At 33.5% G+C, this 140,828-nt stretch overlaps 15 protein-coding genes and 1 long non-coding RNA gene across 41 annotated transcripts in view; 14 read left to right on the top strand and 2 right to left on the bottom strand.

Annotated features, from left to right (window-relative positions):
- The window catches only part of LOC105166272 (putative BOI-related E3 ubiquitin-protein ligase 3), a 2,968-nt gene extending 169 nt beyond the window's left edge, over positions 1-2,799 (top strand). The window contains exons 2-4 of the mRNA XM_011085579.3: positions 139-239; positions 332-663; positions 2,213-2,799. Coding sequence (XP_011083881.1) covers positions 139-239; positions 332-663; positions 2,213-2,740 — 961 coding nt within the window. The 3' untranslated portion in view covers positions 2,741-2,799. The remainder of the gene's footprint in view (positions 1-138; positions 240-331; positions 664-2,212) is intronic.
- Positions 2,800-28,323: 25,524 nt separating this feature from the next.
- On the top strand, positions 28,324-30,116 carry LOC105166271 (heat stress transcription factor B-4). Its single transcript, XM_011085578.3, has 2 exons — positions 28,324-28,712; positions 28,860-30,116. The coding sequence occupies exons 1-2, from the start codon at positions 28,464-28,466 to the stop codon at positions 29,691-29,693; spliced, it is 1,083 nt and encodes a 360-aa protein (XP_011083880.2). The 5' UTR covers positions 28,324-28,463; the 3' UTR covers positions 29,694-30,116.
- A 4,943-nt stretch (positions 30,117-35,059) lies between these two features.
- On the top strand, positions 35,060-37,478 carry LOC105166270 (uncharacterized). Its single transcript, XR_016066354.1, has 2 exons — positions 35,060-35,890; positions 36,185-37,478. It is a non-coding gene; the product is annotated as an uncharacterized LOC105166270 (long non-coding RNA).
- Positions 37,479-41,215: 3,737 nt separating this feature from the next.
- RID3 (Transducin/WD40 repeat-like superfamily protein) lies at positions 41,216-48,671 on the top strand. Of its 3 annotated transcripts, none has more exons than XM_011085575.3 (10): positions 41,216-41,363; positions 43,267-43,336; positions 43,779-44,043; positions 44,347-44,460; positions 44,550-44,683; positions 44,768-44,915; positions 45,268-45,467; positions 46,118-46,245; positions 46,476-46,726; positions 48,177-48,671. In XM_011085575.3, the coding sequence occupies exons 3-10, from the start codon at positions 43,828-43,830 to the stop codon at positions 48,342-48,344; spliced, it is 1,359 nt and encodes a 452-aa protein (XP_011083877.1). In that variant the 5' UTR covers positions 41,216-41,363; positions 43,267-43,336; positions 43,779-43,827; the 3' UTR covers positions 48,345-48,671. The 3 variants fall into 3 exon arrangements, with proteins under 3 accessions (XP_011083877.1, XP_020550857.1, XP_020550856.1); XM_020695198.2 differs by having other exon boundaries at positions 41,222-41,363; positions 43,234-43,336; XM_020695197.2 differs by having other exon boundaries at positions 41,223-41,363; positions 43,249-43,336.
- Positions 48,672-54,502: 5,831 nt separating this feature from the next.
- On the top strand, positions 54,503-55,587 carry LOC105166268 (uncharacterized). The gene has a single exon (XM_011085574.3). The coding sequence runs from the start codon at positions 54,718-54,720 to the stop codon at positions 55,468-55,470; it is 753 nt and encodes a 250-aa protein (XP_011083876.1). The 5' UTR covers positions 54,503-54,717; the 3' UTR covers positions 55,471-55,587.
- Positions 55,588-63,962: 8,375 nt separating this feature from the next.
- LOC105166267 (uncharacterized) lies at positions 63,963-69,738 on the bottom strand. Of its 4 annotated transcripts, none has more exons than XM_011085572.3 (10): positions 69,371-69,738; positions 69,209-69,260; positions 69,006-69,060; positions 68,774-68,859; positions 67,097-68,216; positions 66,061-66,286; positions 65,337-65,472; positions 64,719-64,813; positions 64,502-64,625; positions 63,963-64,395 (listed from the first exon to the last, which is right to left on the bottom strand). In XM_011085572.3, the coding sequence occupies exons 1-10, from the start codon at positions 69,445-69,447 to the stop codon at positions 64,285-64,287; spliced, it is 2,082 nt and encodes a 693-aa protein (XP_011083874.1). In that variant the 5' UTR covers positions 69,448-69,738; the 3' UTR covers positions 63,963-64,284. The 4 variants fall into 4 exon arrangements, with proteins under 4 accessions (XP_011083874.1, XP_011083875.1, XP_020551133.1 ...); XM_011085573.3 differs by having other exon boundaries at positions 69,015-69,060; XM_020695474.2 differs by lacking the exon at positions 69,371-69,738 and having other exon boundaries at positions 67,097-68,211.
- Positions 69,739-70,742: 1,004 nt separating this feature from the next.
- LOC105166266 (THO complex, subunit 5) lies at positions 70,743-76,546 on the top strand. Of its 3 annotated transcripts, none has more exons than XM_011085570.3 (8): positions 70,743-71,056; positions 71,493-71,783; positions 73,037-73,373; positions 73,512-73,849; positions 73,929-74,188; positions 74,566-75,166; positions 75,242-75,376; positions 75,728-76,546. In XM_011085570.3, the coding sequence occupies exons 1-8, from the start codon at positions 70,850-70,852 to the stop codon at positions 75,989-75,991; spliced, it is 2,433 nt and encodes an 810-aa protein (XP_011083872.1). In that variant the 5' UTR covers positions 70,743-70,849; the 3' UTR covers positions 75,992-76,546. The 3 variants fall into 3 exon arrangements, with proteins under 3 accessions (XP_011083872.1, XP_088738940.1, XP_020551052.1); XM_088882814.1 differs by lacking the exon at positions 70,743-71,056 and adding an exon at positions 71,063-71,304; XM_020695393.2 differs by lacking the exon at positions 70,743-71,056 and adding an exon at positions 71,063-71,304 and having other exon boundaries at positions 71,479-71,783.
- An 852-nt stretch (positions 76,547-77,398) lies between these two features.
- LOC105166264 (ABSCISIC ACID-INSENSITIVE 5-like protein 5) lies at positions 77,399-82,927 on the bottom strand. 4 transcript variants are annotated; one of them, XM_011085567.3, is made up of 5 exons: positions 82,788-82,927; positions 80,991-82,227; positions 79,095-79,166; positions 78,967-78,996; positions 77,399-77,876 (listed from the first exon to the last, which is right to left on the bottom strand). In XM_011085567.3, the coding sequence occupies exons 2-5, from the start codon at positions 82,119-82,121 to the stop codon at positions 77,802-77,804; spliced, it is 1,308 nt and encodes a 435-aa protein (XP_011083869.1). In that variant the 5' UTR covers positions 82,122-82,227; positions 82,788-82,927; the 3' UTR covers positions 77,399-77,801. The 4 variants fall into 4 exon arrangements, 3 of the variants coding, with proteins under 3 accessions (XP_011083869.1, XP_011083870.1, XP_088738826.1); XM_011085568.3 differs by having other exon boundaries at positions 82,659-82,800; XR_002287446.2 differs by lacking the exon at positions 82,788-82,927 and adding an exon at positions 79,317-79,404 and having other exon boundaries at positions 77,840-77,876; positions 80,991-82,652.
- A 4,120-nt stretch (positions 82,928-87,047) lies between these two features.
- LOC105166263 (cold-regulated protein 27) lies at positions 87,048-93,764 on the top strand. Of its 6 annotated transcripts, none has more exons than XM_088882898.1 (10): positions 87,048-87,331; positions 88,335-88,526; positions 88,670-88,916; positions 89,105-89,214; positions 89,314-91,368; positions 91,698-91,872; positions 92,007-92,088; positions 92,189-92,424; positions 93,037-93,151; positions 93,522-93,764. In XM_088882898.1, exons 1-5 carry the CDS (start codon positions 87,257-87,259, stop codon positions 89,386-89,388), a joined length of 699 nt encoding a protein of 232 aa, XP_088739024.1. In that variant the 5' UTR covers positions 87,048-87,256; the 3' UTR covers positions 89,389-91,368; positions 91,698-91,872; positions 92,007-92,088; positions 92,189-92,424; positions 93,037-93,151; positions 93,522-93,764. The 6 variants fall into 6 exon arrangements, with proteins under 6 accessions (XP_088739024.1, XP_088739026.1, XP_088739023.1 ...); XM_088882900.1 differs by having other exon boundaries at positions 92,007-92,092; XM_088882897.1 differs by lacking the exon at positions 91,698-91,872.
- On the top strand, positions 92,041-93,560 carry LOC148787515 (uncharacterized). The gene is made up of 4 exons (XM_088882394.1): positions 92,041-92,088; positions 92,189-92,301; positions 93,037-93,151; positions 93,522-93,560. Exons 1-4 carry the CDS (start codon positions 92,041-92,043, stop codon positions 93,558-93,560), a joined length of 315 nt encoding a protein of 104 aa, XP_088738520.1.
- Positions 93,765-95,451: 1,687 nt separating the features above from the next.
- FLDH (NAD(P)-binding Rossmann-fold superfamily protein) lies at positions 95,452-97,762 on the top strand. Of its 2 annotated transcripts, XM_011085563.3 has the most exons (5): positions 95,456-95,837; positions 95,939-96,067; positions 96,206-96,370; positions 96,818-97,120; positions 97,451-97,762. In XM_011085563.3, exons 1-5 carry the CDS (start codon positions 95,547-95,549, stop codon positions 97,589-97,591), a joined length of 1,029 nt encoding a protein of 342 aa, XP_011083865.1. In that variant the 5' UTR covers positions 95,456-95,546; the 3' UTR covers positions 97,592-97,762. The 2 variants fall into 2 exon arrangements, with proteins under 2 accessions (XP_011083866.1, XP_011083865.1); XM_011085564.3 differs by lacking the exon at positions 96,206-96,370 and having other exon boundaries at positions 95,452-95,837.
- A 455-nt stretch (positions 97,763-98,217) lies between these two features.
- Positions 98,218-100,301, top strand: LOC105166260 (B3 domain-containing protein At5g42700). 2 transcript variants are annotated; one of them, XM_011085562.3, is made up of 7 exons: positions 98,218-98,490; positions 98,583-98,678; positions 98,797-98,831; positions 98,918-99,083; positions 99,397-99,603; positions 99,748-99,830; positions 99,967-100,301. In XM_011085562.3, the coding sequence occupies exons 1-6, from the start codon at positions 98,356-98,358 to the stop codon at positions 99,823-99,825; spliced, it is 717 nt and encodes a 238-aa protein (XP_011083864.1). In that variant the 5' UTR covers positions 98,218-98,355; the 3' UTR covers positions 99,826-99,830; positions 99,967-100,301. The 2 variants fall into 2 exon arrangements, with proteins under 2 accessions (XP_011083864.1, XP_011083863.1); XM_011085561.3 differs by having other exon boundaries at positions 99,748-100,301.
- Positions 100,302-101,297: 996 nt separating this feature from the next.
- On the top strand, positions 101,298-103,743 carry LOC105166259 (B3 domain-containing protein At5g42700). 4 transcript variants are annotated; one of them, XR_016066451.1, is made up of 7 exons: positions 101,298-101,531; positions 101,625-101,720; positions 101,825-101,859; positions 102,003-102,168; positions 102,451-102,657; positions 102,772-102,855; positions 103,502-103,743. XR_016066451.1 is itself a non-coding variant. In XM_088882812.1 (7 exons), exons 1-6 carry the CDS (start codon positions 101,397-101,399, stop codon positions 102,851-102,853), a joined length of 717 nt encoding a protein of 238 aa, XP_088738938.1. In that variant the 5' UTR covers positions 101,299-101,396; the 3' UTR covers positions 102,854-102,855; positions 103,502-103,743. The 4 variants fall into 4 exon arrangements, 2 of the variants coding, with proteins under 2 accessions (XP_088738938.1, XP_011083860.1); XR_002287469.2 differs by having other exon boundaries at positions 102,772-102,858; XM_088882812.1 differs by having other exon boundaries at positions 101,299-101,531; positions 102,776-102,855.
- Positions 103,744-111,287: 7,544 nt separating this feature from the next.
- Positions 111,288-117,095, top strand: LOC105166257 (putative protein phosphatase 2C 12). Of its 3 annotated transcripts, XM_011085554.3 has the most exons (10): positions 111,289-111,518; positions 111,902-112,272; positions 112,970-113,141; positions 114,079-114,232; positions 114,320-114,383; positions 114,907-115,014; positions 115,531-115,656; positions 115,736-115,974; positions 116,077-116,279; positions 116,368-117,095. In XM_011085554.3, the coding sequence occupies exons 2-10, from the start codon at positions 112,072-112,074 to the stop codon at positions 116,394-116,396; spliced, it is 1,296 nt and encodes a 431-aa protein (XP_011083856.1). In that variant the 5' UTR covers positions 111,289-111,518; positions 111,902-112,071; the 3' UTR covers positions 116,397-117,095. The 3 variants fall into 3 exon arrangements, with proteins under 3 accessions (XP_020551227.1, XP_011083856.1, XP_088738996.1); XM_020695568.2 differs by having other exon boundaries at positions 111,288-111,518; positions 116,077-117,095; XM_088882870.1 differs by lacking the exon at positions 111,289-111,518 and having other exon boundaries at positions 112,075-112,272; positions 112,998-113,141; positions 116,077-117,095.
- A 2,577-nt stretch (positions 117,096-119,672) lies between these two features.
- Positions 119,673-120,955, top strand: LOC105166256 (BRI1 kinase inhibitor 1). The gene has a single exon (XM_011085553.3). It carries the CDS (start codon positions 119,861-119,863, stop codon positions 120,767-120,769), a length of 909 nt encoding a protein of 302 aa, XP_011083855.1. The 5' UTR covers positions 119,673-119,860; the 3' UTR covers positions 120,770-120,955.
- Positions 120,956-127,464: 6,509 nt separating this feature from the next.
- Positions 127,465-139,912, top strand: LOC105166254 (phosphatidate phosphatase PAH2). 4 transcript variants are annotated; one of them, XM_088882602.1, is made up of 12 exons: positions 127,470-127,674; positions 128,104-130,448; positions 134,077-134,384; positions 134,526-134,599; positions 134,835-134,919; positions 135,233-135,319; positions 136,685-136,757; positions 137,699-137,742; positions 138,381-138,509; positions 138,596-138,694; positions 139,114-139,231; positions 139,463-139,912. In XM_088882602.1, exons 2-11 carry the CDS (start codon positions 128,390-128,392, stop codon positions 139,168-139,170), a joined length of 3,015 nt encoding a protein of 1,004 aa, XP_088738728.1. In that variant the 5' UTR covers positions 127,470-127,674; positions 128,104-128,389; the 3' UTR covers positions 139,171-139,231; positions 139,463-139,912. The 4 variants fall into 4 exon arrangements, with proteins under 4 accessions (XP_011083854.1, XP_088738728.1, XP_011083852.1 ...); XM_011085550.3 differs by having other exon boundaries at positions 127,470-127,911; XM_020695336.2 differs by lacking the exon at positions 127,470-127,674 and having other exon boundaries at positions 127,918-130,448.
- The last annotated feature ends 916 nt before the right edge of the window (positions 139,913-140,828 follow it).

The raw sequence follows: 140,828 nt of genomic DNA, 5'->3' as shown, positions 1-140,828 counted from the left end.
GAATAGCATCCACCGCCGCACGCTAAAACAACACAGAAAAATCTCACGTTTCTTTTACATTAATTTTGTCTCTGCCACAGCTCTCAATTGATTGCACCATCGATTTCTTGTTTTTTTCTTTTTTTTTTTCCCTTTCAGGGATTTTAGCAACAACAACATGGAGGGGCAGATTTCTCAGCAAGTGAACTATTTCAACACCCCCAATCTCCTTGATCATCACCCCCCTTACATCCCTCCTTGTATTTTCTCTGATCTTTCACACTAATTTCATTATTTTGATGGAATTGATCGTGTTTTCTAATGCTTTTCTCTTTTTTCTTTGTGGGTTTAGTTCAAGTGGCTGGTTTGGCACCCGGCCCGGTTCAAGAAGAAAACGGGCTGGATTTACACTGGAATTTCGGGCTGGAGCCCAAGAAAAAGAGGCCGAGAGAGCAAGTTTTTCTGGAGAAAACTAACAATAATAACAATAATGATAACAAGTCCCAGATATCCTCTGCGGATTTGTTGCAGGCCCGATCAGTGTCAACCGGGCTCGGGCTTTCGTTGGAAAATTCGCGACTGGCTTCTTCAGGTGACTCGGCTTTGCTGGGGCTTGTGGGCGATGATCTTGATCGTGAGTTGCAAAGACAGGACGCGGAGATTTATAGATATATTAAACTTCAGGTGGGAGATAATGGGCGTTAATTTCATGCTCTGTTTTGGTTAAAAAATGTTTCTTTTTCAAGTTTGTCTATCTCCTGAGTGATTCGAATTTGTTTGCTTATGTGTGATTGGGGAAATGTTTGTGTGTCTCTTGATTAGTTCTTCCAAATTGGAAACTAGATTCACTGCTGTGTGATTTAAAGAACTCGGAGACTCATTCAGAATTATAAATAGCTATGGATAAAGGCTTCTCGTTTCAGCGTCCAAGCAGATGTGAAAATGAAGCTTCATTATCCTTCTCTTTCTTGTTTTCTTTTGGTGTTTCTCTTTGGTAGTTCATGAGTTTTTGATTTGCGATTGCTCCTACAAAGATTTGAAATATTAACATGTCAGTAATGGAATCTCAAACATTTTAGTACTGAATGATGTTTCACTTGGTATTTGTAGATTGATTCAAATGATCTCCAGGCTATTCTGCAGTCTTAAGTATTCAATTGTTGTTTGAATATTAATGTTTACAGGGGATATTTGCTGCAAATTTAGATTCTGATTATTGGAAACTGACTTGGAAACTTTTCTAACTGGAGTAAGTCATTGCTCTAATTAGAGAGTGCTTACAGATGCTGTTGGATGAAAGGTCTGATGTCACTTAATGGTGCATGTAGAATTAGATAACATTAACGGTTACACATTGACAGTTATGAATTTCCATGCAGGATGTATTTGGCTGCTTGAGTATATCTATAGAAAAGTTGGACATCAATCTATTTACCATGCAATACCTGTTGGCAACATGAGTTTGACACTCAAGATAGGCATATATGTCCTCTCCTCAAGTCAACCTTGCTCTTCTACATGTACTGATAAAGTCTGTCACAAAGCAACTTATGTATCCTGCTTGTAGGACATTTAATTAATTATCATTAAGAGTCATCCTTTCTATGTCTCTCTGAGACTCCTACTTCCCGTCTTGGGTTGGATAAGAATTAATTGCTTAACCAGCTCTAGCAAACACCTATTGCTTGAGCCTCTTAGGTAATTACTTAACTCACTTTAATAATTGCTTCGTACTTCTGTATCTTGAGGATCTTCAGGTTGGCTGATGGGCCTAGGCACGACAGTTTTGCTTTGACTATTTTATAGTAAAACAAACCTATTAAGACATTTCCAAGGATCCCAAAGTTAGCTTACCTACTTCTGAATGCTCTGTCCTCGTAAATGTGTTTCTAATTATATTTCATGGAATTTCTATAACCTATGATGTTAGAGTTGATCGAAGAAGGCAATTTAAGTTAAAAATAAAAGCTAAGGATCGTATTGAGAAGTAACGTATAAATTTTCCTATTTTATGGAATCTTATGACTTATAAGTACAAAGAATGAGAAAGATGCTTCCTGAAAGTTTGATTATTGATTCCCACTGTTCAACACTGACTCAAGCAAATTTTTTATGTAATAATTGAGTTTTCAATTTTCATGATTAGCCGGAGCTTTTGTACTGTTATTGGTAAGTCTTTTGTCTAAGCCTAGATTCAATATCATGTCTGATTCACGTGTACAATCTTTGACAGGGGGATCATCTGAGGCAAGCTATTGCGGAAAAGTTTCAAGCAAATCAACTCCAGATAATTTCACATGTTGAAGACAAGGTGCTTCAGAAACTTCGTGAGAAAGAAGCAGAGTTGGATGCTATCAACAAGAAGAATATGGAGCTTGAGTTGCGAATGGAACAGCTTGCTTTGGAGGCCAATGCTTGGCAACAACAAGCCAAATACAATGAGAACATGATCAACACTCTCAAGCTTAACCTACAGCAGATTTATGCACAAAGTAGAGATAGCAAAGAAGGGTGTGGAGATAGTGAGGTTGATGATACAGCCTCCTGCAGTGATGGTCGCCCTGTCAACTTCCACCTGCTTTGCAAGGATAGTAATTACATGAAGGAGTTGATGATCTGTAAGGTTTGTAGAGTGAATGAAGCATCCATGCTTTTGTTACCTTGTAAGCATCTGTGCCTGTGTAAAGATTGTGAAAGTAAATTGAGTCTTTGTCCGTTGTGTCAGTCCTCTAAGTATATTGGCATGGAGGTTTATATGTAATGGGATGATATGAATCTAGATGTAACATTCTTGTGACATGAACGGTTAACTGTTTTATCCTTGTAGGACCCACTTATCTTCGTATGATGGTTACGACCTGCAGTTTCCTGAAAAGTGTTTTTGTGTTTGATCATCATGAATCACTCTCTAGAACTCCTGTACTGCTTGATAACAAGTGCGTACTACATCATGTATGGGTAGATGCGTTCTGCATCTATAACTTCTGAAAAATGACTGGTGATTCAGTTGGCTTGTGGCTTCTTGAAGTGATATGTTCTGGATAATCTCATGAGCTGCAGGTTCTCAATGAATATTTTGAAAGTGATGGAAAGAGCAAAGTTTAAGAATTCTGTCTTTATCCATTATAAAGTACCTTTTCGTTTTAGTCCGTTTAGAATCTCCGGAACTTCTTGGCATGAGTTGGTTGTTCGTAACCTACTTATGTGAGTGTATTCGCTATCATTTGTTTGACAGTTCAAACACATATGACATTCTCTGCTGCTTGATGCTGAAAAACAGAACATCCATGATGAATTTTGTTGAGCATTATATGCTGGACGTAACAACTTAGTGAAAAATTGTAATTTGAAGACTCTTTCAGAACATCATGTGGTTATCCTTTGCAAAATTATTGATATCTCTCTGAGATATCAGATTGCAACTTGCCTCAATATATGATGATTCCTTTCATCTTTCTGATTAAGGTTATAAATGTCTGTTAGCATCTTGATGTATGTGCTTGGTGGATTATCCTTCTTCCATTCTAACTCTGGAGGATTTGCTTTTCTGTTTCTGTTCTCTGCCGACATGGTGCATGGCTCCTCAAATGTTGATGTCAGATATATAATCAGCAGAATTAGGCATGCTACTCCAAGGCTATGAAATACACCTCTCAATTTGTAATATGAAACTTGTGAGCTGACTGCCTTTACATCTTGCCTGGAGCACATTAACGTTTAGCTCTTTGATCTTCAAGATGAGATCTATGCGCCAAACACTTGATAAAGACACATTAGAGATCTCATGTAGATTTTGATCTTAGTAGGATTAGGAAAAAGGGGTGTTGATTTAATGGTATGCCATGGGAGGTGAGTGGGTGTTTTATACACTTCTAAGATGAAGGATTTTGAGAGCCTCAGGCCCTAGTCGATATCATGAAAATCGTCCAATTAGTTAAGACTTCTAGCAGCTGAAGGGGAGGCACAGATGGTAGCAGTGAAGGCACTCATCCAGGTTTATTTCTCACTTTATTTGGCTCTCTTGCGCCCTGTTTGACTTATATTCTTTTCTTTTGTTTCATTCCTCCAATACCAGATATGTATTTGATAGGCCATTATATGATTCGTTCAGGATATGTCCAAAGACATGGGTATATTCGCTCCGGTTAGTTTGTTTTCACCATTTTCTGTTGGTATTTTAACATGGTGTGTGCAGGGCTAGACATGAGACAGCTCGCCTTACATACCCCAAGAACTGAAACAAGAATATGTATCCTTAAATTGTTGTAGCTATATTATGTGCAATTTATAACTTTATTTAACATGCCTTAATTTCTTCACATTTCCGGTGCCGGCTATAAATGGCCTAGTAGTTTCAGAATACTGGCTCTGATGTTTATTTAAGGTTCTGTTTGATGCGTGTAAGGTCGTGCTCATCCTGGTTCAGTCAATGACACTGTCTGATATGCTTCGTCATTGTTCCCTGAGGTTGTACCATAACCTCACCTTGTGCATATTAGACTGACTGTTGCAAATGTAATCAGGTGGCATCTCTAATCCGCAATCGCCTTGGATGCTAGGATGATTTCCTAAAATCCTCTCTGTTATTTGAATGCTCGAACTCGCTGATCACAGGGATGTTAGACAGTTTGTTGGCGTGTACGTTAATGTTATTCTTCGCAAGGATTATTTGCAACTCTTGTTCAGGCAATGAACTTTAGAACAGATGAAAAGAATTGGCTGAATTTAGTCTGAGAGCACATAGTAGATGCAAACAGGAGTATTATGGTCTCTTCATTACATTTAGAGGTGATGAAGATTCTTCGAGACTCTCGAGATGTGTATACATATATATATATATATATAAATTACGCATATATTCTAACGATATTTTTGCTTCTGATTGATGTCGCTGTGTTTGACTAGAGAATCAAAATTATGGAGATCTTTCTTGCTACAACAGCCACGAACCTATTACCCGTTTGCAAAGGAGATACTGCAGAATACTGCTGGTGCTCGTGGTTTCAATCTTCTGCACCAGTGCAACGGCATTGGAGATCTTGAATGCTAAACTGGGCTCTTCTCCCCGTTTTACAAGAATCGATCTTCTATTACATTTTAGTGTCTCACATTATTCTTACACTAACGTGCAATTCATGTGTCCTTTCGTTCAAAAATATAATCAAATCAAACTGTAACTAAAAGTACAAGGCATCCCAACCATGCATTAATGTGTGATTAAAAGAATTTTCATCCTGTAATAAATGGTCTGCACTGCTTGCTTTAGATGAAACTAAGGTGGTCAAACAGACCTCGACGGAGAGCAAGACAAGCTAAACTGAAACTCTGATTAACCAAATAGTCCACTTTCAGTCCAATCCAACTCAAATTTGTACTAAAACCATTCAAGATTAAAGTGATTGCAGCATTTTACAAACATACCATGTCTGAATTCAAACTATACAAACCCTGTAAAAGTGGGTACTGAACTCTTTTTGCCTCTACAAAGTGATGAAAATTAAAGAGAAAGTGAAGATAGCAATTAGTAGTAGTAGGAATAGTATTGATGATGATTCCCATCTCCACTTCCACCGCATGCCACTCACCCCATTTCTTGTCCTATCAATGCTTTAATTTCCTACCTATTAAAGCTCTTACTTCTCCCAAAGAACTTTAACATGCGTATGCCAAGAAGATTCTATGTGTGCTTTGATTAAAAGATCTAGGTTGTTGGAGTATTCATACTTGATGTAGGCAAGTATTTCATATTTACTGCAAATAAAGAATTTGAGTGATTTATAAATTTTAAAGGCCTCTTCTTTTTCACGAGATATCTTTTTAGGACAAAAATCGTGAAACTCATAAAACAATGCAGAACGCCTGCCGAATCCATACCACATCAGTACTGGTGTCCCATTTGGACCAATCACATCAAACATGATGTATAAAATTGAAACTCTATAGCTCTCAAATAGGACCTAATGTCAGGTTGGCCAAATTTTGGTAAAAAAATAGCGTAGATTTTTGAATTATTTAAATATTTTACGTGATATTTTCATACTCATTTTGTTAATCAAGAAGTATAAAATCTATAAAATATTCATTGATGAAAAAATGACATTATGTCATGGTAAAAGTCACTACTCTGAAAGATAAATTTCAGCATATTGAGGTGCAGTAGTAACCATCTATGAGTTGGTTGAAATTTATGAAGCCACAGATCTCATATATCCTTTCAAACAAGGCTAAGTCAAGTTCCAATTCTTCTCAACAGCCTACACCGATCCATAATATGAAGAGAATGTGGAATAAAGAAAAAGGTAGTGCAATAGTCATTCCCAACATTCATAATACAGAATGTGATATATATAGAAAAAAAAGGCAGAGGCAGAGACAGAGGCAGAGGGAGAGGGTTGAATCATCACCAAAATGCAAAGCCTCCATATTCCCTATAAAGCTGTTGTTTAGGGTTGCTGGGTGGGTCATCTGCTCTTTTATACTTCCTCATTCTTCTGCAATCCAAATATGCATTCTATGCTCAATCTATTGTCAGCAGCAATAAGGCTCTAATCACAACACTCTCTCCACTTTTCCACATCTTTAAAATGAAATAGGATAAGTTAAATTATAAATACCCCTCTTAAAATTTGGTATAATTATGTAATTTTTGAATGGAGATCTGTAATTGTCAATTTTGTCATTTCTATTTTTTGAAAAACTACAGAAACCACATATGATAATCTTTAAATCCCAAAAATATCCCTATTAACTAGATCAACCTTCAAAATACTTTTTCAAGAACAAAAATGTCCTTAGAGGTATTTTTGTAATTATTAAAAGGAAGAAGGGATGCCAAAGTAATTTTTTTAAGATGAATAATATGACCCCATATATTTTTATTATTATTTATACAAATTCTTAATTTAAATATAAATTATTATATTAATTTTTTTGTTAATATTAAACTATTTAATAATAAATAAATTATTTTTTAATAAAATTATTAAAATTAAAAGATTACTTATTCTCTATTTCTATTTATAACTAAATTTTACTAAAATTAAATTAAAAATAATTGATATATTTTATATAAATCATATTACAATTAATAAAATAAATAATTTATTTATTAACAAATAAATTCATAAGGAAATGAATTTATTTTATTAATTCTAATTAGATTTATATAAAATACATAAATTATTTTTAATTTTCATTTTAGTAAAATGTAGTCACAAATAAAAAATAGAGGATAACTAATCCTTTAATTCTAATAATTTCTAATAATTTATACAAGTGTGATAATTTTTTAATTTAAATTTATATTCTATTAACTAATTTTATTTATATATTAATTAAATAATTTAATATTTTAATTATTAAAAGGTACAATTTTATATAGAGATTCAATAAAAAAGTTAATAAAATAATTAAAATTAAAATTAAAAATGATTGTAAATAATAAAAATATATAAGGGGCCATATTGCTCATATTCTTTTTTCTTTTTTTGGTGAATGATATTATTCATATTCATAAATATTTACTTTAACACCCCTTCTACCTTTTGATCATTACAAAAACACTCTAAGGGCATTTTTGTTCTTGAAAAATTATTTTAAAGGTTGATGTAGTCAACAGGAGTATTTTTGAGTTTTAAAAACTGTCAGGGTTGATTTCTGTAATTTTTCAAAAGGCAAGAGTGATTTGTGTAAAAAGACAATAGGTGAGGGGGTGGTTAGGAACTCATTTTATTTTAGTTTCACCTGCTTGTAAAATTAAATTAAAAATAAATTTATACATGTATATGTATTTATATATTTATTATATAATTAATAAAATCAAAAGGGCTAATAAACTAATAAAAAATGTAGATTAATATATATTTATATATATGATAATTATATAAATATGGTAATTTTATGCATGTACAAATTTATTTTAACTTGGTTTGACAAATAAGTAAAATTAAAAATAAAATAAGCTACAAGTACTTTAGGATACAAAATAAAAAGAGTTCGATGAACAAGTGAAATTAAAATTAGTCATAAGGTAATTTTGGTATTTTAAAAATATCTTTATTTTTTTTCACAAAGTAATTCTTGTAAGGGTAGAATGGACTTTTCAAACTTACAATATTAAACATAAGGGGGTTTTAAGGTTTTAATACTTTAAGGGGCTAATTGATGTGGGGTGGATACTTCAGAGTGGTAATTGTCCTTAAAATTATTACTACATACTTTGCCACTAAACTTATACATGTTCCACTTTTCAAATAGGTATTTATGGGCAAAATATTTTTTAGTCATGGTAGAATTTATTTTGGTACTACAACTATGGTAGGTGACACTTTTAGTTTCATAAAATTCAAAATCACACCTTTTTTTGTCCCAAAATCACAGCGCCTTTTTAGTTTTAAACGTCTTTTTAGTCCCAAAATCACAATATATGACTTTTTGAGATTAAAAATGTCTGATTATAAGTTTTAGGGAACTAAAAAAAGCACCTGCTATAATTGTGGTGCCAAAATAAATTTTGCCTATGAGATTAAAAAAATTATTTTGTCCACGTATTTATTAAATAGAGACCGAAAGTCATTTAACTTTTTATCTTGTGTCGGAGTGAGACAAAAGGCTTTAATATTTTTTTTTAAAATTAATTTAGGTATAATTATTAGAAGAAGTTGGTTTTTTGGCATGCATATCTCATGTCTATTAATATTGTTATGATCAGATGTGAAATAATTTGGATTTCTATTTGAGTATTTCACTATTTTAATAGGACATAACTATTAATTATCCATGAATTTTATTGATTAAATGATTAAGAACAGTCAGCCTAGATGCTTTGATAATTTCTTAATACGCCACTCATTGATTTTTAAATTAAATGGGTTTTTACTCAAAATATGATTATCTCGAAAATCAAGAGATAAATTGAAACACGAGGGGTTTAATACAAACTATAATAGTGGATCACATCTAAGAATGACTAAACTTGCACACTATCGCGTTAGAAAATTTCTAATTCGACGTTGTCACTCTAATAAGAATTCCTACAGAGTCATTCAATGCACTCGTTCTAAATGAACATCGATCCTCACACACATATTATTGTTTCCATACTAATGCCGCCCATGAAATAAGACGTTCCCTTCAAAAGAGTGCGTGTCATGTGAACAAGCCTCCCTTACACTTTTTCTTTTACCGTACCAAATCCTCACGCCAAAGGGAAGACATGGATCTTAAATATTTGGTATTTGGTATTAACTGATTGAAAGCAGTAATTTCAATCATTGCATTTGTTGGGCACTATAGAAAATGGGTTAAATGCAATTTACCTTCTGATTGTTCGAACTTAATTGAGTTTGATGATTGTTCGAAGATGTAGCATCCCATACCTCAGCGTGTTCAGTCGCATAACTATTGTTTGGAGTCTAGGATGCTACCGTTCAGAGAGCTTCAAAAAAGGGAAAATTGTATTTTTGGTCACATATGTTAGTGTTTTCTTAAAAAAAAATGCAAGCAATCCTCTTGTAATATTGTAAATGAGCAAATTACCCGCTATAAAAAGAAAATATAGCAATTTACCTCCATGTGTTTTTAATAATGCAACGATTTATCCCCCTGCGTTTTTCAAAATGAAGCAATAGAAAGGTAAAATTGCTTCATTTTAAAAAAATATAAGGAGGTAAATTGCTATTATTTTTTATAGAGGGTAATTTACTCATTTACAATATTATAGAGAGTTAAATTTCATTAAATCCATTTTGCAATTTAATCCCATTTGTTACGAATTTTTCATACTGCACTTCGTAACTTGAAAATTTTCTCAAGTTTAGTCCTAGTGTGTTATATTCTTCCTATTTTCATACATTTTTTTGGTAATTACTGGACATAGCATGTTAAAATTATTGGACATAGCACGTGAGGACTAACATTGAGAAAATTTTAACTTATGAAACGCAATCGAAAAAACACAGACGAACAAAATACGATTTTCCCAATAAGACTCCATATATACCATGTTCCAAGAGCTTGTGACAATTTTGGGAGAATTTAGAAAACAACTATGGAGTTTGTATTTTTGTTTAAGAAAATATAGTGCATTTACAAATAAAAATAACTCAAAATCGGCACTAAATTAAGAATTTAAAATCTATTTATCTAATAAATTTATTATTATGAATTTAAAATTTTTAATTAATTTAAAAGCCTTTAATTTCAATCCAAATGCATGAATTTGAAAGAGTATAAAAAGATAACAAGTCTTTTCAAAATTTTAATTTTACGGCACGGTGAAAAATGTAAATTCCTACATTCATAAAATCAAAGGAAACTGATCTTCTCATTCGGTGATTTGACGGATAAAAGCCATGATTTTTGCCTTTGGGATATATAATTGCAATTATATCCCTGATAATGATTTTATTTATGTACACAATCCATATATTTAGTGTAATTATAAAAATTACTTGTGACGGCTAAAATCATGGTAGTTTGTGTACGGACAGTTTTTAAGAATATATGTGTAATTTTTCAATATAAAAAAATGATTAACGTAAATAATGTTGATGTTTTAGTAAGTATATATTTAATTTATAAAAATATGAATGAAATTATAAATCAGAGCTATAGATATATAAATAATTAAGATGTAATTAAGAGTAACCAAAAATACGATGTTAACATCAATGTTATCCATGTAAAAAATTTAAATACAATATGTTCCTGAGTCGATCAAAACTGGCACCATAGCAAAGATAATATTAATAATAAAATATTATTAATAATAATATTAAATTTAATTTTCACTTTTTAGTTTTATGAAGTGAGGAAAATTAAAATATTTAATAGTTCAACTTCTCTTATGTTTATCAATAATATCAAAATGATTTGTTCATACAAGTGAAATATTATTATAATTAATTTTAATTCCTTTGATTAATTTATAATTTCATAATTAGTAAATCATGATTATGCTCTTCAAAACAATCAGCAATAATACGGCCTTTTCACGTACCCCAAATCAACGGCTGAGAACATTGATGAAATCCCCTCATATCATGAGATGTTCATTACCCCAATCAAAACAAAATAATAATAATAATTAAAAAGAAAAAAGAGGAAATCTTTTTAATTATTGCATGTAAAAATGGACCTGAATATTCCTTTGAAATGATGAATATAATGGTGGGACCCATCCTTTTTTTCTATTAATTTTACCTTTTATTATTATTTTTAGTTTCTTTCTTTTGAGGGGTAGAGAGCCGAGTTGACCCTCGAAGAGGGACAAAATAGTCAATTCACAAATATTATCATATATTTTGAGAATCAAATCACAAGTTCTAAAATTACATTTTTTCCAAAATAAATTTTGAAATTATATTTATATTCTTTTAAAAATTCTCTAAAATATTTAACCTTCTTCCGTTGTGATTTCATTGAAAAATATTGACGTTGCAAAATTGATTACATAAATTTTCAACTCTACTCTTCGTTTAATATTTTCATGTGTATTTTTGTATTTATAAAGAGAGAGAGAGGTTAACAATACTTAATATCATTATATTTTCTTCCTTATAAGTATAAAATTATTATACGAGAATATTAAATGAGAAATAAAATTAAAAATATATGTAATTTTTTTTCCTAATGTCGACATTTTTCATCCAAACATAAGACGAAATGGGGTCAGGTGCAAATAGTGAATTTTCATAAGGGTGTAACTGTAATTTCAGCATTTTGAGAAAAAACGTAATTTTACATTTTTAGGGAGTCTAATTAACTGAAATTAACCTAAATAATTAATTTTTTGCTATACTATAAATTATCAAAAGTTAAAAATCACAGTAAATCAATACAATCAATCATAATTAATATAAAAATTTAAATTTTTACCACAATTAATCAACATCAGCTCTGTTTTTAAATATACAATAACAAATATTTTAACATTATTTGCAAAACATAAGCTAATGATGATTTGTAGAACCAATTATAATTAATTACATAAAAATTATATTTCTTCTAGCAACGTTAACGGTTTGGGGGGGGGGGGGGGGGAGATTAATGTGGGGTCCAATTATTGTAATTGCAAGTCTCTTTTTTCTCGTGTCTTAAACGCTTGATGATCAGACACAGTGTTAAAAGAAGAGAAACAGAAGGATGGAAGGAAAAGAAAAGAAACAAAAGGTGATGTGCATGTGATCCAACAGCCTTTTTGTTCCCCTCCTATGATTTAAGGGATGATTAATATCCCCTATCACATTTGGTGTAATTATATGTAAATTTTTTATGATTCGAAAAATTATATTTAGCACCTTTAAGGTTTGTTTGTCTAAGTCCTTTTGTTAGTCGAAATTCACTGAACTTTCTTATATTAACAAAAAAGAAATAAAAAAAATATATATTTACCCCCAATTGACTTATTACTGATTCATTGCAGATCAAATAAATCTTCTTATGGTCAAATTACCCTCATACATTTTTATGCGTTAATGCATGTGAAGATGTATGTTTAGTAAGAAAAAAATTGTTTGACCTGCTATAATTCAGTAATAAGTCAATTGAGGGTAAATATCGACTTTCATTCAGATTTTTTTTGTTAATATCAGTAAATTTAGTGAATTTTAACTAATATGGGGACTTATTTGTTATACGGATGCAAACCTCATGGATGCTAGATGTAATTTTTCAAACCACGGGAAATTTTACATGTAATTACACCAAAAGGAGGAAGATGTAATTATCCTATGATTAATTACATGTATATATCTTGCTTATTTAATTAATTCTTGGCTTTTATTACTTACTGATCCACTATTTTTTCACTCAGTTAATCATATATGTTTTTAGGGGCTTTGGTCCTATGTAAGATAGATATGAAGTTATGAATTTGAGTTTAATTAGTGTATGATTTATTTTATTTTACTAATAAAATAAAAAAAAATAGAAGCATGATATCGACAAAAAAAAATAATAAATATTTGTTGCTTTTAAATGGTCCATATCATTTGTCAATTGTCAATTGTTAATTAGCCATGGAGATGTTTTCACCATAGCTCTTACATATGGCAAATAATTTTCTCATGATGAAAAAGTTAGTTTCTTACGTGGAATTTATTTAACTGTGGTTATGCAATAGTAATTTTTTTTTCTCGTGAGAAGAGATGAAGATGTGAATGTGTGGGATCTATTATCATGTTTTTCTATCACTTTCACCCTTTCCTTCGACTTTATCTTTCATGTTCATCACTTGCTCTATTTTCAATCGTTCGTGGGTTATTGTTTTTAAAACTTGTACTATTGTCATTTGATTGTGTGTCCGCAAGTGTTGCATTCCACGATAACTAGTGATAAAAAATGAACTTTTCCCATCTCATATTTACCTAATGAAGAGATTTTTGTGTGATCCTTATAAGCTCTTTAATTAGAACATTTTAGAATTCGTTTGCAAGTTTATAAAATATTATAAAGTATTTGATAAGTGTTTTAATGAAATTATAGACTCTAAAAATAAGATGTTTTACGAACTCTTTAAAAAATTTTAAGGAGTTGATAACTTTATAATACCCTAATAAATTCCTTTAAATCAATTAAGAATTTATCGTTACTAATGTCTTATAAGCTACGTAATCTTATTTTATCCAAACACTTTTCAAATTTATTTTTAAAATAAGGTCTAGAAATATCTTATAAGATGCATGAATGTATAATTTTTTTTTAATAAGCTTAGCAAATAAACCCTTTGAATAGGGTTAAATTTGAACTCTCCAATGGTATGATCCTGCAAAGCTTTTAGAAGTATATACTATCCGCATGGTATGTGGACTGACATAGGCACATGTCATACATCGATTGAAGATGAGAAGTTTGGGTGGTTTATAATACCTAATCAAGGCTTAATCTCTTTATTAATGCTCTTTTTCAGGATGAAATTGTGAAGTTAATATATAATCAGAGGATCAAGACCAAATATGTATGAATTCAAACGCATTGACAACGACCAATGGATAAATTTTAAAACCCTTCACGAACCAAAATACTCGGGATCATGGACTACAAATAAAAATAAAAGAAAATAAGTCAATAGATGCAAGTCACGACTTTACTAGCAAAGTGAGGCCTACCAAGTATCTTTTGAGATAGTCAAAGGAGTTCTGGAACTCTGATCCCCATTTGAAGTTTTTTGCCTTCCTCAGCACATTAAAGAAGAGCAAACTTTTTTCTACATATTTGGAAATAAATTGGCTGAGGGTCACAATCCTCTTGGTGAGTCGTTGCGCCTCATTGATGCTGAAGGGGTTTTTCATATCCAATACTATCTTAATCTTAAGTGGGTTTGCTTCGATGCCCCCTTTTTATAAACATAAAACCTAAAAACCACCCATCTTTCACTCTGAAGGTGCACCTGGCCAGGTTGAGTTTTAACATGTACCGTCTTAGGACCTCAAATGTTTCTTCAAGGTCAGCCATGTGATCACTGGCCTTCTTGCTTTCTACAAGCTACATATACCTCCATGTTCTTCTCAAGCTGCGGCCATAAAGTTTTATCCACCTGCCACTGGTAGGTCAGCATTTTTGAGCCCCAAGGGCATAGTGACACAGCAGAGCGTCCCTGTAGAGGTGATAAAGATTACTCTCTTGTGATCTTTAGAGACCAACATTATTTGGTGGTTACCCTATGAATGCATCTATCGTACTAAAGAGCTCACACCCAGAGGTGGAATCTACTAGCTGATCAATTCATGGGAGCGGATAGAAGTCTTTTCGATATACTTCTGCTTAACTTCGGGCTTCGGAACACATACCATTCAAGGGCTACTCGAGACTTGAATTTCTTTAATGTGGCATGTGATAATAATTTCTTGTCTTGTGTGTCTTTTCTTTTACTTGATAGACTTTATGGAGGGGTTTACATTGAAGTAGTGCATGATTCACCTGGATCAAAACCCTCTAACTCTTGAGGCATCCATGCAAATATGTCAATGTTGTGCTCGAGGCATTACAATAATTCTTCTTTGATCCTTATCTCCAATTGCGAGCCAATTCGAGTAGTTTTATCCGACTCTCTGGGGACCAACTCAATGTTTAGAAATTGTTCTGCAAGATAAACCTTGGTCGAGGCCTCCACTTCGATGGGGAGCCCATTCTCGAGTGCAGGATCTTTCCCATTGCGTATATGGGACTTTTTTAAAAGGAACTTCTTCAGGACTTCATTTCTATCCATTACGAACAGCTTGTACAAAACATTTTCGATCTTGTAATTGATCCCCTCTTACTTACCATATTTCTCCCCAAACAGGAAATTTAATCTTCATACCAAACGTGGTTAGGAAGGTGTTGAGTGTGGGCCTTCCTAATATTGCATTGTAGGCGGAAGGGATGTCCACAACCAAAAACTTCATCATGTATGTCCTCCTCCAAGGCTCCTCACCTGATGAGAAGCGCGAGCAACCATTCTTCAAGGGCGGACCATTTCTCCCACAAACATGTACCGGGACGTGTCAACAAACTCCAAACTGGTGTCTCCCAATTCCATTTAGTCATATGCCCCCTACCCAAAGAGAATGTTGGTCGAACTCCTTGAATCGATGAAGATTGACTAACTTCATAGTTTGCCAGCATAGTTGTAATAACTAGGGCATCATTATTGGGTAATGCCAGCCCAATCCTCTCGGTGCATCCAAATTAGATGATGGGGGTGTCAGCTATTGCTTCCACATCCAAGACGTCTGTGTGCACACTCTTCTCCAATTCCTTTATCTAGACCTTTCAAGCCTGTGAGAATTTCCCTTCATAGGACTTCATGCGATTATGCGAATAACCCCTTCCATGGGGATTAGATTCTTCTGGGCATCCCTATGCTGGGAGCTTGTGCCCTTTTCCCTATGAGGGTTCAGGATTGGAGTCCTCATATGCCTTTCTCTTATGGGCATTGCGCTTTTGATAGAGGTTAGTGCCTTGCGCTTTTTTTTTTTGCAAACAAACTCCTATAGCCATTCATTGTAGATGAGTCTTTCCATTTCTTTTTTCAAGTGACGAAATTCCTTTGTGGTGTGCCTGTATTCATTACGAAAATGACAATATTTGTTAGACCAGGTCCAAGCAGGTCCATCCTTACCCATTCTTGGCCAGGCTATGATTCTTTTATCTTCTACCGCCATCATTGCTTGAGTGATAGGTGCATCAGGGGAGTGTATGAGAGATACCCCTCTTGGAAGGGTTTTTGTAATCCCAAAACTCCATCTTTGGTTTCTTAGAGGATTTCTCCTCTTTGTGATCCTTCCCCTTCTCCCATTAGCGTTCCTTTCTAGAAGTTTGGGCCTCCTCTATATTGATATATTTTTCCATCCATGCCAAGAGGCTATCAAAGCTAAGGTCCAGCTTTTTCACTAAAGATTCGAACAAATCTACATCTAACAATTCGTAAGAGAAAGCACTGGCCCGCACCTCCACAATAACTATGGGGGCTTCTAAAGCTGCAGTGTTGAAACACTGAAGATATCCCTGGGAGACTTTGTCTCCTTCTGCTGAATTGTGGAGAGGCTCAAGGCCGTCTTCCTATGTCTCTTGTTGCAAGCGAATTGATCCAAAAAAAGAGAATGAAACTCTTGAAAGGTTTTGATTGAGCCATCTGACATTGGTTGAACCATTGTTAGGTTGCTTAGGTGAACGTAATAACCAATACCCGCATTTGATTCCATCTGCATAGCAGTGAAGCAAAACTGCATTCTCAAACCGGGACAAATTGTTCCTGGGGATCCGTGGTCTCATTATACTTTGCTATGGTTGGAGTCCAGTAACTGGAAGGGAGCTCATCTCCCATGATTTCCTCACTAAAACTTTTTAGTTGTTTTTAGGTGGATCTCTGTCGTTGATCTGGATAGTTTGTACAACATGATTCTTAATCATGATTATGGATGATGTATGAAGAATGAGGATTCCGTTGGAAGTCGGTGTTGCACGTCTTAGAGCCCCTCCTGCTGCAGAGGGGGTGGCCTATGTTCCCTGATAGGGGGCTCATCTGCAAGTTAGCCAGGGTGTCGCCTTCAGTACCAATAGGGACCTTTACAGCCAGGGGGCCGCAAGACGCACTTGAGGTACAACCGCCATTTGCACTTGCACCGTTGCAATCACCTACTGCATTGTTTCCAATAGTCCTGAGGCTTGCGGTGATGCAAGGGGAAGGAGATGGGGTTGTTGGCGGTGCTTGGAGAGGGTGATGGGGGCCGCAGGGCGCGAGGGGAGCAGCGACGGCGGCTATCCGTTGGAGAAAAGAAGATGAAAAAAGTATAATATATTATTTTCATAAATAACATATTTATATATATTAATATATTCAATATATTTAAAATAATATTTTTATTGATAAAAAATTATTTGTAATCGAATTTTAGAATCCATTCAATTGTTCCGGAGGCAATTCCCCTATCCAACGGCAGGCTCAAGGCCTGACAGTGTGTGTTGATCTTAGAAATTGAGAAAAATGGGGAATACGAGAACATGTTATATGTATAAAGATTTGAATTTAAAAGGATGTGGTGTGAGTCAGAAAATATTATGGTAATACAGGCTGCAGAAAGGGTCCAACAGAATGGACAAAAGAGAGTGTGAGAAGAGACAGCAAAGAACCTTGTAGCCTTGTCCTTTACAAATACTCTCTTTCGATTCTTTCCCTCTCGTTTTTTACTTGCAGTCGTTTAGTTAGTCCGGGGAAACGTGCCCTTGTTCTTTTCTTTCTTTATTTCTAATTTAAATATATACACACATACTAACATGTGTGCGTGCGTGTGTGTGACATGTTAGAGCCTTCTATGTCTAAGAACAAGTTTTATAAGTATTCGGTCTGTGTTTTTGAGCTGTCTCTCCTAGAAATTCTCATATACACCATTATTTTATCACTATACTATTGTTATTATTGATGAGATCGGGTGATCGTATTATATTTTCAAATTGACAAAAAATAAATCTAAAATCAACATAATAATTCACAAGTATGTACCGAGGTCTCTCTTAATAAAAATTAGAAATTTAATGCAATTTACCTCATTTTGATATTATAAATGAGCAAATTATTTTTTTATCATAAAAAAAAATTACAATTTACATTTCTATACTTTTAAAATGAAGTAATTTACCTCCATGTCTAAGGAGATAAATCGCTTTATTTTAAAAAATACAGAGAGATAAATTATTGTATTTTAAAAAATACATGGAGGTAAAATGTTATTTTTTTTCATAGGTGGGTAATTTATTTATTTGCAATATTTGCATTTTTTTTCTAAAAACTAGTGTGTGCAATTAATTTAAAAAATTTAAATAATATAATTCTTACTTTGTTAAAAAAACTACCACTGAAGATTAATATTGGAATTTGATAATTTTCAATTTACCCCTTTTCAAAGGAATATTTCATCCCTTATAATTTAGATTTTATTAAGTCTAATGGTCTTAATGGGACAAACTTTTAAGATAAGGGCCACTAAAGTGCATTTAAAAGATGAAGGATTAAAATGAGACAAAAAGAAGAGATGTGGGACTAACAACAGGATTTAGCCATCTATTTATATACACATATATGGGTAAAATAATACTTTTTCATTTCATAACTTATGGCATTTTCACTTTTGCTCCCATTAATTATGAAATTATCACATTTGGTCCTATAGCTTAAAAAAAGTAGCACCTTTCATTCAATGGAACCTTTTCGTCAAATATTTTAAAGGAAAATGTACGTGGTTGTTAGGACCTTTATACTTTTGATCTCACTGGTTATAGAATTCTTACTTTCATCCCATAATTTTTAAAAATAACAGGAAAAAATATTCTTTAGTCCCATAAAATAAGGGTAGAATTATTTTTTATACCACAACTATAGTAGGTGGCGCTTTTAGTCCCATAAAACTCAAAGTTATACCTTTTTAGTCTCAAAAGATGTGATTTTGGAACTTGTTAGTCCCGAAAGTCACAATGCTTTTTTAATCCCAATATCATGACTTTTTGGGATTAGAAATATGTGATTATGAGTTTTATGGAACTAAAAGCGACATATGCCATAGTTGCGGTACCAAAATAAATTATGTCTGTATTTTATGGGACTAAAAAAGTATTTTGCTCAAAATAACACTTTTGGTCCTATGCAATTAAGGCCACGTGGCCGTTAATTTTCGTTAAATATAAATATAGTCACTAATGCGATTTTGGTCCTCAAACAATTTCAATTTGCAATTTTGGTCCTAAAACTTTGATATTTTTTGCACTTTTGGTCCTTCTGTTTACTTTTTCGTTAAACTTAACGTAAATTTCATTTAAAGTGGAAAACATTGTTATTCTCCTCTCATTTTGTGGTGTTTTTCAAGTTGTAACCACTATATCTATTTTTTCATTTTTCTTCGAACTTTAAAAATGAATAAACTAATAAAACAAATTTAAGCAATAAATTTTTTAAATAATTTTAACAAAAAAATTATCAATGAATTTTAAAAAATTTATTGCTTTAATTTGTTTTTTTATTTATTCTCTTTTGAAATTTGAAAAAAAATAGAAAAAATGGATTGAATTACAATTTGAAAAATATCAAAAAAAAAATGGGAGAAAAATAGCAATTTTTTCACTTTAAATAAAATTTTCGTTAAGTTTAATGGAAAAAGTTATTGAAAGGACCAAAAGCACCAAAAAAAAGTTAAAGTTTGAAAACCAACATTGCAACATTAAAGTGTTTGAGAACAAAAATCCTATTAGTAACTATATTTGAGAACCAAAAATGTATTTATATCGAGAAAAATATTATTTCTCCCACACATATATGTATGTATTCATGTGTGTATATAATTAATATCGAGGGTGGTGATGCATGCATGTGAGAGGCGGTGGCGTTTCATTTCCCCACTGCCACCTTAGATATTATAGAATAGAATCTTCTTGTCTATATATATTTTCTTTTCTTTCACCAACGTCGACATGTATATACACATACATGAACGGGTGAGATCTATGCTTGTGGGCTCCTTTCGATCTTGTCTAAAATTCTGGTGTTATTACACTAAATTTTGGTCGCACGATCGACACATATAATTAAAAGAGTATCGTCATGTGATGATCATATCAGTCAGTTTCTTGAACCAGTGTTCATCATTACATCACAAACCCTAAAATTAGTTTGGATGTTGCTAAGTGGAGTTTGGACAAAAGTACGCTGATTGCTTCTTGTTGGGTTAGTTTATTCACATTGATAATTAATAGTATGTTTAAGTTTATTTATTTATACAGTAAATTACGGCTACATCTCTTGAGATCTGACAATTTAAAATATCATCTTGTTGTTTGATTAATTATAAATTAATCACCCTCAAACGAAAATGTGAGGTGAACATTACTACTTTACTCTTGCTGATTTTTTTTTTAAAAATAAATTATTTTTTAAAAAATGTACGTAAAAAATTTTGAGGGTGTGGTAAATAAATAATTTATAGGGAATATTAGTTCATAAAATGGGCTAGGGGGTGGGAGATGTTAAAATCAGAATGATATTTGTAATTTTTCAAATAACAAAATATTTATAATTTTAGTCAATCAATATTATGGCATCGAAAATTGATTATTTTACTTGGGGTGAACCGGAATAAATAGTATAAATATGTGTACGTAACTGCAAAAAAATAAAAAGATAGTTATTTGGTGTTCATCTCTTATGATATTTTGATGTCACATAATCTTTTGACGCTAATGGGGTACATAGTATCAAACAAATGATCAAAATAGCATAAAAATTCAGGATTCGTGCACTTTTTTGGGACTCGATCCAACTCACCTTAATGGCCGAAAATCTAAATCATCGACTCTTTGACAGCTCATAGACTAAGACGCTGTCGTGTGGACCACGCCTGTATGAACATTTGGATCTATAAATATTACTACTCCACTGTATTTATGGGAAGACACATTTACTCCAGTTTTGACCACATTTAATGTTTAGATCTCTTACGATCATCTTAAATATTAATTGATTTAAATATCGAACGGTTTTAATTGAGGACCTCCCAACTAGTTTGACGAGCTTCTCTTTTCTTAAAGACCATATATTTCTAAATAACCTCCATCGAACTCAACCTCAGCAACCACATGGAGCTGAGTTCATCACTTTTCGATCCAGATCAGACACCAATGTGATTTTTACATGTTTTGAGCTCAACAATGAGTTTTCGATTTACAATCAATATAAAAAAAATAACTGACTTTTTGTTATGGTAAGTATCACGGTAAAAAAAATAAAAAAAATGACGAATATTAATTAATTACGACTGCCAACGTTTATTGGTTGTTGTTTTTGTAGGCGAGACTAAAACATTATTCGTAGCAAATATGTTAATTAGTCATGATTAAAATCGTGACAGATATTGATTAAACATGGTCAAAACTTTAACCTTTTTTTTTTTTCATTGATTTGGTTTGGTTGTGCTATATAGTATTAATTTACTATGATTTGTAAGTTGTTTTTTTTTTATAATAGAGGGGATAATCTATTTTTCTATATACATAGTGAATTTATATTTGAATTATTTAAGTTAAGTTGATTTAATCCACAAGTTATAAGCAATTTTATATCAATATTTATAATTTATTGATAAAATCGTAAGCTATTTTCCTAAAATACTCCAATTCCAACTCTCTTTTCGCTTTCAAATACTTGCAAATTTACAATATTTTTTATAATTTATTCCCACTCCAAAAATAGAATTCGTCGTGAACACCTATTTAATTCAATAGATCCGTTTCAAAATTAAGGGCATGGGAGCACCTCTAGATCGATGCAACATGTGACATATTCCCTCCAGTGTAACATGAATCAGACCCCCTGTAAGAAAGAATATAGCCTTGGTAATAAATTAAGAATTAATGTGTGGATAGGGAAAAATCCAAGGAAAGTATCACGAGAATGCTGTAATAATTAACCCCAAGAAATAATTACATCTACGTTCTCTAATTTATAATTTATTTTCATAAATTACATCTATTTTTTTAAAAAGCAGTAACATCGAATTATTATATAAAGCACTCTTGTTTGAAAAACTACACGTACATTCCCCAAAAACGTCGATAACATTACATAAATTATCCTTATATTTTCTTTAACTTACCTTGAGTTGATTTTATAATTACACAAAGACACGAACAATTTACATAAATAAATTACAGATTAGGAGATCAACCCGATCTTATTATAAAAACTCTAACAAAGACCTCCTATAAATGAGCTGAAGTATTAATAACGAAAATATATTTCTAATTATAGTAAATTTGAAAAGGTGATAATTTTTTCAACATAAAATAAAATAAAAATAGAAAGGAGCCTAGTGGGTAGTCTCCATGTCAGCCGCTGGCGAGATTGAGGAAATCAATTTTAGAACTTGTTTGGAAAGTCTTCTTCAACTCCCTATTTCTGAATTGATATTGAATATCGGGACTTGAAGCTGACAGTGCAGTCCTGTTTATTTTCTACAAACTCTTTTTAAATACTTTGTAATTTATTTCAAACTCTAAAGATCAAAATCGAATAAATTCTAATTTATTGAGATATTTGACGATATTATTATAAATCATAATGTATATATATTTCTTCCTTGTTTAAATTGTACGGTTTAGATGTTTGAGTATGGAGTTTGTCTCAATATTATATTCCTTCTTAGTGATTATAAATTCAATTTCGCTTTGAGTTGGCGGAGTTGTAGGGAACTGACCTTTGGAAAAAGAAAAAATTATCAGTGGTGAAATTGTAATTCTGTAATGATTTGCAGGATCACTAATATATACTAGAAAAATTTTATTATTGCCTACACTTAGTTGCTATGGACTAGAAATCGTGGTAAATGATTATTATTAATTATGCGTAAATAAATTCAATGCAAAAACTTATCATATTCATCATGGCAAAAGTATTTCTTGTGGCTTTTAGCCGTGACAAAAACTTAGCCATGGCTCTTAGCTATTCCAATGTTTTAGTCATTTCATAAAAACCATAGTCAATTAGTAAGAATGGATCACTTCCAATTAGATAATTGTAGGTTTGATTTTCTCTACCAATGCAAGGCTTCATTGATATGATGCTCCATCCCACATGGATCAGGAATTGACAAGGCAAATTCAATTTAAGTTTTGATCAAAGAACTTAAGTGTATGCACTGAATATCCCTTTTCGACGAGTTGTTCATAACCAAATTTAGAATGCACAAGGTGTATTTGGAGGTAATTTTTGCATCCAACAAGGTTGTGGGGTCGAAGAATGACAAAATTGTATTAGATCCAATCACCAAGCAGAATTGAGAACTAAATATTATACGAAACAAAGCATTATCTTCAACTATAGGACAAAGTATTAGATGCACAGAGTTACCTCTTGAACCTATAGGAACTGCATCCTGGTGACTCATAATTTGTAAATACCTTTATAAACGACTCATAATTTCTTTTCAAAAAAAAAAAAAGAAAATTTCTAACTCATATTAAAGATCGAATCGAAACCACCCAATTTTTTTTTCCTAAAAAGAAAAAATCATTTATATCTAGTCCTTTAGTGGTGACACTATAATTAACAAAGCTACTAGCTACATAGCCACACACCAAAAATTTCCGGTTGTTAGACAAAGATTCATAACTGCAAGCTCAAGAAACTACTTTTTGGGCAGTCCCACTAATTGTATATATGGATAGATGAATGTGGAGAACAGCCACAAAAATCTGAAAAGAGATAGAAAGAAAAAAAACATCATGGGCGTGGGGAACTACAACAGTTGCAACTCTTTTCACCCTGTAATTATTATGACTATACTCTAAGGCTCCAACCCATCATCAAAACATTAATCAGTGGTGTATCTTGCTAAAATTATTGCTCATCATCATTTTCCTATTGTTTTGCTTTGGGCCCCACCTTAACTCATCAAAAATGAATCCATCACACAACTTTTCTTATATGCCCACCATGTGTTAGTTCTGCCCCAGTTAAATTTACGTTCATTCAGTTTTGCCAGGTGTTTTTCACTAGGAATTTTTGTTTTTCTCAATGTGTTTTTTTTATTTATATATATGTGTTATGTGTATAAAATACTTTATAAATGTTTTATGTGTAATATATGTGTTTAAAGTAGATAGAACGATGACGCTTCATTGTGTGTGATATTGTCAATTCTGATTTTATACGAGCCTTATGATTTTATTTTGAAAAAGCGTCTCAAACTGTAAGATTTATGCAGAATCTATACAGACAATGCCTCATGCAACAGGGCATCGATTGCTTCGCACTCCACGTCGTTTGGCGTCGTTTGTGGAAATATATAAGGTCATGTGTCCATCCTAAACCCCTCGCCTAGGAGCTGATGATGTGGGCACATGTCCTACATCAGTCGTGAATAAAGAGTCTGGTGGTTTATATGTCCTAAAGGCATTATTTATCTAGTGAAATGTCTTTTATAAGATAAAATTATAAGGTTCATACGAAACAAGAACGAACAATACCTCGTACAACAAAACACTAATCGTGCCGCACGCCACATCAAACACAAAAGAAGAAATTCATTCAACATATATATATAAAAAATTCTAATACTTGTACTAATATATATTAATTATGTACATATTGTAATTAATATGTTTTAGAATTACCTTTTGCTGAACTACTTCAACATATTGCGTGTATATATATGAAGGAAAAAAATGTGAAATTTAAGCTCTCACTACAAATAGTTAACCTTTGTCATAATTCTTTAGTTATGATTAATGTTTAATTGAGCTTGCATGCAGACACGATGACTAAAAATTATTATACAGTTATAATTAATTAATATTTTTTATAATTTTTTACTTTTAACTATTGTAGCTAACAACGACAAAAATTATATCATTTTCTAGTGTTATTTAATAAATATTATTGCGTTTATCATTTGATAAGTTGTATCCAATCAAAGTTTCTATAATTTTCCAGAATAGTCAAAGAAATTCATTGTTTTTTAGAATATATATATATATATATATATATATATATACAAAGAAGGAAAGCCCACAATAAAATCAATGGTCCGTGCATGGCACTGTGTGTGTACTCTGTGTTTCTTGGCAGGGAAAACAGGAATGTTACATATATCTATAAAATTATATTTTTGGTCCTATAATTATAGGTCGTTAGCACTTTTAATCTTATAATTTATTTCTTTTAAATGTTGAGTCTTATTCTTGACGAACTTAGTCATAAATATCTAATATTTGAATTTTTTTTTATAAATTTAGTTCTATTTTGATAATTTTAATGCTAGTACTAAAAATGAAATCTACTCCAGTATAAAGGAGACCAAAATTATCAAAATATGACTAAATTTGCTAAAAAAAAAAGTATCAGATATAAAATATTCATGACTAAATTCATTAAAAAATGACTAAATATTTAAAATAAATTACATAACCAAAAGTATTAACGATTTATAATTATAAGATCAAAAATATCATTTTATGTGTATATATATATAGAGAGAGAAGGAGGAAAGATGGAGTGAGCAGAGTGCATATATGTCTGTATATTTGTGTGTATTGGAGTTTGGAATATATATTATTGAAAGAGAAAGAAAACAATCGAAGAAGAATCCCATCACATAATTCGATGTGTGCCTTTTCCTCATATATATATATATATATATGTATACATACATTCTGCAAGAGAAGCAGAAGCAGTAGGAGTAGGAGTAGGGTGGGGATTAGTGTGTGTTCTGTGTGTGGTTTGGTGACCGCTAAACAACAAAGGGCTAAGCTACAAATTGGCAAGAGGACATCACTTGTTTTGTTTTTAATCATCATCACAATATTGCTTCACATTTCACCTCTATACTTGCAGTTAAAATACATTCGATCGATCGATGCTTGCTTGTGCATAATTTGAATTTTTATCATATGAATTTGGTTAAATAAATTGAAATGGAATAAAGATATTGTGAGAAATTGATGAAAACTGATCAGACGAATAAATTTAAATTGTACGTAAATAAAAAATTATTGATATGCATATTACGTGTGTGAAATGTTTTTTGAAATATACCAATGTTGGATTTTGTATGTATATTGCGTATGAAATAGAATAAGAGATTCAATATCTTGTAATAAGAGAATCAAAGTTGTGACTATCCAGTAGTATATAGTATTTGACAGACCAGTCAGAGAAGATTGCGTCTGCACTATATGTGCCGATCAAAATCTCTATAATTAACTTAATATCATCAACTTATACCTAACCATGTGGGAATCAATAAATAAGTGAGGACGTATCTATGTTGTTGATGTGTCAACGTTCGATCTTCTCTGATATATAAATTGAGGGAATATGTACAGTCTTTTTAATTTGCTTTCTTCGATCACAGCAACAAAATTTAATATTAATGATAATAAATCGAACGACAATATTAAAACATCATAATTAAAAATAGATATTAAGAGACAATAATTTTGATTCTTGTCGTTATATTATTAACTAGTGATAAAAATTGTGCATAGAGTTGTCGGTATAGATAATCAGTGTCTCATCTATAGTGACAATATTAATTATTTATTGCCATTAAGTCATTACTATATATATGTGTCGTTAATTATTTTTAGTACAAATTTATGCAAAAAATTTTGTCATTAATTCTTGCTAATAATAGTTTTATAAATAATAATTACTAATTAAACTATAAAACTCATTGTTGGGACAAAATAAAAATTCTTATTATTAAATATATATAGTGACAATATTAAAATTGATGTATTGATTGTTAAGGCTAAGGCTGAGGTCCTTTGAACAAGTTCAAGAGATTATGGGTTTAAGTCGGTGGGTATTTGTCTCACTTTATGTGAGTTGTTATAAGTTATTTATCGTTGTTAGTTATATTGATATATTGGTTGAAGTTACTGTTATTTATTCATTATTATTAGTAAAAAGAAAATTTCCACTTGTTTTTTTTTATTGCTTACTTTTTACTTGTTTTTGGGTGGATCTCTGTCGTTGATCTGGATATTTTGCTTATAACATGATTCTTGGGGCATGATAATTGCTACATATATTAATCATGATTACGGATGATGTATGAAGAATGAGGATTCCGCTAATTATGATTAGGAAGCCTAATTCATTAATTATGAAAAGAGGCACGACATAGAAAGCGCAATTAATACCGCAGAAGAATACAAAAATCGTCAAACAGTGGAAACGCAACACTGTCCAACAAAACAGCAGTATCAGTGTTTAAAGGCGAAGGACAAAGTATATGAAGAAAAAGTTTTTCCCCAAAAAGGACAGTGAAAAGGAACAGAAACCCCCCCCCCCCCACCCCCCACCCCTTTAATTAATTTCTTCTTCCTCATTTTTCAACTGTCCAAAAATTTCCCTATACACACAAAAACTAATTACTGCAATAAAAATTAATATTAATGGATACGATTTGAAATTCGATCGATATTCGTTGTACGAGATTTTATTGGTACTAATTAGTTTTGTAGGAGTCTCATAAGTTCATCCTCAAAAGGCGCCTCATCAGGGAGAAGAGACATCAGGGCTTATAAACTGTTCAAACTCCTCTTCTACAATAAATATCAAACGTTTGCCTACATATATAATTTAGTGGTGCAACATGCAACTCGACCAGGTTCTGTTGCCCAAGGCATCAAACGTTGTATCATTGTACAAGCCTCACATAGATGTTATAAAATAAAATATCTCGTTAGGGAGAGGAGACTTTGGAACTTATAACTCATTGAAACTTCTTATTTGTAATTGATGTGAAATACATGCCTACATAAATTAGCGACAAATTTAAGTAACAATCTTAAAGTTGCTGGTAATTAGTAAAGATGTCCTATAAGTGACAGTGGTTTTTATCTTATTACAATATAATTATTAATAAAAAATTATCATTAAATAATCACTTAAAATACTTAGGAACAATACAAATATAACACAATTATATTTGTTGTCATCACTGTGTCGTTATTTTGTTTATAGTGATATTTTATTTATAATTTTTTTTTCGTTACGAATATGCTAGCTAGTTCCAACATTTGCTTAATCGATATTGTCATTATTAAACTTATGAAAATTATTATAGTAATAAAATAAATTTCGTATGTATATATAATTAACTATAATTTTAGTATATATCTCATTTTTTTCATCCCTAATATTCTTTAATTTTTTAGTGAGAGAGAGAGAGAGAGAGAGAGAGAGAGATTATGTCACGGGCTTGTCTTGAGAGGCCCTTATTTCCACAATCCTAGACAAACAGACACATATTCCTCTCTCACTACTTACCCGAGGTCACCTTGGTAAATATAAACATTTCAACCCCCCCCCCCCCCTACTCAAAGTCCAAAAATCTCCATACAAATTACTTACACCTCCACTCATCAAAGCCCCCTCAAAACCCCAAACCCTCATTTGCAAGAATCCATCAAGAAAATTCAGTTCTACCTCTTTTTTTCTTGCATATTCTTCCATGGCCTTGATGCTCGACAACTGTGAAGGTATATTGTTGTCCTTAGATTCACAGAAAACTGTCCCAGCTCCATTTCTGACCAAGACATATCAGCTTGTTGATGATCCCACCACCGACCACATCGTCTCTTGGGGAGAAGACGACTCCACCTTTGTCGTCTGGCGGCCGCCGGAGTTCGCCCGTGACCTCCTCCCTAACTACTTCAAGCACAACAACTTCTCCAGCTTCGTCCGCCAGCTCAATACCTATGTAATGATGATAGTCTACTCCTCCCAGTTTTCACACACGCGTACTGATTTTATTTATATATATATATTTATGTGCATGAAATGGTGTTTTGATGATTCGGGGTTTGTGGGATTTTGAATTCGTTGTTTTGTTTGATGATGAATGTAGGGTTTCCGAAAGATAGTGCCGGACAGATGGGAGTTCGCGAATGAGTTCTTCAAGAAAGGGGAGAAGCACTTGCTGTGTGAGATCCACCGGAGGAAAACAGCTCAGCCGCAAGTGGCCCTCAACCACCACCACCTCACTGGCCAAGGTTTCTTCCCTTACCCCACCCGAGTCAGCATCTCCCCACCAGATTCAGACGAGAAATGGTGCGACTCACCGCCACCGCTCTCATCCGGTCCCACCCTGAACGCCGCCACCAACGGCAACGGCAACGGCAGCGTCTACAACAACAACTCCTTAGCCGCCCTTTCCGAAGACAACGAAAGACTGAGAAGAAACAACAACATGCTCATATCCGAACTAGCTCACATGAGGAAACTGTACAACGACATCATATACTTTGTGCAGAACCATGTGAAGCCAGTGGCTCCAAGCAATTCCTACAGTTCCTCTTTGTTTCTCTGCAACTCATCATCTGCCGCCGCCTGCACTCCCATTAATGGATCCTCAGCAATGCAGCAAAAGCCTTTGAATCAGCTCATTGGGCAGAACCAGACGACAGGCAAGAAGCAAGTAAATACCCTTTTCGGCGCTTTCAACCTCAACTCTTCTTCCGCTGCGGCCAGCAAGACTACTTCACAGAGCAGTCTGACGATTCTTGAAGAGGCAGCTGCAAACGTGGAACCGTGCAGAACTAAGCTCTTCGGGGTGCCACTGCCCTCCAAGAAAAGATTACACCCCGAATGCTATAATTCCTCGGTGGAGACGAACAAGACGAGATTGGTACTTGAGAAGGATGATTTAGGGTTGAATCTCATGCCTCCTTCTCCATGTTAGCTTCTGTTCTTCAGTTGTTTCATATATTCTTCTCTTTGATCTTAATTATGGTTTGGTCTCTTGATTTGAGTTCTGATCAGGTAGAAAGTGATCATCATCATATCTTGAAAAGATGGATGTTTCTGTTTGTGGGTGTCTGTGATGGATGATGATGATGACTTGTTTCTCTCTGTAAATATATGACTACTCATGTAGTTCGATCAGGTTTCATGATGTTCCCCCAGCCATGAATGCAGGTGGGTTTTGGTTAGAGAGTGAAGATTAGAGGATTATTACATTACAACATCAATTAAGTTTGAAATGAATCCTTAATTAGTTCGATGTAATAATTCCTTCTTTCTGTACTTTTCTCCTTTTTTCTCCACCATTGATGATCTTCACTTTCAGTACTAATCCAGCGTTTTAATCATGCATTCTCTATAATTGGGCATCTATAATTTGCCTTTCTTTCTCTCTTTCTGGTTTGTTATCTGAATGTTTCAGTCAGATTCAAATTAATGCACACAGATGAGAGAGAGAGAGAGAGAGGGATGAGAGAGAAAAGGGTTCTGAACCTGAAGCTTTTCTTGTTTTTTGTTCCATTAATGTATGGTACGTACACATACGTATGACCATGTCTCCAAGAAATTAGTCGTACGTACATCTCCTGAAAATTATGGGTTTTATATATATTTAATTCAGGTTTATATATTATAATTTCCATTTATATAATTCAAGGTACTTAGGTAGCTAGGTAGGTAAGTAGGTAGGGTTGGAGCATAGCTGAAAAGAGCAACATAGGATTTCACGAATCTGTATGTATGTATTTCAAAGGTTGCATTATTGCAGTAATTATCAAGTCCCACTGCATAAGAGTTGAAAAATTCTAACTCAATTTGAATATGATCCAATTTGATCATTATACGATAAGTATAATATACTTATTATATGATTAATATATAATTTTAAAAAAATAATTAATTATATGATAAGTGTATTTTACTTATTATATAATTAATTTAGTCCGATCGAAATATGATTTAGATAAAATTTGCACAAGATTTAAGGGAAAAAAGAGAAGAGGTAGGAAGGAAGCAAGCATCCATCATGTGTGTTCTCATTATGGTTATGATCTCCACGTCTCGGTTGTCTGAAACCTGCACAGTCCGACGTCGTCAGTCACGCAAAAGTGAGGAAACAAACACACAGATGAAAACAAAAACAAGAAGAAGAAATTAGCTAAGTATGCATAAACATATAGTGTTATTTGAATTGATCAGTGGTAAAAAGGAAAAGGGGTTTGTGCGTGTGTGTGTGTGAAAGCGAAATGTGGTAAGAAAAAACTGACTAAAAATGTTGTCTGAAATGTTTCAATCAAGGCTTCTATGCCTTCTTCTCCACCACCAGAAAACCTTTTCCTTTTCCTACTTTAAGTATCTGATCAATCCCTTTACAAACCTTCTTTGGATCCTCCCTTCTCTCTTTCCTCGAGAGAGACACAGAGAGATTTGTTGACTGTTAGGTAATAGGTAGTAGTGTGTGTTGTGCGTGTGAAAATATGTTTCTTGGATGATTCCAAACAACCTTTGCTGAAAATCCCATCTCTTTTTTCTCAATTTTACTTTAATTGCGTCTTCCTTTGTACATCTATGACATAAAGGGCACAGGTTCGATGGACAGTTTGACTAAGCGTTTTTTGTTTTTGGGACATTATAATTCGTATCAGATTCGATTAATTTTTAAACTAATTACATATGTCGACTATATTACATTATCCTACTATTTATATAAAATTTAAAGAAACTAATCAATCGCAAAATAATTATAATTACACTTTTTTGTTTAAGAAATTGGTTCTACCAAATCTGATCCGAATAAAAATTTGCTCTTGCTTTTTGTTTTTGTTAAATACTTGCTTGTTCCTTTGTCCTATAATAATATAAAGTGTGCACAGTTTCAATGGAAAGTTTGACTAACCATTTTTCGGAAAATTACAGTCACCGCATGAAAATGACTTAATAAAAAAAATGATGCTAAAATCAGCGTCAAGTTAATTAGCAAATAAAGTTTTTATTGCTAATTTATATTATTACTAATTCGATCGGACCATATTGGGTTGAATTTTCTATTGCATATTCTATTTCAATTAATATATATATACATGCAGTTGAATTTATCCTCTTAATGTATGAAAGATAACAAAAATTTCTCTAATAAAATAATTTATGTTAAAAGATACATATATGTGTGTTAATAAATAATGCATATAATTATATATATATATATATATATAAGCATGTTATATAACCTATGAATTTTTATTCAATTACATGTACACATAATTAAGATATATCATATCATATCTTTACTCATAAAATTACAAAATATTATAGATTAATTATATCATAGTTTTGTATATATCCGATGTAATACTTTTAAAATTATATTGATGATTTATTCTTAAAAAAAGTTCAATTTATAACACAAGAAAACAAATATTTAAATTTTTGAATAGTTATGTAAAAAGTATAAGAATTGTAGATTTATAAAGTTTATATAGATTCTATACTCATTATAAAACCTCATAAACTTTCAGTAGTATTTATTTTCAATAAATTTTTTTATAATAATTCAAACTATGTTTTAGGGGAATGATTGTAATAGACATACTTTAAGAAGGGGTTAATGTAATTTACTCCTCTGTGATATTATTAATGAACAAATTATCCTTTATGAAAAAAATAACAATTTACCCCCTAATCTTAAAAAATACAGGGGGCTAAATTGTAGTTTTTCTTTTTAGGAAGTGCAAATAACAAGTGCATTTTCATCGTAAAAAGACTACCGGGGTCATTTTATTATATTTTATAATTCAGAAACGTAAATACATTTTATACATAATTTAGATTTAAAACAAAAGTTTCCACATGTTTTCATGCTATATATAGGTTTTGGTAATATAATGTGAGTGTACATAGAAAAGGAAATTCTATGAAAGCACTCAAATGGGGGCAAGAATTACAAGTACTAGGTATAGGAAGAGAAAACGTTAATGGTAGGAATGTTAGACTGGAAAATCTTGGTCGTGTAATGATTTGGTCTTTATATATATATACCGTATAAAAAAAAAAACTCATACCCTAGCTACCTACTTTCCTACTTCTATGGGTACACCTAAGTGCTTTCTTATCTTGTCTTCTTTTCTTGATGTCCTAGCACGTGACCTCGAAAATGCACGTGCCCTCTGGCTGAATATACAACATCTATGAGACATTGATTAATTTACAAATTAGAAATAAAAGGAGGGGTTGGTGGAAAATTGAGAAAATTGCAATTTTAATTCTGTAATTATTATGTTGGGATGTCGATTTAGTACTATACGTATTCATTTTGATAGTTTTGTTCTGAAATTTATAAAAGTTTCTTACATTTATTATAAAAATATAATTTTTTATTATAGTTAGTTACTATGATTAAACGATAAAAATTTTGGTAAGTACAAATTAATCACGATTTTATTAGTTGTTTTTTCACAAATGAGGCCGAAATATTTGTCATGATTTTAACTAAAATTTTGCAATGGTCATCAGTTGTTGTTTCTGTGAACGAGGCCAAAATATTAATCGTGCCTAAAACTATGGCAAATATTAATTAGGGTAAAATGCGGACACCCCGCAACATATGGGGGCAAAGTGCAAATATCCCCGTATATTGGGGGGTACTGTCTGCATTTTACCCTATTAATTAACCTTGAAAAAGTTTAAATTTTTGCATTTAATTTTATTTTTTACTGCGATTATTAATATTGATTTATATGGTATTTAAACAGTGGTCATTTGTACTGTAGCGAAAAATTAATTTTTTTATCATAATTGAAAATAAAGATGGCAAGAATTTTCTAATATGGTCCGAAAAGTGTATTTGATCAGCTTAATTAGATGAAACTTTCTGACCATTTTTGTTCTCATATAGGGTGCGGAATTCTTAAAATTACGGGATAAAATTCCTAAACTATATTCTTACGAAATTAAAATTGGCACCTCATATACTTACAGAATTAAAATTAAAAAAAAAAATAGATGGTGTGTGTAGATAAAGTGAGAGTATAGGGATTATCAGGCAAAGGATGCTTTAAGAAGAGAGTGTGTGCATGTTGCTTAACAGCCCATTTTTTGAAAAATGGGAAAGGGGGAATTTTTGTGTTGGTTGAATTTTTGGTTTGTGTTTAGTCTTTTTAGTGAACTTTATTGACATTATATTAGAAAAAAAATCACTTTATTGACAATATTTAAAGTGTATATGGGTGCGTACAACTTTATACATGTACGTAGACCTAAAGTTTGCTTTAATGGAAGGTTAAAGGTCTCTTTTTTTAATTAATTGCAATTTTCAAAAATTCTTTTCAATCATTTTACGTTTGGATTCCTAGAAATGAAGTGATATGATTACCTAGTCAATGTAATGGTCTTGTCTTGTCTTGTTTAACTGGCTAAATTACAATGAATTTTTTAAAAAATGTGTTGTAATTATAAATATATTTTTGTGATTTAAAAAATTATAAATATAAAATAAAATAAATTTAATATATAATTATGGCAAAGTATCATAATTAAAAATAAATAATTAGAGTAAATAGTCATTGATTATGGCTATGCAACGGTTGGTTTTAGGAGTGTGGCTAAGCTAAAAGCTATGGTAAAAACATGTGTCATGGTTCATAGCTATGACAAAAATAATTTTTATGGTGGATAATCTAAGTTTTTTGAATCAATTTTATTTAACCACGATTAGTAATAATTAGTTAGCATGATTTTAGTCTATATTGAATAAAATTGTAGCCAATAGTAAAAAATTTTCTAGTGATTCCCTTGGAATTAATGGACGTCTAATAAATACCACTTACAATTTGCGTCATCCCCTTTCAACTTCACCTCACAAGTATCAGACACTGTTTTCTTGTTGTGGCACAAGAGATTGGGTCATCCATCTCACAAAGTTTTTTAACATGTACCAATTCTTAAGTCATCAATAAAATGTTGATGTTTTTCGCATTTGTCCGCTTGCTAAGCAACATCGCTTACCGTTTCCTTCTAGCAATTCTACTACACTTAAACCTTTTGAACTGATACAAGTTGATGTTTGGGGCTCGTATCACCAAGCTTCCTTGTCTAATTGCTATTATTTTCTTACAGTTATAGATGATCATAATACGGCTGCTTGGACCTACTTGATGCGCCATAAGAATCATCATCCATACTGTTAAATAGATTCTTTCAAAGTATTAAGACTCATTTGATAGCTGAGTCAAGTGCATTCGCACTGATAATGGTTCTGAGTCTTGGGTCATGATTGCCAAACTTTATTCACTTCATTGGGAATTACTCGTCAAAAAACTTGCTCATACTCTCCCCAACAAAATGGCCTTGTTGAACGTAAACATAAACAACTTGTGGAAATAGCTCGTTCACTTTTCTTTCAAGCCCGTTTGCCAACCAAATTCTAGGGAGAAGCCTTGTTGACTGCCACATATCTCTTAAACAGATTACCATCCTTGATTCTTTTTTGGAAACGCCTTATGAACTCTAACACAAACAGCCCCCATCCTATGAACATCTGTATATCTTTGGTTGTCTGTGATTTGCCACTCTTACTAAACCTCACAAACATAGGTTTAGTAAAAGGGCCTTACGTTCTGCCTTTCTTGGATATAGCACTGATCACAATGGGTTTAAGGTTTGTGATTTAGACATTAAACAACTACTCATCTCTCGTGATGTCATTTTCGATGAACTACATTTTCTTTTCAACTCTACATCATCTACAAATATTCCTTTGCCTATAATCCCTCTTTCCTCAGATAATGATGATGTTGTTCCTGTTGAATCCTCACAATCTACTATGGTCTCTACCAATAGTCCTCTCTCTACTCCACCCACTGCTAACTCTTCTCCTTCAGCTCCTCCTTCGCCTCCTGCTCCCATGCTTATAAGATACTCTACACGCCCCATTCACAAACCAGCTTGACTATCAAACTTCATTTGTAACCAATTCTCCAGTTTCTTGACTATATACACAATTTGTTGCTCAATTGTCTATTTTACAAGAGCCTAGGTCCTATGCTCAGGCCCAGGGTCGTGAAGAGTGGGAGAAGGCCATGGCAAAGGAATTGCAGGCACTTGAACAAAATTAGACCTAGAAGCTCACTTCACTTCCTCCAGGTAAAAATGGCATTGACTCACGTTGGGTTTACAAGCCGAAATTGAACCCAGATACAAGTGTAACTTAGTATAAAGTTCGTCTCATGGAGAAAGGTTATAGTCAAATCGAAGGTGTTAATTATTATGATAGTTTCTCACCAGTCACTAAGGATGTTGCAGTACACATCTTTCTCAGTATTGCAGTTGCATATTCTTGGCCTTTACATTAGCTTGATGTTAATAATGCCTTCCTCCATGGTTATTTGAATGAAGAGGTTTACATGTCTCCACCTAATGGTTATTTTGCTCCATCAGGACAAATATGCAAATTACAGAAGTCGCTCTACGGCCTCAAGCAAGCTTCTAGGCAGTGGAATCACGAATTTACTTTGGAAATTACTGAGTTTGGGTTCAAACAATTGCCGCATGATCATTTTTTATTCATTAAGTCTGTCCCGCATGGTTTCTTGGCACTGCTGGTGTATGTGGATGATATCTTTGTCATGGGGCCTTCAAAAGACTTGATTACTGAGGTAAAGCGTTATTTGGATGCTCTTTTTACCATTAAAGATGTTGGCTTTGCCAGGTATTTCTTGGGTCTTGAAATTGCTCGTTCTTCGGACAGTATGAGTGTAATCCGGTGAAAGTATGCTATGGACATTGTCTCTGACTCTAGAATGGCTGATACCACCCCTGTACTTACTCCTCTTCCACCTGGTCTCAAACTCAATAAAGATTTTGGGGCTCATTTTCAAGAGCCTGATAAGTTTAGGCGACTCATTGGCAGGCTGTTGTATCTTGGATTCATCGTCCAGATATTTCTTTTGTTGTTGTTCGTTACTTAATAGGCACTGCTTCTACTAGGTAGTTGTATCCAACTTGTGATTCTCTAAAATTGTCTGTGTATACGGATGCTGATTGGGGCGCCTGTGTTGATTCCCGACGCTCGATGACTAGTTATTGAGTTTTCCTTGGACCAGCGCTTATTTCCAAGAAATCCAAGAAGCAAAAATACTGTCTCCCGTTCTTCTGCTGAAGCCGGGGTACCGTGCCATGGCTTCAGTTGTTTGCGGACTTCAGTGGGTCTCTTACATCTTCATAGATTTTTGTGTTCCAATGGCTAAGCCCATTTCTTTTTGGTGTGATAATCAAGCGGCTCTTCACATCATTGCAAACCCCGTGTTCCATGAATGCACGAAGCATTTGGACATTGACTGCCATATGGTTCGAGAAAAATATAAGGATAGTTTTATCTCGCCTTCATTTCTGTCTAGCAAGTTGTAGTTTGCTGCTTTGTTTACAAAGTCCCTACCTAGCGCCTCATTTACTTGTCTTTTGTCCAAGCTAGGCTTGATACGCCTCAACTTGAAGGGGAAGTGTGAAAATGCAGCTGCAGCAGCAGAACAGAGCAGAGCAGGGATGCTGGAATGAGGAAGACGCGCATTTGTCTTTTCATTGTGCAGAGTAGCAATTTTATAAGTTGTGTGTTAGTAAAGACAGCATTCAAGTGGCAGTTTGTTGAGTTTGTTACCTACCGCATGTCCTATTTAAAGCACTGTACTCTGCATTCTTTGGTTCATAGTGAAATACAGAGTGCATATTCTTATTATTGTCTGCTATGGAGATTTCCCTCTCTACCATGGAAGTATGTTCAAAGGTGTAACGAGGGTAATTGTTAGACGATCATTAATTTATAAAGGGTATTTGTAATTTTTTAAATAACAATAGCGTAATTATAATTATGACAAACCCATAGTAATTTACTCTATATAAAACCTTTAGACGTTTCAATAATTAAATTAAAACTAATTGCGTTTAAGATGAAGTCTAAATATATATGATTTTACTTAATTTGCATTATATAGTTTGTAATTACTGATTATATTCATTTCGTAATTGAAATTATGAAAATTTTCGCTTTAAGTTTTACATAGTGCAACAATTTTCAGTACATTCCTTTGGTATCAAATATAGAACTAAATACAACCCTCTTTTGTACGTTTATCGATATACAATCTGTACATCAACAATGTCTTAATCTAGTGATGATAGATTCGAGTTACATTAAATAGTGTGGATATTTGTCTCAATTGATAATAAAATCTTATAAATAAATTCAAGGTCATAAGTTCAAGTTCCACCAAATATGTGCGCATATTTATCTCACTTAATAATAGAATTTTAATTTTAACCACTAAACTAAAACACCATTTCCTAATCAATTGGGACATTATTGTGTAATGAAATTTATGTTAGCATTTTTCACTAGATTCTTTGTACTGATCGTCCAAATCAGAAAACGATCAAATGTACCAAAGCTGCAAGTGTTAGGTAAATATTCTCAACTAGCTATAGTTTTATATGTTAAGCATTGATTACCAATTACAAGATTCCGTAATAAATTATTAGTAATTGTTAATTATCATCTGTTTCTCCTTTAATCTATCTTCTCTGGGTTTAATTAATCTCTTTATTAGCGTTTCAGACCCTCTATGATTTTGAATTTATAGTTGAGGACTATAATTAAAAACTGTAATAAAAAGTAACAAATACACTTATATAAATGAGATTCAAATTCAAGATTTTTATTAAGGTAAAATACGTTCACTATCTCTAAATTACCATTCAGGTCACAAAGTGGCCCTTAAATGACGTACCAACAAAATCTCTACTGTTTGGAACCGTTACATTAGCAGTTGCCATCTTTTCTAGGCGTTAAGGCCTTAACCATACGATTGATCAGACTATGCCTCTTCAGGATGAAAAATTATTTATTCTTTTCCGTTTTTTTTTAATTAACATGGTTGATGCTTAGGCGGAGGGTTAGGTATAGACCGTACCCATTTATTAATATCTCCCTAAATCCCTGATGTTTCATACAAAATAAGCGATTGGAATGTAAATAAAGAGTACTACTTTTTTAATGATGATCCAAAAATTTGTTATTTTTAATAATCTCCAAAATGTGTTCTATTTACACAAAGTTTTGAGTTCACAAAAATAATTATAAGACCAAAAAAAATATAGACAAATGAATTTTCTATTTAAATCAAATGGTTGCGATCTTTGGGAGAGACAATTATCCTCTGATTATTCTCTCCAAATTCTGATCCAGTGTCTGAAAGTTTATTTTTGAATCAGGCGTATAATTTCTGTGGATTTGAGGAGCAAACTATGGATCACCATATACGTGGAACCTTGTTTTGTAGCGCTTGGTCGTAATATAGAGTTTTGGTCTTACTTTGGACTTGAGCCATTGTAGATTTGTTGGTTATATTTAATGTGTGTTTCGAATGTCTTTTCTTATAAGCACAAGCAAAAAAGACGTATATAGTTTGTGCTCACTTTTATTAGACTTAAAAACTATCAACTCTGACCATAGCGGTCTGTACTTGAATATACTTCTTCAGTTAATCAATTCAAAATAAATATATATTTATTTATCTTGGATGGATGTATCAAAGTGGATAAAGCCCTCTTAATAATAAAATAAAGTGTAGATAACAATCAAATCGGCTTTTGTGATTAATCGAGGTTTAAAGTTATAATTTGAATAATTTAATTGCCAATGATGGGCTTACATTATAGGCAGCCCATGAAAGAGGAGTCCAGGATATTATTTTACAAGCCCAATTTGTCAGGGGTCATTAGAGTTGGGCCCAACTCTTTTTCTCATTGGTTTATCCATGGAATACTTCTATATGAAACATATTAGATACTTTTTTGAAAAATTGTAAATGAAAATTGTTAAAAATAATAATTAAATATTTTTCACCATTATTTTTATATGATGTATATTTGATTGAATAAATGAATTTACTGTTTAAAATTTAATGAGGAGACGAATAGAAAAACTAAGATAAAAAATAATTAATTTTGAGAGGGAAAATAAGAAATAAAAATTAAATAAAGATGATTAAAAGAGTATAAAGTAAAACCTTAAAACTTCTAATCTCAACATTTCAATAATTTAATCCATTTTGGGGAAAAAAGGTTCTTTTTCTTCACTTTTGAAATTTAGAAAAAAATAATTTTAGTGGATTAAAAAACAATAATTATTTGTTAACTCATAAATATAAAAAATATCACTTTATGCGATCATTAGGGGCCTTAGCTGGTGATCGAGTTGTTTCCCTTTCGACGATGAAGCTTATCCCCCCACCTTGACTCCTGTTACTTTGAGGTCATATCTAGTGTTCAAAATTTGCTTCGATTTAATACTACTCTTGCGGCCTGCACTGAAACAGTGCTTGACCCTTAAATGTCTAGTCAACTATTGCGCCTCAGTGCATTTTGGGGAGAACCAACTAACTTTGTGTTTGAGTTGCATTTCACCCTTCAACCACAACTCATTCGTTGATTTTTCAACATCAGTCGGTTCAGACCTCCACTTAATTTTTCTCAAGCTTCATCTTGATCATGGATAGATCACCCAAATTCCTTTACTTTGAATAAGTTGATTATAATTGGATAGATTGTATTGTGATTAAAGTTGTGATAACTTTTACATAATAAATGAGTTTTAAGTTTATATCTTAGTATTTTGGTGGGAATATATAATTTATTCCGTTGTATTTTATTTATTATACTATATTTAAATATTGGACTATATCAATGTGTAAAGAGTTTAATAATGAAATAAACTTGTCAAACTAATGTCAATAAAAAAAAAAAAATTAAGGAATTGAAATTTGTCCCCTCTTTCCCCTTCCCAAGCCAATATAAATGCACCAAAATCTAGTCCACCTCCTTTGGCTATTTATAGTCTGCTCCCACGGCAGTGGGTAGGGGTGGGCATCAAGTCGGATAGTATTGATTCGACTAGTTCGAGTTGGGTACTTAAAAATTTTTGTCTAGTTATTTTGATTCGAATTTTATTGGGTACTCAATTTTTCTTTCTTTTTTTTTTTTTTGAATTATGACGTCTTCATTTGTTGATTTCAAATTTTCGACAAGACTCAAACAGACAACAAAAACTCACTCCTCGTATATAAACTTCCAAACCCAAGCCCCCAAACACCAAAAATATTTATGCCAACTTTTATTTTCAGTACTCATTTTTTTTGATATATTTAGTCTATTTAAATAAATAAAATTAATTTGAAAAAATATAAAAAATAATATAAGTGTTAATTGATAAAAAATATATAAATAAAAGATAAAAATACATATAGTTTGAGAGATAAAGTAAATTTCGTAAAAAAATGGAATAAATCTATTAATTAAATACACTTAATTTTATATTTATAAATTTAATAAAAAAATTAACTCCAAATTTTCCCTCTCATTCTTCCTCCCTTTTAATTTAATATTGTAAAAAATAATTTATATATTATAATCACTCTTCTTCTATTTCTCTCTCGCTTCCCTCTGTCTGCCTCCCTTCCGCCGCCCCCCTCCCCTTCTCTCTTCTCTCTTTTTCCCTTCCGTTCCTCCCTCTCCTTCCACCGCCCGCCCCTCTGTGCTGTCTCACTTCCCGGCCTTCTGACAAGAGGTATTTCTCCTTCTGTGTTCGTAGCTATTTTGGCTTTGCATTTTCTCTGTTTTACGCCTCAAAGCATTTGTTTTGTTTTCTTGTGCATTGGGAAGATTTGGTTTCGTGATGGGTTTTGTTTTTTCTGACTACTTTTTCTGTTTTTTAATTTTCGATGAAACTTTAGATAGGTGGTTTGCGTTTCGGACGGATGCGTTTATGTGTTAATGAGAGATTTTAAACTTTATGCTGTTTTCAGTCAACCTCAGAAGAAATTGCATTTTGAATGCTTGCTTCCAGTCGTTTCACTAGTTTGGTTGAAGGGATGTTATTATATCTTTGATGCGGCTGTTTGTTGGTTGGTTGTAATTTTCAGCTGATCCAAGCTTTTACTTTTGGTTTACATGTGCATGTTTTGGTATGATTTAGTCTAGTACAAGTATGGTATGACTATTGTGAGATTGGGACTTTTCTTCCCTTATTTTGGAACTGTGGGTATTTTTTGAACTACTTTGTTTCTTCTTTGTGTAAAATACAGTCTAAATGTTTAAAAGAAAAATGTTTTCCCGTGTTCTTTCTTGTTTCTATTTCAAGGTGTAACATCCCATTAAATGAAGCAGTTAAGCCCCCTCAATCCTATATATGTGCTTGGTTCTTGTATTTGACAAAAAGTAGCTTGTACATTCTAATCCTTGCATGGTTTATTTGTTTGATTTCTCTAAGAATTCGTGTGGCATCAGAAACATGCTCGAATACATCATTATCTTTTTTATTGCAGCTTTCTCTCCAGTACCTGATAGTGACTCCCTTTACTCTGTGAATTTTTTATGCAAGTTCACTATGTTATGCAGCTAATGTTTTCTAGCTGTATGTCATAGCTATCCAGTTCTCTTAAATATGAGTAGTGAACTGCACTTTTTCTTTAGCTTGATGGATTTCTATTGGATTTTTCATGCTTTTACATCTAACATACATCCAAAACCCAATTGACAGGAAATTTCGAATCGTGGGGTCTTGTTCATGACCCTCTGTTACATTTTACTTCTCTGTTGTCGTCAATATTAAGTGAAATAGATGAAATGATGTACTTGGTAGCAATCTTATTTATCGGTTCCTAGTTCAGTGTGGGCTCCACTGAACAAGCTGCAGTGCTATGATGCAATTTCTGCAGTGACCTTGAAATCTGGTGTCTTAAGATGTTCCTTATGTTATGTTAAAAGAATCATTTGATCACGTATACCTTAGGATGTTTCCAGTACTTGCAATCTGTAGCGGCCTTGCAAAACAAAAATATGTTAAACTATGAGTCATGAGTCTGCTATGCTGTGTGTTAGAAAGATATATAGATAAAGCAAGAGTACTGGAAATTGATTCAGACTGGTATAGACGTAATGATCACTATAGTATAGTATGCTGCTAACAGAGGCCTCAGTTTGCTGCCTCTGTTAGTAGCAAACTAAGGCAGCAAACACGGTCATCTTGTGGTTTTAATGTTGCAGGATTTATTTGAGAGCCACAAATTTGGTGATTACAATACAGCACGCCCTTGTATCTTTTTTGTTTGTTTTACTTTATTTTTATTATGTACAGAATTGGGATTTTTCCTAAATTTCTTCATGCTGCGTCTGCCTCGTTTTATAAGTTTGAAAGTTTTGTTAGATGCTTGGAACTGGAAATATTTTACAAACCTAGCATCATTTTATACTGTTCAAGACTCTATTAGTCTTGACTAAAGCACATAACTGTATCTAGTATCCAGTAGAGATTTGCGAATATTACACTTACAAGCTTTTTGTTCATCTTTACTTCCTTCTTTAGCCAACTTAAATAGAAAGAAACATAAGCAGTAGCAGATGTATGGAAATTTGTATTTAGCTAAGTGATGTTTTAGTGTCTGTGACAGCAGCTGCACATTTGTATGCAGGGGTGGAAGAGCCCTTTACCTCCCTTCTAAGTTGGAGCTCGAGTACGATGTGGTTGTATTCTCATACTTGGTACGCTTGTTTTATCCATCATTGGGAATACGGAGAGAAATAATTCAAATGGAATTGTATTATTTCAACGGATAAAAAAATATTTCAACACAACTAGAAAAGTGCGAATACCTAAAACCCAATGAAGTTTAGTAATGTATTAATTTTATTAGAAATTCAAAAAATCTGACGACCCCTTCTAAATTTTACTAATTTATTTTCTATAAATAAAATTATATCTCAAGTTAAACAATCTAAATTCATATTAAAATAACTTATTTTTCTTTTTCTTTTTGCATTTTTTAAAAAAGTAACGGAAGTGATACGGAAGAAATATTAATTTCCAAATTATGAAAAGAATTTGAATATTGAATTAAGCTAATGAGATTACATTAATAGCCCCATAAAACCATATATTACGGTTATGCCATAACTAAGCCTAAAACCTCCTTCCGTTTGTTAGCTAAAACCCCAAAGCCGTTGAGTTAAAGCTCTGGTTGAAGGAGTTAACAATGGAAACCGAAGTAGTTATTGCCTCATCTCCGACAGACGCTGGAATCAGCTGTTGGGACCTCCACACCGGGGCTGAGCACCTCCGCTACAAGTCGTGCGCCTCCCCTTCCCACGGTCTTACCTCCGTTGCCGGCCGCTTTCTTGCCTCCTCCCAAATCCGAGAGTCCAAGTCGTCGTCTTCGTCTGGGTCCATTCTCTATTGGTCCTGGAGCAAGGTAATCTTAATTTGGATTGCATTTATGCCCACGAGGAGATGCATGGTTTGTTCTTGTGTTTCGACCGTGAAGATTCGATGAATGATATTCAAGGTGTTTTTGGTACTTCTTTTGTTTCAGTTAACCGGTTTTTGGGTGATTTTATGTGTTTTGATGAGTGCGAATCTTCCAAGGAGTATGCAGATTTGATGCTTTTATTTAGATTGTGCTTGGGGTATACTGTAATTTGTTGTTGAAGTCTAACAAGACTTTGTATTTGGGAAGAATGGGGTGACAATCAATGGTTTGTTGTAAATTTTGCAGCCCCAGGTTGAAGTTAGGAGCTTTCCTGCCGAACCCATAAAGCCACTTGTCTCCAATAGTCAAGGAACTTACATTGCAGGAGGAGGTGTTTCAGGGGATATATACTTTTGGGAGGTGAAGTATATCAAATAGTATTTCTAATTGGTGCCTCTATTAATTGTTTTAATGATGTAATGAATGGCGTATCTTTCATTACCCTGTAGGTTGCAACTGGCAAATTGCTCAAGAAGTGGCATGCACATTACCGGGCTGTTAGTTGCTTGGTTTTTAATGATGACGAATCCCTTTTGATTTCAGGGGCGGAAGATGGATCTGTTCGCGTTTGGTCACTTTTCCTGTATGTTCCACTTCCATGTGTGTTTTGTTATGTTGCCAGGTCATGTTAAATGAGTATTTAATGGATGTCCTTATACTACTGCAGGATATTCGATGATGCAAGGAGGGAAGAGATGAAACATTTGTTTGAGTACAGTTTCCATGAGCATTCTTTGAGGGTGACTGATGTTAAAACTGGCTATGGTGGATCGAATGCAATAATTGTGTCTGCTTCTGAGGATCGTACATGCAAGGTTAGTTGGGCCCTGTCCATCGGTATTTGATGCTCTGACATGGAAGCTAATTTAAGGAGGAACATAATCATGTCTTTACAGTTGTCATTATGTGCATACCAGTCTGCTACTAGTTTCTTTTTACTTATATGCAAACCATCTTGTCTCCTATACATTTCGCACCTCTCTTTATTTTATTTATGAGATGAACCACTGTAGCTGTGAACTTATTTTTTGGAATCTGATTAGAACAATATCTTTTTAATCATTCAGATATTCCTGTTTTAATTGCTTAATGTTGAATTTATCCTATAGCATGATGTAATTCTGGTATCAATGACATTGATCTCTAATAAATCTACTCTTATCCCAGGTTTGGAGTTTATCTAAAGGGAAGATAGTAAGAAATGTTGTCTTCCCTTCAATGATAGATGCAATTTCCTTGGACCCTGGGGAACATGTCTTTTATGCGGGTGGTAGAGATGGTAAAATCTATATAGCTGGATTAAATTCTCCAGTAACTTCCAACAGCAACTATGGATTGCATATAGTTGGTGCACTGTCTGAGCACAGGTTGGTCGACTTATACATATATTCTGGCTTCAGCTATTTGATTAATACTTGGAATTGTTAGGTTTATGGATTTCTATTTTGCATCAATGCAATGTATAGAGTTTCCCAAACGACTTCATGATGGCTTGTTCCCTCCTTCACTCTATATTTGCCTGATTTACTCCAAGTGCTCTTTAGTCTTTTGGAAAAGGTGACTGGTAATTCTACCACCAGTATTATTTTCAGGCCATAAGATCAATTTTATAGATGTCTGAGAGGTTACTAGTTGTTACTGGCAATGGCCTTTCAGATTTTGCGCAACTGCATGTCAGAACTAGGACTGCTAGGTTGTTATACTAATGTCTTTGGAGTTCAAGTAAAACTTTCTGATTTGTCAGATTTTGTGTTTGAACTTGATTATGTTTCTCTTAGATTTTCTGAATTGACCATTCATCATAAGTTGGTTTTATGGATGACTAACAAGATCTTAGTTGTACCCCGGCACCACCGTTTATGGATTTGCATTATCACGTGACAGCCAGATTGTTCTGCTAAAGTGTTGAGTTCAATTCTGTGTGATTTTGCTAGCATTCTGCATTGGATCTTGTTTTTATGCTACTTTATAGATGTCCTGAACTAACTTGAATGGACATCCTTGATCTGTGAAACAGCAAAGGTGTATCCTGCTTGGCTTCTAGTGCTGATGGATTTTTATTAGTTTCTGGATCAGAGGATGGCATGATTAGAGTGTGGGACACTAGAACGCGAAACATTATTCGGGTCTTTAGACACACCAAAGGTACTTCACATCAACCCTAGTAATGCTTTTTCATTGTGAACATTGTTTGATAGCTGACCTTTTACCTCAATAGAAGTAATTTTATGTTTCTCTTCGTCATATTCATTTTGATTCTGTTGCAACAGACCTCTGTGTTTATTGTATCAATTTAATTGTCTTCCTTTTAAATAATCATTTGTTGGAATAATTCAACTACTAATGTATTTTCTCCTGGCCTTGTCACCGCACAGGTCCAGTTAATAATGTTCTTGTCATCAGACAGCCGAAATACATAAATCCTCGTACATCTGCTACTTCTCTGGCTTCAGCAGCAAGGAGGCAAGGTCTGACATTACCACCTCCACTGGAAAAGTTTGCTAATTCCCCAGATGAGAGTCCATATGTTAAAGTACTCATCGGTCCTCAGACCCTGCCAAATCAACCCTTATTCTCTCCATACATAAGCATTCAGACAATGGAAGCTCAAATAAAAGAACTACAGGTTAATATTTGCTATACAAGTTTCTAGTAAATTTGTCCCGTTATCCTTATAATTTGAATCTATAGGCATCTCCGATGTGAATGCTTGAGTTATTCCTAATCCATGTTCTAATACATGCAGTATCTTATTTCTGATCCTTCTTTTAACCATGAAATCTAGATGGTATATATAGGATAGAAAGGGGATGATTTGTATGTAGAAATGAAATTAAGTGGGAATGGGATGAATTTAGGAATGAAATAAGGATGCGAAAGGAATCATATTTGAATAACATTCTTATGATAGCATATACACAAAAAATTAGAAGGTAATGAATTCGTCATTCTTAGTTAATTTCATTCACATGATTGATAATTAGAAAGGATTGATTAATAATGGAAAGAAATTACTTTTATGGAAAATTTGTTTGGTAATTTTTTTTAAAAGATTACTTATTCATATTTTGTTGATGTATAATAGTAGTATTTTGAAAAATTGCTTATAGACGGTTAATAGCAATTTATGATCATCTCATATGTTATTACAAAAAGGAAAAGATATTTATTTACTTAAGAAATAGTTTATTGATTCAATGAACAGGGAGATAGTATTTTTTTGATTTGACAAGTCTCCATCCAGTAAGAAACAAAAAACCTATAGGTGAAAATATTGTGACCTCCTATTAGAAGGATAATTTGTCACGAACAAAAAAAATAAAAAAAAACATTTCTCAACATGTTAGGAATAACTAATACCGTATTGGGGAAGGAATGACTAATCCATGCCTAGGGGAATAAGAATTCCAATACTATATAGGAATAAGTACTGCTAAACATATATCATACCAATCATAGATGTAGGAATCGACCTGGGCATGCCCATTCCATTCCGACTTCCTTCCTACATACTACTCTCCCCCCAAATGGTTTAACTCCTAGGTGTTTTATTTTTTTTTAATCAAGGATGAATTACACCCGACGAATAATCTGGTTCCAAGTTTAATTAACATTATCTTCTTGGAAAAATAGGTTTATGCCTGCAATTGCTTTTGCCTTTTGGTATACAAAATAGTTGTTTCTTCATTGTGCTTGTTAATGTAAATATCATGCAAGGAAAAGGATGTTTCATATTAATGATTAATTGCATTTGCTTGCCTGACTTTTAATGTTTTAGACAGTTTCTGTATTGCCTGCCAGTGTCTATAAGTATAATATCAATTTAGGTTTTGCTGTTTGATGATTTAGTTAATATCTGTTCTAAAAGTGGTTTCATTTCCCAATATTCAAGTAAGGTTTTTGCATCATCTCTCACCGTTTTCTCTAGAAATCCAATCAGCTTGATAGTTAGAATATTGAAAACCGATGAAGATGCCCTTACTGCATGTTTTACTCATTATCCATTGTGTACAATGAATTCTTGGCAACCAATATCACCTTGAAGTTTCTAACGTTCTGTTTTAATCTCTCCACAGAAACAAGGTTCTTCTGCAGCTGCTGAAGTGGATGTGGAAAGGTTGAAAAGTGAACAGCTGAGGTCTGTGCAAATGATCCAGCAATGGAAAAAGATGTATGAGAATCTGCATCAATTCTGTGTCAGCGAGCTTCTGGAAGGCAGTCACACTGAAAGTCCCAATGGATAAAATTTATGAGGTACCATTTAGGGTTATTAGTTTCTCGTACACTAAGCTGAAAAAGTAAGTGCCAATTGTTCACTTTAGTCTTTCCTTCTTCATTTGACTTTGAGTTCTCATCGGTACTGAGGACTCATTTAGCACAATTTTCTTATAGTGGAGGTTGTAATTCCCTAAATAGAACATTATCACGAGCTTGCATGATTCAAAATTTTTGGTATACTGTAATTATTTGAGAATTGTACTTTATATGAAGCAATTCTAAAACCGTCTTGCTCCTGAGATGTAGAATTGTGAAGTTTCAGCCAACTTAATGTCATATCGATCTTGATGCTATCCATGGTTTTCATGATTCTCTCCGGTCACTCAAATTCATTTCCAGAAGCAGTGAATGTGCATCAGATGTTGAAATTAGGTAAATTCATATTTAATATCCTGCAGAAGATGCATAAGAAAATGCAGTCCCATCTCATATAAGTGCTAAATCTTTTGGAATCCACCGGCCGTTTGCTTATATTGGATTATACATCTTGATAGGAGCAGTTGAGTTGAGCAAATTGCAATGCATTGCTTCTATTTCATCTATGGAATGAGTTTGATTGAGATGAGATTCTGTTTTCAGTATGTGAGATAAAAGTGTAATGCATTACAGTCGTTGTGATGTGTTTTTCTTGAAACTATTTGACATATATTTTGAAATCTTGCGAACATTTGGAGGAAGAATATCTCACTACATGAAATGAAACAATACAATCTCACAAGCAAGCATGCTTGCTTCTTAGAGTTGTCTTTTTTTAAAGAGGGTGCTGGTTCCTCAACAACCCTCCTAGGGACTAGAATTCATGACAAAGTCATAAGTGCAGCAAGCTACCTTGTTTCTTAGATTGAATGAGAATCATTTCATTTTTGCTTGTCTATAATTTTTCCATCTTCAACTGTAGAAGTTTTTTGTTCTATTGCTTATGTAACAGATCTGTTTGCACAGAATATTAAATCTCTGTGGCTGCGCCGCTGGTGTAGGCAGTATTGGGTTTTATTCTGTTTGGATCCACAGATCTGAGGTTTCAATCTTTAGAACATTTGTTCCAGTAATTTCATATTACAAATGATTTCAAATCCTTTTTTTTTTAATTTTAATATTTGAAGCGATAAACTGTTATTAATTGAAATAATTCGATTGCAATCATTTCTGCCACATATCGATATCTATTAAAGACATTACTATAATCATACTTTAATCAACAATATCAGATAAATGAAATTTAAACAATACCTACTATGTAGTAGGATAACATCTCATGCATATAAACTTCTAAAATTATTGGAGCTCAGCTCACTGCAAATTAATTATAATGTATGTCAAATCTTTTTAGTATCCTTAATTTCCATTTTAGTCCATCATCTTTCCAATATATCTCACTAATGTCATTTACTATTATATTTGAATTAAAAAATATTCTTAGTAGAAGTAAAAGAACATCAAATCCTTTATTAAACTTCCATATTGTGGCATTACATATTAACACCACATGTTATAATTTTCTTTGCATAAAAAAATTCATAAAACTTTTACATAAATTGTGGCCTATAGTAATGATGAAAATACTGATTGGCATTTTAAACTATAATATAATTTGATTATAGTTAATATTAGGAATAACTACACCGTCTTCTCTAAGGTTTAGTGTAATTATATGTATACAATCTGTAATTCGAGAAATTATATCTAATATCTTTGAAGTTTGTTATGTCTAACAAATAAGTTCTTTCTTAGTTAAGATTCAGTAAATTTGTTAACAAGAAACATAGATAAAAATTCATATTTACCTTCAATTGACTTATTATAGTCAGACAAATCCTTTTATGACAAAAAAGATTGTCAATAAATTTTTGACGAACAAGAAGACTTATTTATTACACAAAAGCAAATTATGAAAATACTAAATATTAATTTTTAATTTATAAATTTTTTTACATAGAATTACATTAAAATTTAAAAATGAATAATATAATTATCCTTTAATATTAATATGTGATAAAAGATCCAAACCATTGGGTCACCATCACGAAAGTCCATTGGGGAGTAGAAGCAGTTTTTGCTGTCCTAACCTAATCCACCTCGGAAGGTGTGCCAGTCCCAAATTGCACTTTGGGGTCCATATGGGGACTAGGGGGGTGGGGGTGGGGGACCTCTAAATTTTCAAGTTGGCCCCTACACTTCTAATTATATAATTTTTACCAACAAAATTCACCAACTTGTAAAAGGTGAATTTAATGCAATTATCTTCGAGTGAAAAATTGTGAATTATTTGATATTTACATTATGATATGAGTAAATAATATAGTGGAGATTCATAATTTTGATTGGGTAGAACCGAAGAAGATAATAATTTATGCTCATGTTAATGAAGTACCAAGATCGAATTCAGTGAACAGGCCCCATAAAATAGGAGCTCTGACTTAATTTGGATTCAAGAAAAAGTCAAATTTATCACACAACAAGTACACTATACTTAACATATTAATGACGATTTAACTTGAAAAAATGACATATTTACACATATATAACATATGTTATATAATAAATTATTCAGTGTATTCAAATTTTTATAAATAATAAAAAAATAGGTGGTTGATTACGCTTCGACCCTGTCCTGAACTCTTTCTTGGTGGCGAATGCGTCGACTAAGATATTCTAGATTTCATTGTTTCTTTTACTCCACTTAATATATATGTGCATGTAAATTACGTTATTTATTTTATTTAAATATATATACGTAATATGTATATAATAAATAAATTTTAGAAAATATATTTATATTATGACACGAGTCATGTGAGTGGGATTTTAGGCTACTCTGAAAGAAGTTAAATTTATTCCGAAAATTAGGAGGCATAAAATTTCAACTGCACCCGCATATTGGTTTCGTCCTAAGCGAATTGTATGACGTATTCTCGCCGACAAGTAAAGTTTAAAACATGAGAGTCATATTTGTTGGAGGAATTTAACTCTTTGACTCCCATCCCAATAAAGAGTTTCATGTTCAATATGGGACGAGGATATACACTAAAAATAAATAAAATAAAATTTGAACTGCAGTGTGTTGAAAAATATGCTTGTGGACCACCAACCAAGAGCACTTATAGCAACCATGGAACAGTTGGTAGATTAGATCTCTGCCATTGGTACAGACACTGTGGCCCAAATTCTCTGACAATGCAACATCGTTGTATATGATCCATCTTTACCAGATCTTTTTTCCTTTTTCAGTCATTTGATATGAAAGGAGAAAGAAAAATAAAGATTTAAGCTTATGAAAGGAGAAAGAAAAATAAAGAATTTTGAATTATAGTGACAACTTTTCTTCTTTAATTTCATGTTGCAAATAATTTGATATTTTAAAATTCCGTAGTTTTGTGATAGATTTTAAATATATTTATTATAAAATCGTTGGAAATCCTTTCCATCAATTTCTTCTTGAATTCAAATTCAAATTCAAATTGCCTTCAAATTGATCAAATGCATCTTGAAATTTGACTATAAATAACTCAATGAAAAGAGACAAGCGATAATGCATTATATAATTATATTTTTTTAATCAAGATGAAAATAATACGTATTTGATCAATTTCTAATCCATATAAAATGAGGTATCACAATATTGAAAGTTTGAAAGGGGCTATTCTTATATTGCTAGGTAGCACTAGCACGGCACGGGTGGAATTGGCGACATTCGACTTAAACAAGGGCTCGAGTTTGAGTACTATGATTGTAAAAATTTCTATATTAGGAGATTTTGTTTCAACTAAGTATGTAAATGAGTCGAGCTTGTCCAAAATTTCAAGCTCAAGTTTGAGCTTGCGGCGAGCTCATATTTTTTTTATATTTTTTGTTAAAAAGATATATTATTATTTATTTATAATATTAAATATTAATTATAAAAAATATAAAAAAACATATGATACATTATGTTAATCTAATGTTATGAATACATCACTTCATAAAATATATCTAAAATTAGTTTTGATAGTAACATAATCAGTAAAATCATAAAAAATATACATCAAAGTATCTAAATACTTACACATAATTTTGTAAAATTATACATACCAAATAAAAATACATTAGTAAATTATTAAAGGAATTCAACAATTTTAAAATTATATATGTCCAGAAAAGGTTTTTTTTTTTTAATAATTGAATCGTATAATATATTAATTTTAATAAAACAGATAAACATAAACTATTTTTTAAAAGTAAAATTAATAACAACGGTTATGAAAATACATTTTTAAAGAACAATGATCGCAGTTTTTAAGGAGCTCGTGTTTGAACCAATTTGACTCGACTTAAAAATTTTAAGCTCAATTTGAGCTCGGTTGCGAGCCTAATCAGCTCGTCTTGCACCACTAGGGCAGAACATCGGTCAAATCCAAATTAGTCGGATCCTAATGCGAATTCTAAATATTTAACGGTGAGAGGGACAAGAAAAAAGCTAAAAAATGCTAGCTAGTTTATCATATGCACCTAGCCAGGTTAGATCAGAGGAAAGAAATTTTAATTTGAATTGGGTATATGATCATTTTAAATAAATTATACAGTAAGTAAATAATTTGTTATGGAATTAATATATAATTCTGAAAATTAATAATTTAGTGAATTAAGTTTTGTTTTAGAATTTGTTAAATGTGGACAGACCTAAGTTGAGCTGAAATATTTTATTGGAGACATTTTTCATGCTTTATATGTCTAGGCTACCTTATATAACATGGAGATCGTGGGTACAAAATAATGTAATAAAATATAAGAAAAAACAAAAGAGTTTAAATACCATAATTTTTTGTGCACAAGGGAGATATAACATTGACGTTTTGTCTAAGTATAAAATTAAAATATTCATTTTAGCTAAAGTTTAACATGAAGGTAAAATTTGTAATATCAAATTAAAATGTGTACAAGAAAGTAAAACTTGACGTATGATGGTAAAACTTGTCCTCTCTCGTTGGAAGAACTCTCAGTTTATAAGCAATTCTCAGTCGGTTAGATAAAATTGAATCTCACACGGATTCTGTAGAAGATTCCCACCGATTTTTTTGAGCATTATCTCAAAATGGTTGAATAAGGTTGTATTTTCCACGAATTCAATGGGTCATCTACCATTGGTTGGGGGAACCCCCCACAGATTCGGTGCGTCAACTCCAAGCAATTATCTTTTGGCGGTTGGAGACCCGCGATTCTCGAGGGTGGTTGCAGTTCACTGAGAATGAGAATATCTTCTGGAAATAAGGATACTTTCTTAGGATTTTGGATGAGGTATTTGAGGAGATTTCTTCCCCAGCCTGAGTTCAAGATTTAAGGTTTGGAGGTTACTTTAGACTGGAGGCGCCACATGTCCCCTTAAAGGTGGTTGCTCCGTATTTGATTACTTAATTTTGTGGGGTGTGCCTTCAGAGGTCCTATGTGGATGCCACCTAAATCAATTACTTTGGTTGGAAGATTTCAGGTCTATAAGCTTCTCTATGAACTTATGGCCTTCTTGGATCTAGGTTGTCTGAGTTTCTTTCGACTAATTTATTCTGGCGTATCTCCTACTAGACTTCTTGAGGTCTCTATCCGAACTTGGTTTCTTGAGGGCACTCTGAGCCTCCTGTGGGGCACCCTAAGTCTTGCCTTTCTTTGAGCTCTTGATCTTATAAGACATCACCTTCCCCATGGAAAGCTATCTAGCCTTTTGAGTCAATCTATTTTTATGGATATTAATATTATTAACAACACAAGAAAATTAATTAAAAAAGTAAAAAGAAAAAATCCCTCAACTTTGTTATAAAAATAACATATCATAAATGGTGATGATCTAATATCATACAACTATATGTAAAATTATATAAATTAAAGTCTTGCTAAGTATTTTTATTTATTGAAATAAATCAATTATAATCATTTTTGTCGATCTCAATATATAACAAAAACTATCACAATAATTATTTCCTGCTCAACAACACTTATTACTACAGTACACAACAACCCCTACTAGTAGACAATATCCCACGCACATAGCAGCATCCAAATCCATGATCTCTAAAATCATAAAACCTCAATTTCACCAACTAAGTTAGACATAACTGACGATAAGGATTTTTTATATAGATCTAAAATAATGAACCACTTGTTATATATACCCTTCCCACTTGGTCCAATTACTCTGTTCTTCATTTCTTCATCAGACCACAACTGTATTAGCATTACCACTGCTGCTGCTGCTGATTCTCATAAAACTGTCATCTGTCTTTCCACCACTTTTCCCCACCGCGTGCTCGTTTTCCTTTTCACCCGAAAGACTTTTTTTTAAAGTTTACAGAGTCGGATAAATCAGTGGCAGCCATGGATGTCGACTTCGTAAACAAGTCAGCCGCTGAAGACCAGCTGGAAATGATGCTGATGCAGATCGACGATCTCCCTGATTTCTCCGACGTCGATGAGATTCCCGCCATGCTGCAATTCCCTCAAGAGTCTGATAATAACAATTTCTCCGTCTCAGAAAATCTGCTTCTTGATTCACCCACATTCTTGCCTGCAGCAGCTTCCAGGATATCTTTCTCCGGCGGGGTTCATCCGTGGGCGCCGCCGCAGCCCGGTTCAAGCGGTGGCAGATGGGAAAGCACGGATGAGTGTTCGGGGCCGGCCCAGAGGCGGCACTCCATGGCGGCGATGCGGGAGATGATCTTCCGGATTGCAGCGATGCAGCCGGTCCACATTGACCCGGAATCCGTGAAGCCCCCGAAGAGGAAGAACGTGAAGATATCTAAGGACCCTCAGAGCGTGGCGGCGCGCCACCGCCGCGAAAGGATAAGCGAGAGGATCAGGATTCTTCAGAGGCTGGTCCCCGGCGGGACGAAGATGGACACCGCTTCGATGCTCGATGAGGCAATTCATTACGTAAAGTTCTTGAAGAACCAGGTGCAGTCGCTGGAGCGGGTAGCGGTGAATAGGCCGCCTCCTCCGGCGGCCGGAGTTGGGTTCCCGGTGGCGATGTCCAGTGGGAATTACTTCCCGGCGGCTGCAAAAGGGTATCATCATCATCATCAATATGAGTCGCCGCCGCCTCACAATGTGCACCACTTAGCCGATGCTTAGTTAATCAGCAGATAATAATTCTTGCTTAATAGGTGTAAAGGAAGAAAGAAAATTCTTAGCCAAATTTGATCGAATCAAATAAATTATATGTCTATTTAATTGGTCATTTTTCTTAAATTCTTCATCAATTATACAATAATGTATTACAGTTATCATAAGTTCAAATCTTATCAAACTCGATACGCGTTAAAATTTTCCTAAAAAAAGAAGATTCTTGCATAATCATAGCCAAATTATGTCATGCATGTCTATTCTTATAAGAATAATATTAGAATTTTGGCATATATCTTTAGGGGAAAAGTATTATTTTAGTCTACTAAGTATGTCTAATTTTAATTTTAGTCCGATAATTATGTCCATTTTTGTTTAGGTCCAATAACTTACGAAATTGCTTACTTTTAGTCCTCTAGCAGATTTTCAGACAATTTTACCCCTATGCAACTTTTGAAAGGCATTTTAGTCCATATGCACTCATAGGGGTAAAATTGTCCGAAAATCTGCCAGATAACTAAAAGTAAGCAATTTCGTAAGTTACTAGACCTAAACAAAAATGGATATAGTTATCAGACTAAATTAAAATTAGGCATACTTAACGGACTAAAATAATATTTTTTTCTATCTTTAGAATTTCAAAGTTTGATTAAGCAAAACTCTATGGAAAAATAATGGGATCTATCTTAAATGTATATTACATGACCAGCGAAATATAATTGGCATGTGAATATATATACCGTATAATAAAAATAATTAATAATATAATAAGTATAATAATATTAAATTTGACTTGGACAAAATGTATATCATTATAAATTTTAGTCTGTATTTATTTTGACTGAATTTAAACAAATTATATTATATATACAATTTATGCTATAGTAAAAAAAATTTCCCTCATTGAAGTAAGAACATTACCAAAAAAACCTTTTCTTATTATCTAGTGTGTTTTTGTAATACGTACCTGATATATATAATTTTAAAAAAATACTTAATCATAAAAAAATACAATAGTTTTTCTATTACGTGATTGGTTGACTATCCAAACCTATTCTTTTACCAAATTGACAACACCAAGAAACTGAAATATTAATCCCACAACCAGAAAAAGTTGTAGTTTTAGTTTTGTAATTTAAGAGGTGGAATTTTTGGTTTTATATGAATTGATTTTCGTAATACAGTCCTATAATGGCTAATTTGGTCAAAAGCTCGTATTGACTTGTATGTGACCTAAATAAATTATAATTTTAGCCCTGTAAATCAATTTCTATAGGACAAAAAATGCTAATTCCTCTAGTTGTTAGACTAAAAATGTCGACGTTTCCTGAATTAAAAAAACTCAAAATTTACAATTTAATTGATCATATACAAAGTCACTTATAATTTTCGATCAATTTAACTAAAAAAATTGGCAAAGTTTTAGAATTATACAACTAAATTACCAAAATTAAAATTACTACTCATAAATTAAAGAAGTAAAACTACATTTGTTTTTTTCCATCCTACCACGTGATTAATTCTATGCAGCAAATCTTGGTGCAGGGTTTCTCAAATTAAATAGGAAAAATTGGCAGACAGAAGAAGTAAAATGAGGGTTTAAACTGTCTGAATTTCAGTGCAATTACGTATTACAAGAAAGGGATGATTATTATGATGAGCACTGATTATTATGGTGTCTGTGTCCTTACAAACCATGTGCGGACAATCCGCAGAGCAATTGTATTGTTTTTGTCGTGTAAGGAACTGATTAGGGCAGAAGAAGTAGAGAGAGTGATGGGAATGGGGTTTGCAGTAAAGGGATGAGAATTGGGACCAATGGTGCTGGATTTCCATGGCATCAAAGGTCAACTACCACTCACATGCCCCTTCAACTGCTAGCTTGTAGGCCCTGTTGAAAAATATACAAACTCTTAGGAGTTTTTGGGGGGCACCGGTGGCCGAAACATATCATTTTAACCAATGATTTTGTGTCATTCTTTTTAGGATGTAGTGAAATTGGTTGTCTAATATTGTGTAGGACATGCACCTACTCACATACACCCTTACAATTTGAATTATGTAAGAAGAGATTTTGAGATTCAAATCGTTGAATTTTGTTATTGTTTGTGTGATCGTATGTGTGTAAAGTTGTTAATATGTTAGATATGACTATTTAATGAGATATTTATATCAAGACATGGTTGTTTCGTATGAGGCGTATTTTTTAATTTTCTAAAGGTTGATTTTTAGTTCTTCGGCCATTCGTGGAGTTATTTTTGTTTGGAATTTAAATATTTATGTATTACAATAAATAGATTTGAAGAAAGAAAATGAATAAATATAAGTATAGTGAGAAAATTTTGATTGAAAATATATATTGTTACTGAAACTTGATTATTAAAAATGAACTTCTCCCAGAATTTATACATTTGGCTCAAGGGGACAGCGAAAATTAATCTTAATGGTTCAGCGAGAAACTTTAGAAAACTCTTTCACAAATATTTTTAAATACTATACAAGTTTCCAAGCTTATATATAGAACTCTTCTAAAAAAAAAAATTTCTCTCGACTTTTATATTTGTCTAAAATTTTGCATCCACAAACTTTCACAGTTGTATAAAATATTTTAAAATTATGATATTCTTGATTTTATATCTGTTGCATCTAATGCTTTGTGTATTGTATTTTTTTATTAACCTCTCTATATCTCTGTCGACCCCTTTAAAATATGTTATTTAGAAAAGTGTATACATCTCTCTTGTTCTTTTTCTAGAGAATGAAAGAGAGATTTTAAATATCCTATCACTTCAAAAAGTTTAAAACTAAAAAACACTAGCAACGTACATAATGTAAGAAGAGACATTAGTGTTGGAACTTATTTCTGGTGTGTTTTATTATGTTTTCTGGAGATAGAGGGAAAAAAAATATAGATAAATAGATATGTGTTGGAAATAGTGTGTATGTTTCGATTAAGTTTGGAGATAATTTAAAAGAGTTTAAAATAGGTATTGTATGTTCCGTTTTGTTTCTTAGGGGGACAAAATGTACTGTTCATTGTAAAATCACGTTTCTTTTATATGTAATTATATATTTATTTTCTTAGTAGGTGGATTGAATTGTGTATGTTATTGTAATTATATTTGTATGAAAAATTATTTACAATTTTTTTTCTTATTTTTGAAATAATAATTATATATTTAATAAATAATTTTATGCACATTAGTAAGGGGTTAAGAATATTTTTTTGGACATTCTATTCAGATTGATAAATTTAACATGCTTATTCAAATAATAAATTATATGAATTAATTAAATAATGTTATATTATAGAGTATTTCAAAATTAATTTGCTAGATGATTTCATTCAAATAGAAAAATTTAGAGTATTGTTTAAATGATTAAAACAACAAAAGTTAGTTATTTTAAGATTTCATTTTAATAAATTTAAATCAGTTGCGCCATGTCAATAAATTAATTATCGTAATATTTTTCTATTCTGCGATTCAAAATTATTTATTAAAAAAATTGTATATAAATTAATTATTCAAATATTTTTCTATTTAAAAATCCAGAAAACTCACAAAGCCAAAGCAAAATTAGTGAGAGTTCATTTCAATAAATAACATTATTATTTACCCAAAAAAATCTTCAAAGTGATAATTGATTAAATACTAAACCACAAACCAAACTAATACTAAATATTCAAACACAATTTTTGACTGGTTATCTTAAGCCATAATTTGGGGAAATTAAGATGGAAATATATAATAAACATCTTTATCACACATAATCAAATAAACTCATATTCCTATCATTCCTTAGTTTTATAATTATGTAACATATGACATGTAAATTAGCGAAAGCATAATTCAGACATCCAAATGTATGCCTAAGAATGGTCATGAGGCCACGATTATTGTCCATGTGGCTGCCGCGTTCAAGTTGTACTTTCTCCCTCATTAGCAGTGTGGCCTCCACAATTAGATTGCATCTGGAAGCGACGGATGTAATCCGTCCGTAATCTAATGTCGCCGACCTCTGACACAATGTTCAAATTTCGACGTGATGCTAATGACATACTGTGGGCCATTCGTGGGCCACCAACCTCATGCACTACCTAGCCCATTATAGGGGTAGTGGAATCTGAAATGACAATGAAGGCACCTTCTGCGCCTCTTGTCGAACTATGAATACTATTACTACTGTCGCTATAATGTGCCTCACTATGCTTCCGTGGAAACACATGTGGTACTCGAATAATTAGGCCCGACACCTCGACCATGCTTGGATAATATGGCTCTAGGTACTGATCATAGTAACATCTGGCTAAAGGGTAGTGCTGTATAGGGTGTAAATTAACAATCAATACTGTAAATATTTATAAAAAGCAAAATTTCAATTGTAATATCTGATTCAATTTATTATGAATAATAGTACATACTCATGTCGTTAATTCACGTAGTTTGTTGGGAAAATTCGTGCAAAAAATATTTCTACATCATACCATACTCTTGGTGTGTAAGTGATTTCGTGGAACTGATGAAATTGCTCTTTGAACTCACAGAACTTGTCACGGACCTTCTTTGTAATGATAGCCAAAATGTTGTCGTAATGCACAAGCCCAGTATGCCATGTGTGCCTTAGTACGAGCATCATTTCTCATAGGTACAAGCGATCATCCACATAAATAGCTACTCGACCTTTAAAGTCTAATAGTCTACTTGTGGAAATTCAACTTGCTCAAAATATCTACGAAATGCCATGTCTGCAGTAAAAATACTCCTTCTGGGAGGAAAAAAGAGTTGAGGCATTCCACGTAGAGAACTTTACACATTTGTTCATAATTCTAATTTGAAATTACTAATGAGCGCATGAAAAGTGTAAAACCCGCAACGGAGTGGGAAAATATTCTTAAATAAATGAAAATCACACAGTTTTATCCATCCTACTCAAGCCCGTTAAAGCTTTTAATACATTACACACATGGACAGATTACTGTTCCCTAACATCATTCCTAGTTAAGATGAAAAGATGCGACATCTGCACTGCTATGTTGTGTGTGTTTGGCTTCTATCTCAATAAAGTAGGATGTCCCCTATGATAAAATAAATCCATATCGGGCGAAATGTCATCTTCTAGTTTGTTAAAGATGGTGTCATCCTGACCAAACCTGCAGATGGAGTTGTGAAGGGTACAACAAGCAATGATTATATTGATATGGTGTTGGACAAGGTTGCTCTGCATCCCACCTGCAATATTAGAAATTGCTTATTCAGTACTCCAAAACACCGTTCAATTACATTGTGTAACTTAGAGCGGGCATGGTTAAACAGGTCATGCAGGGTACAATATCGATGACCATGTCTCCTGTACTCAGCTAGGTGGCACCTAGTACTCATCTAGTGGAGGTCCTACAGCGGGAGAGGGATCATCCTTCTGGAGGACGTATCCAAGGAGGTGTTAGCTCTGATGTTGGTTCATTGTTCTCACATCTTAGTTCTATATTCCCACTGACGGAGCCGATGATGCGAGCAAAAAATAGTGGTGCCTCAATGTAGTTAGGGTGCAAAATGATAAAGTGAAATGCTAAGAAATAAAAAAGTGTAATTGAGTGATAAAGAGAATATAACTACTTGATTTGCATGTAAAAATGAGATGTTGATACTGAAACAAAGCTTTCAATACGAAATTATAACATTCCCCTCAGCTAAAGTGGTAGCATGAAGGTGAAAATTATAGTATGTAGGCCCAAAGTGTAGAAAATATAACAAATATGTCTTCTCCCGCTGTAGGGAGTTCTCTATTTACAGGCAACTCCAAATTGATTTGAGTAGAACAAGAATTTGGGGAGTATGATCCCGATATTATTAGATAATGTTGAATCTCCTCGGATTTAGTAGAGAGTCACCAACAGTTAGAAGATCCCTCCCGAATTCGGGGGAGACAGTTGGAGGATCCCCCCCCCCCCCCCCCAGATTGAGTTGGAGTCCATTGAGAATAAATGCATCTTCTAGGGATAAGGATGCATTCCCGAATAGAGGGTTTAGGATATGCCTGTTGCAGCTATTGTCCAAACTTTTAGGGTTTATAGGTTACTTCTCTTTGGAGGCACATTCGATTTTGTAAGGTGTACCTCCGGGGATCCTATGTGGATGTCATGTCAGATATGCTTTGACCTTAGTTGAGAAATTCAAATCCCTAAGCTTCCTTATAGATTTGTAAGATCTTGGATCAAGGCCTTCTCAAATCTAGGTCGTTTAGGTTTTATTTAGTCAATTTATTTTTTGGAGGACGTCCACCGAACTTTTGGAGGCCCAACACCGAATTTCCTTAGGGTGGGGCCCTCTCTCAAATTGGGCCTCCTGAGGAGTGAAGACACCATAGGCCTCATATTCTTTTTTTTTTGGGACCTCTTTGGATTGACTCATTTTTATAAATATGATTAATATTGATGCATCTTGTAAGTACATATATAATCATCCATATCACATGAATAATTTGTGCACAGAGCCAAGAAACCAACGCTATAAATATGATTAATGTACTGAAAAACATTCATGTACTGAAAAATCGAGGGTAAATCTTTTATTGATTACTGTTTTATTACAGGTTAAATAAATCTTTTTATGATCAAATTACCCGCATATATCTTCACGTGTTAATGCATGTGAAAAAGGTGTATTTTCACCGTTACAAGGATAGTTTAGTTCGAAAAAAATTGATTGACCTGCAATAAGTCTTAGTCAATCAAGGGTAAACATCAATTCTCGTTCAGCTTATCTATTAATATCAACAAATTTAATAAATTTTGACTAATGAAGGGATATATTTGTTAGACAGAAGCAAACTTTAGAGATGCTAAATGTAATTTTTCAAACCACATAAAATTTACGTATAATTACATCAAATCTCAAGAACAGCGAAAATAAAGCTTTTTCATCGTGTTATACATCAATTGATTATAAAAATAAAAAATAAAAAAATAAAACTAAATTGCTCTAAAATAAATTATCTACATACAATTATTGAGTATTAAATGTTTTTGTTTTTGGCAAAAGGGGTAGGTTGCCCCCCAATATGGTAGTGTTTGTGTCTCAAGGTTCATGCTTCACTACTTCATTCCAATTCAATATTCCAGGATCATTCAACAAAGAACAAAATTGTTTTTATTTTATTTATATAGAAAAATAACAAGAAATAAAAATAAAAAAAGCTTCAATTCTTGCATGGAAGAAAATGGATTGATCAAACATTTCAAGGAAAAAATCCATGTGCGGAATCGAAAAGGCCCGTTATCCTGTTTTAGATTATATTTGGATTGATAAATTTAAAATTATGATTTCAAATTTCTAATAAATATATCTTACGATTTTATTTGGATAATTTTACATCATAAAGATTTCAAATCATGTAACTATTTATATTTTGTGTAATATTGGTGGATTTTAAATTTTTCTGATATTATGTTATTTGAAATATTTTTCTTTTTCCATTTAAATACCCATTTCGTTAAGTTTGGATAGAAAATGCCGACTTCAGTGGACAAATTACATATATTTCTAATTTTACACCTTATTCAATATTTTTATACAAATTATCGATAATATGTTTAGTTTATACATTTACCAACGATTACTTTTATCTAACAATAATAATTTGGGAGCAATATTTCATTACAATTACACCTTTTTTATTATATATATATATATATTATGTAATTAACCCCTTACCAATATAAAAATATTACGAGAGTATTTTTGTCAATAAACTATGGGGAATGCTTAATCAGTACTAATTAAAATTAAAATTTTATGTAAATCTTTTGTTAACTTCAGGTTTTCAAGTGTAATTAATCTTAATTCCGGTGGTAAAGTTATTAAATCATACTGGGTAAGAGTTAAGATAATTCTAAAAAAAAAAAAATAGTGCTTTTGTGTAGTTTCTTGATCAATCAAGTTTCGCCACGTATAACACGGCTTTACAGGATAATGCTCCCAACCCTATTCAGGCACTGCATGTGAGGTTTTATTTGCTGCGGACAACATCTCATCATATACTCATTTGTCAGCTTTTATATAAAATTTACTAATTCTCTTATCACATTCATCTCTCCAATTTTTCTTAATAAAAAAGATGTGTTTAATTTTGAAAAAAAAAAAAATCACATACACAATTTCACATCGTTTAATAATATGGTAAAAGTTTATAATGATTTTTATTTAATTATTAGTTATAAGACATTGATGCAATAATGTAATTATTGCTTGTATTTCTTGATACAATTAAGTCACAAAATTTTGTCAAAAGCATGCAACAGGTTGTAATTATTGCTTGTATTCCTTGACATGTCGAGAAAACCGCTTACATTAACCAAATTGTATTGTACTATTGTACTTTTTTTGTACTTAACAAAAATTACCTTTACCGAAAAAGCATGAAACAAGATCCAGCAACATGATTTGACCTCATCATTCTGCCAACAACTTGACACATTTCTGGAAGTAAACTAATTACAAGAGTTGTTGTCTGTGCACAACAATCCACCTTAACATTATCAGTAAGTTAGGTACTTACAATGTAGTTGTAATTGCTCTCACTAGATCTAACCAAATGGTTGAGCTCTTACACATGCTTTCCCAAATACATGCAATCAGAAAAGGTATGACTAAAGCTAAAGCTGTAATATCAATGTTTATATATATCAATATTTACATACACAGAAGACATATTTCTAAAATTTTCATTTTCTCCGTACAATTCTACGACATACAGAGCCCGGGATCTTGTTTACGTTCATCGAGTTTCAACAGAGATCCCACTGAAGAAATCAAGCCCACGAGGTCAGTGGACTCTGACATCGTCCATGGAATACTCAGGCAACCAAGTCATGTTGGGATCAAGAAAATAGGCTGTGACGGCCTTCAATTTGCCGTTTAAGAAGTTCCTTTCCACCTGAAATTACCCATTATCAGAATCATAAGGCGACCATGTCGTTCAGAAAAGCAACAAAAACGTATTTGAAGTAACTCATAGATTGATAGAATTTCTGAATGATAACCTCTAAAGACCATGGTGGAGTGGCTGATAAAGATAGTTCTGCTAATTGATTTATATCGACATTTCGCGGGAGAAACATGACAATCTTGGGAGCTATTCTCTTTCCAGCCTCGAAGAGAAATTGCCTGGTGCACAGAAGAGAAGCATAATATTTGCAGAATTTCAGTGAATAACTAAAATGAGTGGAGAGTGAAATTTAGAAAGAAAAAATGTAATACCCATCATGTGGCTTAAGCATAGTGCTGATATCAAATCTCTTTACTTTGGAATAATTGGGACCTCCCCAAGGTGGTGACATAAAAACTGTGTTCGCCTGCAAAAAGTTTCAACTTATAATATCAACAGAGGATGCCAGGAGCGGAGGTGAAGGCTGAGGAGATATAAATTGTTTTTCTTGGATTGGAAAAGACAGACTCAATTTGACTACATTATTCGGAACTAAGTAATTCCCAAACAAACAGAGAACGACTGGTTACATGTGCACATAAAGCATGCAGTGGTTTCACACATTAACCACTGCATATACTTCAAACGAACTGAGCAGTTTTCAGATCCATTTCCATTTAGTGGATTTTTGCATAGTTATGTGATATTTCGAAATCACAATTGTAGAATGACGCATACTTCAAGGAAAGGAAGGAAGTTGCAGAATTATATTCTCGAGTCACTTTCACAGAAACATTTGCTAGGGAGTGAATGCCGCTTGCTTCATGGACTATAATAATGATTATGAGTTACCAAGTCCTACATTATTCTCATTTGGAAGTTGAGGTCACTAAAATATGTAAAGATGTGGTTTATAAAAGTCATTTTCCCCTGAATTGGGAATTTCTTACCTTTAATGTAGGAGCCAAAGAAAAAGAATCACCCTTTATGAAATCTATGTTGTCTTCAACTCCGTAGATGGCAGCATTATGCCGTGCATAGTCAATTTTCTTTGGATCAATATCAATTGCGATCACATGTTTGCTCCTGAAACCAAGAAATAGTAGTCTTAGTCTCCAAACTAGTGTAAACTTTGCAAGTAAAAACAATTCATACAATCATATTCTTTCCCAATAGAAATAGTAATACAGCTGCATGCATCCTCACTGTGTCCAAATAAACAGTAACTGAGCAACTCGTTGTGTTAATTAATGATGATATAAGCCCCTTGTGCAGGGTTTTCATAAAACAATAGTGACACTAATTAGTCATTACACAAAAGGAGTGGTCCATGAAATTGTAAATTCCTCAATCTTGTTCTAACAAAAATGAGCACATTAAGATGTATCGAACACTGCCAATTTGAAGGCTTCTCCTAAGGGAGAAATTTTTGGCCTTAATTTGTTGATATTGGGAACGAAAGTGTAGAAGAATGAGTAAGTTGAAACTTCTGTTAAAACAAGCCATAAAACAACATGTACAAAAACGCAATTAAATTCAGTTGTCAGGCTAAATGATTGCAAAGTAACGTATTGATCTGCCATGTTGTTTTAACCAAAAGATTCATAAGAAAGATAATATGTTTAGATTGATGAGAAATTGAATAAAAAAACAGAATGCGATTGTTATGCTAACCGTCGTCCAAATTGAATTGCATTCCCACCCGCTCCAGTGAAAAAATCAACTATTGCACCATCACCACAACGAGCTGCATGATGCTTGGCTATTGGCTCCGGGGTAACAGAAAACCATCCTTCTTCATCCATCATAATGCCATCATCAAATTTGGAGAATAATAGGTATCTTTGACACCAGTATTTGCTAATACTTGGTGGAACTCCTTGCAAAACTCCTTCAAGCTCTAGCATTATTAATCAAGGAAACAACTCTAATCAAAACTGTATCATATCTTAGATAAAAGCAGATGGTCCTTGGTATGGAAATATAGATAAAGCAAATATACTTGAAAATCACCCCCATAATTGAAACCAGCTACAAACCCACAACCTTTTCTAATTACCGTGGACATCTAAATACGCTTACTTCAAAATTCATTAAGAACCAATGCAGCAAAGTTAACCCTTATGTAACCTAATAGCTGGTCCGTCTAGATTAGAAGTCTAAAACAGGGAAATGAAGTAAATGTGAAAGAATGAGACCCTTAAGAATGTTTACGGAGTAAAAACAGAATCTATAAGAAGTAACATTTTGTTCCCAGCAAAAAGGAAGTCAAAAATTTCAAAACTGAGGAGTAAAGCCTTACTAAACCCCTCACTGAACCACATGAAAGACAACACATGCTATCACTAAGAAGAAATACAATATGTCTGCTGTCAGCAAGCACTCAATGAATTAAGTCCTTCTATAAGTGACTTCCAGACTCTTCTATTATACATCTTGCTATTGCTTTCACAAATGAATTGAGACAATGCTCATCCACCAGAAAGAAACTACTTTGGCCAAATAGATGGAAGAAGTTATCCACTGTATTAGTATTGGAAGTTTGGAACCTATTTCAGAGGCCTCATAACTTACAAGCTGTAAGCATATAGAATAGGGAAATGGAGATGGTAATGCGGTTAAGTGACCCTGGATCTGTTTCAAATTTGTGGCAGGTAACATGACATGGAAATAGTGGAAGGAACAATCAAATGCAAACAGGAATACTAACCTTCACTGGAAATGGATAATTTCCTGTTAATTTTCGTTCTTCTAAGTTTCTTTTTCCTTTTTGCAGAATTGGTGCTAGTGACATTATCAGCTGAAAGCCAATTTCCTGCAACCTCATCCAAATGTTGACTTAATGACTGGTTATAATTTCCCAAATCTTCAGTCAAGTTGCAGTGAAGTTGTAGATCACAAGAAACCTGAGCCTCATCGGACTTCCTGAAATCCCTTTGATCATTATCTAATTCAGCCAGCTCATCCGATGTATTTATTGGCTCATCAACTATATTTATTGGCTCGTCAGTGATGTTAACATATGCGAGGTGCTCCACTCCTGAAGGAGGGTCAACAATATCACCATATGCAAGGTGTTCCATTCCTGAAGGAGGGTCCCATGTAGACTCCTCTGTTTTGACATTATAGAAGTAGGTTCTCATGTGAAAATCATCCCAATATGCTACCCATTCTCCACTGTCCCCAGTTTGATGGTTGTCAATCACATTAAAATTTGCCAGTTCAGACAAATGTGCATATGCTGCAACATCAGAATCTTGTATCACCTGAAGACTCATATTATTTGATTGGCCTTCAGCTTCATGGTCCACTGGCATAAGGGTCTCTAGATGAACAGAGTCCAATTCTTGTTTTTCCTTCCCATCACAATCAGCAACCTCATTTATGAGGCAGCTTTCTTCTGAAGTTCCACCATCTAGACATGGAGCGGTGGTCATCATCTCATTTGTGCAAGGGGTGGACTCAGCTTCATCCAATATAGGGTTGCCAAGTCCAGAGATGCGACCTAAACTATGATCACATCCAAGATCAGATACTTCACCATTATAGTCATGTTCATTGCTGCAGGTGTTGGTACATGCAGTGGAAGTCACTGAATCACCCCGTTCAAGAGACAGGTTAGACAAACCTTCCAAGTCTGCTACATTTCCATGCATCAGAATTTCTCTTCCATCTAGAATTTCGGAGGTATTACGTAAAAGAGCTGGAGATCTACTATCCAGCTCACTCACTGTTGTCAAATCTTGCATGTAGTCATCAATTTCGCTTGGAGTTTGTTGACTATTCTTTCTTCTGCCTTTCCTTTTCCCACTAGTCCTTCCATTTCTTTTCTACAAAACAACATTACATTCATTAAACTAGAAAAGAAAATCACCAAGCTTGATAATGGAAGTAACAAGGAGATGCACCCCATAGCAAGCATGTAAGAGATGGAAATTTCAACAAAAATAAGTCAAAACATTCTAAACATCAGAAACACCAGTTCAGTGCTCTCTTTACAAATTCCACGCCACCGACTATTGTCCAAAAAGAAGAGGGTTCAAGCAGCAGTGTACCAAATGATATCAACACTAATAGTCGGCACTAGGGCAAGCAAATGAACAAAATGAAAAAAGCATGCTCTTGTAGCAGCCACGAACTAGGGAAAAAGAAGCAACGGTGAAACATTGTTCTTGCATCAGACATTAATTGAGAATCAAACCCCATGCCAAATGCTTGCGTCATTTCACCGACAACCAATTATGCTTCCATGACCCAAGCCTAGTTTCCACAAGTTCGAATTTAGAACACCTAGATTTTATTCTCCCAAACAATCTTGGTTCTCTAGTTCATCCATTCTGCCCTCAATCAAAGTAAAATTCGACAGAACAAAGCATATTGTGCCTACCTCCTTGTTAGTATTGAAAGATAGTGGAAGTCCCAAATCATTCAATGTTTTGGCTAGTTCTACATCTTCGGGTAATGAACAGAACCCTGAAATTCGAAAAAACTTCAAACTTCAGATAACAACTCTCCATAACAAAAGCAAACAAAAGAATCAACCTTTGTAGAGAATTAAATTAATTCATAAGAAAAACCAATAATAAGGAAAAAGGAATAACAAAACGACAAAAACTTGCCCTTAAGACCTGCATAGTCGTTTTCTTCACAGTCCTTGTCGCCGTTGATAAGTTTCTGCGTTTCATATACACACAAGCATATTAAACACACACACACGCAGACACACATATATATACATATAGCACACCAAGAACTGAAACCAAGATTAGTTTTATTTTTTCCACCAATCAACTCCAAACATTAAAAAAGTCAAGCAACTCACAATGGGTTCTGGCAGAAAAGGTGATTCTCGCTCTTCAGTTGAGCCATCGTCCCTGTTAAGTTAAAACAATTTCCACAGTTGCATTTACATATAAAAGAAGAGCCAAACGCAAAAACCCAAAAGGACAAACACCAAAAACAATAAGAGGAAATTCTTGCCGACCATAAGTGAACTTCTGTGAGTTTAAACAGCGAACCAAGAGACCTGGCAGCCGGCGATTCATCAATTGAGAAATCCATGCTTCAATTCTTGAAACAGGTTTTCTCAAATAATCAACGATGGCTTATTCGAAATATATAGAGGGTTTTGGGGCTGCCCCTCTATAAATGCGAGGAAATCGAAAAGGCAGCAATGACTCAATCTCTACAAAAAGAGAAAAAGGAAAAAGCACAAGTCTCGACAGTGGAAGTCAAACTTTGGTCAACGGTTCAGGAATGCCGACCGCCGCGGAAGGCCGGTCGACGTCGCAGTGAAACCCTCCCTTTGCGAGGATTCACATTATTTCAGCAATCATGTCTGTAGATTATGTGATCCGCAGTTAGGCGATTTATTGTTCTTAGATTTTGGATAATAATAAAAGATTTAATTTATAATCTAATTGTTAACATCTTTAATTCAGATAATAATAAAAGATTTGCTTTTATTATTAAGTTAAGTATTTTTAACTCTTCTTTTTGTTTCTTTTTTAGTTCCTTAATTTGATTTGTACATTTAGATTTTGTCAATTTAGGCCCTCTTTATAAGGGTGATAAAAAAATCGCTCAAGTCCGACTTTTTAGTTTAACCCAAAATTTAGTTTGGGCTTTTTGAAAATCGAAAATCGAATCAAAACGGATCAGTTCGGTGAAAATTCGACCAAGTCCGATTTTTCAGTTTTTACCATTTTTTTTAATAATATATATATAAATAATTGTGATATTTTTTTAATTTTATCTAAAAATACAAATACCAAAATACCAAAGCATGCAAACATCTTCAACTTAAGTAAGAATCCATATATTTTTTAACTTTGTCATTTCATCAAATATTTTCAAAGTAAAATTGTAAGTAAAATTTTTTGAATTTTTTTTTTTTGTAAGAGAGCAAAACCTACCTGATAGTGAATCAAAATAGTGGTGGAGAGAGGAGGTCGCCCGTTGTCGTCGTCATCGATCGTTTTTTCTTTTCTTTTCTTTCTTCCGCACTCGTCGTCGATCGTTCTTCTTTCTTTTCCTTTTCTTTTTCTGTTTCTCACTTTGCAGTCAATTGACTCTATTCTATCTATATTTCTATATAGTATATTCTATAATTATATATATTAATATATAAATATAATATAATATAATATATATTAAATATTTTATTTAAAATTTCAGTTAATCTTTTCGATTCGATCACCGAAATAGCCAAAAATTGAATCAAAAATCGATATTAAAAAAAAAAAAAAATTTGATGCGGCGAACGAAAATTCGGTTTGATCCGGTTGGACGGTTGAACCGTTTTCCGCATACTCCTATTTTATAAGTCAAATACTACTTATTTGCTTGGGCTATGATATGGGCTCGAACAAGAACAGGCCCAGAAACAAATACGAAGCGGCCGACTCCACCAAATGGCTAATGATGCTTGAATAGCTATGTCGGAGGTCGCAAGAGTGTGAAAATGGAAGTGACGATGGCGGAGCCCGGTGAAATACTGCCGGAGCGCAATGTAGACATGGCGGCGCTCTACGACATGCTGCGGTCGAGCAAGGCTTCGGCGGAAGAAATCGTGGCCAAGATGTTGGCCATCAAGAAAGAATCTCAGCCCAAATCCCAGCTCCGGGAACTTGTCACTAGGATTCTCCTCAATTTCGTCACCCTACGTCAGGTCACGTTTTTCATGTGCGGCTTTGTGTTTCTTTTTTCCTCTTGGGCTCTCGAAATTTTTGTGGTTTAGGGTTTATTGCGATTTAGGACCCGTGGGATTCCCTTTTATGTCAATATAAATTAAAATGATTGCTATTTGAGGGTGTTATGGTTCAGGATGGGAGGACTGGACTTGCTACTTGATGATTAATAATAGAGTACTAATGGTTCACCAGGAAGGACGATGTAATTATAATATAACTACAGTAGGTATGAACGACTTTGTTTTGTATGGAATACTGGTTTGAACCAAAGATTTCAAGTTCGAAGTTTGCTGATAGTGTGTTAACTGGAGCTGAATGTGAGATATAGATAATTCTGGATAATCTATGGTATTTATGTAGGACAAGCTTTCTTCGTTAGGTCTGCTTATTTGGTTTACAGTGCTCTTGAAACAGGCAAATAGGTCTATCTTGCTTGAAGAAGACAGAGTAAAAGCAGATACTGAACGCGCTAAAGCACCTGTGGACCTCACAACCTTGCAGCTCCATAATTTGATGTATGAGAAAAATCACTATGTTAAAGCAATAAAAGCTTGCAAAGACTTTAAGACTAAATATCCTGATATTGAACTTGTACCCGAGGAAGAATTCCTCAGAGATGCCCCAGAAGACATTAAAAGCTCCACATTATCAACTGACAGTGCGCATGATTTGATGCTTAAAAGGCTCAACTATGAGCTTTTCCAGGCAAGTAATCTATCTCTTAGGAGTATCGTTTCCTAATTGATGCTTTTAATAGTGATGTTGGTTTATGATGACTGTGATTAACTTCATTTAAGATTTTTGTTTATGCATTTGTACTTTACAATTGAGAAGGTTGTTAGATTTAACATCTTTTGCAATACATCAAGCTATCAATTTTAAGTTGAAACCTGAAGCATCTAACTTAAAGGTTGGGTAAGACAATGTACTTGTTACTATAGTCGTTCAGATTGTAATAAACCAATTAGTTGATGATGTGTGAAAAGATACCAATTACTTAAAAAAGCCCTCATGCACAGGTCACTGGGATTAAGGTATAGTTTTTGGTTAGTCATCTAGACTTCATGACAAAGAAATCTGTAGCACTAATTCTTCTGTGATTTCTGTCTCAGATTTCTATGATTTGTTTGATGGTTTTTTCAATTTCTAATCTCGACTCTGTAATAAGATAAGGTAGTGTATGTTTATGGCATTACTACATATGCTTACTTTCCTGGCTGTTATTGAGTAATTTACATAACATGATACTATTGACCTTAAGTTAGTGTGGTTGTAAGCCATATCTGTATTCTATTTGATTTACCTTTATGGTGATGCATGTCTTGCTTAAGCTGAAGGTCTTGACCGAAGGCTAACTAACACACAGTTGACTGAAAAAATGCATCTTCTATACTAAAATGTTTTCTTTTAATTACTCACCGTGAATGTGCAGGAACCATGGGTGGGTTTACATTAAATTTTCTTACCTGTAAATCTTTGCTCCAAAAGTAACTTTCTGGTGCAAGGAGGTTTGGCTTCATATTCTAAAAGCAACTGGCTAATTGTTATGAATCCCTTTCTCAACTTTCTGCTATTACGAGTGTTGGTCTTCAGCACTGTTGGAACTGGACATTTTTTCTTTATGCATATGCTACAAGGCACTGACAAAAGCATGGTGTTGGTGCACATAGGCTTCTTTTGTTGATTGCCTCAGTGTTATATGATGGCTTAGAGCTTCCGATCCTATATATTTGTATATCTAAGTCATTTCTTTGGGTGGAGGGGTGAGCACATCCTCGTCCTGCATTTAGCTTGAAGTACTGATTTTGTGACATGACTTTGTGTTGTCTTATTTATTATGAGACTCCACTCTCTATTTCTCTTTACCAATCCCTCATCTCTTTGTCTATTTCCACTATGACTGTGTATTTGATGCCTGGGAAGCATTTAGAAGTATTGATATATGTATTCTGTCTCAGCGCAAAGAATTATGCAAGCTTCGTGATAAGTTGGAACTACAAAGAAAAGCTCTCGAAGAGACAATTGCTAACAGGAAAAAGTTCTTATCAAGTCTCCCTTCACACCTCAAAGCTCTCAAAAAGGCATCCTTGCCTGTGCAACATCAGTTGGGGCTTCTGCATACCAAGAAACTAAAGCAGCAGCAATTAGCAGAGTTGCTCCCACCTCCTCTCTACATAATCTACTCTCAGTTACTTGCTCAGAAGGAAGCGTTTGGAGAGAATATTGAACTGGAGATTGCAGGAAGTGTAAAGGATGCACAGGCTTTTGCGCGCCAGCTTGCAAATAAGGACTCTGGTAACGAAATGTATCAAGCAATTTAGTTAATGTTTAGGTTAATGATATATCTAAGCAAGTCCTCCCGGTCTCTGGTGGAATACGGCACATTATACAAACCTGGCTAACTTTAATTTTATCTGATCTATTAATTTTCAGCTATATTAACAAACTTAGAGAATTCCAAGTTGGAAGATGATGTGCCTGATGAGGAAGACGATGGTCAAAGGAGGAGAAAGCGGCCAAAGAAGGTTCTAAGCAAGGATAACCATGACCAGTCTGGAATATATCAAAGTCATCCTCTTAAAGTTTCCCTCCACATAAGTGATGATGAAGCTTCGGACTTGAACTCAGCAAAACTCATCTCCTTGAAGTTTGAGTTCTTAATAAAGTTGAATGTTGTGTGTGTAGGAGTAGAAGGCTCTGAAGAAGATCCTCAAAACAATATCTTGTGCAACTTATTTCCTGATGACACTGGCCTTGAGCTCCCTCTGCAGGTTTGGTTTTGAGATAGTTTGTACACTATGAACCTAACGTATTTTTTATTTCAATATAGTAATGTACAACTTTTTGCAGTCAGCAAAGCTCTGGATTGGCAATTCTTTTTCATTTGATGATAGGCGAACTTCACGGCCTTACAAATGGGTCCAGCATTTGGCAGGAATTGATGTCTTGCCAGAGGTTTCGCCACTGATTTCAGTCTCTGGAGACTCTAATAGTGAGACTACTAGACACGGTTCTGTTCTGTCAGGTCTGTCATTATATCGTCAGCAGAACAGAGTGCAGACAGTTGTGCAAAGGATTTGTGCTCGTAAAAAGGCTCAGCTGGCTCTTGTGTGAGTCACTGCCCTGATTGCTTATTGTAATCATAGATCCTAGAACAAATGGATGCTATAGGCATATTAAAATGTAGTTGAACTAGACTGCAGCATTTCCATTTTGATATTGTGTGCTGGAACATCTTCTGAAATTTATGGCTTACAGCTATTCTTCAGCCCCGTCTGAAACTCTAATTATGTTTTTCTGCTTTTTCTATATATATACTTTGCAATTCTGTATTTGCAGCCATGGGGTTTCTTTTATTTTATCTACTTCCAAAATGTCCTTATCTTGTATCTTCTTTATCATTTATCTTTGACATTCTCTAATGGTTCTGCTCCCCTGTATCTTAAGCACACTTCATTTAAAACTTGGTATCTTGGTTGACTTACAGGGAGTTACTTGATTCGCTAAGGAAGCTTACTTGGCCTACTTTTACCTGTGAAAGCGTTCCATGGGCTTCATACACTCCACACTGCAATTTGCATGGCTGGCTATCCATGACTTCAGCTGGTAACAGTACTACATCTCTGCCACTGGTTGATGCAGAACAGAGTCAGGGTCCTACAAGTGTCAATGCAGATAGAAACTCTGGTAGGTCCAAGGAGATGGAGACCACAACAGAAGATGGGGAGCTTCCATCTTTGGTTCCAGTTGCTAATGGTGTAAATGATGTTGGACTCACCCCCACAAAAGGATCTGAACTTGAGAATTCCAGAAGGCTGAGTTTGATTTCAAAAAGTATCATGTCCCCAATCAACAAGGGGAAGTCACCAAGTTTTAAGAAGCTTGAGGAGGATGTTGATCTCATGCTGGAATCTGATAATGAGCTTGATGAACCAGTTAAAGTGGAGGAAACATCTGATAATGCATCACCATTGGGAGAACTAGCATTTGTTGACAATTCATGGGCGGACTGTGGGGTTCAAGAATACAGTCTTGTACTAACTCGTAGGTTGGACAATGATGACAGGATTATGAAATTGGAAGCCAAGGTTAAACCACTTATCGCTTTTAACCTTCGTCCATATTTACCACCTAACTCATTACTGATTTTATTTGTTTTTCAGATCAAAATAAGCACAGAATATCCTCTTAGGCCTCCTCATTTTGGACTGAGTCTTTATAGTTCCTCACAAGGAGAGAACTACTTCGTGTCTAATGGTTCGAGGTGGTACAATGAACTTCGTGCAATGGAGGCAGAGGTAAGCATCTAGACTCGAATGATAAAACAGATGTCAATAGAGAAGCTAAGTGTAACTAATACTTGCATTACAAGGCATTTTGCTTGTCTGATGGTTTTCTGATTTTCAACAGTCATTAGTCAGTACTGACCTGAATTTTTTTATTGATAAGAAATATGAAAACCTATTAAGTGTTCTTACATTCATAATTTGGGCAGGTGAAAGAGCTAACTTGCTCTTATGAGTGATTGTTTCTGGCAGCACCATGTGCCTATATGAAAGCATGCATTCGTGTTTGGCTTGGTCATTATGTGCAGTTCTGTTCTTCAACTGGAGTGATGCTGATTTAAATTGTTCATATATTGTATGCAGGTCAATGTTCACATAATAAGGATGATACCGTTCGATCAAGAAAATTTAATTCTAGGTCATCAAGTGCTTTGCCTTGCGATGCTGTTTGACTTCTTCGTGGATGATGGGAATCCTTCTGAGAAGCGAAGGTCTACTTCAGTGATTGATGTTGGTTTATGCAAGCCTGTAAGTGGAAGGCTTGTCAGCCGATCTTTTAGAGGTCGGGATCGTAGGAAAATGATTTCATGGAAAGACAACACCTGCACTCCTGGTTATCCTTACTAGAACATGAATCATGAGGTGGAGATGCACTAATAGCTATGCTGTTTCCAGCTTGTTTGGCTTCAGAAGGTGGTTTCAGAAGATTTGTCGGAACCCTCTTGTGTTCAAACCAAGAAACTGCGCATGTTGTCTTTCCTTTGGCTCATGAGGTAAATTGCTGATGTTGTCAAGATACAGCTTGAAAATAGAGCTTAAGAGGCCATTAGCTTGCCTTCCGTTGTTAGCTGCTTGTTTGTTTACTACTTGGAAAAACAGATCCAGGGCCATAATGAAGTCTTTTCCAAGGAATTCGGGTGAAGATACTATTAGAAATCATCAGATGATAGCTTAGGTACATTATCAATCTCCATCTTGAGATTGTAATTTAAACGGTCATCATATGTTCAATTTTTATCGAAGATTTAGAAACCTCTAACGACGTTGTCAGTTAATCCGAGTTAAAAGATGGAGATATCAATGTAAATACAATGGTCTTCACGAGCATATGAATGTTATTGATTGACTTGTATTTTGACATCAATTCATAATTTGACGTGAGAACTTTATAGTTCAGATTTAGATAGATTTTTCCATTTTCCTTTCTAGTTGGTGGCAGTTGTCTCTTCTTCAAGAGAGAGTAAACTTCAAGAATTATATATATATATATATGGGGTAAATTATGATTTTTTTTTTTAAATTTGACATACTTACAAATATTCTTTTGTTGTTTGAAAAATTACGAATGCTCTCGAAGTTTGATGAAATTATGTAGTCCTTATATGAATACATGAAATTATGAATTTTGTCCTTATTTTATTTTTTAAAAAAAATAAAAATTAAAAAAATCAAACTAGGTGGATCAAAAAACTTTAAAAATTATAAAAAAAAATTATCCACTCAATCCATAAAAAAAAATTATAGAATTTTAAAAAATAAATAAAATTATAATTCTCAATCCATAAGGTTATTTTAGTTAATTCTCTACAAAAAATAATGAAAATCTAACGAATTAGTTTAATTATTAGACGGTCGTTAGAATTAAAGGGTATTGATAATTTTTTAAAAAACAAAGGAATATTCATAATTATGTCAAATTTCAAGAAAGATAATTATAATTTACCCTATATATCCTTCTTTTTAAGCCTGAAGAACTTATCTTGGAAATGACATCGATCAAAACGTTTTATGTATAAACAAAACTTCAACACCATACTTTGGAGTTTTCCAATATTAATACAGAAAGAAATTGACTTGGCTCAATGTGCCTTTTTCCCAGAAGTTAGACAGAGAGTGAATTCATCAGAAAACGTTGAAACCTTCTGACTCAAGTTTGAACTGAAAACTAAGTAGTTTTTTAGCAGTGCCTCTCAAATCAGAGTCAAGGAAGTAATGCAGCAACTTCTATTTCTAACTTTGAAAGGAAACAGGAAATGGAAATCCAGCACCAGATGATAACAATTTAGAACATTGTAAAGCTATAACAAACTGTCATCTATGGTATACGAACACGAGGATAGATACTAACATAACAGGCAAAAGCATGGTGTTTTGGACTAAACAAGTGTGCCTTCTATGACCATCTCTGTTTAACTGATACCTAAATAACTGCCGTGTAATAATTCAGGCAGTCTACCTATCAGGCTCAGAAGAAGGGAGGGCTGGGTAGCTACTCGTCATTCCTCTTGAACAAGAGGATTCATGTGAAGTAACATTTATGGGCAGAGCACTGCTCCTCTAATTTCTATTGATCTATGGCAGGAACATATCCCTATAGAATATTTACACAAGCATGTATTCTTATAGATATATTTAGTTGTTAATGCTGCATCACCATTTACCATGGACCTGTCTGTGTTCTTCTCAAGCACTGTCTTTTGGTCCCATTCTGCTGCTTCATCATCTCCAGGACCTGCCCATATCAAAAGTGAACTATGAGATGCTTTTGTTTGTATTTGGTGCAAACTTGAATGGTGATTGCATCATGTTCAAGGGATGGGTGTTTGGATCACCTGCTAGAATATTGCATAACAGATTACGAAATGTGTGAAAAAATAAGCAGAAAAATCAAACACAAGATACATAAATTTTGCGTGGTTCAGAAAATGCTCAGATGTCCAAGGTCGCTACTGGGACAAAATTCTGTACAATATATACTATCACATATCAACTACTGTAAAAATCACAACTTGCCTCTGGAAAAAAGTTGGATCCCTGATAATTTGGCCAAAGAGTAACAAATTGAGTCAGACCCTTTAAGCAAAACGTGGCCAGAGGGAATTCAAGGCTTTATTATTATCCTAGTTTGTACCTAGAGGAAGTGAAGTGTTTATTATTTTCTAGTTTGGACCCAAACCAAACCATAACACTCACTCTGTATCATACACTAAATTGACTCGTTCAACAACCTCTCTTCCTGGAAATCCAACTTGGCAAGGTTGGTCCCTTTCCCTTTGTTTCTTTTGCAATTGTTAACTGGTTGATGATGTGGCAGTTGTTTTCTTGAAGCAAATATGATCTAAAGAAGGATAGTGACTAGTCTAACCATCAAAAAATATTTTTTAAGTTATGGGGAATAGATGCTAATGAAGTAGAAGATATATTATTATATGCAGCCATTGAGAAATATTTCTTCCTGCCTTCTTGAACTCAAAGAAAATATCGAGGATCTTGATGGTAGAGACGATTTCAATTAGTGAATATCGGAAAAGAGAGTAAACCATTTGAAAAAATGCAAATACAACTACATGGGGAAGGCTAGACTAAACCATCAACGGAAGATTCAATAGAACAAATTCTCTGCAGAAATGATATGATAGCGAGGACATGTCAACTGCAAAAAAACTAGTTAGCCAAATGACTGGACACGGGATCCAACGACAGCTGGTTGCATCAGAGTAATATAGAACATAATTCATATTATTGGAGTATGCCAAGGATGTTTCAAATAGATACTGTAAAAGTTGTTTTTGAAGAGCTGAAGGTAGATGCAAGTGGCATACCTGATTCTTCTGCATTTCCATCATTTCGACCTGCAGAGCAGAAGAACAGCAAAAAGGTGTCACTTTCATGAACATATACAAGGTTGGGGTGGGGGTGGGGCGGGGTGGTGGTGGTGGTAATAACCTACCTGTTTCTTCCGCAATTCTTCGTGTTCCTCCTTTAGTTTTGCAACTTCTGCTTCCAATTCCATAGTGTATGCCTGGAAGAATCCAAAGACTAGTTATTACTATACATCATCTGAAAAGCAGTATTTCTGCAGAAAAATTATATTAAAACTTCACCACTGTAGCTGACAATTTAGTTTGTTTAGTGATTGCAGGCATAATACACGTTTAAGCCACTAAATTACCTTGTGACAAAGGAGACCTTTAAGCTTCAAGTGTAACTTGTCATAACTTTCATGTTTCGTCAAACTAGATTGCTATCACATTACCATTCTGCAGCATAAGACATCCAATTCCTTTATTGTAGTGTTTGGGGAATGTCCATGGATGATAAGATGGCACACTAGAGAGCAATCACATTACCATTCTGCAGCATACAACATCCAATTCTTTTTTGTGGATGATAAAATAGAATGTTTGAGAAGCAACCAGAAGATGGATATTGTTATCCTGTTTATCCCTCTATTTATGAAAGCCTGCTTTGTTATCTAGCTTGATATCCTTTTGTTTTAGTCTTCTACAATAACTAGAGGTTTATGTATGGCCTAATTACACCTGACAAGGCCACCAATAATATAAGAGATATTTTTACTTTGCATCGTAATGGTTAATCAAATAGCATAGTGGCAGTTCTCCTGATATGTAACAAGGTGCCATGGACACACAACTACTGTTTGAGGCAGAAATGGATGGAAAGAGTGATATCAGTCAATTTTGAATATATGTAATACATGAATAATCCCGGTCCTTCACATCGCTCTGTCATTTTCTCTCTTCTCTGTGGGCTGAGTCCTATAAATTGGTTTATTATTCTGGTATTCATCAGGTGACAAGCAGAAAATGGTGCGCAGTAAAGTCTATTTGGTATGGTATGAGGCAGCAAATCTGTATAGAAACTCAACTGGCAAAGCCACTTCAATGCATGGAAAAAGAACTGAAAAAAAATATTTTGAGTAAAACCAATCAAATAAAAGGTGAACAGATTGATACATAAACTTTTGAAGGAAAATATCAATTGAAGAAAATGTGACAAAACTCAAAAGTTAGGAGAATCACAGGGATGAGAGGATTATCATAACTTATTAAAAAGGAAATGTTAAGATTTCTTAGTTAAAGTGATAAAAGGTACTTTCTATATATAATAATATGGTTAGCCGAAGAAACAAAGTAGCACTGCAAAATAGAAAGCATCCAGAGAACAAATATCGTAAAATACAGCACCAGTTTGTAGTTTCAGAAGTTTTGACACAAATTGCTAATGGATAAACCTCATTGCATTATATTATGGATGGATAAGGACAGAGTATTGCCTGTTCAGTTACTGCATGAATCATTTCTAGCATCTTCAACAAACCCAAACTAATGATCAATCATGAGCAAGAAATTGAAATAATCACTAGCTTAATAATATGCATTTTGAAGCTCCTGTATGGAGTTATACCTATGGCATTCAACTTCTCAAGGCAAATGAAAACAATAGGGGAAGGCTAGTTAGAAGAGGTAAGCATATTTTACATCCTCAAAGACGCAATTATGGACAAACAAGGAAAACATTATTAGGAAGGTAGACTGAAAGCTGAAAAAGCAACTTTAGCTGAATAGACTGGAATGGAAGTGGCAGGAGAAAGAATAAGAGATTATCTAGATCCCAATTGTCAGAAAATCCAAACAGCACTGTAGAGCAAAGTTAAATAGAAAACAAATTACTAAAAGCACTTTTACTTTTAACTTAATCTTTTATATTGTTTCCAAAGTTAAAAGCCTACCGGACCAGAAATTATGAGCAAACAAGGCAACTACGTAGAAGCAATAATAGGACTTATTTCCTTCAGAAACTTCAAGCAACCAAGTTTTTTTACCTGCTTACGAGCCCGTGATCTTGCAGCTGACTCTCTGTTTTTAATCATCCTCCTCTGCCTCCTTTCGACTACCTTCTCCAGTGCAGCACTTTTCCTACCGCGTAAACCACCATTAAAAACATAAGGGACTGGCGAGACTGAAGATGTATCTCCATTACTCTTAGTGAGCCCATCTGATGCTGGAGATCCTACCGCAACATTAGCTCCTAAACCAACCATTCCTAGTCCTCCACCCTGTAGGGCTGCATTTTGAACCATACTATTGTTCATTGCCGGATCAGAAATCCCAACAATTCCACCCATAATCCGAGGACTACCCAACTGACCACTGCTTGGAATTCCCATAGGAGCACCATATGCCAAGGCAGACTGTTTAGGAAGGATTCGTTGCTGTTTTAGTTGTTCTTGCTGCATCGGGAGATTCTCCAGGTGCTGGGCAGCAGACCTGACCCCATTTATGTTCAATGGTAAATTACCAGCCGATTGCATAGCAACCTGATTATTACTTTCAGGAAACCTACCACTAACCAAACCTGAATTCCTACTAGCCTCATGCTGCTGGTTTCCAAATCCAAGACCAGAGGTACTCACAGCGTTCGACGAATCACCAAAAAATCCAACATTATTAGGCTTGGAAGCTAATTGTGCTTCCTCCCTCACAACCCCAGCCCGCACCAAGAACTCCTCAAGTGTAACCTCCCCCAGTGTCGGTTGCCTCTGGGGCACACCGAAACCACTCATGCTGCCACTGGAGTCCTTCCCCCCAACATACTCCTTTGACATATCCCGCCAGACCTCGTCAACCGTTTTCTGGCTCAGTGTCCGAGGAAGTGTCAATGATCCCTGCCTCTGCAAATATCCATTGCCATTCCCTTCTTGACCAGCATTACCATAAGTGGCCCCAAAGTTCTGACTTTCCTCAGCACTCCATATATTCTTCAACAACTCATCCATGTTCATTGACCCAAAATCCTTCCCACTTCCCCCAACTGTATTCTGAAACTCCTCAAAAGTCAATGAATAGACTGAGGACTGCCGTACCAAAGGGAGACTGCCCGGCGGCCGTCCACCACCACCACCATCTGCTGGCGGGTTGTTTCCAAAACTCTTGAAATTTAAATTACTCCCCATTTCCGTAAACTTCCTGTAGATATGTATCAAGAAAATCCAAATCCTCGTTCTTTATAATCACCAAATAAGCTGAAAATCAATTGTTAATCACCCGTTTTCGCTCCCTCTACAAACACACCAAGAAATGGATGTAAAAACGTACACATACGACCAGATTTATAGCTACAATCAAGCTCGGGCAAAAAATATTAGAAAGAAACCATAGAAAATCAGCCCTACACGGAAACCTCACCAAGTCTTAAACCATGAAATCCAAACTATACTGCCAATTATACTTCACTACCACAATTTCTTTCACACGATACAATTATCAGCAGAATCTGCGTGCTTACTACATCCTAACATTAACCCGAGCCAAGAATTTCAACGCGAAGTAAACACAAACAACTGATTTAACTCAACCCAAAACAGCAAAAATAAAGCAGAAAACTAAATTGGAAAGCAAATGCAAACTGAGCCCACATGAACTTATCCTTAAACTGATCAAGCAAAATGTGGGGAGAAAGGAAACAGCTGAAAAGGCATCGAGAAACTAACCACAACTGATTAATTCTCCAAAAACGACAAACAAGAAGTGAAAAATGAGACAAACATGTAGAGATAACACCGCAGACAAAAATTTCCTGAACCCAAGAAAGACGGAAAAATGGAGAAATATTTTTTTACCAAGATTTTCTTTTCTGGGCTCTCGCCATGTGTCTAATTATGGACTTTTGAAATTGGGATGAATATATATATATACACACACACACATATATGGGATGATAAAGATTATGGGATGTGGGTCTCGTTACGCTGAATCGTGGCCCAATCGTAGTTCTTGTGAAGTAGGAAGGTTTGGTGTGATCACTAGCCAATGGCCAGAAGCGAAGTGGGCTAATCTCTGCCGCCCACGTACAGGGAGAATAAACGGTTGATCTTGATTGGACGTTGTGTTTGTCGTTTAGTAGGTGTATTTTGCATTTTGCACCCTCTAAAATGGGGTGCTTGGAGATTTACACCCTGAAAATTTCAAAATTGACACTTTTCTCCATTATGATGAATAAAATTTATATTGTGTTCGGATCCATGCAATTGAGGGTAGTGATCTCAAATATTTAATAATAAATTTTGTCTCTTGTGCAGTACATATTAATTTTAATTTTTTTTTATATATAATTATTTGAAATTCTTTTCTTAAATCTTTCTTTGAAATTTAAATCCTCCCAATCAAATACGCTTCATTAGGGGGTGTTCGTATATATAAAATATAAACACTTATCAATTTATTGATAAAAACGATCTGAAAATAGATTTTTTATTTTTTATTTTATGTTTATTTAATTATTTAAATTAAATTGATTTAAATCAAAATTTACAAACAACTCCCACCAATTTCTGAAATTTATTGGTAAAAATTAAGTTGTTTTTGCGAGCACTCCAACTTGATCTTTTTTGCACTTGTAATTTATATTTTCACACACTTTTCACAGAGAAGGTCAAAATTATTGAAAAAACCCGATTAATATAATCCACCAAAATGCAAAAGTAATATATAAAATTCAAAGCTAATACAATTAATTTTAGGGATAATTACATCTACACCCTTGACCTATGATTTATTTACATATATATTTATCAGAAATGTCAACATCGTTTACACAAATTATTTTTTAAGAATTACAAGTACACCCTCCAAAATATCAACATCATTACACATACTATTCCTTTTTTTTTTTTTTTACTACTAAAGGTAATTTTTGTAATTACAAAAGAATATGGATGATTTTTGTAAATATATCATAAATCAAGGATATAAATATAATTATCTCTTATTTTATCGAATAAAAAGTACGGGGAAAAAAGCTAATAATTACACTTTTTCAACTCTCAATTAAAGTGAGCCGCCTCCACATTTATGTAACTTATGAAAGCTTCTGCCGACACAACTTGGGCTGTAGTTGGGCCTCAAGCATTGGTGAAGCCCAAACATAAAATTGACTGGGCTGGGCCCACATATTAATTAGAAAACAAAAATAAAAGCCCATGGCCTTTTTATTTTGGAAAAAGAAAAAAGGGAAAAACGAAAATGAAGAAGAAAAAGAAGCAGAAAAGGCTGCAAATGATTTGGGTACAGACGAATATGTCATTGTTAAAAATTTAAATTTATTTGAATTATTATTGAGTTTTAAAAATTGAATTTGAATTTGAATTTGATTATTAATTTAATTGAATTGTAATTGGATTAAATATGACTCGAACTCGAATAATTTAATATTTTTAAGTATATTTTTCTATTTTTACACTAATTGAATTTAGCTTTAGTCGAGTCTGAAAGTTTATCGTTTAAAAAAAATTATTTAAATTTGATTGTTAAATTTAATAAATCGAGTTCAAAAAGAGTCTTTATTGATGTATTTCAATTAGGTATACTAGAGTTTCAGTACATACAACTTTGGTAAAAATGATACTTTTCGCCCCATAACTTAAGGCTTTTTCACTTTTGGTTTCATTGTTGCGGAATTCTTACTCTGGGTCGTGCAACTATAAAAAAAAATAGTACTTTTGGTCCGTGGCACATTTTTGTTAGATATTTAAAGAAAAATGCCATGCGGTCGTTAAGTGCATGGGACCCAAAAAATGCTACTTTTTGAAAGTTACGGGATTAAAAGTGATAATTTCGTAACATATTAGACAAAAAGTGTAAAAGCTCTAACAACTCTTCGGTTAAAATATATAACAAAAATGTGTTATGGGACCAAAAATGCTAATTTTTTAGAAATTACGAGATTAAAAGTGAGAATCTCGTAATCAATAGAACCAAAAATAAAAAAATTCTAAATTACGGGATGAAAAGTTACATTCCTCCTTAATTTGGTGCAATTGTACAAAAATTTTCTGTGATTTGAAAAATTATATCTAACATTTTTTAAGTCTTCTTCTATCTAACACATGAATAAATCTGTCAATCAAAATTCACAGATTTTGCTGATATTAACAAAAAATTCAGATAAAAATTTATATTTACTTCCGATTGTCTTATTACGAATTTATTATAAATCAAATAAATCTTTTTATCATTAAATTACCATCATACGTTTTTGCATATTAATGTACGCAATGAGGTATATTTTCACCATTATAAGAGTAGTTTAGTCTAAAAAATTTATTTGACCTATAATAAGTCGGTAATAAGTCAATCAAATGTAAATATTAATTTTTATATATTAATATACTAACATCATCATATATTTATCACATAAAATAAAGGGAAAAAATAACGGTTGCAATTATTATTAGCGAGACCAAGAAGATCCGGTCCCCTATCTTTTATCGTACAATTCCAAACCATAAATACCCGTTCACCCAACATATGATATATAGCGTGACAATTCGTGAAGACCAGAGATATTTTGTTGGGCCCCTCATATTTTAAGACACTCCACATTCTGTCTTTTTGGAAGACACCTCGATGGTTTCAAAATAGAGATAACGTCTGATATAATTATACATAATTTTTTTATAATTTGAAAAATTATATTTAGTATTTTTAAAATTTATTTTCATTTAACAAATAAATTTTTCAGTTAGTCAAAATTCAATGAATTTGTTGATATGAACGACAAAATTGAATGAAAATTGATACTTACACTCGATTGACTTATTACTGACTTATTGCAGATCAAATATTTTTTTTTTCAAACTAAACTACCATTATAACGGTGAAAATATACCTCCTCATATGCAGTAATTTGTGAAGACGTATAAAGATAATTTAGTCATAAAAAAACTTATTTTACCTATTATAAGTTAGTACTAAGTTAATCGGGTGTAAATATAGATTTTTTTTTTATTTTTTTCATTAATATCAACAAATTTGGTGAATTTTGACTAAGGTATGAACTTATAAGCTAGATTGAAGTAAACCTCAAGGATGCTAAATATAATTTCGCAAATCATAAAGAGTTTACGTGTAATTAAACCAAACCTCATGAGAGGGGAATGTAATTATCCCTTAAAAATAAACTTTTTTTTTTTTTTAATATGAGATCTCATGTTCTTTTCTATGCGTGCGCATTGAGTGTGTGAGTGTTAAAAAAAAAAAAAAAAAAATTTACTTGACCATTCTACATATCATTGAACGCAGCATATCCGATTCGTATGGATAATTTATATTTTTATTATATTAATTTAATTAAATAAAAAAGTAAAACAGATAATTTATTTAACACAAGTAATTAAATAAATATAAATATATGAATTAAAAAAATATTTATGAAAAAATAAGTATAATAAGCGCATTTTAGAAAACTCACATTTTATCAACTATGATATAGTTATTGTATATATATTTCTTCAATAAATGGCACATATAATTGGTTGTTGTGGCATGTTGTATCTGTGTGCATATAATAAATAATTTTTTACGCTTTTTAAAATATATTATTCATAAAAAATAAAATATACAAATCAATACATCACATTTCAAAAGAAATAAAGAAGGGAAAACAACTTAAGGTTATTATCTACACAACAAAAAACTATTGTAGTAGTGTCACAAACTATCGTATATGAGTCAAAACAATTTTACTTTTTATATAGGGTAAATTACAGTGAGATCCTTTAAGTTAGGTTAAAATACACAAATATCCCATATTTTTTGTAAAATTATAACTACATCCTTGAAATTATAATTATAATTACATTTACACCCTTATTAAAAAACAAAACTCACAAAAATACCCGTTAGAAAATATCACACTAACATCTCTTTGGAGTTGTAACTGTAATTTGGTAACAGATAAGAAATGTTTCTGTAATTTGAAAAAATTTCAAAATTTCAGTATAATATAAATTTATATATATGTGTGTGTGTGTTTGTGTGTGTGTGTGTGGATAGATAATTAACTCCAAAATATCTTAGTTTCCTTCACTCACAACAGTGTGACCTATGAAAACGGAGATGACTGGAGCACAGATTGGCGGTCTGACACGTGTAAAGCAGAGACCACCTGGCACTCTTTTTCACCTTCTCACAACTTCAATAACACCAAACTCTTGCCAATACCATAATCCCAGAACCAATCTTCTCTTCTCCTCCTCCTAATATTCTTTTGATTTTTTTGTTGGGAGTTTGAAGGTTTTGGACAAGGGTTATGGAAGACTCGATGGGTTCATCTGGGCCGGCTGCAAGAATATCTGTTGAGCAAGAGGAGACTTCTACTCTCATGGTATATTACTCTTCTTTTGGAATTATGTTTGTAGTAGGAAAAGATGGAGTTTGTGATATGTGTCAATCTTTTTTAATTTGTTAATATGTGTGAAGTTAGGGTTCTTGGAACAACACTGCTGAGGAAATCATCAATCCAGAAAAGAATATATATATATATATATACATACTAATGTATTTGATCTTAAAAGGGATGACCGTCTTTGTCTGAATTTCTTTGATAATAATGAAATTTTAGGATCTTTTTATATTTCGTTTGGGGTTTCCATGTAATGTCATGTGGCTTGTGATCATAAGGTTACATTTCGATTGATGTATTTGAACTTAGAATTCGTCGGTGTTCAACAAAATATAATTCGAATTTAGAGTTTTAAACATTTGCAATCCTCTGAATTTAGGACTATCCAAGCAAATCCGAAGGATTTGTTATTAGGAACTTGAAATCCATCAATCCAAACGAGTCCGTTTTGTCATTTGTTAATGTTTGAGACTGAACTTATAAACTCTTCATGTTGTTGTGGATTTTGGAATTCTATATCTTATTTGAAACCATATTGAGCATGATGTAGCCGAGATCGGTCCATGGGAAACAATCTAAATACACTTTGATTGTTGTCTTAGTCTTGTTCTCGAAATACCCCCCACCCCAATGCTCATGTTGTGGGGTGTTATACATATGACATAATGTATTTACGAGGGCTAATATAAAAATACTGTTTCGTCTTCTAATTAATTGTATTAGTGTGGTTGTCGGTTCATAATTATGGTAATTCAGTAATTTGACAATACTATATCAGAAACGTGTAGTTTTCCTCTGGTCTTTGTTGGCAGTAAAAGGTTTTTTATGTGCTTTGATAGTTTTTCTTTCTCCATTGGAGCGATATACTGTTGCAAGAATGTTACCCTTGTCCTTCTGAACTCATGCGTTTTCGGTTCTTGATTAGTAGTTTATGTTTGTTCTCGCAATATGTATCTTGTACAAAGCTCTCCTGGTTCTATCTCAGGCAACAGAATCCGAGCCCATAGAGTGGACAGACGAGAAACACTGCTTGTTTCTCAAATCCATGGAATCTACATTCGTCAATCAGTTGTACAAATCAATAGATTTGTTTGGTTGGCACTCCCATAAAAACTGCCCATCTGGATTAAAACCATCGAAGCACAAGCTGACCAGCATTCGTGCTTCTTCTGGTCAGGTTGGATCTCTATTGCCTTCACTAACTTTTCACTGTTTCGTTCATGGTATTTACTCTTTTTCCATGCCAAATTCTAGACTATATATGTCTAGAATCGTGAATTTCCCATATTCTGATTAGCGACCCTTTACCTACATATGCAGTTCAAGGTTCTTCGTGATGGTTGTTGGTCTAAAATTGACTTCAGAAGAGACGAACCTAAAGTCAACCAAGAAGAGGAGTCTAAAGTCCCACTGAGAAATTCCTGGATCCAGCGTTTTGGGACTTCACAGACAGAGGGAATCAGAAACCGTCCGGCTTCCTGTGTCGAAGCTCCTTCCGCAACTACTGATACTCATGCTGCCAATAACTTTCATCTATGGAGGCAAGGCTCCCTAGGTGGCAATGCAGGTATTACATTTCGCTATCGTTTTCTAATGTCACATGAGAAAAACAAAATAAAATGGACGGAATCTTTCATCCTCTGAGTTCAGCCTTTGTTCTAAAAGCTGAATGTTGGCTGCACCTGTTGAGAAAGTCGAAATTTCTGTTAGAAGAATTTGTAGGTTTCTATTATGACCCCCATTGTTTTCAATCAGAGGTGATGGATCAGAACTTTAATGATGAAGCTCTTGAAGAAGAGAAGTCTGGCAAGATACATGACATGAAGAAGAAGAGAACTAAGGATAAAAGTTCGGGCAATGATCAAGTAAATAACTTGTTATTTTTGCGTCTGTCTGTTTGAATCTTATAATACACATTCATCTACCAGCAACAGGCTGATCTTATAGGACTCTGAATTTTTTAGGTTGTCCCTTTCGGCAATATTGTTCAAGTGAATGATGTTGGTGGAGACCCTGTCAATGTACTGCCTAAAGATTGACGTCCTGTGTATCTCAGACAGACGAAGATCCCTGATGTAAGCATGAGATATTTGAGGCGTATTAATGCAAAATACTCTGACTTGTGACTTTATATCAAATGTTGAAGAGAGTCGTGGAAACGGTATATGGAGGGAAAGATGCTGGATATCACCGCACGCCCTAGATGGATTATTGGTGTGATCGGCTATAGAAATTTCCCGTGATCAGCCAAGAAGAAAGAACAAGCGGCTCGGTAAACTAGCCAAGAGCCTGCACATTAGTTTGGTTTCTATTTAGAAGGAACTTCATCGCTTTCTGCTGGGCATATTGTTTCCATTCTTAACTGTAACAGAATGACTTCGGGACTAGAAATTAGATGTTTTGTGCAGATTGAACTACTCAAACAGGAGGAACGGGGAAATTGCACTTCTAGTCTCAGATAATAGGGTGAGTTGCACTTTTGGTCCTATACTTTACGGACTTAGCATATTTAGTCCCATATAATAAATATTATAGCATTTTTTATCTCATAGGATAAACTTGTAGCACATTTGGTCCCATAGTTTACGGGCTTAGCATATTTAGTCCTATATAATAAATATTGTAGTATTTTTGGTTTCATAGGATAAAAAAATGGCTATGGTTGCGCAGGATATAAAGTTGTTTATATCCTATGGGATTAAATGTCCTACTATTATATTTACTATGGGACTAAATGTGCTACAAGTTTATCCTATAGAATCAAAAATGCTATATTATTGATTATATGGGACAAAACATGTTATGCCCGTAAACTATGGGTAGTTTACAAAAATACAACGCATCCTTGATGCGCGACAAAAATGCAATTTTCCCCGAGGAGGAACTATCTATATTTTGAGCTAATATCTTTTCGTTTTTCTCTACTTTAGTTTAATTAATTTATATATCTGGTCAATCTATATTTGTAGATTGATCCAACTAATTGGTCAATGACCCAGTAAATTGTTTGGTTCGATTACTAAATATTTTTTGGGACCTATTTATAAAAAATTGGAACTTTGAAACTTGGTCTAGATAGGCTGTTATTTATAGTTATATTAATATAAAAAGAAATTTTTTTCCATTACTCACAAACAGCGCGGTTAATAAAAATATTGCACCAATTTTTTTGTTAAATTACTCAATTTTTTAAAATTTTATATTAATTGATAAATTATTATTTTTTCTTTTTATTAATGTAATGTATTAATTTATATATATTTTTTATTTATAATATAGTTTAAACGCGTGAAGTTATTGTATGCACGTGAGAACGACGTGTCACAATGGCTATTATATTATAAAGAGAAGAGGGTTTATAAAGTGGTTATTTTGATGCCGTTACACCAAATTATTTTAGTATCAAAAACACCATTTAACTTTCGGACTCATGTTAAAATAATAATACAGTCAAGTTCTTTAGAAAATTAATTTCATGCAATTACATGTTAAGTTACTCTCGTTTTGTTTAAGCTTATTCTTAATTGAACTTGAAATAACATATCAGTATTTGTTTTGCATATATATATAGTCATCTTTATCAATATAACATGTATTGTATAAAGTGTTAATTTTTAATTTAATTTGAGTAAAATACGTATCGATAATTAATATACTAAAAAGGAGTTGCCGCACAGTGTTTGTATATAAGGTTGTAAGTCAATAATAAATTTTTAATATGAAAGAACAAATTATGAGTTCGGTTCGATTTTTTGGTCACTGTTTGGTGATCGAGTCGAACCAAATAATCGATTTTTTAAATAAAATATATTATTATATATATTATATTTATATATTAATATAAATAGAATTAGAATAGAGAGTCAGACTAAGAGAAAGAAAAGAAAAGAAAGAACCAGCGGAAGAAAGAAAAGAACGCAGGCGCAGCAGCAGAACAGAAACGACAACGCCGAGCCGACGGGCGACCTCCTCCACTCTCCAACCGGCGGCAGAGCTCTCTCCACCAGTTTTTTCAATAGGTAGGTACTTTGCTCTATTATAAAGAAAAGAAAACTCAAAAAATTTAAGTTACAATTTTTACTTTGAAAGTATTTGATGAAATGACTAAGTTAAAAATATGTGACTTCTTGCCTAAATTGAAAGTGTTTTGTGAGGATTAACAACACATTGGCCTCTAGTTTATAATGTTGCTAATTATATTTAATTTTGGTATTTTGTTATTTGTATTTTTAGATAAAATTTTAAAAAGTATCACAATTATTTTTATATATAAACGGGTTTTTCGGTTTTTTAACCTGCAAGAATTTTTATCGGTTTTTAAATGATTCGGTTGATTTCCGGTTTTTAGAAACCTGAACCGAAAATTTCGGAAAATTCCCGAAAATTCGGTTCTGAAATGCACAGGCCTACTTGTCAGTCCTGTATTTCTCACTACACACCCCCACCCTCAACCGCCGTCGCCGCCAACATCACCGTCACCGTCGTTGCCATCGCCCGGTTCCTTCTCTTTCAATTTCAACACGGTACACGTAGGGATTAAAGGAGCTCTAACTGTTGATTGGTTTACCTGATCTGTTTTATTTAAACTTTCATGAGGTCTGACAGCCATCACTAGCGCCACTTGTCTGCGTATGATATTCACTTATTCAATTTTCAGAAATTAGGGCTCCTTATTCGCCGCATTATACAGAATGTCCGAGACGCCAGAACTCTTCTCTCAATTCGACATCTCAAACCATGTGAGTATGTGTTTTTTCTCCAATTAGTGTGTTTCTGTGTGTGAAAATTCAATTTCAACTTCTGTGTGAATGTATCTGTGCCAATATGTTTGTGGCACAGGAAAAGGAGAAACTGGTTGGGGAAATGATCCGCTATATCCTGTTCAAGACTGAGAAAAATTCAGGGTGTCCAATAAGAAGGGAAGAATTGACTCAGTTGATTACTGGTAAAGGGTACAAACAGAGAAATTTGCCCGCTCAAGCTCTCATCGATTTTTGGCTATGAAATGAAAGAACTTCAGCGGTCTCGGGCTTCTGTTTCAGTTAATCCAGGGCGTGCCTCGCAATCACAGCAATGTGAGCTTTTTTATTTGATTAAAGAATGTTTATGCAGACAAGTGTTTTGTTGGATAGTGAGAATGCAATGGGATGTCGTGTGATGCTTTAATTTGTTTATTTGCGAGGTAGGTCTTCGAGTTTGTAGGGATTAAAAATATCAACTTTGGGCTTATAAAATTAACCAAATTTTATGTTATAAGTTTCATGTTATAAAATATGAGAGCTTCCTCTTTTGCTGTTGGTGAAGTTTCTGACCTTTTTTTTTGTTTGTTTGATAAAAGATTGGCATTATTTATATTTGGAGGTCAGAGGTGACCAAGAAAAGTAATGAAATTTGGGATGTGGGGAAAAGCCTTAGTAGCATCAGGAATTATCTTTTTCTTAGTCCTTATTTAGGAAAAAGTAGTAGACTGAAAGAAGTAGGTATTTCTTCTAGGAAGCATATTAAACGTATTTTCTTTAATGTTGCTTTTACATCTGATGTATTTTGTTTTTATTGATTTGAAGTAGTTAGATTATTGTTATTGTCTCTTGTCCAGAAAAGGTGATTATTAGTATGTTCTTAGGGACTTCATTGAATTTAATTATTAAAAATATTGTTTTGTCTTATCTTGGCTTTGTGTAATGCAGATATCTTCAGAAAGAAAAAGTCAACGGCCCTGAAGGAAGTTCTGTATATTATGAGCTTGCTGAGAGGGCTCTAGATGGAACGATTAATGACAGAATCAAACAATATGTATCCCAGGTATAGATTACTAAGTTTCTTATTCTATTGGGTGTCTGTTGGATCCTTTTTTCATCTGGCACTCAGTTTTTAGTTAAGACAGTGCAAAACTGGATCTCCCCTATAATTTCAAAGATACAAGTGTGGGTTGGAAGATGCAGTTTAGTATCATTGTCCAAAAAGAGAAAATATTCACCAACTAGACTTGCTAGTTGGTGAATATTGTTAATTTCCAATATCCTCTGGCATTGTTGCATCTAAACTCCATGATTTTGGCATCCTACACAGAAAATTAATACTAACTGATTTACCCTCTTACTTCAATAGTTATCCAATTAATTTGTATTGACTGTCAACATTAGTGTTCTAAATAATGCTGTTTTCATTGCAGATTGTGCAAAAAGATGTCACCTCATTTGATGCTGATTAACTTTCTTTTTGGTGGGATTGTTTTTCTACAAGTTCACCTACCTAAAGAAGAGATCTTTGTCTATATTCTCAAACCAATCCACAATTGCTCTAATGTTAGCCAGTTTCAGAAACCGTGTAGTTAATGAAGGACTTGTTTTGTTATTAATCACCTCAGGAGATTTCCAGTTAAATTGTTTATATGATGTAGCCATTTGGAGTTGAAGCCTGTTTATGCTTGATAGAACTGTAATCTTTTCACTAGGTTAAATTACTTGTTCTGTCTTTAGCCGGAAGAAATTCCCTATCATCGTCTTTGCAGATGGAACAAAAATATCACATGAATGATGGTGCCAAAATTGATGAGGATTTTTCCTTTAGAATGTTTCAACTAAAATGTGTAGATGTCTGTTGTCGTTTCGTTGGTAGCTCTAGTTCAGGCTCAAATGCTGAGAGGTGGAATGTATTGATCATTTGCATATCAGCAGAACTGGGAAGTTCTGTATATTTCAAATATTCTCTTATATGATTTCTGAAAGTGGTTGAGCAATATAAATTTATGCACATCATGAACCTAATTCATCATTATTTCTTGTCATTCCTATTTCATGATATTGCGGCATCATTATGGATAACATTAAAATGTCGACAAGGAATAGAAGAATGGAGTGATATTTGGAATAGAAGAATGGAGTGATATTTCTTGGATTTCGTCCGATTTTTCCCGAGGATGGCGTCCTCTCAGGGGATTCTGGCTATTAAAAATGAGGTTGCAAGTGCAAATGATGCATGGCGTGTATCAACTTACAAAAAGCTTAAAGAACTTGCACCATTGAGCTTAAAGGTTTTCTTAACATCTGTAAGACGTCCTTCCTCCGCAAACGATTACTGTGTGGGTGACTTGCGTTGATGCCTGTACAGATACAAGAAGGAAGGTTTCAAACTCTCGAGCAGTGCCTTGTACATGAGTACAGAATGTCCGAACAAGCAATCTACGGGTAGATAATCGGTGACTTCTGTGAGGTGATAAACAACAAAACAAATCCTTCATTAACTAACAGAGAGTTTCTCCAACTGGCTGACATTCCTCACATCACTCATGTATTTCATCTTCATGCTCCTAAAATGTGTATACCAGCACTTCTTTGTATAACAATAAAAATAAAGTTTATGCGGATTATCCCTTGATTTAAAAATCTTTACAATTTCTTTCTTTACACAAAAATAAATGGGATAATTACACTCCTCTCCCTCAGAATTTGATGTATTACTTGTAGATTCTTTATAGTTTGAAAAATTACATCTAGTACCCCTAAAGTTTGCTTCCGTCTAATAAATAGATTATTCTATTAGTAAAAATTCACTAAATTTGTTAATATTAATAAATAAATAAATAAAAAATTTCGATTGACTTATTATTGGTAAAATAAGTTATTTTACGACTGAACCATCTTTGTAATAGTGAAGATACATCCTCACATGCATTAACGTGTGAAGACGTATGAGGGTAATTTGATCATAAAATGATTTGTTTAACCAGTAATACATTTGATGTAAACAAAACGTTCCATATGGGTTGCAAACAAGAAACTTGAATGGCTTATAAGCTCCAAGACCTCCTCTCTGAGGTGCTTTTTTAAGACAAAATAGTCACCGATCAAGTCGCAAGTCACATCAAAATGAATAATAATATCAACAAATTCAGTGAATTTTGACTAATAGACAGACTTATTTGTTATATAGAAACGAACCTTAGGGCTGCCAGATGTAATTTTCGAAATCACATGAGGTTTACGTGTAATTACATGAAACTCAATTGAGGAAAGCGTAATTATCCCAAAATAAATTTGATTTTTTTTTTATTTGATGATTGCTCTATTGATGCAGCTATTGACTTTGAAAGAAATGATAGGAGGAGGATGCAAATAAAAGGTCAAACATCCGTTCCATAAGAACTGAATTTCAGAGGCCTGCAGCCAGTTGACTTAAAAAGTCTCGTGTAGTAACTATGAAGAATGTTGTTTTGGTGACCGGCGCTTCCGGTTACTTAGGCGGCAGGCTTTGCCACGCGCTTCTCAGCCAAGGCTACTGCGTTAGGGCCTTCGTCCGCAAAACCAGCGACCTCTCCTCGTTGCCTCCGCCCACAGATGGCGGCGCGAATGATGGAGCTCTCCACCTTGCCTACGGTGATGTCATGGATTATCCATCGCTCCTCGAAGCTTTCTCCGGTTGCCACGTCGTCTTCCATGCCGCTGCGCTTGTCGAGCCTTGGCTTCCTGACCCTTCGAGATTCTCTTCAGTGAGCTTCGCTCCACATTGATTTTTTATTTTTAGTGAAAACCAGATTTGAATTGGACAAGAATGCCTTGGATTTGGGTTTATTGAGTGAAATTTGGTTAGGTTAATGTTGGAGGATTGAAGAATGTTTTGAAGGCGTATAAGGAGACGAAGACAATCGAGAAGATCATCTATACGTCGTCGTTTTTTGCTCTTGGATTTACTGATGGGCACGTCGGGGATGAGATTCAAGTACTGGCAATTTATTACTATGCATTTCAAGTTAAAATGATATTTAATAGAATATATAAATATATATATATATATATATATATTAATATATCTTCTTGGTTTTCCTGTGAATTGTTCTGTTGTGTGATCTTTTGTTAGATGCATTCCGCTAAGTTTTTCTGTACTGAGTATGAGAAATCGAAGGCTATAGCGGATAAGATCGCATTGGAAGCTGCAGCTGAAGGGGTGCCTATAGTGCCCGTTTATCCTGGAGTTATATATGGTCCAGGCAAAGTCACAACTGGAAATATAGTTGCACATATGGTAAATTGCATTTGCTTTTGGTCTAGTGGAGCTTGATTTTGGAGTTCTTGGTCAATGTAGATTGAGTTAGTCCCTTTAAATGGTTCTGATAATATATTTGTTCTTCATGCATAAGTTAAATTGAAGCAAATAGTAATGCTTAGTTAAGAATAAAATGTCATAATATTAAGCTGAAATTCCAGTGTTTACAAGAGTAGTACTGATTTATTCCATATTGAATATGTTCTTAGAGTATGATGTATTTTGTCTTAACTTCTTCTGGTGGTTTATCTTGGTTTCTATTTGTTTTTGCACTTGCATTGTGCTATATCTTTGTTCTGATGTTAATGTCACGAAATCTCTTGCTCAGAGAGATTGCGAGAGGGACTGGATGTTTGTCCCTAATAAGCATTTTCACATGTAATTGATCGTCTTTTCAACTTGAACCAAGCTTTAATATTGTGTCAGCTGGTGGAACGCTTTAATGGCCGGTTGCCAGGTTACGTGGGCCAAGAAAAAGGCTTTTCCTTTTGCCATGTCGATGATGTGGTGCAGGGTCACATGGCAGCAATGACCAAAGGCCGGCTGGGTGAAAGATATCTTCTTACAGGAGAAAATGCATCCTTCAAAGATGTTTTCGATATGGCAGCAATGATCACTCAAACAGCAAAGCCTCGATTTCGCATCCCACTTTTTCTTATTGAAGCATATGGATGGATATGTGTTCTTTTCTCCAGAATAACAGGAAAGCTTCCGCTAATCAGCCCACCGGTATGGAACTATTCAGTCTTTTTCTTGTTTTCTTTGATGATTCTGTTGAATGTAATCATTATTGCATGTATTATCTGGATCTAGAAAGTCTGGATTTCTTCATCTATTATCACATCTAATTCTAGCATATCATGAATCTCCATGTTTTTTGGGCTAAGATTTGTTGGTATCTCAAGATTATGCTAGAATCCATGAAATGCTTATAATGTCCACGCCCAACTCCATGTTTGGTCTCTCTGTTTTGGTTCTGCTTCATTTCAATTACTGTTTTCTGGTGTCCCAAATAAGTTTCTACCGTGACACTGTCTATTTCTGCTCTATGTCTAACAGATGGTTCACGTCCTCCGGCATCAGTGGGCTTACACTTGTGAGAAGGCGAAGACGGAGCTGGATTACAACCCTAGAAATCTGAGAGAAGGTCTGGCGGAGATGCTTCCCTGGTTAAAGAGTTTGGGCTTGATTAGATATTAGCTAACAACATTCTTGTGCACATAACTGATATAAAGTTGTTACCTCAACCGTACCTCTACTTGTGACCGACGCGCTTATCGTCATGTATCGACATATGAGAAACGAGAATGTTCACTTTGCATATATGAAATAAAGGATATATGGGTTATGTTTCCCCCCAACTTGAAGAAATTGTGGATATCGTGCATATTCCTGATTGATTCTGGATCAACAGCCACAAGAGACGAATTTGATCTTGTGAAATAGCCGGACAAATAAGATCAAATTTTCTATTTTAAATTCTGTTGCATCTCTTATTCCATCTGAACTCATCAATGGTGTTTACTTTACCCCGACTCAAACAAACGATGAATTTTAAAATTATATCCAGACTACAAAGAATTTGTGTAATTACACTAACTTTACAAACGATGAATTTTAAAATTATATCCAGACTACAAAGAATTTGTGTAATTACACTAACTTTACGATGAATTTTAAAATTATATCCAGACTACAAAGAATTTGTGTAATTACACTAACTTTAGGGAAAGAAAGTGTAATTATTCCAAAATTTAATGTTAAAAATTCCACCGTGCAAGCAAGAATCTATATTTATTACCGAGCACCCAGAAATGGGATTCCAACGGTCATTTCTGCCACCAACAATTTAAGGTACAAAGTGGCGAACTCAGCTCATCACTGTCTTTTCATCTCTCTTTGGCCCTTTTTCTTCCAAAACGTTCAAATCAAAAGCAATTTGAAACACAGTGAAGAAGAGGAAAATGGTGATGTCAAAGGTGAAATATGAAGCTCTACGGCAGCAAAGATTGGAGGAGAACAAGAAAAGAATGGAGGAACTCCATCTCCCTCTTCTCTCTCAAGCCCTCAAGAACGCCTCCTCTCCCAAATCCTCTCCGGTTCTCACTCTTTCCCTTTCCCTTTCCCTCTCTCTCCATCTCCACTCTTTGTTTATAATCTATATAATATATCTCTCTTAATGAATTTAAAGATGAAGAAGACGAAACCCCGCATTGCAAGAACTGAGCTTGTCCCTGTCAGAAGGTCAGAGCGATTTTCAAACAAATCAGCTCCTCAGTACAAGGAGGTATTTTGTTATACACATTATTGTTGTTGTTCTTTTCTACATTTGCTTTGTTCTTGGTTTAAATCCAAGAAATCCCACTATTCTGAAGTTCTTGATAATCTCTTGAAAACTCTCACAGGTTACGTTTTATGAGCGTGTGCAGCTGCCTAGAAGGTTGAATCCTAACTGTTGCATTTCCATTAATGTTAAACCAATTCTTCTGTTTGATTTTCTTGTAAATCTGATTTTTGGAATTGTAGATTGACGAATAGGACGAGGGATTTGTCGAACCGGGTATACGCATCAGATGAAGCAAGGGAATGTGCTATAAAGAAAGCAGAGGAGTTGGAAGCAACTCTGGGCTCTGATTCTCCTACCTTTGTGAAATCAATGCTTCCCTCCCATATCAGTGGAGGCTTTTGGCTGGTGAGCATCAGCATCTTAACTATACTTGTCCTTCAAATTTGCTTCAATGTTTAAGAATTTCTGAAGCAGATCAGCATATAAAAATTGAAAAGTTGGAAATTGGGAATACTGTGAATGAGACTCTGCATATTGACATGAGTAATTCTTGAGAGTATTGGGGGGTAGGACTCTGATGTACTTGAAACTTAGTTTTTCCCTGATTCAATGGAGACTGATGGGATTTTAAATACATCATATGCTATCTTTATCCAGCTTAGAACTTAAGAGCAAACCAAGAACAGCTATAGTTATCCATTACGACTTGAAAATGCAGGGTCTCTCGTCTGATTTTTGCAAGAGGAAACTTCCAAGGAACGACGGAGTAATGTTGTTGGTAGATGAACAAGAAGAAGAGTGGCCGGTGATCTACCTGGCTCGAAAAACGGGACTTAGTGGTGGATGGAAAAAGTTCTCTGTTGATCACGACTTAGCGGATGGTGATGCACTCGTTTTCCAGTTAATACGACCAACAGTTTTCAAAGTATGGTTTGTCTTTCTAGCTTCATGTTGATGATCATTCATTTATGTTCTTGCAACTTGTGTACTAGCAAGAATTGCCTCTTGGCTGAAGAATTCTGTGCCTTCAGCACTCAATTCTCGTTCTTTTTCGTATGGTTTGAGTCAGGTGTTTATTACAAGGGTGGATGGTTATGAGAAGACTGCCGATAAGAAAACAGACAAGGTTGAAGGAACTGAATTCTGAAGGCGGTGAGTTTTCTTGTATTGCCGTTTTGGGAGTTTTCTGGTTGATTAATATGCTAGACAGTATAAGAAGACAAACGTTAGCTCTTCTGCTTTCATCGAGGAACTTCAACGCGATCGCTGAAAGACGTACCTTTTTCAGTGATGAAGTATTACAGCAACCAGCAACTCAATTGCACTCTGCAGATATTGAAGGTAGCCTTCCTGGAGACTAGGAAGAAGTTGAACTAATTGATGCTGGGTGAAAAGTCGCATTCCGGTGTCACGCTTTTGTCTGTGTTTATTACGTAGATTGCTGACATGTATTTGACTCATTTATTCCTCTTGGCATTGGGCCAGTCATCACTGGATCAGTTAGTTGGTTAGGCAGCCGTTGTATTAGTTCACTTTGTATATATACTGTTAATCTCTCTTCACTCTCAGTTTTTGTAACAGAATTTACAGAGAAATTGAGTTTTCATCCATGGATTTCATTCATCTTGTTTGCTGGTTCTTTACTTTATGCAAATTTCACATGGTATCAAAGCCTTCATCATGAAGGTTTTTGCATACTGAGGTCGTTATACTGGCATTCACATCACTAATACTGAGATATGGCGGATTCATCCACGAATCCGATTAACAGAGCAGCTCGAACGGGAAGCCTTGTACATACTCTTTGGAAAACTCGAGCCTTGTGCTCTCCTCTTCTCCATTGGATGGTAAGAATTTCTTATCTTGGACTTGTTCGATTTACATGGCGCTTGGCACCAAAATGAAGCTCGGATTTATTGACGCAACGTTCTCCAAACCTGTTGTCGATTCTGCAATTTTTTAGCAATGGCGACTTGTAGACTTGATGGTAACATCGTGGATTTGGAATTCAATTTCCAAAGATATCATTGAATCGTTTATGTATGTGACTTCTTCTCACGAACAATGAAATGTGGCTCCTCATTCCTATAGACCAAGTAAAATTTATTGACATGGTCTACAAAAATATATCAGTAGAAAATCCAAATCTTTTGTAGCAGTTTTATATTCTACTTTTCATAATAAATTGAAGGGATAATTACATTTTTTTTCTCTAATATTTGGTGTAATTACACGTAAATTTTTTGTGGTTTGAGAAATTAAATCTAGCATCCCTGAGGTTTGCTTTCATCTAATAAATATGTTTTTTTTTTCAATTTTTTTGGTTAATATTAGCAAATTAAGTAAATTTTGACTAACGTAGGAACTTGTTTGTTAGATGGAAGCAAACTTTAGAAATGTTAAATGTAATTTCTCAAATCATATAAAGTTTACGTGCAATTATACCAAAACTCTGAAAAGTGTAATTATCCCTAATTTGAAATATGTGCAGAAAAACAAATAAGATTAGATAAATAGGTAAATATCCCACAGTACATTTATTACCGAACACCAAGAAATGGGATTCCAACGGTCATTTTTGCCACCAACAATTTAAAAAATCAAAAGGGTCCTCTTCCAGTAATGAATACAGCTCCTTGTCTTTTCATTTCTCTTTGGCCTTTTTCTTCCAAAACGTTCAAATCAAAAGCAATTTGAAACACAGTGAAGAAGAGGAAAATGGTGATGTCAAAGGTGAAGTATGAAGCTCTACGGCAGCAAAGAATGGAGGAGAACAAGAAAAGAATGGAAGAACTCCATCTCCCTCTTCTCTCTCAAGCCCTCAAGAACGCCTCCTCTCCCAAATCCTCTCCGGTTCTCTCTCCTTCCCTTTCCCTCTCTCTCTCTCCATCTCCACTCTTTTTTTACAATCTATATAATATACTATATCTCTTAATGAATTTAAAGATGAAGAAGACGAAACCCCGCATTGCAAGAACTGTGCTTGTCCCTGTCAGAAGATCAGAGCGATTTTCAAACAAATCAGCTCCTCAGTACAAGGAGGTAGCTTTCTGATACTATTGTGTAATTCTTGCTTTGTTTTTTAATTTAAATCCAAGAAAGCCCACTATTCTGGAGTTCTTGTTGATCCCTTTAAACTCTCACAGGTTACATTTTATGAGCGTGTGCAGCTGCCAAGAAGGTTGAATCCTAACATGGGTTGGATAAATTATGTTCTTGAAAATGCTATGAGACTACTGTGTTTTTCTAAGTGATGCATTTCCATTCTTGATAAAGCAATTCTTTTTTTCCCTAATATTGTAAATATGATTTGCGCTATCGTAGAGTAACGAATAGGACGAGGGATTTGTCAAACCGGGTATACGCATCAGATGAATCAAGAGAATGTGCTATAAAGAAAGCAGAGGCATTGGAATCAACTCTGGGCTCTGATTACCCTACCTTTGTGAAATCAATGCTTCCCTCCCATGTCAGTGGATGCTTTTGGCTGGTGAGCATCAGCATCTTAACCTTCAAATTGTTTCTATTTTATTAGAATTTCTGCAGCAGGACAGAATGTGGAACTTGGGAATGCTGTAAATGAGACTGTGTATTGATATGAGTGATTCTTGATAGTTTTCGGCTTATGATTCTTGTACTTAAAAATTTGTTGTTCTATGATTTAGTGGGAGACTAATGGGATTTTCAGTGCATCATGCTATCTTTATCCATCTTAGAACTTAAGATTAAACCAAGAACAGCTACAGTTATCCATTAAGACTTGAAAATGCAGGGTCTCTCATCTGATTTCTGCAAGAGGAAACTTCCAAGAAACGATGGAGTGATGTTGTTGGTAGATGAACAAGGAGAAGAGTGGCCGGTGATCTACCTAGCTCGAAAAACGGGACTTAGTGGTGGATGGAAAAAGTTCTCTGTTGATCACGACTTAGCTGATGGTGATGCACTCGTCTTCCAGTTAATCCGATCAACAGTTTTCAAGGTTCGAACTGTGTTGATCATTGATTTATGTTCTTGTAACTCATGTGCTAGCAAGAATTGCCTCTCGGCTGAAGAATTTTGTGCCTTGACCACTCATTTTCTTGCTGTCTTTAAGTCAGGTGTTTATTATAAGGGTCGATAATTCTGGGAAGACTGCCAATGAGAAAACGGACAACATACAAAGAACTGAACCGTGAAGGTGGTGAGTATATCTTTGCCTTTCTTTTGAACTACTAACATTTCCATAACTCACATTATATTGCTTTGTTGAGAGGTTTCCTTGTTAATTGATAAGCTGCACATCATAAAAAGTCGAACATTAGCTTCTGATTTTGGTTCGTTGTAAGGCGTATCTTTATCGTTATCGATCTATCTACTCAAATCTTGTGAAGGGGGAATAGTGTTGTCTACTAGAGGGAAGTTTGTTGGAAAATTGAAAGACTGTGTCGTGGAAAAACCACTGCCTTGAAAGCGAAATTTCGGTACTACCGTGAAAAATTGATAGTATAAACCGATCGCTCCCCAAGGTTAACACAGCTATTACTTTCTTACACGCGCACTCATGGAAGAAAGTTTGAAACAACGAACAAAATTAACACTCAGAAGTGAAATAAGAGGAAAGAGGTAGAAGATAAGAGACTCTCGATTTTTTGGTGTGTCTAAAATGCATAGAGGTTGAGGCTATTTATAGATGTGCCGCTCAGTTGCTTGAGAAAGTTAGACTCTCTACCAACCACAAAAATTGCCAACGGATATGTTTGTTAAAATATGGATAATATTTGACTAAGAGATTTAGTCATTTCCAACAAAGTTAACACTTGCTCTTTGTTCATTTACTTTGACAGGTGATAATTTTTGGGGTATATTAGTTGGAGGAACATTTTGGGGCCGCGAATGCAAAATTCAAAACTTGTGGTGGTGTTTTGTAATTAGACTAGAAATAGTGATTTATATGTAATTAAGCCAAGATATCGGCATTAGGTCAATTTGATTCAAACATTTAATGTGGAACATGTACGACGTATGTAATGAATGTTGCTCTCAAAGTATTAGCATTCATAACATATTAAGATCTTTTCTTCAGTCTTATCGAGAGCATGATAAATATTATATGAAACGTCATATTACAATTCAAACCTTCACTAGCGATGCCACAAATGCCCTCAAAATATCGTTTAATATCTAAAACGGCCTAAGATCCACATCATACTTATTCTGTCGTACCAACAGAAACTGATTTTAGCTTATACATCATACTTTAATAATAGACAACAATTGCATAATTCTATCATAACTATAAATATATGCCCTCGATTATTTCTTACATGCTCACTTATCTCTCTTAAAATTTTGCTGGCTAAAGTATTAAAGGGCTATGATCGAACCACAATAACCAGAATCCACATATATACATATTTAAGCCCATAAATTATTTGTTGTGGGGGTTGTTTGGTTGGTTGGTTAATCCAAATTCCTGGGTGAATGCTGTCTGAAAGTAAGTAGATACTGATAGGACAAGCAGGGCAGGTTGTTGATAGGAATGTGCGGAGTGTGGTAGGTGGACCCGGAAAGCCCCTTCTCCCCTAAAACAATAAGACCACAACATGTTTTTTTGAGCAAACACACAACAATACCATTTACACCATTGCTAAGTTTGTTCACTTGGTTTGAAACAAATACAAATCATCCACTATACATGATGTCATAAAATTAAGTGCGTCTCTCTCTTAAATTTGATATAATTATAAATATTTTTTCATTATTTAAAAAATTACAAATACCTGTGATATTTGATAAAATTATATAATTTTTAAATAAAGGCTAGAAATTATTAACTTTGTCTTTGCAGTATTATTTTCTTTTCTTAAAAAAAAATTGAAAAATTGCAAGAATATCGGACGAGATGGATGGAGAGATTTAATAAATTGTAAAAATAAAATATTTAATTAGTCCATAAAAAAATTTCAAAAAATTCTAAAAATAAGTAAAATTGAATTTATAGTCTACAAGGGTATTTTGATCAGTTTGCTATAAAAATTGATGAAAATTTGACGGGGACTGACAGATTGGGCTAGTTTATAGACGCCCATTAAAATTAAGGGGTATTTATAGTTTTTCAAATAATAAAAGAATTCGTAATTATGCCAAAACTTAAAAAATTATTGTAATTTACTCTAAAATTAATTTTCCTGAATTTTTTAAAAGACATACATAACTTGTTCCGGATTGAGTCGAATATCTCGTACGAATAATTTTTTCAAGATTTATTTTATTTATTTTAGTTGGAGTTTCTTGAAAAAATAGTTTTATGATTTTTTTTTCTTTAATACTTATTTGATTAGACTGTCTCTAGAAGAAACGTTGTATTATTTTTTACTTCAAGTCTCTCTTTTTAATTGCATCTATACACGGTTATTTTCTTTACTAGAATAAGTGTAACTGACTTATATTAGTCCATAAAATTTGTAATTTACAATTTGGGTAAAACACACTCGCTGTGTTTGGTCTCATTTTTAATTTGTTTTGGTGTTACGGTAGAGACAGAGAGAGAAAAATAAAGATAAATAAGTATATGTTAGAGATAATGTGTATGTTTGGATTTATTTTTGGAAATAATATAAAATAAGTATGGTATGTTTGATGTTGTTTAGTGGGAGATAAAAACTACTGTTCATTGTTAAATCATGTCTCTTTTATATATATTTATATATATGTATGAGTATGTATATAATTTTTTTAGTTGTAGGGCCTATAATTAGTGTAGGCTTTTTTTTGACCAAAAACAAATGATGCACTGTTTCGAAATATCTCAGAACACCACCAAAACTTCCAAAATAAATCAAGGCAAACATTTACAATGTTTTAAAAATGAAACCAAACACTATGACTTTGTCCCCCGAACTATTCTTAATGTAATATTTACTTCAAACTAACAAATGTAACACTTACCCCTGTAGTTAAATTTTTGGACAATATTGCCCTTATATTGTATATATAGTTCAAATAATTTCTCTTTTTTAATAATTTTTTACTTTAATTTTAATTAATTTTTTAGTTAAAAAATATCTTTTAAATATAACTAAGTAATATGTAATTAGTGAAGTAAATAGTTTGAATTTTATTATATTTTACAAACTCAAGTTAAGTAATGAATGAGTACAAAAAATACACAAAAAATTTCATAAAAAGATTTTATTAATTTGGTGTTAAAATTAAGTTATGAATTATTTATTCTTTTAGATAAAACTGATACTTAAATGGATTTTTTAATATATTTTCTTTAAGAAATATGATAAACTATTTATGTTTTATTCATTTTTTTAAAAAAATATTTAACTTTTGGTTAAGCAATATATATTTGTCAATTTCTTTTAAAAATCATATATGAATTTTTTGTGTATTTATTATGTATATTAACTTATACTCCACTTTTAATTTATATTTTTTTCTTATTGAAAAATAATTAATAAATAATTTGGTGAAAAGTTAATGTGCAAATATTAAAAAATATATTGAGAACATTATAATTATTCAAAATATGAGGGGCATTTTTGTTCAACCGTGGGGGTAAGCGTTGCATTTGTTAATTTAGAAGGGGTAAATATTACATCATGAATAATTCAAGGGGGCAAAATGTATTTTACCTTCACAATTTTACTAAAAATGTGTAGTGATTTGAAGGGAGGGAAAAGTATTTTAATTAATGTTGGTGGTTGACCAAATGAGTTGTAAATAAAAGGGTCAAAGTGCAATTTTATGATAAATTAGTTTAAAAAATTAAAAATTTTAATCACTACTACAAAAGATAATCTAAAATAATGAAAATAGTTTATAGGCAAAATTAAAATTTTAATTTCATAGATAGGGGTTCAACACTTTTAGTCAAGTATTTTATAAAATTTTTAAAACACTTTTAGCATTGGAAGAGCTCGACACATTTAATCTCATATCTAAGTTTTCGTCAAGAAATAGACGACGACAACACTTGTAATGCACTTATTTGTTAATTTGGTTGCTCACACACATATTGCATGTTTGCCTTACTGTCTATTTTTTTATGAAATATTGGACATAGGACCAAATATTTCAAATTTTCTCAATTTTGAGATTATTTTAAATATTTTGTAAAGCATAGAACTAAATATGTTGATTTTTTTTTTAACTTTTGGGCCATTTTAAAGAATTTCGTAAAATAGAGAACTAAAAATGATATATACTTTTCTTAAAATTTTTAAATTAATGTAAAAAAAATTATGTGATGAATTCGAGAAAAAATTAATAAATATTAGGTCGTACGAAATTTAATTTGTTTTTGCATAATTATGTAAGGTTCCCCATAAAATGAAGGGAGTATCCTCCCATGAAACTACTCATAAACTTTTTATAGTTTGAGAAATCACATTCAGCATAATGTTTTGACATTTTCGTATACATTAGTCATAATTTGATTATATTAACAAAAAAGTTCATATTTATTACTAATCAGTGGCGACTCAAATAAATATTTTTCAAACCCGACTATCCTTTTACATCTACACATACTAATGAATATAAAAATGCACGTTTTCACCCTTATAAGAGTGGTTTCGTCAGAAAATATTTTTTAAACCTATAATAAATTTGTAAGTCAATTGAGTGTAATATCAATAGATTTTGTAAATCTATTTATTGAATGAAAATAAATATCAAACACATTAAATATAATTTTTTAAATTATATTAAATTTAGGATAGCAAATCATAATTATAATTATCCCTAAAACAGATGATCCAGAGAGAAAAAGGCGGTCAGGTGATGGGATATTTGTCAAAATCAGACATCATAATTAGTTTTACTGTCCTAATTATTTCAATCTACGCGGAGTTCTTGTCTTATAATTTGACACCTAAGACCCAATCTCTGCCCTTACGCGCCTCCTGCTGTCTGGCATTTCTAATTTTTTAAATAATTACATTTCCTACCCTAAAATTTTGTGTAATTATATTTGAATTATTTATGATTTCAAAAATTATATTTAGTAATCCTAACATGTCTAATAAATAGATTAATTCATTAATAAAAATAAACAAAATATTTTAATACTAGCAACAAAGTTGAACAAAAATCCAAATTTCACCCGATTGACTTATTATTGATTTATTACAGATAAATATGCACTTCCTCATATGTATTTATGTGAGAATGTATAAAGGTAATTTAATCAAAAAGTATTTATTTAATTTGCAATAAGTCAGTTTTGAGTAAATATGAAATTTTGTTCATTTTTTTGTTAATATCAATAAATTCGATAAGTTTTTGAATAACGAATGGATCTATTCGTTGGACGAAAATAAACTCCAGAGATACTAAATGTAAATTTTTAAATCATTGAGGGTCTGTGTATAATTACACCTAAACTTCAAGAGAGAACAATGTAATTATCTCTGTATTTTTTAGTATCTATCTTCTATACTATATATTAAAAAAGAACGTCCTTTTGACGTCTCCCTTTTTCGATCTGCTTTTTCTTTCCATCCACTAACTTTCGTGTTTCCCACACAATCTATAAGTGATAAAAATTATTTTTAAATAGTTATTTATTTTTAATTAGATTATGTTTTCTCTTTCTCCTCTTCCAAATACTCTCTTTCAAATTTTTTTTATTATTATAATCATTTTTCCGACAACAAAAAATTTAAGTAAATGATATTTAATTATTTATATTTTTAAATTTTATGTGCACATGCATTAAATATGTCATATGCACCTAGTTATTATTAGAGATAATTACACTCTCCGTCTCTAATTACACATAAACTCTCTGTGGTTCGAAAAATTACATCTATTTTAAAGTTCGCTTTCGTTTAACAAATAGGTCCCCCAATATAGTCTAGAATTTACTGAATTTAATAAAAAATTAAACAAAAATTAATATGTACCATCGATTGACTTATTACTGATTGATTACAGGTAAAATAATTTTTTTCTAACTAAATTACTCTTATAAAAATAAAAATGTACCTCATCATATGTATTGATATGTGAAGATGTATAAGAGTAGTTTGATCATAAAAAAATTATTTGATCTGCAATAAATTAATTATAAGTCAATTGGGGATAAATATAAGTTTTTATTCGATTTTTTTTATTAATATCAATAAATTTTGACTAATGAAAAGATCTATTTATTAAACAAAAACTAATTTAAGAGGTATTAGAGTAATTTTTTAAATGACGAAATTTTTTTGTATAATTATATCAAATTTCAGATAAGAAAATTATAATTATCCCTATTTATTATGTGAAGGCTCGAAAGTGGTAATAATTTTGATAAAGATGGTAATTTGATGAGTGAGATCACGCGTTAGATGTGCGGTTGGAAGTGTGAAATGGGGAGTTGAAAGAGCAGTGTAAATGACGCTGTGGATGTCGGGAAGCGCTGGAGGTCTAACTCCAACTGGAGTCAAAGTCAAACCATTTGGTTGGACACATAGGAAAAATGGTACGCCCCACCCCCACCCCACCCCAATTTCATATATATATATATATATATATAAATAATTATAAATATGAAATATTTTGTTTTTTTATTGAAGTGATAATTACATTAATTTTTTAAATATATCAGTTAGTATTTTAATATAACATTCAAATCACGTATAACAATTATTTCAGTATATAAATTAGTACTTTAATATTATCAAGAACATTGAAATTATATATAATAATTAAACTAACAACCTCACATAAAATGAAATATAAATGTCAAAATATCTGATGAATTCGGATCAATAATTTCAAACTTGTTTACGAATCTAAATCTTAACAAGGCCCAAACCTTATTGATTATGATATTATATTGTTAAATTCTCTAAAAATTACATGTCTCTCGTACTGTACGATGATTAATTTCATATTAATAATTCTAATACGTTGATTGACATGAACGTCTTCTTTACGGCCTCTCCACTGTCTGAACTATGTCTTGTAGGTGTGTTTCCAATACGAACTCGATCAAGGACATTGGGTTAGAATTGCAACGACGTGACCATAGACTAGAGATTGACCGCGATAAATATTTAAATTTAAATGATCTACAATCAAAAATTAATTTCAAATCCCTAATAATAAATCCTTTCGATTTATTTGGATATATATTTACGTTTACAAAAAAAATCAAAATTTTCCATTTTCATTTTAAACTATATATTATGTGATGAATTTTCATTTTTATTCTGATATTTACTATTAAAATATAATTTAGCACTTGTCCAAAGCACTTGACTCTTTCTTGCATTTGTATAAAGAGCAGCCAACACGTTGATATAAATATGAGTAAAACTTGCATGCAAGATCTTCATTGGCTATTGGCCGACTATAGTCGGCTTAATTTATAAATACTATTACATGGGGTCCACCAGTAAAAATTTCGATTTTTGTGGTGGGAATAATTTATAAATTAAGTCATAGTAAAAGTCGAGAGTGTTTAAAAAATAAAATTAAAACTAAAAAAAATGAAGTTGGACGTTTGGAAAAAATTGCTTAATATTTACAATTTTATCAATAAGATGTAGAAAGTTGGTAAGGAGTTGCTTATAATTTTTTATTAAAATTAATTTAATTTAAAAGTAGAATATGTAAAATAAAACACTTTTTTCAACTTATTTTCAGTAATAAACTGATAAGCGTTTGAAAAAATATATCACTTTTTTTCTATAGTTAATTATCATAAAAATTATGGAGAATACTTATTTTATAACAACTGCTTCCCATTAACTATTAATCGATGTTTTCGTATACGAGGCCAAAAAATTAATCATAGCAAATATTTTGTCTACAGGTAAAACTATGGAAAAATAATATTCATTTATTATGATTTTTACACTCTGATATTTATAATGTACAAAATATCCATGATTTTTATATTTATTACATACTGTAACACATTAAGGTATTTAAACCGATTAAGTACATCAAGAAACTCGAGAAAAATATCGAAACCTAACAAATTACCATAAATACACAACACGATGCATGACCATAAATACACGACACATGTAGAAACTACTATTGAAGTAAAAAAAATATCGACGTACGTAGAACTCAAATCCGAAAAGATTTTTTTGTTTTTTTTCAAATATTGCAATACAAAGAATAATTTTATCCAGAAACCTTCATAATACTAACTTGTTCTTCCCAAAAAAAAAATGTATATTAATTTAAACATTGAGATATTTAAACCTATTAATTTAGAAAATTGGTCGAAAAAATCATATGCCCATCATGTGGTTGTTTTCCTTTCATTATGAAAAGACAGCGGCCGCATTATGGTATTTTTCATTAATTTCCTAATAAAAATGGATAGAATAACTAAAATTGAGTTATGAAATTATTTTTGAAAATTTTATAAACAATAAAACTAAAAAGTTACTAAAAAATACAATTTGTGGGCTCCATTTATTTACGTTCGTGCAGCACACGAAGGGGTGGGGGAGTGTAAAAAGAAGAGCACTTTTCACAGCTCAGATTCCAGCTATCTTTCAATGCCGAACAAAAGCATTTTCGGACATGAAAAAACTAACACACACATACAACAACAAAAGTCCACACACGTTAACAATTTTTCATTATTATACTTAAAATAATACCTTTGTAGAATGCTTACTCCCACAAAAAAAGCAGAATACAAGAAAAATTGCCGGACAACTTCTTCAATTACGCCCCCCAGCATTAACGTTCTCTCTCTCTCTCTCTCTCCCTCCAACATAGAGGAAAAACGCACAAAAATTGATTTTTCTCGCAGGGTTGGAGCCGAGCGACGCTGGGATCTGCGTTCTTGATGACTGTGACCCGACAGCAGTTCTCACGATTGTTTACTATTTTGTGGGTTCATTTTTCTTTTTGTTTCTCGTTGTTTTGCCGGGTGTTTGCTAATACTTGGAGAGGACCCTTCCTCTGTTTTGACGTTTTAAGACTATGTTTTTATCCACATTGTGCTGAAAGTGGACATCTTTCGTTAATCTTGGAAGTTAATGATTTTATGTGTTGATGGATGTTGGGTTTCCCGAATTTTGTTGTAATTCAATAGGATCTTGACGGTCGGTTCAGTTTTTTCGATTGCATTAGAATATGAAGAGTTTTTTTTTTTTTTTTTTTTCTTTCCTTTTGTTGTGATCATCGGAATTGTTGGTTTTTTCTTGGTTTTGATGGGTTGTAGATTTATGTTGTCTGATTTTTCGTCCCTCGTTTCATGTAATTCTGAATAGGGTTTCTTTGGATTTGCATTGATTGAACGAAGTGGAACAAACAGTAACAAGAGCAAGGGAGATTCGCTTTGTGGAAAGACTTCATTTTTTCGAATCTTGTCGAAAGAAAAAGGAACAAAAGGAGAATCTGTTGTTAATTTGTGTTCTTGGGATATAAGTGGGGGAGAGAAATGTTGTCCAAGATTGGTGACCATCAGACGGTCCCATTGTCCGTGTTGTTAAAGAGGGAATTGGCCAATGAGAAGATCGAGAGGCCCGAGATTTCACACGGGCAAGCCAGTCAGAGCAAGAAAGGCGAGGACTTTACATTCATCAAGACTGAATGTCAACGAGTCTTGGGCGATGGAGTCACGACATATTCTGTCTTTGCGGTATAGAAATATGACACTCCTTTATTTGTTATCTATTTAATACATCAATGTCATTATCCGGTTTCTTAGTTGTGTGCTTTGAGCATTTGATGTTGATTTAGAACGACCGAATCGGTCTTTTAATTATAACTATTCCACATAGTGGTTGTTGATGTATTGCTGTTAAAGTTGCCGATACTTGTTATAATGGACAAATTAGAATACAGATGCTGTGCCCAAAGAAAGAAATGAAACAGGCAAAATAAGAAATGACTGTTCAATGATGTAGGAAATGTATATCAGCTTTCTTGGTGGCGTGTACAAGCCTTCCCTTTTTAATCATTTAGTGGCTAGAATAGACATGTAACTTGTCGGACGCGATGACTTTTCAATCAAGTTCATGCGTTGAAGTTGAAGAAACAGTACATTTTGTGTTGTAATTGTGATTAGCGCGCATGATGTTCCCTTGTCTTGATTGATAGTAACTTTGGGAATCAAACAGCTGATAGCTCTAAGTATGCCAGTAGTGCCTATGGATGGATGTATGTTGTTCTTTCCTGTTTTAATGATGGCCACTTAAATGTGTTCTTTGATCTATCACGATAAGTGGTAATTTTGTCGTCTTGGTAAAGGGATTCAAAATCTTACTTTGCCTTCAAATTGCTTTGCTTTGCTTTCTTCTTACAGATTTTATTTTTTCCAAAATTCTTCTTTTCAGTTATTTGATGGTCACAATGGATCTGCAGCTGCCATATATGCCAAGGAGAATCTCTTGAACAATGTATTGAGTGCTATTCCACCAGATCTTAACAGTGACGAATGGATCGCGGCATTGCCCAGGGCTTTGGTTGCAGGATTTGTCAAAACAGATAAAGATTTCCAACAAAGAGGTATTACGATTTTGAAGCCAGTCATTCTCTAGGCCTTGCATTTAGTTGGAGGATTGATTGTATGTAGAATATGATTGCCTTTGAGCCCGCAGCATCAAGGAACTTTTTTTTAGATATGCACTGCCAAACTTTGAAACTGTGAATGAATAATACATGTAGAATTCCACCACATCTGGAAAGTTTTATATAAATTTGAACCGTTTATCTTGAACACATGAAAAGTCAAGCTGGATGCAGAAGCAGATTGATCATCAATTTGGAAAAGGATCATGACATTAGCATCCGAGAAAGAAAAAGTTTTTGCAAGAACGCCTAAAGTATACGTTCATTGAATCCATATTGATGGGAGCTTGTCAAATGCCAATCTCGGACTACTTCCCATATGATAAAATTTGACATTTTAGTAACTCTACATCTTTAAAGATTTCTTTGTGGTATTCCCATGTTTAATTCTAAAATATAGTTCTTTAAGTTTTCTTCTGATCTTATACATCAGAAATCTTTTGATGACCGTCTAACTTTTTTATGCGCACATTGGGATGAAATAATGAATTAAAACAAATCATTTTTTACCTTTTAGGCCCAGTTTATACATTTTCAGCCAAAATCATTTCAGATGTTGTAGATCGGGATATCAGTTGAAGAAATGGACATCTTTGGTTTTTGCCTTTCTACTTTAGTGATGAGAGCATGATACAATTAACTTCTAGACTTAAAATACTTCTAGTCTTAATCCTGAATTTTTACTAGCTAGAGCTAAGAGTTAACATTTTCCTTTTGTGTGTCAAATTTCAATCTTTATCCTCCGAAATTTCTGTAATACTTCTTGCCATCAGAGTCCTTTTGCTGTTAATTAGGTCGCAATTTACTTCGGTTGAGGTAGCATTTTAAATTACCTAATTCTTTCGTGTTGTTTATTTTTGGTCTGATGTCTCAGCACAAACATCCGGAACAACAGTTACCTTCGTAATAATAGAGGGATGGGTCTTGACTGTAGCATCAGTTGGTGATTCTCGTGGTGTGCTTGAATCTGCTGAAGGGACAATATATTATCTGTCAGCAGACCATAGACTTGACGTCAGTGAAGAGGAGTAAGTAATTTGTTGTTCTCGCCTTATTTACAGTATGGATGGTTCTTTTGCAATAAAATTTCAGATCTCCGATTTTTGATGGAACAGAAGGGAAAGAATAACTGCAAGCGGTGGTGAGGTAGGTCGGCTTAATACTGGAGGCGGCACAGAGGTATACTCCTCATAGAAAGTCAATTTACACCCGGTTTCTGATTAATAGATTGGAAAAAAGTATTGGACTGCGGAAACTATTCTACTCATGCGCATGCATGGTATCGCATGAACGATACATTTTCTCTTAGTCAACTGTTGTCTATCTTTGAAATCTTTTAGACTGCATTTGGATTGAGGGATTTGGAAAAAGAATTTCAAATAATTTTGTAGCAAAAGAATTTGAAATCCATTAACATTGAATAAAACATAGTTCAAAATTAGAGGTGAAGGATGCGAAATTCTTAAAATTTAAAATTATGCAAACAAATCTTTGGATTTGTTATTAGTTATCTAAAATCTATAATTTCAAATCCATCAATCCAAATATAATCTTTACATAATTTACTTATTTCAAAATTAAGAACTCCTATTTTCTGCCAGTGCAAAATTTAATTTGAAAATGCCCCGGTCCTAATCTTTCAATTAACTTTTCTCTTTTGTGTACATCTTGTAATCTTCCTAATGTCGCTGGTTCTTTGTAGATTGGTCCGTTGAGATGTTGGCCTGGTGGTCTGTGTCTTTCACGATCCATTGGCGATCTTGATGTTGGAGAGTTCATAGTTCCTGTACCTTATGTAAAGCAAGTAAAGGTTTGTTTCCGATCATGAAATTCTGCTTCCGAAATCAAATTCAGAAACTTTTGAACTATAATGTGATGGGAAGAATTTAAATGAAGGCATGTTTGGAAGTGCTTCTTCTTTTATGGAAATAATAATTTGTACAGAAAAGTGGAAATTTGTAGCAGAACTAAACGATAAAGTAGAAAAAAGCTAAATAGGACCTAAAGCTACTGCCTTTTAGAGTTTCAGAACTTGAAACTTTTTCTCCAAACTCACAGAAGTAGCTTCTTTGAAGCCAAATTAAGAAGTGTTTTTTCTTTTCAAATAGTTGCAAATACTTCCTAAAACGAGGATTGCTTGACGTAAGAAAATAAATATACGATGGACATTTCATGATTCTTCGATACCTTCTTATTCAATGTCAAACAGGAAAAGTTACTTTCGTTCATTTCATCCTTTAAGTTACGTTTTGCATGAGAATTAAGCAGTTGTTGAGCAAAGTCCAAAAATAGTTATGCTAAACTATTTCATGTGTGACACCTGCAGCTATCATCAACCGGCGGTAGGCTTATAATCTCAAGCGACGGTGTTTGGGATGCATTATCCGCAGAAGCAGCTTTCGAGTGTTGTAGAGGGATGCCGGCAGATGCTGCAGCTGCACAAATCGTTAGAGTCAGTCTTTCTACAATCTGATATCTCATTTGGTCTCAATGTTTAGTCGGTTATCTGATTTCGCCCCTTGTCATTGCAGGAAGCAGTACAGGGGAAAGGGCTTCGAGACGATACAACCTGTATAGTCGTCGATATACAACCTCCGGAGAAGCCTGATCCTCCAAAACCACATGTGAAAAAGCACGGCAAGAAAGTCTTTAAGAATATGTTTCGCAAAAAAACTTCAGAGTCGTCTTCTCAGTCCGGCAAGGAAGAATACTTCGAACCAGACGTTGTCGAGGAGCTTTTCGAGGAAGGATCAGCTTCACTTTCAGAAAGGTCTAAATCTTGTCTAAATACTGCGAAAGTGTTCCTTTTTCTCCAGAACACTGAACTAGTGAACTGAGATTTCGTTGGGTTCTTTTGTTTACTGTGTTATAGGTTGGACTCAAAGTACCCCGTCTGCAATATTTTCAAGCTGTTCATATGTGCGATTTGCCAAGTTGAAATAAAACCTGGAGAAGGCATTTCAATACATGCGGGAACGAATGATCCAAGAAAATCGCGGCCGTGGGACGGTCCTTTCCTTTGCTTGAGCTGCCAAGAGAAGAAAGAGGCCATGGAAGGAAAAAGACTTTCTGGAGGTAACATGCTTATTCCATTACCGTACACCATCTTAAATTGTTAAAAGTCTTACAACCGTATTTATTGCTGGTTTCCATCTTTGATTAGCTGGCAGATATAGTAGTGGAAGTGAATAGTCATACTTCTCGTGAGCTAATTTCGACCCTCAAGTCCTTGAACCGATCTCAACTGAGACGACCATTATTGTCTGAAAGATAAAAAGAATTCCCTTCCGTCGTCACAAGATGCGACGAAGCTGGTTAACCCTTTTGTCAATATCTAAGACACAATGAAATATTTTTGCTTCTGCTGTGTTTGGACTTGACAACAAAGATATTGAAACAATTCTGTGAAGTGAGTTGGAAACGCTTGACGACGATGGATGAAATCATGGGAATGCCTTCCTCCGAGTAAGTCTCTCCCTTATGTACGTACTATCACCGAAGAACAGATCAAAGATTTTAACTTATTTGCTCCTTCCCCGAGTAACGTTTACTTGTATACTCCCCCTCATGTAGCTAGCAACAATCGAAAGCTACCCTCGCTGTAATATTGCCTCATAGAATGTTGGACTAGGCGATCTTAGGATTTCTTTTTCTTTTTTGGACAACATCATTTTTTTCATTTTATCGTTACTTGTGTAACTGAGAAGGAAGATAAGCATTCAGAATAGAGAATCAGTGCATATCTTTGTCGAGTTGTTGTGTTGTGCTTTTCCTATCATTTTCTCTTTTGGCAATAGCCACTAGAAATCTGGTGTATTGTCTAAAGACAGAAAGAGTCTTAGGAAGACAAGCCAGCAAGCAACGTGAAATAAGACAAGAAGCTTTGCAGTCTCTCTTATCTTAAGATTCATGCAAATTGCTGTTTTTGAGTGGAGGAGATGAGTCTGTCCCGACCTCAAATAATGCCTCTATGATTGAGATGTTCACCTCTTTTTGACCAAACACAGCTTTCTATGACAACATGGTAATGGGACCATTCTTCTCTTGTACCAAACTATCATATGTTTGAGCTGTACTTGGACATGAGATACACAAACGAAACGAGTCGAGTCGAGCTGAGTAATTGAATATTCATGTCTGGTTTGAAATTCTTGTCGAATAGTTTGATACTTTTAATGATACTTTATCATCATTAACATTTTTTAACTGTGATGAATGGGAGGAAGGAAGGAAGGAAGGGTGAGGAATGAGTGTTTGTGAATTGAGACATCAATAATGAATGTGGTCTTTTCCTCGACATCCAACGAATCATTTGCATTTATATGCTCTCATTTATTGTTACAAAAATCCCAATGCTCTCTCTCTCTCTCTCTCTCTCTACATTGACTTCCTTCCCTCTCTCCATCTTCACGGGATCCCCAGTACTAATCATTTTCATATGTCAAATCCCAAATAATACTAATTAATAATAATCCCAACTTCCTTTATATTTCTCATACCTAATTTTTACATCCAAATCTTCTTAAATTATTATTGTTATTTGTGCCAAGAATTATTAATAAATCACCGTCACATTTTGAAATATACCCTACATATATATTGCATCTTGGTCCCTCTTAACTACATAAATTACACATTGCGACGAATCCCATAAATTTCATCAAAACCACGTTCGATACAATGTTCATCGTTGTTGCAATTAATAGACAAGTTCCAAATAAAAAAATGTAGTGCATATATGCTTTTCAACACCTCCACAATCATCACTCTCATGTATACATATTTTATGACTAACTACAGCACCTAAAATTATTATATATATATTTAAAAAAAAATAATAGCATTATTATCGAGCTTATAAGATTTTGCCTATTTCGACGGTACCTAAGTTTGATTAGAAGTCATTTAGTTTCCCGAGAATAATATATATTTCACGACACTATTCTATGTGATATCTTACTACCCAAAAACTAATTTTTTACATAATATATTAAACGACTACAGCTTAAAAATTATGATAAAATGAATGGTATTTACACTGCCAAATAAAATAAATACAAAAAGAGTTTTAGCCCGCTTGTAGTGCCAACGGCTAATAACGATAACGGAACAGTAATTAATTAGTATTCTCCATGATTTTTTACTTCAATTATATCAATTAACTATGACAAAGATGCCACATTTTAAAACATTACCACCTGAGATTTTTCATCCGCGTTGTATAGTCATATATATATATATATTAATAGAAATGATCAATATTGATTAAATATATCAATAACTTTTTAATAAATAAATTTTAAAAAAATAAAGAATAAATTATAAATTACTATAAAGTTGCAATTTTCAAAGTTTTTGCATGGGATGGGCAGAAAGAAAAGAAAATAGATTGAAGCACCCTTCCCAAAGTAGATGCTACCACATGAAGCCTATGTAAGTTGAAGATTATATGTATGCCATAATATAAATATTCCCAAATCCATAACCCTAATTAAGATTCTTCTTGAAATTGATGCAATTTGGAGTTCCCAACCCTACCCCCCTTTCAAGGAATCTAATCACTTCTACTCCAAAACATCATCATAACTTAATTAGTAAATTATTGTCCTTTTCCAACAATCTTTTCCTCTCAAATTAAGAGGGTCTTTTGGCCCCTCTTATAAGTTCTTGAAAATCGTTTGATAATTTTTTTTAAAAAAAATTAATTATATAAATTGAATTTTTTTATTATAATTTCTATTGCAAATTATATTTTATTTTATATACATGTCATGTGTATATAAATTTTTTTTTAATAAAATTAATATATTTGCACACATGATGTGTATGAGCAATTAAATAGAAGATGCAACAGAAAACAGAAATCGCAATGAGAAATCCAATCCGCTAATTATAAGGCCTGAAAGTTATATTTTAATAGAAAAGTTGATTTGATCTAATTTTCTTAAAACATCTTACAAACTCTATATGATTAGTATTTCGTAAAATAAAAATATTTTTATTATTATGGCTATATTCCAATCTTAGTCTTCACATATTACAGGTTGTTTCTAAACAACGAAGAGTTCTCTTTATCTCTCTCTCTCCAACCCTAATTTTATATGCCTAATAGGTTGTGTCATATTACAGGTTGTTTCTAAACAAGCTCGTAAAACATTTTATAAGATAGTAAAGCTTGTAAGATGCTCCAAACGGAGAATTCTAACACAGACCATATTTTGTCAAGTCTGAACTAATTACATGACAAGTATAAAATATATACTTATCGTGTTATTGATATACACTTCAGGAAAGATAATCAATTAGTGTATTACACTTATTTGATTCAATCAAATTTTTGATTCCGGACATGCTTAGCCAAACACCTTCAAATAGTTTTGATTTAGAAAAGGCAGCACTGTCTGTAGCTTCCATCCCACAGCCACCACATACCCATAAATACAATCGGTACACTTCATGCAAAAGACATTTTGAACCAAGACACAAAACACAAGAACACCCCACCCCACCCCACCCCATCCCACCCCCTATCTCCACTGCTTTCTTTCTGATTATCCTTATCTTGCACAGAAATATTTGTCAACACTCATAACTTAGAAAAAAAAAAAAAAAAAGTTTGTACCAGAGTGATTATTAGGCTTATAATCATCAGAGACATGGGAAGGCAGCAACAGGCGTTAATGGTGAGGGACAAAGCAGGAGAAGAGAAACAGCAGTATGAGGGACAACAAGCAAAGCAGCAGGTACAACTCAGTAGTCCAGCTTCAGCTTCATCCTCATCCTCTCCCTCCCATGAATTCTCCTTCACTATCTCCCTCCACCCGTCGGAGATCCAGGCCGACGCCAAAACTAGGTCTCCTCCTCCGTTTGCCATTGACTTATCTCCGGCGGATGAAATCTTCTTCCACGGCCACCTTCTCCCCCTCCACCTCCTCTCCCACCTCCCTGTCTCCCCACGCGCCTCCACCAATTCGCTCGACAGCTTCACCCTTCCGATAAAAGAACTTCTCCAAGAAGACAACAACGGCAACAACAGGACAAATTCTAACGACGAGGATGATGATCACCAAGAAAGCAGGCATGTTCTGGACGGAAAAGGGAGAGGGAAGTCGAAATCCTTCTCCCTGTTTGGGAGTATGCCAAAGTGGAGAAAAGTTAAGGACGAGCATGATCACGATCACGATCACGATCAAGATCAAGATCAGAGGGCTCGGAAACGGAAATCGAGATTCGAGGTTGTGAAGAGGTACATGAGATTGGTGAAGCCCTTTCTCTCGTTGAGAAACCGGAGAGGGAGTTCCGACGAATACCTCCGGCGACAGCCCTTCTCGTATTCCGGGAATTTGAGGGTGAGGAGCAAGAAGGAGGTGAGGGGAAGGAGAGGGGAACTGTCCGCGCCGGCGTCCATGAGGACTTCTCCAGGGAACAGTGGGGTGTTGGTGGGAAGTGGGAGTGTTACTCCTACTGCCAGCAGTGATAGCACCATGGAAGAGTTGCAGGCCGCAATTCAAGCTGCGATTGCTCACTGCAAGAAGTCAATTGCGACGGATAATCAAATGAGTTGAGCATCCGTCGCTGATAGGTCCGGATGGTTATACTGTAGAAGAATTTTTACTCAAGGTATTGATTTTCTTCTTTGTATAAAATGTTAGCGACGGAAAAATGAGCTTATATTAATTCATATATTGGATAAATTATTAGGGCCAAATTCAAGATATTGGTTTTATTATGATTTTAATTCTTGCTGGCTATTGGGGTCTCTCTTTGATTTCGATATATAAATTTATTTTGTCGATGTGACATGCAATACGATTAATATCATGTTGTATTATTATTTGCTTCGAGTTTATATAAATTTCACAAATTTGTTCTAATTAAAAAGTAACATTGCTATAGAGGTACACCTTAAATTATTCAAAATTTCTTATTTACAATCGACATAGTTGGTCCATTCCAAACATTTCAAGCACTGATATAGCCAGAGTTTTTCACGTGTTACAAATTAGCACCACATCATATACAATTTGATATGTTTAAATATTTGAAAATATGAATTAAATACATTCATCGTCTGGGTTCAAATTCCATGAGGTGGATAGTAAAGGAAGTTTGAATTTAGATGGAAAATATTGTCATTAGAAAAAAAAAATTATATAAATTTTTATTTAATATTTTTCTAGTAATATTTTTATGTTTATAAGGGGAGTAAATGTAATACATGTAAAGTCAAGTGCATCTTTACTCTTATAAGATTAGTTTGGTCATAAAAGATTTGTTTGACCTCAGTAATGATTTAATCGAATGTAAATGTGGATTTTCATTCCATTCTTTTTTGCTAATATCAACAAATTTTGTGAATTTTGACTAACAAATAGATCTATTTGTTGGACGAAAATAAACATCAGGGTTATTAGATGTAATTTTTTAAATTATAGAGGGGCTGCATGTAATTACATCAAATCTTAGAAAATGACAATATAATAATCACAATTTTCAAAGTTGGAGGAAAATGACATCACAATTCCAGCCATCTTTAAAAATTCCAACCAATTTTATTCTAAAATCGCAAATTAAAAGGTAAAAAACCATTTTATAAATTTAAATTACAGAACAAAAATATCAAATAATTAAAATTACAGAACTAAAAATATAACTAAGCCTTTTTATAAACACGTATCGAATGATATAACAGAAGATTTAGAGCTTATTAACACATTCGAACACGTTCCTGATCTATTCATGGTAATGGAATTCTTTCGCACCTATTTATACAAAAACTTAATTATTTTTTTAGGAATAACTACACCATTCTTTTCTGAAGTTGTATAACAATACATAAATTTTTTGTAATATGAAAAATTGCATCTAGTACTTCTGATATTTGCTTTCAATCTTCTTACAAACAAGTCCAGCATTAGTCAAAATAATCCAATTTACTGATATTAAGCAAAAAAAACACTAGATGAAAATCTATATTTACCACTATTTACGTTTTACTGATTTGTCGCATGTTAAAAAAAAAAGAAAATTATAAGCAAACGACCTTTATGTATCTTTACACATTAATGCATGTGAATAGGCATATCCTTACCTTTATACGGGTAGTTTAGTTTAAACGGATTTATTTGACCTACGATAAGTTTATCGAGGATAAATATCGATTTTCATTCAGTTTTTCTTTTTTTTGGTTATACCAACAATTTCAGTAACTAATGGAGAAACTTATTTGTTAGACAAAAGCAAATTTCATGAGCACTAAATGTAATTTTTCAAACCACAAGATATTTACTTATAATTACATCAATTTTCAACAGAAAATGATGTACTTACTATTTTTTTTTTATGGATATCATTCATTATATTGTTCAGTATATTCTAATACAATAATACTTTTAAATCAAATACTATATGAAATAATATATATATATATATATATATTAATTTGTTTTCACAACGACAACAAACATTCCTACTGCCCACACTCATCTCAACTAGGGACCATTTTCAGACCATACCTGGTCATAGCCTCCTCCACATTTTATATATGCTTAATTTTTTAAAAATAAAATTATAGAAAAAAGGAAAATATCAATGAGAATAAATTATTGTCATTTATATTAGAAGAAACTTACATTTATTCAGGATTAATTATCATAGTTAAAAACAAATAGCCGTAGTAAATAGCCATTGACCAAGGTCATGCACTCATTGTTGGCCGTAATTTTTGCGATCGTGGCTAAAATATCTGTTATGGTTAAAAGCAATGGCAAAAGCATCTGCAGTGGCTTATAGTCATGGTAAAAATAGTTTCTATGGTCGATAATATAGTTTTTATATCGATTTTTTTTAACCATAATTAATAATAATTATTATTTACGGTTATAGACCGTAGCCAATAATAAATTTTCTTCCAGTGTTAAAGATATATATTTTCTAAATTGCCACTTAATATGACAAAAGGGTTGTGGGTCTTGACAAGTTTGATTGAGGATGGAGTTTTGTAGTGAGTCTATGAAAGTACAAAGAATAATCAATGCAAACAATAATGGAATTGGGTACTTTTGGCCCCTTTCTTCTCTACCTAACAATTGGATTTTATTTGCTCTAATCATGACTATGATCAACAACTCATGATAGTTATTAGTGTAATTTAAATTAAAATTCTTGAAATTAGGTTTAATAACATAAATAATCTCTATTTTTTATAAAATTACTGGTTATCGTAGCATGATGTATCTATGTGTATATAATAAATAATTTTTCACCTTTTAAAGTCGATTACAAAATAAAATCAGAATATATAAACCATCACGCCATATTTTAAAAAGAAAGAAAATCAATTTAAGGGTATTATCGACATAATTATAAAAAAAGTAATTACACTTTCCTCCCCTGAGGTTTGGCATAATTACACACAGACCTCTTGTTGTTTGGAAAATTACATCCAGCACTCCTAAGGTTTTCTTCTGTCTAACAAATAAGTTCATCCATTGATCAAAATTAATTGAATTTAATGATATTAACAAAATTAATCGAATAAAAATTTATATCTACATTCAATTGACTTATTATTGATTTATAACAAATCAAATAAAATTTTTATGATTAAATTACACGTATACCTCTTCACACGTTAATGCATGTGGTGAGGTATATCTTCATCATTATAATGATAGTTTAGTCGCAAAAATTTTATTTGATCTGTAATAAATCAGTAATAAGTCAATTGAGCCTAAATATTGATTTTCATTCTTGTTTTTTTTATTAATACCAACAAAAATAGTAAATTTTGACTAGTGGAGGTACCTATTTTGTTAAACGAAAATAAAATTTAGGAGCATTAGATATATTTTTTTCAAACTACAGGAGGTTTATATGTAATTATATCAAATTTCAGAGGAAGAAAGTATAATTATCCCTAAAAAAATTAGTGTCGTAGTATCAAATATCATCGTTTGTTAGTGAAAAGAATTTTTTCTTTTTTTATATATGAATATAGATAAATATATCCCTTACGATTGTAATTGACGCTTTTTTAAAAATGAAAACTTACAAGTAGATTTTCTGAGGTAAATTATTTCGATACCATCTGAGGAGCACATTTGTAATTTTGTAAAATATGTGGAATACTTGTATAATTAAATTAAATTTTAGAGAGTGTTTATGTAATTTACTTTAATTATAATGATGAGTTGTAAAGAATTACCCAAATTATTAATATTTTTCTGTGTAATTTTTGGGGGATTTATTTGATTTTGGGAGAGATCAAAAGCTATGAATGGGAAAAGCCCCCAAAAAAGAGTAATTAATGGGCTCGAGAAAGGAAAAATTTTAAAAGACGGATCACGGATATGACGTTTTTAATAAAATAATGGATTAAGATGCGACTTCTTTTTTATCAGGTGGACTGCTATTTAAATAAACGATTATCAACCTATTATTAAAAATAAGGTGAAAATAGTATTCTTAGTTTATAGTTTTTATTTTGAATGGTTTGAATTAAATTGGTAAATAAAAAAATATAAATAAATTTCGACTATTTTCTATCACTTATTAATAAAATTATAAATATTAATGATGCTTCATAAATGAGCATGGTCCAAAGAGGTGTCCAACTCGAAAAAAGCCTAGTAGAATACACACGGTCCAAGAGAAGAGATCTCAAGCCGAGGCTCCCTAAAGGGATTTTTAAGTAAGGAGATCTAAAGAAAACCCCGAAGTCTCATTTGAAGCTCAAGTATGAGGCTGGTGTGGTAGCCACTTGGGCGCAAACACACCCTCGTACAAAAGTGACAGGATGCTAGCCAGACAACTTGGAGAGGTAACGGCCATGTGGCTACCAAGGGTGCCCAGGGATTTAGGTAGAACGTTGAGCTTGTTTTAACTACCCTCTAAGAATTCGAGAGGCTTATCCTCCTAGCAAATAAAGCCCCCAAGGGTCAGTACTCAAAATATATTTTCGAAAATTGTTAGAACTTATTTCTTAGCAACTGTCTTCCTGGGTTTCAAGAGGGTCAAACTCTTTCAATCATTGGGGGTAAAGGCTATAAAAAGCAGCCTTCTCCCCTTTCAATAAAGGGTAATAAATTTTTACAATACTCACACACTTAAGAGCACTATCATTCAAAGCACTTAGCACTAAATTACTATATATTGTTACAATTTTTTCAATGTAATCCCTATTCTTCATTATTTACTAATTTGAGCATGTACCGTTTTTTTTTTACATGTCCTCATTTCAAAAATTTTGAGAAACTAGACCCGAGAATTTCAAATTGACATGTCCAAACAAATAATTTTTTACTCGTATCAATTAAATTGTTTTCTCAAATACTCTAATTCTAATTCTTTCTTCTTTTCATTCTCTTTTCTATTTTATTTTTCAAGCATTCCTAGCTTTAGAACTACTTAACTGATTTTTTTCTTAAATAATTTATTTCTATAATAAACACATGGGAAATTGCATATTTGTTATTTGGGCCTCGTAGGCCAATTTTCACCTATTTTCTTGGGCCGGGTTGGTTGTATGTAGATATGGGCCCAATTTTGAGTATTCACATGGCCAAGGCAATCTATTACTCTTAGACAAATTGCATAAAAAAAGGTTTGGTGTTTGATTACAAAAAATAAATGAAATTGAATATATATGAAATTCTTCTCGAATTTAATTTTACTTCCATAAATAATTGAACAAAAAAAGTGAAAATATGATAAAAAAAAAAGACACAAAAGTATATACTTTATTTTTATCTCTTACACATATATATAACCTTTCTTCATTTATTTTTTCCTTTTTTAATAAAATACATATATGATCGTCGACGAAAGATAATCATATAAAAAATACTTTTGTTCTTGTTTGATGAATATTATTATTAATAAATTAATGTCAAATGTGCGTGAAAGAAAAATATTAAATTAATTAATAAAAAATATGATCATTTGTGAAAGAAAAAAAAGTATAATTAGTAATATTTTAGATAATTCATATTTTGTAGATTATGATAATTATTACAGGAATCTCCCGTTAATAAATAATATATATGCTAATATAGACGCGGACACATATGAGTGTGCCCTACATACCCAAAAAAACATATTGGAAAAATTTGACATGTGCATTTTTTCGTTTATGGCGGATCCCTTGGCCTGTCGACGTGACTGCTTAGCCTTTCATGTTGTTTGTACCGATATACAATCATTTATTTAATAAAATCTATATTTACCGAAAAAAAAAATAATTGACCATAATACTTTACTATTATTCTTTATCTGTCTATACTATTTATTAAATTTGAAGGGCTTAGAATAATTACTTTGGTAGATAAAATATATAAGTGTTTTAAAATATCCTTTCTTTGCCCTTTTCTTTTCCCCCATTCATACGTATCTCTTTTGAGTAATTATTTTTACCAATAATTTTTCATTCAAAGTTAATTAATTTATTTAATCAACAATATTTTTTAGTTAAATATAATAAAAATATAAATTATACACCTACATCGAGTGTGCTCTAATTGTTAATTTTATTTATTTTAAAAGGCAAATTACAATGAACTCTCCAAAAAATTTGACATAGATACAAATAGTTTTTCGTTGTTCGAGAAATTACCAGTATCCTCGATTGATTTTACTGGCTGTCCAATAACTGACTCAATTCGTTAGCCCTACTACATTTCTACATATTTTTTTTAGTGAACTAATTAAAATGTCATTGTGAGTTATCAATTATAATTTGATTTTTTTTAATTTTTTCTTGTGGAATAAAATGGACATATATATTTATAAATTTTAAATTTTTTCCTCTACCTCGTCTAATTTTTTTTTTTTAAAATTTTAATTAGAAGATTGCAACAAGAACAAATTGAATAATTTTAGTCTCCATTTAAAAATTATATAATTTTGTTATTTATTGAAAAATATTAATAATTTTTCAAACATAAAAAGTTAATTTGCTCTATTTAAAATGTTTATAATTTGTCAATGAATTTCAATTCAGGTGGCGAAATTGAGACCCCATGTTGTTGATTTTACTGAATTATAGAATATAATTATTATAATTAGATTAAAATAATTATAATAAATTTATTTTAATTAATTATAATTTATCGTGCTTATTTTAAAAAAAAATTTACAATTTGAGAAGAAACCGGCATATGACCATTGTGTCCCCACGTATTAAAATCTTACACCGAACTCATTCAAAACTGAGATGACGTGTCACTGCTCTCTTGCAAATCCAAATCCCATCATTCCCACTTTTCCAAGAAAACTCTCTACCAATATATTTATGATCCTATGATAAAATCACCCAAGAAAAAAGAAAAAAATAAATAAAATTTGAAAGTGGGAAATCCTTGCTCATCAAATTTTTCTCCCATTTATTCCTTTTTGTTCCTCCCTTTTGTCCATGGAGATGGAGCTGGAGGCACCCAGTCGCCTTCTTCTTTCTTGAAATAGTTCATCACATGTAATGTTTTATTTTGTAATGTATTATTATTTGTGGGTTTTCTAAGACCTCGGATGTGATGTAATAATATTTTGTAGACTTTTCGATTGCTTTTGTGGGGTGTCCAATCATTAGTGTGTGTGTGTGTATGGGGGCACATTCGAATAATCTACAAGGGAATATGCTTTCTACGCCAACTTATGATCAACGGACATCCCTTGGCGGTTTGTTGCTTGTATGAGTGTTCTTCGCATGTGGGTATGTCTTTTGGTTTCCGAATTCTTGATTAGCCAACTTTCTTGAGCTGGGTTTCTATTTTCTTATGTAGATGTTGCGACTGATCTTCGTTTCTTTCTTGTTTCCTCTTGGAATTGATTGTTCAGTATTGTGCTCTGTGGTCAGTAGCTTTATGTGATGTCTCTTTTAATATTTTAAATCCCTTTTCTTTAGGAATTGAAAATTTCTGCTGTGTTGATGCCAGTCTCTTGATAATCATCTTGGGTTCTTAAAGTTTCGACCTTTATGCTATTTCTTGATCTGGGTTGTCCTTGGAACTTGAATTCTATTGCGAAAAGCTGAGGAGGAGGAGGAGGAAAAAAATTAGGAGTTTGAATTTTTGATGGAAGGAATTATGGGAGGTAGGTTGAACCGGTTTGGACTATGGATTTTCTGTCTTGACTTGATTTCAAGATTCTGTTAGTTGGGAAGTGGTGAAGTATTCTATAATTCTTTCAAGATGCAAGCTGTGGGGAAGTTAGGTAGCTACATCAGTAGAAGTGTATATACTGTGTCTGGGCCGTTCCATCCATTTGGTGGTGCTGTGGATATAATTGTGGTGGAGCAACCAGATGGGAGCTACAAGTCGTCGCCTTGGTATGTTCGGTTTGGAAAGTTTCAGGGCGTATTGAAGACAAAAGAGAAGGTGGTTAGCATTAGTGTCAATGGTGTTGAAGCAGATTTTCATATGTACTTGGATCATAAAGGGGAAGCCTTCTTTCTGAAGGAGGTTGATATAGATGCAGGGGAGTCTCCAGGTTCTCCTCCATCCTCATTGGGTGAGGATATGGACAAGCAACCTCAGAGTAGGTTGCCACTGAAATCGAAAAGTTGCAACTACAATTCTGATTTCCCTGATTCAATTGGCAATGAAAGAAATGGGAATTGTGTTGCTGTCGGTAGGAGCACTTCTCGTCGGTCACAGATTTTGAGCCTTGTTTTTGGGAGGAGAACAATGAAAGAGGAAGGAGGTCAGGAGGAAAAAAATGCATATGATATGGTTAGAACTGATTCTTTGGAGCGTGCTGAGATTGCAGCTGATCTCTTGGACTTGAAGTGGTCGACTAATCTTGCTTCATCCAGGAACAGGAAAGATAATGCTTCACGATTTTCTGCTGTAGATACATCGAAAGATGAAGCCAATATAAATTTGCAGGTTGGTAGTTCTAGTTATGATGAAACAGGACTTATTTCTCATACAAGCTATCAGGAACTGAAGAGCACTCTTGAGGAGAATGTTGTTGAAATGAAATGCTTAAGCACCGAGTGCCTTGTTCAAACACCCACTAAAGCTGAAAGTGTTGGATATACTAATTTGTCAGATGCTGATGCTCTGATGACTGATAAACGCGGCCTAGCTGAAAGTTCTGTGATTACAGTCTCTGAGTTTGCGAAAGCTGGGTCACGAATTGAAGACTCTGTTGAGAAGCTTAATGGTTTGGCAGACACCAGTTTCTCCGAGTCGAATCCTAGAGATCGTACCCGGTCCTTATACCATTGTCAAGCTTCAGGGACCTCAAGAGTTGTGTTGGATGCATCTATTGAACGAAAAACCAACCTCATTTGTCATGGAGGATGTGAGGAAGTCTGTGTTCAGTGCGAGGCTGTTCAGGATATGGCTTTGAAGTCTGAACCAGAAAGAGACATGATACATGCACAGGAGAAGTCATTAACCATCCAACACGGTTTAAGGAAAGGGGATGGACTCAGTTTCGTTCAAGAAGAAAAGACGACTATGAACAGAGGAACTATATATGGTGCTTCAGAAAGCACTGTCACCGAATGCTATCCTGAATTAGTTCCCCTTCATCAATCAAATGATTACATTAAGGATGTCGACTCACAGAGTGTTGCAACTGCCTCTAGTTTGAGCTACTCAACTTGTTCGCCTGCAGAAGAACAAACTATTTTGGCAAAAGGTGAAATAAACAAGCATTCGACCTCTGTAGGGCCTGTTTGTGATACCCATATTTCAGTTTCCAATTTTGTTCCACCATGTATACAAGCATCAAGAATCTCAGAGGAAGAGCAGCTCCTCTTCGGTATCCCAGATAATTCTGGTTACATTGATGGCAAACAAATGGGGCTCAGTCATGCTGACCTTGAGGGGGAGAATGCTGATTCCTCATTTCCATCGGGAGTTGCTGGAGTTAATGAGTCTAATGATGCAACAGGTTGCTCTGTTTTTTCATTAGACCATTCTGTTATAGATGACTATATAAATGATGCTAATCTAGAGAGAAGAAAGTTAAGATCCATATCTGGTGATGTTTGCCTTAACAAAACTGGTCATGTTCAGTCCAAGGAACTCATGAGAATGGTGAGATCTTTGCCCAGTTTACCCCTCCGAAATAACCTTGAAGTAAGTGATCTTGGCCATGCTTCCAACCCTTCGCTGTATCCAGGTATGGAGGGAGGTGCCAACAGGAACAATCACCAATTACCCTGTGCTCAAACAATGGCTGAAGATGTTAACGTTCTAAAGGAGAACAAAGAGGAACATACTAACCCATCCATTGGTAAGAGAATTCATTTATCTTGACTAATTTGATTATGTTGTTATAGCTGCTATTATCTGTAGCGGTCTGATGCTTGCTATGATTCTTTTAGATATCTTACATGCTTACTTTGCTTCTAGAGTGAAGCAGCAGTTGATGTTATGGATATTATGATTTTCTCTGTTTTATGCTCCACATTATGACAAAGTCTCTTTTATTGTTGCTCCGCTCTTTTCTTTGAAATCTTAATTGGTAATTAGTGCAATTAGTCTTAGAAGTTAAAAGTTTATTAGTCAACGACCACGGAGGTCTTAAGTATGCCATTCTCTCACTGAGATTGTTCTTAAGAAATTGCTTTTGTTCACAATGGATAATGTCGGTATTTCCATATTCAGTGTCTTTCGCCTAAGGTAGTCTTTATGTTGTATATAGAATTTTCTACCCATTTCTTATACAAGCTCATCCTACTTTCAAGAGCAGTTCTAGTTTAGAATCATATGCGACGGGCTTATAGATTATCTGTGAAGTTAGTTGAAGTGTTGAACTCTTTGAAAAACAAGTAACTGAAGTTGGAGCTTCATACTACAATCTGCTGTCATTTGAATTTGCCACTAAAACCCACGAAAGATCCTCAAGCATTACATCTCAAGATTAAATTGGGTTTTCCAGATGAAAGTTCTCATATCTCACCATAATATTTTATCTCTACCTTGCAATGCGATCTAACTCTAGCTGTGCGATATGTTGTCCGAAAACGTTCTGGATTAATTTTGAAGGCACTCACGAATCTGCTAATATGTTTTGTAAAATTGACTCTCCATTCTTTTTATTCCTTGAACTTTGATTGTTCCCTTTGTCTTTTTCCTCTACTTTTCGTTGTTTCTTCTATAGTTCATTTACCTACCATATGGTAAATGGACTAAACGTATGCCTGTTTTCCGACTTTATTCTTTTAAGTTAATTTTGAGTTTCTTATTCATTCATGTCACTGAATGGGTATTGCTTTTTTCCCTTTTCTAAATTCACAGACTAACACTTACAAGAACTTTTCTTTATGGTTCAATTGCCTGAAATAAAGTGTTGTGTGAATTTATTGCATTATCTTAAAGTATTATGAGATTCGCCGTTGAGCAGCTGATTGAAGGCATTTGGTAAGATAACCACACAGTACCAGTGGCATGAAAACATGTGGATTACATCTTTATGCTGCCTAAGGTTACTGAATTATAACTTGTGACTATGTAGTGCAATCTTATTGTTTACTGTACTATCTAAACTTGTGTTTGTTGCTTCATGGGCAAACAGAGCAAGATCCTTATTTTCAGAGCGCGATAATAGAATTCCATTCAAAATGAAGGTTTTTTGTTGTTTGACCAGTCATAATGTTAACTAACACTAGTTTTATTAATAGGTAAAAAAGTGGAATCTGGAATCAAACTACATAAAGTCATGGGTGATGTATTATCTCAGGTCTGTATGAATTTATATTAGTTTCCGGCTTGATGATCAGTGTATATACTCAGGAAACCAACATACAAGAAAAATCCATTTCTGGTCACCTGAGGCTGAGCTATATCATAGCGTCAAACAGATGATTAAGGGTTATAAAGAATCTTCTCAAGTTTGATGATATTTTGTTGCTCAACCTCATAATTCATTCATCTGCAAACATTTATTGATTGCACACATTTATTAATAATAAAATAGAAACATAGAGACTATCCAAGTAGGCGCACATACTTTGATAGCCTGATTGAAATTTATTTTACCACATAATAAATATTTTATTTCTGTTTAAGTTTAAGTTTAGATAAGCGTATAATTGTTTATATTTATCCAAAGGATTCACCAGACTTTTTGGATATTTAGTTAGTAATACATTTATATTTTATTTTGATATCTATAATACTCAAAAAATTATTTTTTATTTTGCCACTTAAGAAATTATTTTTATTTTTTTTGTTTAGGTTTAGATAAGTGTCCTCTTGATTATTTTTATCCAAAAGATCAGCTCATTTTTCTAGGTACATTTAGTTAGTAAAATAATTTGAACTTAATTTTATGTTCAATAAATTTTGTGCTTTTATATCTATTAATTACTTTTAATTTTAAATTAGATTATTTATCATTTATTTATTTTTATATTTTAAAGTTACATGATTTATAATTTTATTTATTTATTTTTTAAAAAATCTAATTCCCCGTGTGGGGTACTAACTAGTAAGGTTAGTAAAAGAAAATACAAAGCAAAAGTCTGGTCTTACTTTGTAGTCATGTTTGCTGTTGCCCCCATCATATTCATATGCATGGAATGAAGCTCGTTAACTGATCTTCTTATCATGATTCGGATTCCCAAGAATCTGTATGCGTAGCAAGTAATTTAGTATGTTGACAGTAAGTGAAAGGAGATAGCAGAAACATATGACGGGTGTAAAAAATGCTCGAAAATATTTTATCAGTATGAAACGCAGATTAATAGACTATTTTAATGGCCGTCTACAAATAAGCCCAATTTGTAAGGTTTTTTATCCATTTTTTGTGGAGAACTAACCAAAATGTCCTTGTGGATTAAGAATTATAATTTTATTTATTTTAATTTTTTTATGGGCTAAGTGGATAATTTTTTTATAATTTTTAAATTGTTCCATCCACCCCATTCGATTATTTACAAATTTCTAGTTTCTTAAGAAAAAAAACAAAAAAATACTGTACAGACAAAGTTGACAATTTCATACTTCCATCCAAGAATTACATAATTTCATCAACCATTAGGAGGGCACTTGTAATTTTTCAAACAACGAGGGGGTATTAGTAATTATGCCAAACCTCGGGAGAGGTCGTTGTAATTTACCCTATTTGTTAAATTAAAATCTTTTAAGTGATTCCACTTCCACGAATGATACATTGCAAACTGGATATGATGAAATAAACAATCTGTATGGGTTTGTATTGATCACAAATGTTGGTAACAAGAAAAAAAAGAAGACAGAAACACTCAATGTGTATGTGACGCTTGTCAATTGTTTTATTTTACTTGGATGAGCCAAATAATTAATTGCTAATGGAGCTCGTGAATCTCTATTGCTTTGTTCAGTTAACACATACCATATGGTCATGCAGTTAGAAAAAATTGACCGTAAGGAGCAGAACATGCACAGATACACACAAAAGGACAGAAAAGTTTTAAAATAATCTGGAATAGTTTCTTTCTGGTTGGTGTTCTTCACGTTGTTCCAAATCTTGCTTTCTGAGAAACGATTGAGTTCCATAATGCCTTCAAGCACATAAGAGCATGGTCAGTCAGTTTGCTTTGTTTGTAACAAAAATATCCTATTTTGTGCATCCAAGTGTACGTTTTGAATGTAAACCTTGTGTAGTCCTTGAGCAAGTAGCTAAGTTTGTTGTAGGTATTAAACGTTTAAGACACATGGATGCTCTTAGAATTTGATGCTGAAAATTTGGTTCAAGTCTCACTTTCTTTTATCTGCTGCTCCATCAGATAAACAATTTGCTTTTAGCCAGAACTGCAGTCTGCTGCCATTGTCCTTTTATCTTGTGAAATGAGCTTGTTCAGACTTTCAAATGTTTATTTTTTGGGTAAATTTGAGCAAGATATTATTTATTATATTGAATATAATAAGTTTTTCAGGGAATTCTCCTAGATTTGTTGATTCTTTAAGGGGAAGCCGGAGAGGTTGGCCCTTCTCTTTTAAGAGATCGAGGAGCATGAAAGTTTCTCATGTGGACACAAACAGCAGTGAAATTCCTAGTGCTGTAAAGTTCCTAAATGACTCTAGTGAGTTGGAGGGAGGGAAAGATGTTGCCAATGGGAAGGTAAACAAGAAGATAGTAAGGACGCTTACTCCAACATCTGAACAATTAGCATCATTAAAGTTAAAAGAAGGGAAGAATATAGTGATTTTCACCTTCTCAACTGCAATGCTGGGCAAGCAACAGGTTTTGGTTCCTGAAAAACTCACTTTAAAGCATGTTTATTCCCCCATGACCCATCTTATCCATTTATCCATATTACATTTGTGTCTGCCCGATGGCTATACGTATGCTTGTTGTTTACTGACTTGAAGTTTACACATCCAGGTTGATGCTCGGATTTTTCTGTGGAGATGGGATGCTCGAATTGTGATCTCTGATGTTGATGGGACAATTACTCGGTAAAGATGTTCCTGCTTTCTCTCTAATTCCCTTGGCATTCCCTTCAATCGAACTATCCCGATGATTGCTCCACTTTATAGCATCCACCTTTTATGACTTAGTGACTTTGTCACTTGTTTGATATCGTTCATGTCTGTGCTTTCATGTCAATTCTATCAGAAGCATTTTCTTAGGTTAATGTGTAAATCTCGTCGTTCTCCCCCTGATTCCTGTTGATTATTCCTCTCGATACAGGTCTGATCTTCTAGGTCAGGTGATGCCTTTGGTTGGTATGGATTGGTCGCAGTCAGGTGTTGCACATCTCTTCTCAGCAATCAAGGTCCTTCGATCTCTATGTATTATCATGGCTCAGAACATCTTTTTGTCATTTCACGGGTGATTCTTGTATGATGAATATAATAGTTTTGTGTTGCTGCCATTTTCCAAAAGTGTTTTTTCAGTAATCTCTATGTATTGTCATGGCTCAGAACATATTTTTGGCCATATTAGTCATTTCACAATTTGTGTTTGCATGTCCTGATACTCTTTAATTGCTTATTAGGTGTTAAGAATATAGATGAAGTAAGCTTTTGTTAAGATAGTAAGCGCATGAAAGCGTGATGGTTTTTTTTTTTGGCTTCTGTGTGGTGCAGGAAAATGGATATCAGTTACTTTTCCTCAGTGCACGTGCAATTTCTCAGTCCTTTCATACCCGACAATTCTTGTTTAATATCAAGCAGGTACATTTAGCAATTTAAACCACTCAAATACTTCAACATCTTTTATTGAAGTTGTTATTCACTTAATCAAGATGTTACTTTTTTAGTTCTCCTTCCTGCTTTACATGGTCTCCTTTTTGGTATTATTGTGAACATTTAATAGTGGAGAAATCGACTCTTGGAAATGTTTGGATATGTATTTTTTTGGTTTGGCGGAAGTTTTTTAGGAGAGTTGATCTTGGAATGGTGTTGGAGATGTGATGTAGGTTTGGAAAAGTTTCTTTTCCTTTTCCTGGAGGTGGATTATGCTTTACCCAATGTTAGTAGTATCACAGTAATTTTAAAAATTTTGAATATACTTGTATCTATATATATATGTGTATGTTATATTTAGATAATACATATTTGTAATTATTGGGTGTTGTATATATGGGATAATTAGATGAAGTCTATATGACTGGCAGTGACAAATTTTGAGCAGTATGGGAGATTTTCCATCAAAACATGCTGGCCAGAAAAAGTCTTTTTGGGGAAGTTGGAGAAATCTAACTCCCAAACAAAATTGCGTTTGGCAAGCATGTTTTGGGTTTTTTTTACCTCTCAATACTCCGAAAGTCCGATTGTTATCAATCATGTGAATTTATATAATTCAATTATTAGATGTTAGATATATTTATACAACCACTAAACTAAAATATATATATATATACATATATATATTGGTATCATCTAATCATTACACATGCCTATATATTATATTTGCTAAGTTTGTGATCATTGATGTGGCCAATTGATATACAATTATATAAATAGATACCCTGAGACAAGAGAAAAGGACCTTTCAAATATAGAAGACATCCTTCAATATTGTTCCCAAACCAACTTCTGTTAAAATATTTTCCCGAACCCAAGAATAAATTTGTGTTCTTCCAACATATTTTGGGGGAAAGTTTCGCAAAGACCAACATTTGCTGCATTTTTATGGTTCATTTATTTATTAATATATGTGTATATTTATATACGATGTATTCGTACAACCACTGATCATTACAATTCATTACACCCATATTATTAATATATGTTCAAATTTTTTAACCATTGATGTGACATCACTGATACATCCACCCCCAAAGCACTATAAAGTAAAAAGAAAGGAATACATTCTCCAAACATACATCATAATTCTCCAAACCGTCCAGACCACCTCCTCCCGAGAAGTTTGTCCCAAACCCAAGACGAAGAAGAAAAATAAGCAAACATTGTTGATTTGCTTGAGCAAAATTAAGGTTTTAGTTTTCTTAATGTGTAATAATTTCTTTCATCTAGTTCATTTGTATTGCGCATGTATGCGGCATGCCCAATAATGGATTTCATTTATTCTTTCAGGATGGAAAAGCCTTACCAGATGGACCTGTTGTCATCTCCCCTGATGGACTCTTTCCTTCTCTATTTCGAGAAGGTCATTGATTATCTCCAAGCTCTGTTTCCCATTTGCATAATTATATTGTCTTTCTTGGTGCACCTAATATTTTGAAATCTGGAGCATGTCTTTAATTTTGTCTTGGTAGAAAGTGCCGCAGAGATAATTATAGTTACCCATGACTTCTTTACTCAAGAAGGACCTAATTTCTCAGGGTCGCCTTTTGTTTTCTATAGAAGAAAACAAGTAGATTCTAGCATCAACTTAGTGTGATAATCTCTTTGATATAATCTCTTTCTCACATGGAGCTTTCTACCCTAAGTTGTTATTGAGAAGCTAGGCTAAATGTTAGGCAAATCTGTGGCTGAGTTCATTACTTATAACTTCTCATAAAGTATTACCCAGATTTCACATGTCTTTTAACTGTCCTTACTCTTACTAACCACACCCAGATCTTTTCTCCTTGATGTCTCAAACATCATGTAGATCTTGAGTAGTGAAGATTGGCTTACGAAAATGTGACGCTAGGGCACCAAGATGACCTTGCTTATCTAGGCTTTTATGATATCTGTGACAAGACCAGGCTAGTTACCCCTTATTGGTCTGTCATAGTTCATCTGTTGAATCCAAGTTACTGAAGATCTGTTTCATTTTTCAAAATCCCATCTAAAACACTCACAGCCTTATTCCTCTGCTTGTTGTTCAATGTTCAACAAACTTGAAATTTACTTGTGATTTAGCTATAAGAGAAAGAGGTTCCAGTTCATGCCTTGGAAAAGCAATCGTTGCTACATATAAAATTCTAGTGAGCTGTCTGGGTCTCCACAATTGGACTGTTGATATTTACAGTTCCGAGTTTGGCTGTCTAGGGCAAGATAAATTTTACTTTTACATATTTTGCATGTCTGATGGGATGATACGTTTTTCAAATTTATTCATGCTCGACTAATTGAGGATCTCTCTGCACTTCACTTTTACAGTTGTTAGAAGAGCTCCTCACGAATTCAAAATTGCTTGCTTGGAGGTTTGTTTCTCTGTTCTCCTTTTCTTTCTCTTCTCAATTTGCTTAGATTCTTGGCCAATAATGTTATATTTAAACTCCTTTTACTAGAGTTAGTACTAATTCGGTATGCAAATTCCAGCTTCACTTGTAGCTTTATTTATTTCTTCTTTTTTGCGGGTACAAGACCTGAAAGATAATCTAAGGGAACACCTGATAATCAACTTTCTGAATGCCCTTGGAAAAGCAAGTTTATAAGATCCTATAGGCTGAGTGTATGAATGATCACGTGAATTTCAACGACGTAAATGAAAATACAACCTAAATAACCGATATAAGGTGTATATTTATATATATAGATGGAACCAAAATTAGATTACTATGGGGAAGTTTGGCATTAAAATGGAAGCAGAGAGGATTCAAGCTTTACTAGTTAATGCAATAATAGTTTTACATCCACCTATAATGGCAGAATTTTGAATGAGAATTAGCCCCCATTGTGGTATGTTACAATACCAATGTATGTAAGTATTCCTCTGAGAAAGAAAATGCATTTGTCATAACTTCAGGGCCATGGAGAAAGTTAATCATACTCTATATGTCATTTGTCTGTTTCCAGTTTGAAAGGGTCAGAGAGTCTGATTTCTCATTAAATTTTCCAGGACATCAAGGCATTGTTTCCTGGTGATAGGAATCCATTCTATGCTGGTTTTGGAAACAGAGACACTGATGAGTTTAGCTATCTTAAGGTTGGAATTCCGAAGGGGAAAATATTTATCATAAACCCAAAGGTACTTGTAAGAGATTGATTTCAGATTATATGGGGTCTCTCCAAGGTTGAGGATGTTCTCTGAATTTTCTGTGACAATATCTACAGGGTGAGATTGTTGTAAACCGCCGTGTTGATACCAAGTCATACTTGTCTCTACATGCCCTTGTACATGGCATGTTTCCCACCATGTTATCTTCCGAACAGGTCCGTTTCTGCTAATTGTGATTGTCTATTTTATCAGAGTTTTTAGCTGCTCGTTAAGTTTGATCGGGATCACTGGATTCTAATCACATTCAAGAACACTTGTTTCCTCGGCCGATTATTGTCTCAGGCTCCTTATTTTTCCTATACATTTTTATTTTTGAAAAAAAAGAAAAATATGAAATGCATCTCAAACACCACTTTTTTTCTCGGAAGGTATTCCTGTTTCTCGCCATTAATTATATGCCTAATATTTCAAAAGTGAGTTAGTGGCCTGAATTGCGAGTTGTGATGGAGGGGTAACAAGGGCAAAAGGATTTGTTAGTTGATTATTAATGCAGATAAGATATTCTTCCAATCTTGAAATTGTATCCAATCTTTGCTTCATGGGTAATATTTAACTCATTGTTTTTGGGTTTCAGGAAGATTTTAATTCATGGAATTATTGGAAACTTCCACCGCCGGCTATTGACGTTTAAAGGTTATGGCTTTGAAGTGGAGGAGCAGGCCGGCAGCATCTTCAAGGACTGTAATGTTGAGGTAACTCCCAATTGCTGCATCGCAATCACTTGTATGCGTTTTCTGATTGAGTAAAACAAGGGACTTTCGATGAATGTCATTTGATATTATACGAGCAAATGAATTACATTCATGAAAAGAACTATCTATGCAATTTAGCTTAATTTTTAATGAAGAAGAACTACATTTACAATAGATCTCCTTAAAGTTCAATTACAAGATCCCGCTTTTCTTCTTCTTTGTGATGTCCAGGGCATTTGATGGAACGGAGAGCTTCATACTCACATGTGATTACTATCGAAGTCCAATCGTCGTTGAATGGCTTGTAGCCTTGTACAATATTTACCGCATAATGGGACACATCATTTTTATCCTGCTGACCCGAGAAGCGGCCATATTCTTCTTGTATTTATGTCATGTCTCCTTAGTTATCGAAATGGTGGAGTAGCTGCTTTATTGCCTAAAAGATTGGCTTTGGATTGCTATTGCTAGGGAATTTGAATTAGCTGTTACGAACTCTTGTCAATTCTTGGAGCGCTAAGATTTCTGGAACAGTGTAACATATAATGTTACTATTAAGTTTCTTCGCATCAGTCTTATTTTGTAAATTGTAAATTTGTAAATTGTAGAGCACACGATCTATTGATATAAATAGTTCCACAGCATCACCCGACATGCTGAATAGAAATTTAGATTTGCTCATGCTCGTTTTTGTGCTAATCTGTTTCTTCTTGCTAGTTCACTGACTTCATCTACAGCGCGAGGATACCTTTATCTTTACCTTCTCCAGATTTATGAATCACAGTTCCTCTCTCTGGTATTTATTATGTCCACACAAAAGAGTCAGATGCTGAAAAGTTTCCATTTACAGAACCTTCGTTGTGCTTCCGTGAGCTTCTACAGCATTTGAATGAAGTGATACAGGTGAAGTAACCTAGAAAAACGGTTCTCCCTTTGCATGGATGTGGCTCTTGGAGCTCCTCCAAGCTTTGTCTGGCATCAACATTCTTCGAGCAGTCTTTATGGGCATTTAAAGAATATTGTCACTACCAGGTACGCGATGGAAACTTACTCTTAAGCTCCATTATTTTTACTAGTGATAGATGCATATGATGCAGACGATATTGATAGTGCCTTGCAATATGTAATGATGAATTGATGAAACATTGTCGGACGCAATATGTAATGATGAATTGATGAAACATTGTCGGACGTGTTGTCCGGTTCTGGATTTCGTAGAGTTTCTTTTGGAATGAAACATAATTAAGGTAATCTGGAAGACGATTAGTAGTATCTTAATGTTTCGACCCTCGTTACTCATCTTTGGTGAAAGTTGATTAACATCACCAGTAAACAAAGGGAGATTAGAACTTTTTTCTCCTTGTTCTTTTGGGAAAAGCTTGGACGATGTTCATCTTTCGTTAGCGAATCAAGTTTGTCTCACTGGTACTAGTTGCTGGAAACACGAAAGACGGTCCAAATGTATATTTAGGCTTCTGAAGTCTAGCAACACTACTATTTTTGCTCTTTTAAGAATGTCATGTAGTATGTAAAGTCCATCCACTTAAAGCATTTGAGAACTCTTTTGTACATCATTAGTTGTTTGGGATAAAACTTT

The sequence above is a fragment of the Sesamum indicum genome, linkage group LG7 (genome assembly GCF_026168435.1).
Source record: "Sesamum indicum cultivar Baizhima isolate 11 linkage group LG7, ASM2616843v1, whole genome shotgun sequence".
Taxonomy (NCBI): domain Eukaryota; kingdom Viridiplantae; phylum Streptophyta; class Magnoliopsida; order Lamiales; family Pedaliaceae; genus Sesamum; species Sesamum indicum.
The sequence above is the reverse complement of the archived record's forward strand: the minus strand, read 5'-3'. Positions and strand labels throughout refer to the sequence as shown.

Bases quoted from the DNA above. Each gene is read 5' to 3' on its own strand.
- LOC105166267 (XM_011085572.3), bottom strand. From the start codon at position 69,447: ATGGATTTCTCAATTGATGAATCGCCGGCTGCCAGGTCTCTTGGTTCG. The intron at 68,217-68,773 runs GTAGGCACAATA...GTTGTTTTGTAG, and splicing joins CTTTCAATACTAACAAGGAG to AAAAGAAATGGAAGGACTAG. The intron at 64,396-64,501 runs GTTATCATTCAG...GGGTAATTTCAG, and splicing joins CTCCACCATGGTCTTTAGAG to GTGGAAAGGAACTTCTTAAA.
- LOC105166254 (XM_088882602.1), top strand. From the start codon at position 128,390: ATGCAAGCTGTGGGGAAGTTAGGTAGCTACATCAGTAGAAGTGTATAT. The intron at 135,320-136,684 runs GTACATTTAGCA...TTATTCTTTCAG, and splicing joins TCTTGTTTAATATCAAGCAG to GATGGAAAAGCCTTACCAGA. The intron at 138,510-138,595 runs GTACTTGTAAGA...CAATATCTACAG, and splicing joins TATTTATCATAAACCCAAAG to GGTGAGATTGTTGTAAACCG.
- LOC148787515 (XM_088882394.1), top strand. From the start codon at position 92,041: ATGTCCGAGACGCCAGAACTCTTCTCTCAATTCGACATCTCAAACCAT. The intron at 92,089-92,188 runs GTGAGTATGTGT...TTTGTGGCACAG, and splicing joins AATTCGACATCTCAAACCAT to GAAAAGGAGAAACTGGTTGG. The intron at 93,152-93,521 runs GTATAGATTACT...TTTTCATTGCAG, and splicing joins TCAAACAATATGTATCCCAG to ATTGTGCAAAAAGATGTCAC.
- RID3 (XM_011085575.3), top strand. From the start codon at position 43,828: ATGGAAACCGAAGTAGTTATTGCCTCATCTCCGACAGACGCTGGAATC. The intron at 45,468-46,117 runs GTTGGTCGACTT...TCTGTGAAACAG, and splicing joins GGTGCACTGTCTGAGCACAG to CAAAGGTGTATCCTGCTTGG. The intron at 46,727-48,176 runs GTTAATATTTGC...ATCTCTCCACAG, and splicing joins CTCAAATAAAAGAACTACAG to AAACAAGGTTCTTCTGCAGC.
- LOC105166266 (XM_011085570.3), top strand. From the start codon at position 70,850: ATGGAAGTGACGATGGCGGAGCCCGGTGAAATACTGCCGGAGCGCAAT. The intron at 73,374-73,511 runs GTAACGAAATGT...ATTAATTTTCAG, and splicing joins GCTTGCAAATAAGGACTCTG to CTATATTAACAAACTTAGAG. The intron at 75,377-75,727 runs GTAAGCATCTAG...TATTGTATGCAG, and splicing joins TTCGTGCAATGGAGGCAGAG to GTCAATGTTCACATAATAAG.
- LOC105166264 (XM_011085567.3), bottom strand. From the start codon at position 82,121: ATGGGGAGTAATTTAAATTTCAAGAGTTTTGGAAACAACCCGCCAGCA. The intron at 79,167-80,990 runs GTAAAAAAACTT...GGATTCTTCCAG, and splicing joins GATCACGGGCTCGTAAGCAG to GCATACACTATGGAATTGGA. The intron at 77,877-78,966 runs GTATGCCACTTG...TGATATGGGCAG, and splicing joins TGGAAATGCAGAAGAATCAG to GTCCTGGAGATGATGAAGCA.
- LOC105166259 (XM_088882812.1), top strand. From the start codon at position 101,397: ATGGTGATGTCAAAGGTGAAGTATGAAGCTCTACGGCAGCAAAGAATG. The intron at 101,532-101,624 runs GTTCTCTCTCCT...ATGAATTTAAAG, and splicing joins CCTCTCCCAAATCCTCTCCG to ATGAAGAAGACGAAACCCCG. The intron at 101,860-102,002 runs GTTGAATCCTAA...GCGCTATCGTAG, and splicing joins CGTGTGCAGCTGCCAAGAAG to AGTAACGAATAGGACGAGGG.
- LOC105166257 (XM_020695568.2), top strand. From the start codon at position 112,072: ATGTTGTCCAAGATTGGTGACCATCAGACGGTCCCATTGTCCGTGTTG. The intron at 114,233-114,319 runs GTAAGTAATTTG...TTGATGGAACAG, and splicing joins CTTGACGTCAGTGAAGAGGA to AAGGGAAAGAATAACTGCAA. The intron at 115,975-116,076 runs GTCTAAATCTTG...ACTGTGTTATAG, and splicing joins TCAGCTTCACTTTCAGAAAG to GTTGGACTCAAAGTACCCCG.
- FLDH (XM_011085563.3), top strand. From the start codon at position 95,547: ATGAAGAATGTTGTTTTGGTGACCGGCGCTTCCGGTTACTTAGGCGGC. The intron at 96,068-96,205 runs GTACTGGCAATT...ATCTTTTGTTAG, and splicing joins ACGTCGGGGATGAGATTCAA to ATGCATTCCGCTAAGTTTTT. The intron at 97,121-97,450 runs GTATGGAACTAT...TATGTCTAACAG, and splicing joins TTCCGCTAATCAGCCCACCG to ATGGTTCACGTCCTCCGGCA.
- LOC105166260 (XM_011085562.3), top strand. From the start codon at position 98,356: ATGGTGATGTCAAAGGTGAAATATGAAGCTCTACGGCAGCAAAGATTG. The intron at 98,679-98,796 runs GTATTTTGTTAT...AAACTCTCACAG, and splicing joins CAGCTCCTCAGTACAAGGAG to GTTACGTTTTATGAGCGTGT. The intron at 99,604-99,747 runs GTATGGTTTGTC...GGTTTGAGTCAG, and splicing joins TACGACCAACAGTTTTCAAA to GTGTTTATTACAAGGGTGGA.
- LOC105166268 (XM_011085574.3), top strand. From the start codon at position 54,718: ATGGATGTCGACTTCGTAAACAAGTCAGCCGCTGAAGACCAGCTGGAA.
- LOC105166256 (XM_011085553.3), top strand. From the start codon at position 119,861: ATGGGAAGGCAGCAACAGGCGTTAATGGTGAGGGACAAAGCAGGAGAA.
- LOC105166271 (XM_011085578.3), top strand. From the start codon at position 28,464: ATGGCCTTGATGCTCGACAACTGTGAAGGTATATTGTTGTCCTTAGAT. The intron at 28,713-28,859 runs GTAATGATGATA...TGATGAATGTAG, and splicing joins TCCGCCAGCTCAATACCTAT to GGTTTCCGAAAGATAGTGCC.
- LOC105166263 (XM_088882897.1), top strand. From the start codon at position 87,257: ATGGAAGACTCGATGGGTTCATCTGGGCCGGCTGCAAGAATATCTGTT. The intron at 87,332-88,334 runs GTATATTACTCT...GTTCTATCTCAG, and splicing joins AGGAGACTTCTACTCTCATG to GCAACAGAATCCGAGCCCAT. The intron at 88,527-88,669 runs GTTGGATCTCTA...CTACATATGCAG, and splicing joins TTCGTGCTTCTTCTGGTCAG to TTCAAGGTTCTTCGTGATGG.